Source organism: Giraffa tippelskirchi, chromosome 4, assembly GCF_054371585.1.
Source record: "Giraffa tippelskirchi isolate mGirTip1 chromosome 4, T2T-mGirTip1v1.2.pri, whole genome shotgun sequence".
NCBI classification, from domain to species: Eukaryota; Metazoa; Chordata; class Mammalia; order Artiodactyla; family Giraffidae; genus Giraffa; species Giraffa tippelskirchi.
The window spans coordinates 122,903,541-123,047,719 of NC_137278.1; the positions used below are offsets into that span (position 1 = coordinate 122,903,541).

At 37.0% G+C, this 144,179-nt stretch overlaps 1 protein-coding gene and 1 long non-coding RNA gene across 3 annotated transcripts; both read right to left on the minus strand.

Moving 5' to 3' along the window:
• Positions 1-26,787: 26,787 nt before the first annotated feature.
• Positions 26,788-64,003, minus strand: DCN (decorin). 2 transcript variants are annotated; one of them, XM_081594152.1, is made up of 8 exons: positions 63,849-64,003; positions 59,787-60,030; positions 48,934-49,046; positions 42,372-42,585; positions 41,468-41,581; positions 37,045-37,138; positions 33,273-33,411; positions 26,788-27,501 (listed from the first exon to the last, which is right to left on the minus strand). In XM_081594152.1, the coding sequence occupies exons 2-8, from the start codon at positions 60,007-60,009 to the stop codon at positions 27,307-27,309; spliced, it is 1,092 nt and encodes a 363-aa protein (XP_081450278.1). In that variant the 5' UTR covers positions 60,010-60,030; positions 63,849-64,003; the 3' UTR covers positions 26,788-27,306. The 2 variants fall into 2 exon arrangements, with proteins under 2 accessions (XP_081450278.1, XP_081450277.1); XM_081594151.1 differs by lacking the exon at positions 63,849-64,003 and adding an exon at positions 60,773-60,935.
• Positions 64,004-71,676: 7,673 nt separating this feature from the next.
• LOC145546660 (uncharacterized) lies at positions 71,677-118,559 on the minus strand. Its single transcript, XR_014083130.1, has 3 exons — positions 118,511-118,559; positions 90,610-90,691; positions 71,677-73,716 (listed from the first exon to the last, which is right to left on the minus strand). It is a non-coding gene; the product is annotated as an uncharacterized LOC145546660 (long non-coding RNA).
• Positions 118,560-144,179: the final 25,620 nt, after the last annotated feature.

Below are 144,179 nucleotides of genomic sequence, written 5' to 3' on the forward strand. Positions count from 1 at the left end.
AAGATCAAACAGTCAATCCTAAAAGAAATCAGTCTTGAATATTCATTGGAAAGCCTGATGCTGAAGCTGAAGCTCCAATACTTTGGTCACCTGATGTGAAGAATCGACTCGCTGGAAAAGACCCTGATGTTAGGAAAGATTGAAGGCAGAAGGAAAAGAGGATGACAGAGGATGAGATGGTTGGATGGCATCACCGACTCGATGGACACGAGTTTGAGAAAGCTCCAGGAGTTTGGTGATGGACAAGGAAGCCTGGCATGCTGCAGTCCCTGGGGTCACAAAGAGTCGGACATGACTGAGCAACTGAACTGAACGGAACGGCAGAATTCTTCCTGAAGAATCCCATGGACAGAGGCGTCTGGGTGGGCTACGGTCTACAGAGTTGCAAAGAATTGAACACAACTGAAGCAACTGAGTACAAGGGCACAATAGTTCACACCATTTGAGGCAGAGGGAAAGATTTTGAAAGAGGCAAAGGATGGAGAAACCTATTTTTTTAGGAATTAATTGTTTTCCCATGACTGAATTCATGAATAGAATTTCATTAAAAGTTAATTACTATTATAATTACTATTTTAATTTCATTAAAAGTTAAAAGTAAATCCCTTTTTTTTCTGATTAACTCTATGATGGTTCAGAACATGTTGTTTTCAAAGGAATTAATCAAGGCTTTATGAACAAATAGAAAAAAAAATTAAAAATATTTTGGTTTCAACCTAGGAGTCCAGCAGGCATATCATGAAACTAAATAAAGTTTATAAAAGCTGCAATAATCCTAAAGTGTTTAGTTTACCAAAGTCATGTTAATATTTGGAAAATGACATAATATTGACTCATTATAAGAAAAGTTCCACTAAAAACAAATAGACTTCTAACAGCTAGTGGTCTAAGTACTCATTAGTTTAGTGTTGAAAACTTTGGTCCTGAAATGTAATATCTACCCTTCATTCCAAATATCCCCCCTCTATTACATGTGCAAGAAAATGATTGACCTGTAAGATTAAGTAGTTAGTACACTTTCTAGTGATACACATTTTCCGGAGCCATATGGTTTCCCCTAAGTTTCAGAAGAGAATTTTAGAAAATAGCTCTGGGGTTTTAAAATACAAGTTGTAGTTGACTTATTCATAAACCACAAAGGTTTTTTTACGATAATTATTTCAATATTGAAGACTCTAGTGTTCTTCTAGAGTTTCCCTCTGCAGAATGTATATTTTTGGATACTCACCCGGACCTATCATATTCTAACCCATACCCAATTTCTTCCTTTGCACAACAATGAAATTACCATGTCAATAAAAGTTCTTCTAAAGTTTCCAATGAGAAAATGGGGCATATCCATTATAGTAATCTTGGCAATGATTTGTTGATTTAAATATTTCTGTATTAAAAAGAAACCATGGTTTTTGGCTACTCTAGTTAGTTTTGGACATAACTCATATTTCGAAATAAGTTAATGATTTCCAAAGTTGTTTGTTGATCAACATCATTCAAGGAACTTTAAAAAATAACAAATTCCTAAGAGATTTCCCTTGGAGATCCTAACTGAATGTGTGTGATGATGACATTTACATTTTTAGTAAGCACTGAAAGTGATTATGATAAGTAGATGAAAGTTATGTTCTATTCATTTCTCTATTTTTTTTTTGCTTTTCTATGTAGTAGATGATCCAAGGCTTGGATTCTACTCATTTCTGCATGTTTGCTTCTTGGTAAAGTAGAAGATACCATCACTGTAAGTTTAGAGGTCTTAGGATAATTTCAGGCATGGAGAACACCCAACTTTGTACTATTGAAATGATCTTCTCCCCAGGACCTTAGATTCTAAAAGCCTTGTTTTTTCTGATCTCTCGTGCATTAACAGCCCCTTCATAATTCTTTGCATTCTCAGTTGTCTTATGGAGACAGTGCCTCTGACTTTTTTTTAAAGTAAAAAATGTGTGACTTTAATAGAGAAAATTCAGGATTAGTGAATCAGGAAGACTACAAAGGGGAAGGTCTTATCATAGCTTTACTTATGACTAGCTATTCATTCTATTAAATAATACAAATTTGAGGAAAGAGGATGTTAAAAGACTTAGGTGCTTCAGGGATATTCCTATTGGTCCAGACGTGGACTCTGGCTAATCTGGAAGCTAGTTAGTCGTGGACTATTTATTCATTTTCTGTTGATTGAAAATTAATGCACTGTATTCAGATGAACAAAGAAAATTGAAGGGTTTTGTTTGTTTGTTTGTTTGTTTGTTTTGTTTAATCTCTCTTCTACCAACACTGGATGGTAGGAGATCTGAATTTAGCAATTAGCATTTTGTTAATCTCTATTTAAAAGGCCTGTCTCAATTTGATTGTCCCTTTATTCTTCCAGAGGGATTTCCCTGGTGGTTCAGATGGTAAGGTGTCTGCTTACAATGCGGGAGACCAGGGTTCAATCCCTGGGTGGGGAAGATCTCCTGGAGAAGGAAATGGCAACCCACTCCAGTATTCTTGCCTGGAAAATTCCATGGATGGTGGAACCTGGTAGGCTACAGTCCATGGGGTCGCAAAGAGTCAGACTCAACTGAGCAACTTCACTTTAGCTTTCCAGAGTTTAACTCCAGGACGGAATCTGAATGTGGAGCTTAATATATATTCCTGGTGCCAGGGGCTTAGGTAGGGCAGGAGCAGCTGCAAGGATTAGTATATAATGGTTCTTTGGTTCCTCCCTATCTTCATTGATGAACCTCTGCACTGGGGACCGTGGCTCCTGAGTCTGTGTCCTCTTTATCTTTGGGTTGGATCCTGTACCCATCAATTCTCCATGATGACTATCTCACAGAATCTCCAGCTGGCTTTGAATAACTTCCTGATGGTTGGCTATGACTCCCAAACAAATCCCTACTTGGGTGGTTGACTCTGCAGTCACTTGAGTAACAGAACCAAGGCCAGAGTAGACAGAGGGAGGAGAAGGAGGGACTTAGATGAGTTCCAGGATTAGTTTTCCCATTGCTCCTGTAATAAATGATCACAAACTTAATGGCTTAAAATAGAATACATTTATTATGTTTCAGTTCTGAAACTCAGAAATCCAGAATGAGTTTCACTGGGTTAAAATCAAGGTATCTACAGGGCTGCATTTTGAGGGGGAAGTCGAAGAGACAATTCATTTTCTTGCCTTTTCCAACTTCTAGAAATACCCCTGTTTTTCGTTTTTGTTTGTTTGTCTCAAGTCCACATCTTCAGAGCTGGCAATAGTCACTTGGGTCTTACATAGTATCACATCACATCGCATCACTCTGACATTATCTCTGCTGACTCCTTCTTCTATTTTTAATGACCCTGCGATTCCATGAAGCCCACACAGATAATGCAGGGTAATCATCTATTTTAAGGACATGTGCTCAGTTGCTCAGTGTGTCCAACTTTGACCCCACAGACTGCAGCCCACCAGGCTCCTCTGCCAGTGCAGGAGGTGCAAGAGACACAGGTTTGATTCCTAAGTCAGGAAGATCCCCTGGAGGAGGAATTGCAGCCCACTCCCGTATTCTTGACTGGAAAATCCCATGGATTATTCTGGCTACAGTCCCCGGGGTTGCAAAGTGTTGGACTCGACTGAGCACACACATTCTGCTCCATCCAGTTAGGAAGGTGAGCTGAGCTATGACCTTTAGTAGCATTATTCAGCTGTTATATATTGCCAAATCTGTGTATTTAATATTCCTTTGGGATCAAGGAAAAATAAAGTCATAATAAATTTGTTCCTGGTCTGGTTAATGTCCATTCTGGGAATAGACTTGGGAGTAACTTAGAAAGTTCACTGAGACATTTGCTTGTGGGCATGTGGGTTGTTCTTCCCAGAAGTGATGTTGTACGCTAGACTTGGCAACCAGTCCCAGGAAGCAGGGTTTGAGTGCTCCCAAGTCTGCATTTATTTCTCAATCACCATGGTCATGACTCGGAGTGGAATCCCTAAAAGAGTCATATCTCACTTTGCTGCTTTGGGAAAAAAGAATAGGATGAGTATCCAGGAGAAAAACGGTTAGGTAGTTGTGCTGGATCATGGCTCACAAGCCATGATACAAATCCCAAATTTCTAAATCTCAGAATGCTAATCATTTTGTCCATAAATATTATTAAAATCCTTCTTAATACCGACTCCCTTCTTCCCCCTTTTCCTGCTTGCTTTCCAATTATATTTCCCTGTACTGCTCTTATGATTACTTTGTGATAAATGTAACACCTACTATTATTTTACATATAATGTGAATACATATAATGTGAATGTATTAATACATACTTATATATTTTATAAGTATGTAATTTTACATATATATAACATGTAAATGCATATATGTAATGTAAATATATATTATAATGTAAATATACATATAAAACATATATATACATTTAGTACATATGTTTTCCACACAGAAGAAAACTAAATAGAACGGAAAAGTAAACAAAGGAAGGGGTATATAACAACTTTTAGATTCACTACTTCAATTTTATTAGCTTTTGTATATGGCTCTTACTTAAGGAATACTGTTGTAGTATACATTTGGGGGGCATTCCTTAGAAAAAGTAAAAAAGATAAAGTGAGTATTTTTCAGATATAGTAACCCCATGGTAAAATTTGAGCCCTCTATCTCCCTTCCTCAATTCCAAATGTCACTTTCTTCTTAAATGAAATTCCAAGGTTTCCCTCTTCCTCTAATACAGGAGTCTTACCAATTGAAGTGGTGAAATATGTTCAAGACATTATTACGTGTTTGAAGACGGTCACTCTACAGCACCAGGTCTCTGTAAACACATCTCATTGTATATGCAGAGCTCCTTAAGCAGTTTATTTTAATGCCTTATTTCTTAAGAGTCTTTTGTGGTGGTGGTAGCTAGAGAAATTTACCAGTTTACCGTTCTCGACAAAGCTAATCAAGATCACTAATGTCTTAATGATTTACAATTTAGAGAGCCCTTTCATGTATATTATTTGAACTGATCCTTATTAAAACTCAGTGAAATACAAGTTACTAAGTGTCTGTTAAGGATGAAAAAAATCAGACCTCAGATACAAGACTTCTGGGTCCAAATTCCTTGACTTCTCATCCCTGAGAGAGGAGATACTGTCTCATGTTTTCTATTTTCCATTGGATACTCGCTCTCTCACCAACACTTGCCATCACTCCCAACTCAAGTCTTCCAATGTATGTGCTTTTTATGCTGTTATTTTCACTGTAATACCTCCAGCATCTATCACAATGTTCTGCACAGAGTAAGAATTTAACTATTTGCTGAATGAGTGAACAAGTAGATGAAGATCATGGTTTAATACTCGCTCTCTCACCAACACTTGCCATCACTCCCAACTCAAGTCTTCCAATGTATGTGCTTTTTATGCTGTTATTTTCACTGTAATACCTCCAGCATCTATCACAATGTTCTGCACAGAGTAAGAATTTAACTATTTGCTGAATGAGTGAACAAGTAGATGAAGATCATGGTTTAATACTCGCTCTCTCACCAACACTTGCCATCACTCCCAACTCAAGTCTTCCAATGTATGTGCTTTTTATGCTGTTATTTTCACTGTAATACCTCCAGCATCTATCACAATGTTCTGCACAGAGTAAGAATTTAACTATTTGCTGAATGAGTGAACAAGTAGATGAAGATCATGGTTTAATTATTCCTTCTCATAATAAATATTATATATGCTGAAGAAGTCTGAATTTGATTCAGAGTCTGATGAATATCTTTTAAGAATTAAACCATAATGGAGGTAGTTAGTCCTGGGATTACGTGAAGTTTTCCAAAAGGCTCTGTGTTAATCCAACTTTCTCCATGCTTCTTAGGCTGTGTGATGAAAGCATTTAAGTTGGGTCCTTTTGCCTCACAGTACATGGAAGCCCTGGGGCTCTACTCTCTGCAGGCTGTCTGTCTCAGTTACTCTTTAGTTTTTGTCATAATGTTATCAAAAGCGGGGTCTGGCTGCTTGCTGCTCTAAAGCCAATAAACTGGCAAGGTTAGTGGACAGAAAAGGTTGATTATTTCAGAGGCCAGCAACCATGGGGCAGGGGCAAACTCCCGTCCAAAGGCCAACTCTCCCCACCCCGCTAACCCCACTCCCTAACAATCAGTGGGCAACAGCTTTTACAGGCAGAGGGAGGGTCTACATGTAGAAACAGCACAGTCAGCACTGACAATCATCTTGAAATTGGTCATGTAGTGATCTGATCAGCGACATCTTGACTGTTAAGTGCAGTTAATCTTCAGTTCCAGGGTCGATTTGTTCCCCTTTCTTAGAAGCCAGCTCTAGGAATTGTGGCAACTTACATCATGGCTACAGTCTGGTCATCATGTAGTTAACTTCTTCTACCTGATGGGGTTTCAGAATTTATGAAACAGCGCAAAGGATATAACTCAGAATATTATCTATAGCCTTTGAGGAGGAACTAAGGGTTCTTGACTGCTTAATGACTAAGCTATTGTTATCTGGTCTTATTTGACTGCTTTCCTTTGCTTCTGCATTTTGCCACTTCTCTGATTAAACTTATTCAAGTTTTTCTACAGATCAAAGGCAGGCGGAGGACATGGAGGGACGGACTATAGGGTGCTGCTCCGTTTCAATAGCACCTATTACAATTTGCCTTTTATTTATTTCTCCCCTTACTCTGGGAGAAGGAAATGGCAGCCCACTCCAATATTCTTGCCTGGAGAATCCCAGGGACAGAGGAGCCTGGTGGGCTGCCGTTTATGGGGTCGCACAGAGTCAGACACGACTGAAGCGACTTAGCAGCAGCAGCAGCAGCTGCAGCCGCTTACTCTGTGTGTGTGTGTGTGTATGTGTGTGTGTGTGTGTGTATTCCTCAACAGAGTGTGATCCTACTTGCTTTTTCTGTTGTCATTTTCACTGTAATACCTCCAGCGTCTATCACAATGTTCTGCACAGAGTAGGAATTTAAATATTTGTTGAATGAATGAACAAGTACATGAACATCATGGTTTAACCCACTCACAGCTAAAACATTATATATGCCAAAGGATTCTGAATTTGATTCTGAGTCTGATGAATATCTTTTAAAAATTAAACCATAATGGAGGTAACTAGTCCTGGGATTATGTAAGGTTTTCCAAAAGGCTCTGTGATAATCCAAATTTCCCCGTACTTCTTAGGCTCTGTCATGAAAGCATTTAAGTTGGGTTATTTTGCCTCACAGTAGTATCTTTAAACTTCTACTTCGAAACCAATTTGTGTTTCAAAAATATTCTTACTATGAATCTCACAGATTTAAGTTTCTCATTGCCAGTTTAAAGCATGATATTACCATAAATTTGCATGTAAATGATAAAGAATACAGGATTTGAGGACTAGTGGCAGGATTAGCTCCTTCACTAATTTGCTGGTTTTTCCCTCTCCTCTAGCAGTTTTTTTTTAAACTTTTTTGAACTTTACAATCTTTATCATTATAATGAAGTCAGTAAAGTATAACTAGGTTAAAAAAAAAAAAGAAAAAAACAACAAAAATAATAGTAAGCAGAAAAAAGAAGTCACCATTTTAGACCTATGAAATAACATTAATTTAAGAAAATTCTTTTCTTTGGCAAAATGTAATGAAATGTTCAAAGCCTTTGATCCAGTGATCTCCATATCTAGATATCAAAATATGAAGTGATTTATAATCAGGACAATAAATTTTTACACAGTATATAAAAATACAGTTTTTCAACATTATATATTATTTTATGGTAATAGAAGGTTGGAAGAGCATGTGAGCCAATTCAAAGGAAGAATATTTTTAAAAGTTTGTGAGCAAAACTAAAAATTGAAAACTTCTTTCATAAAAAAAATAAAAGAAAATTAGAATAAATTCTAATTTAAAGGAAAAAAAAGCATGTTTAAGTGACTATGGTAAGTAAACTCACATAATGAAATATAATATATTGTTAAAATTATACCCATACCCCAATACAAAATGTTTTCAGTGTTAATTTAAAAAATTAAAAATAAATAAATATTTTTTTAAAAAAGAAAAAAAAGAGGAAGCATTTTTATTCAAATAAATCAGTAAAAGTGCAACATAAAAATTCATAATCTCTCTTTGCAGTGATATAACTGTATGCTCTCGCATCAGAACACATACCTAACAATGAAGTGTTAAAGTGAAGTCACTGACACAATTATCTCCTTGAACTAAAGATTTCTTTATCTCTAGTCACATAATTTTACATAACCTAATATCAAAATAATCATCTAAGAAAATTCCTAATAATGGCAAATTTCTAAATACAGATACAGAATCCATTATTCTATGGGTTCTTTTTGTAATTATGATCTAATTCTCTATCTTATTTATGTATTTTTATTCCAACCAGAAATAAAATGAAGAGTTTGCTTGTTAAAGTTATGTTGTCATTTTGGATAAAACCTTGTGTGTGTTCTCAGTCACTCAGTTGTGTCCAACGCTTTGCGGCCCCATAGATTGCAGCCCGCCAGGCTCCTCTGCCCGTGGAATTTTCCAGGCAAGAATACTGGAGTGGGTTGCCTTTTCCTTCTCCAGGGAATCTTCCTGACCAAGGGATCAAACCTGTGTATCCTGCATTGGCAGGTGGATTCTTTACCATTAGTGCCACGTGGGGAGCCCAAAACTTTCAAACTTTTCATTTAATTTTCATACTTTGACAGTCATAGTAGCTTTCAAAAATGAAATTATACTTTGTATTTCAAATTTGAGAAAAGATAAAACAAATAATTTAAATTTTTTAATGCTATGAATTTCTTCACATCACATTTTCAAATAATATGATAAATGTTATGATACATTTTGTCAAGAACATCTTCCCTCATTTTCATGCCCATATTTATTTTGAAGAAAGTACTCTGGGTGCTCAGCATTTCCTCACCTCAAAAAAATGCTGTTTTAAATAGATGTACCATCTGATGACCAAAGGAAGCTTTTCAGACATTATGCCTCATGTAAACACAAGCCAACCTCAAACAAATCCTGGCTCAGTTTGCAAAATGGAATCTTTTAGGTGACTGTTTCTAAACTTCATTAACTCTAATTTTCCATTTCATCAGTAATGATCAGAATTCCTGAGGACTGTTCCCTAAGGTATCTGGCTCTCTAACTCACCAACATTTATAGACCCCAGGACAACAGATGTGATTTCCCCTCATTTTGCTTGCTGAAAATAATGTGGTGTTTCACCACAACTGCAACTTTCTAGTTTCAGAACCTAACCCAGAGAATTTCATTTGGTTTTCTAATTTAATCCAGCTGTTGAAATGGAGACTTTATTTCTTTTCTTCCTTCCTTCTCTCTTCTCCTTCCTCCCTCCTTTCCTTTTCTTGCTTCTTCTTCTCTTCCTCCTCCTTGTCCTTCTACTACTACTATTTTTTCCTCTCCTCCTCCTCCTTCTTCTTCCTCTCCCTCTCCCCTACCCCCTCTCTCCAGTCAACTATTCTTTGGAAACTTGTGGCTAAATGGAAGTAATCTTGTTAAAAAAAAGTGAATTATCAGTATCACAAATCCTACCAGGACACACACGTTTCATATGGCAGATACAAGAAGTGATGAAAACTTTATTAAATGCTAATCTTGTGTCACCTTGAACCTATTCCTTGCCCTGTCTAGAATCCTGGCTACTCCCTCAGATTCTTCTGGAAGATTGTTAAAAAATATCTCTATTAACTGTTTCACTCTGAAGACCAAATTAAGGAAAAGAAGGTAAATAAAAGCAAAGAGTTTGCATAGTTTTGAATAATAATTTCAAACTTTCTGAGTAGCTAGTTGTGAGTGAGAGTATAGAGTTTAACCAAATGATCTCCTTTGTTCTGGCTTTCATTCATTAATTTAATCTTTCATTCATTTGCTCAAGATATAGGAATGTCCAACTGTGTGTTAACAATTAGCCCTTGTTCTTGCCATATAGCAACGAACAAGATGGACAAGGTCCCTGCCCTCAAGGAGCTTATTTGGGGGGAAAAGATAGTAAACAAGTAAACCAGACAATGTCAGAAGATAGTGTAAGTACTATGAAAAATAAAATAAGGTAAACAGATGGAAAGTTATGAAAATATATCCTGTTTTATAAATGATGGGCATGAAAACAGCATTTGAGCACAGATAAAAGTGCCCTAGGCAGAGGAAAGAGCAAGTATAAATGTCCTGAAGTAGGACCAGCTTGGCATGTTACTAGTGAGAGTTAAGTGCAGAAGTTTGGATAAGAAAGCATTCATGTAAAGCCTTATAGATCATGTAGAAGTGAGAGAGAGAGAGAGAGGACAAGCAGAAGCATGAAGATCACTCAGAATATGTCACATCTCAAGGTGAGGGATGATGGTGTTGAACTGGTTGATAGCAGAGTTGATGAAAAGGGGGCTTACTGAGAGGTACTTTGGATGTTATGTTTGTGACTTCCCTGATGGCTCAGACGGTAAAAGTGTCTGCCTACAACGCGGGAGACCTGGGTTCAATCCCTGGGTTGGGAATATCCCCTGGAGAAGGAAATGGCAACCCACTCCAGTACTCTTGCCTGGAAAATCCCATAGACAGAGGAGCCTGGCAGGCTACAGTCCATGGGGTCCCAAAGAGTCGGACACGACTAAGCAACTTCACTACTACTGATGGATTATGAAAAAAGCTTCCCAGACTTTGGGTGAACTAATCAATGATTCTCTATCTTATGGACAAGAAACGTTTGATTATCTCAATAAAGTGGAGGGAATGAAAATCATATTTCATAGTCTTGGACAATAAGAAGTTAAGAATATTAATAATGATTAGTTGAAAAACAGGTACACTAATTCTTACTTAATAAGTAAAACTGATACTCCTTGTTTAAAATTCTGTGGGTTTATTACTGTACACTACTGTGTTCCCTAGTGATTTTAAAAGGCTTTCTTTACTCATATTTGCGTCTATTCCTTCTGAATTCAATTAACAAATATTTATCAATTGCCAAGCCTCAGCGAAATAACACAAAAAAGTACATAGGCGTAGTCAGAAAATTTTCAAAATAGTAAAAAGTTTGTTCGGTGTTCTTCTGGAGTCTGGTGCTGTAGAGAAGGCCAAGGCACATGTAATAGTTTTCCACCTATGGAAAGACTCTTATTTGTTGTTTGTCCCACATTATATCTGTGTGATGTTTTTGTGGTTGATGTTATTTTTGATATCCAAATACATTACCAGGTTTCTTAAAAAATCTTTAAAAATTTAATTTTTTTTTTTTCCATTCATATTTCATGGGCCCCCCTGGTAAGCTTCAGATTCCAGTTTTCAACTCAGAAGATGTTTCTCCTATTTTGCCTTTATTCATTTTGGACTATTTGTTTTAGTTTATTTTTAAAGAACAGCGCTAACCTATGGGATAGTTTCCTCTTTCAGTTTTTATTTGTCATCCCATTGATCTATCCATATCTTTGTCTTTTTCCTTTGTTTTATTTCTGCAGTGTTGATTTACATCTTTACTGTTTCTAAAAATATCTTATTTTTCTCATAATGTATTTTCATTTTTTAAGCTCTGTCCATCACCCAGTTCTGTCTTTCCCTCTGTCTCAGCACCAAAGAATTGATGCTTTCAACTGAGAAGACTCTTGAGAGTCCCTTGGACTGGCAAGAAGATCAAACCAGTCAATCCTGAAGGAAATCAACCCTGGATATTCATGGAAGGACTGATGCTGAAGCTGAAGCTCCAATACTCTGGCCACCTGATGTGAAGCGCCGACTCACTGGAAAACACCCTGATGCTGGGAATGTTTGAGGGCAAGAGTAAGAAGGGGATGGCAGAGGATAAGATGATTGGATGGCATCACCAACTCAATGGATATGAGTTTGAGCAAAGTTCAGGAGATAGTGAAGGACAGGGAAGCCTGGAGTGCTGCAGTCCATGGAGTCTCAAAGAGTCAGACATGACTGAGTGACTGAACAACAACAGTATCTCTAATTTCATACATGCTTTTTCAATATTTATTTAGAAGTTTCCAGTTTCTATTTTCTTGATAAATGATTTTCAAAGCAGTGATCCCCCATGCCAATTCAGTTCTCCTTTTCATTGTGTATTGCAGAATATTTTCCCAAAGTTCTAGCTATTTTTACGATGCTTTTTCATCCTTGAGCATCCTCCATTCAGACTGGCGTTTTGCCCATCAACAAACACTTCATATTCTTCTTTTTGTCTTTTTCTTTCTTTTGGCTTTTTAAAAATAATCCTTTTATATATTGAGCAGAGAAACTAAGTGACATGCAACTTTCTGATCTTTCATAATGATTTTTAGAATATGAACTTGCTAAGCTAAGGAAGAAATTTCTGGTTCCATCATTTGGTCATCTTATCTTTCCAGCTACAATAAAAAGAGGAAAGTTTAAAAAATTACTTAGAAATTCAAAAGTGCATCATTTGTGTGTCTCTACCAGGAAACAAAAAGCCTGTATAAGATATTATAAAAATGAATTGCCTCTCTATTTCCAAACTCACATTGCTGCACTTGGAATACCATTTTTGCATGTAGCTTACTGAAACTCCAATCCACAAGTTCATGCAAAAAAAAATATTAACTAAGACAAAAGTTTAGAGAATACAAAAGCTCTTGTTCTTTCAGAAATTGACTCTAGATAAATAATAGTGTTGGCTCTTTGACAATGGTCTTAGCAATATTTTTTTGAATCTGTCTCCTTAGGCAAGGGAAATAAGAGTAAAAAAAAAAAAAAATGAGACCTAATCACACTTAACAGTTTTTGCACAGTGAAGGAAACCATCAACAAAATTAAAAGATACCTCTGACTGGGAGAAAATATTTGTAGATGGTATGTCTGATAAGGGGTTAATATCCAAGATATATAACTCATACAACTCTTATTAAAAACAAAACCAAAAAACAACAGTCCAGTTAAAAACAATGAGCAAAGGATCTGAATAGGCAGATTCTTTACCACTGAGCCACCAGTGAGTGAAGCCCGTACACATACAAGCTAAGTTGCTTCAGTCGTGTCTGACTCTTTGCGACCCTATGGACTGTAGCCCTCCAGGCTCCTCCATCCAGGGCATTCTTCAGGCAAGAATACTGGAGTTGATTGCCACGCCCTCCTCCAGAGGATCTTCTCGACCCAGGGATTGAACCTGCAGCTCCCGCAACTCCTGCATTGCAGGCAGATTCTTTACCACTGAGCCACCAGGGAAGCCCATACACATACATACACACACATATATACACATTCTGGGTAAAAGCACTTTGTTAAATATATGTATTGTAAATGTTTTATCTCAATCTATCTCTGTAGCTTTCTTTATTTTTCTTAAAATGTCTTCCAAAGAGGAAAAATTTTAATTTTGATAAAGTCCAGCTTGTCGGCTTTTTCTACTATGATTCATGTTTTTTGTATCTTATCTAGGAAATCTTTGCTTACCTCAAGTTCACAAAGACTTTATCCTATGATTTCTTCTAGAAATTTTATAGTTTTAGTTTTTACATTTATGATCCTTTTTGAGTTAAGTTTTATGTAGAGTATAAGGCGGCCTTCCCAGGTGGTGCTAGTGGTAAAGAACCTGCCTGCCAATGCAGGTGACATAAGAGAAACGGATTCAGTCCCTGGATGGGGAAGATCCCCGGAGGAGGGCATGACACCCTACTTCAATATTCTTGTCTGGAGAATTCCACAGACAGAGGAGTCTGTCAGGCTACAGTCCATATGGTTACAAAGAATCAGACACAACTGAAGTGACTTAGCACGCACAGTGTTAGGTAATGGTCAATATACATTGTTTTTCATGCCAATATCCAGTTGTTCCACGGCCATTTGTTAAAGTGCCTTTCTGTCTCCTTTGAATTGCGTTGTCACTGTTGGTGAAAATCATTTGCCTGTATATGCATGGGCTCATTTCTGGGCTGATCTCTTTTGTTCAACTGATCTTTATATCTATCCCTTCACTAATACCACACCACAGCATCATAGAACTTAAAAAAATGAGTATAAATGTTTGATACTTTCCTCAAAAAAAAAAAAAAAAAGCTTTGTATCTACTCGGTTGTTTGTATTTTCATGTATACTTTAGAATGAGTTTGTCAATTTCTATATTAAGTCTTATTAGAGTTATGATTGGAATTGTGATGAATCTATTAGTTATGTTAGTTTCTCAGTTGTGTCTGACTCTTTGTGACCCCATGGCCTGTAGCCTGCCAGGCTCCTCTGTCCATGGGATTCTCCAGGCAAGAATACTGTAGTGGGTTGCCATTCCCTTCTCCAAGGGGTCTTACTGACCCAGGAATCAAACTCAGGTCACCTGCATTGTAGACAGATTCTTTACTGTCTGAGCTATCAGGGAAGTGATGAATCTATAGGTCAACTATCTTACAATATTGAACTGTCAAATTGTGAACACTATGTATGTCTTCATTGTTAGTGTCTTCTTTGATTTCTATAAGGGATATTTTGTAGTTTTCTTTATATATGGTCTTGCATGCCTCCTGTTAAATTTATTCATAAGTTTTCAAACACACATTTTATAATTCTAAGGTAAAAAGAACAAAAGTTTTGTGTTTTTTTGCCCAGATTTTTTGTGCTAGTAAACAGAGACTTGATTCCTGTATATTAACCTTGTATTCTGTGATTTTGCTAAATTCATTTATTAACTTTAGTAGTCATCTTAGTATTTTCTATGGATATGTTCACTTTATCCTCAAATAAAAATGGATTTACAACTTCCTTCTAATCTTCATATTTTTATTTGTTTTCTTGTCTACCATGTTATCTAGGACTTTCTGTATACTGTTTAATAGAGTAATAAAGTTTCATTCTTGATGTTTCATTTTATTAGAGAAAAATAGCCCAGCTCTTAATACGATCACTTTGGATAGGGTTTCAACACATGAATTTTGGAATGTCACAAACATTCAGTCCATAAAAGGGAGGCAATAGATATATGGGAGAATGAAGGAGTAAGCCAGTGAAGGGGTAAAGGAGATATCAATAAGATGATGGGACAGGAGAAAAGATCTTCCCAGGTTCTGTTAGCAGTGTAACTCCTTGTCCCCTGCCAATGGATAATCCTATGTTTAGACCTATGTTTAACTTTATTTCTCTATCGAAGCCTTTTAAAGTAACTTATTCCTTGTCTCTTTTGTGCAGCAGAATATAAACCAATTCCACTGCTGGTTGTAAAACAGCAATGAGATTATATCAGTGAATATACTTTTCAACCAAACCCTGTCATATCAATGCAGAGAAGCATTCTTATTGCTATTGTTATTATTGCTACTGAGAGAAAACCCAGAGAATGGATATAAATAGATGGATGTTAACTAAACTTATTGTGGTTATTGTTTCACTATATAATGAGTATATATCTATATATCTATATATATGCTTAGTTGCTCAGTCATGTTGGACTCTTTGTGACCCCATGGACTGTAACCAGGCTTCTCTGTCCATGGGGCTTCTCAAGGGAAGAATACTGGAGTGGGTTGCCATGCCCTCCTCCAGGGGATATTCCCAACCCAGGATCAAACGCAGGTCTCCCTCATTGCAGGAGGAGTCTTTACCATCTGAACCACCAGGGAAGCCCATATATATATATATAGTAAACACCAAATCAGTATGTTGCACAGTTGTCCTTGGTATCCATGAAGGGTGAGTTCCAGGACCTCCCACAGAAGCTAAAACCTGTGGGGACTCAAGTCCCAGTCAGTCCTCTGCATCTGCTATTCTGTACCCGTGGAGTCAATCGATTGTGGATTATGCTACATGTTTTTATTGAAAAAAAGCTGTGTATAAGTGCACCTGCATGGTTCAGACTAATGTTGTTCAAGGGTCAATTGTACACTTTAAATATAATGCCATATATCAATTATATATCAATAAAACAGGGCAAAAATACATGTTTGCCCATGTGAAAAAATAAGCTGAAACAACTTCAAACCAGTTTACTATCTGCAGAGTCAAAAAGGACCAAGGTCAAGGAGTTCTAGCAACCTACAAAAAGACTGCGTTTATGTTATTAGCTGATTTTCAATTCTTGCCCGCTAGAGTCAAAGGCATTCTTTCTCAGAAAGGAGTCCAAGGTGGACCCTAGATATCTGAGAAAATGTAGGCCTTATGGATGTGCCAGCAACTTTTACATCCCAGCTGTGTGGTACAGCCCAGTAATGAGTAATTGTTTTCTGCACTAACTTTCCTTTTCAGAATCTATGAACTCTATTGTCCCTCATCTTAGGTAAACAGATTGCTAGTATCTTTATCAATGAGAGTTGCTGAAGCTCAGCAAGAAATACCAGAGGGGGGAAAAAAATCCATGTATCAGTCCAGCTGGTATGAGAAGGATCTTAATCAAAAGAACAACATTCATGAACATCTGGTCTCATAATCTTTGTTTATCATTTCCTAGACCTCAGAAAAAGCTTTGTGAGTTGTAGGTGGCCTGGTGTTTCTCACAGTGTTCCAGATGTTTTTTCCCCAAGTCAAAGGCAACCACAGGAAATTTGTTTAACATTATAATTTTTAATCATGAACAGAGACACAATACTTTTGACTTTCATTTCCTCTCAGAATCTTCTCAGATATTATCCTTTTATTCACTTTTAAAGTTTATTGAAATATCTCACTTTCACATCCCATCATTTTTGACCGCAGGAAATAAAATATACATTTTTTGTTTTTATTTTCTCCAGACCTAGCATAGTTCCAGTCATATTCTAAGTCTTCAAAACATATGTGAATTAAATAAATACATGAATGAATGAGCAAATTAATTAAAATTTTACTTCCTCTCTTGGTGGTGATTTAGTCACTAAATCGTATCTGACTCTTGTGACCCCATGGATCATAGCCTGTCAGGATCCTCTGTCCATGGGATTCTCCAGACAAGAATACTAGAGTAGGTTGCCATTTCCTTCTCCAGGGATCCTTCCTGACCCAGGGATCCAACCCACATCTCCTGTATTACAGGCAGTATCCTGGATTGCTGGTAGATTCTTTACCACTGAGTCACCAGGGAAGCCACTTTTTCTTTAATAAGCATGTTAAGATGACAAGAAGATACCACCCCTCCTCAGACAGACACACTCACACACACACACACACATACCTGGTGTTGTGGAAAGATGAGAAAAAGTAACTAATTTCACAAGAAATGTTTTATATTTTTCACATATCAACGCCAGAACAAGTGACTTCATGCATTCTTCATAAACAGGTGATCAATATAAATTATGAAAGAATCATCTATGCTGGGATTTCATGAAATAATGACCAGCTGTGGAACTGGTTCGTGTTTTTGTGGTTTTTTAGTTAGATGTGCTGGTACAAGGCCTGACGCCCACCGAGACCTCCTGTAGTTTCAAAAATATACTTTCTTTATGGCACAGGACTGTTTATTCATAACTGTCAAACCACCAGCAAGTTATGAATCCACATTCAAGGCAGGCACCAAGCTGTATTTGTGTTAATGTGAACTCTTGAGGGAAACAGAAACTAGACTGTGTTTTTATACAATTTTAAACACAGAAGAGGGGACACAGGAATTTTTTCAAAAAAATAAAATAAAATGCTTTCTCCTCAAGAGGTTTTTCCTTCGTGGTGTTGTTCAAGCAAGGACTGTTTTGGAAATGCTGACAGGATCTTAGCAAAGGCATCCAAGGGGAAACATATAATATGTTTATTTATCTTAGAAACCACAAGAACATTGCAAGAGGCCAGAACTGGCCCTATAAAATGTGTTGCTAAGATGTACAGTATGACTGCTTAGTTTGGGCAAAGTCAAGTCGTTTCTGTGCTGATAAAGGAGGGTAATCTATATTCTGACGTCTCCCAAATTTATGTCTACAACCCAACCCTCTCCCTGGAGCTCCAGATGCCTAGATCAAAAGCTTCCTTTATACCTCCTCGTAGAAACTGAATAGGCATCTTAAAAGAATAAATCCCAAACCAGACTTTTCATTTCATCCACCCCAGCCACCTCAGTGTTTTCCATCCCAGTCAAGGGTGACTTCATCCTCCCCGTGGCTCAGGCCAAAATTCTTGGGGTCATCTCTGTCTCTCTTCTTTCTCTCTCACACTCCATTTGATCTCTCAGCCATCCGGTCCTCTGTAGCTTCAAAACATTTCCATATCTTGACACCATTCTCACTTCCTTGTCTGATACTAACCAGGTCAAAGCCATCATCACTTCTTTCTTGATAAATATCCCTCCTAGATCCATCCCTGTTGTTTTACATCTCATGCAACTTGAGGTACCCTTTCAGAGACAGTTGAATCAAGTTATTTCTCTACTGAAAACCTTTCAATAGCCTCCTGTCTTGCTCAGAGGAAAAGATAGTCTTAAAGTCCTGTAAGATTTAGGTTCCCATTACCTCTCTGACCTCATGCCGTATCTTGCCTCTCTTTATTCATTTTACCTGCTCACATTTGATCTTTCTGCTATTACTAGAACCTACCACACATCTTCTTAACTTCTGGCTCCTTTTTTTGTTTTGCTTCCTTCTATTTTTCATAGCTCTGCTCAAATGTTACTTTATCTTAAGGTCTTCTTCTGACCATGGTATATAAAATAGCAAGTCGCCTTCTCATATTGCCTATTCCCTGGTCCTTGACTTTGCTCCATTTTATTTTTCATGCCCAGAAGGTCTCCTCCCACTGTGACGTCTGCTGTCTGAGGGTGAGACGTTTTTCATTGCTCTATGTCAACCACTAGGGCAATGTGAAACACACAGTAGGTCTTTAATAAATATGTGTTGAATAAACAAGGTGATATGTGTTGGTAGATATGTCAGACCTGGATAGAAGGGTTGGGTTATTTGATATCCGTGTATATTTAAAAATTGATTTGCGTTCCTATGCTTGTCTATGAAGGCCTGGGAGTATGAACTTAGCCCTCATAGTCCCTGTTGGAATAAGGTGTCTGGGGAGCAAGTCGTCTGTTCATCAATGGTTAATCAATAGTTGAGAGTCATGTACTTGGTAAGCAACTCATCCAGTCCTTTTCTGGTTATCTTGAATTGTGGAGGCGGGTGTGGTGGACGTACGGACTTTCTCTTCAAATTTAACTCTATTGGAAGATTGTTTTACATTCCTGGATGTTTATGTTTGATTTTTAATAAGTTTAGTGTTTTCCCTCTCTTGATTTTTCCTTTTTTTTCCCGTTGTTACACCTTATAGTATGAAATTAATGGTCTGTCACAGACACATGACTTGAAATAACTGTGACAGATGGTGCACTAGAATACATGAACAGATTCCCTAAAAGAAATTCTTTTAGCAATGAATGTAGGAATAAAAAAATGAGCAGCAAGATCAGAAATGAAATATCAACTCAACAACCTGTAACATGTGTGCCACAGGAGAGGAGAGTCTGCAGGGCGATGAAGTCTTGTCAAGAGTTAACAGTGTGCATTGAGGAGCAATCTTGGAACAGCCCTCGGTGGAACTCTGGGTGAGTGAGAAAGTGTTGTATACACGTTTTTAGTTTTTAGTTTACTTAAGGGATCAGGCATTTCTTTGTTTCCCTGGAAGATAAGGCAATGAGATCCTGCAGCTGCAGCTATAAGAAAATGTGGGATGAGGAATTGTATTATGGAGAGGGAGGAGGAAAAAAGAGAAGGAAGGTGTGGGAATGACTCAGTAAAATGAGTGAACCAGGAAAAAAGTGGACATCCAGGTTACGCCTGATTTACGTGATGAGAATGACATAGGTACTTTCATTGCCAGGTCAAGGTCATTGATGAGGAGTACATTAAAAGAACATACTGTGTTCTGGAAATTTTGAGGCACTTGAATATGATGAGATGATAGCCCTTAGGATAAAAAGGTGTGCAGCCTAGGCTAGCATGAATGCATGAAGGGGTTTTAGCCAGCCACAAAGTGTCAGGAGCAAATTCATACCTTCCAACCTGTTATGTAAACCACACACACAGTCAAACAAAAGTGTTAATATAAAGAAAAATAAATAAAAAATTTTATAAAGATAAAAAGAAAGTGAGTGTTAATGGTTTAATTACATCACCTCAAAAGACAGTTTCAAGATCTAACCCCTAGTACCTGTGACTGTAATCTTCCTGGAAACATTCTTTGCAGATGCAATGAAGATAAGGCCATACTGAGTTGGAATGGGACTTAACCCAATACTGTAAAAACAGACACACAAGAGAAAGAGGCCATGTTGGAGACGGAGACAGAGATTAGAGTTATCTTGCCTCAAACCAAGAATACTTGAGCTGCCTGGAAGCTAGAAGAAGCTTGGAAGGGTCTCCATTAGAGCCTTGGGAGCCTCCCTGCCAACACCTTGATCTTGGACTTCTAGCCTCCAGAACCCTGAGAGAATACATGTTTGTTATTTTAAGCCAGGCAGTTAGTGATATTGATACTTTGTTACAGCAGTGCTAGGACACTAATACAGTGGGAGGTTTTTACAGGGATCAAGTAGTAAGAGACAAGAGACAGACATGGTCCCGAAGGAACTAAGAAGACTGCTGTTTTATCCCCTCAAAGTACAGATTTAGGAGCAGCAACATTCCTAGGAGTTTTGTGAAATACACAATCTCAGACCCCACCCTAGATCTGAGACCTAACTTCCAGTGAGATGAGTGCAGCCCAAACTGTGCAGCAGCCCAGGCAAAAACAGTAACAGCAAGCAATATACTTAAGCCCTCTCCTGTGTTAATCTCTGATCTGGGCTTTCCTGGTGGCTCAGTGGTAAAGACGGAGAAGGCAATAGCACCCCACTCCAGTACTCTTGCCTGGAAAATCCCATGGACGGAGTAGCCTGGTAGGCTACAGTCCATAGGGTCGCTAAGAGTCTGACACGACTGAACGACTTCACTTTCACTTTTCACTTTCATCCATTGGAGGAGGAAATGGCAACCCACTCCAGTTTTCTTGCCTGAAGAGTCCCAGGGACGATGGAACCTGGTGGGCTGCCGTCTATGGGGTTGCACAGAGTCGGACACGACTGAAGTGACTTAGCAGTGGTAAAGAATTTGCCTGCCAATGCAGGAGACAGACGCAGGTTCAATCCTTTGTGGGGAAGATACCCAGAGAAGGAAATGGCAACCCACTCCAGTATTCTCCCTGGGAAATCCCATGGACAGAGGAGCTTGGTGATCTACAGTCCATGGAGCTGCAAACGGTCAGACACAATTTAGCAACTAAACAACAGCAAGCTCTCATCTAAGAGGTCTACTCTATGTTAACCCACTTAATTCACACACCAATCTGTAATGTATGTACTGTTATACTGCCATTTCACAGATAAGGAAATGAGTCATAAGAAGATTAAGTAACTCTCCTGAGTCCTAGGAACAGAAAATGTTGAAATCAAGGAAATGAACTCCATTTATCTTTATTTCAAAGAAAAGATATTCAAGAAAGAAGTTGTGCTGATACCTAAGAGTGGGATTCTGAAGGGTCAGGCCTCTTTCCCATGAACTGGAAAAAAATTAAAAATAGCTTTACCACTGGAAAAGGTAAGTTTGAGTATCTGCCTTGCAGAGGAAAGTCCAAAATCTTTCCCATGGTTCTATATCTATCCCTCCCCCAGCTGTAGGTTAAGCAGCAGGGTAGCTGCAAACATTTCTTCCCCAGGAGGAAGTTTACAGCATAAAGGAGGCCATACTTGAGAGGACAGTATAGCATTCTAGCTTTGAAAAAAGTTGTCTAGAGATGACCTTGAACATCAAATGCCTTCCAACAGAAATGAACTTTTCACTGTAGTCATGAGAGAAGGACCTCTTAAGAAATATGAGAGAAAAGAAGAAGAAGAAAGACATTTCCTCCTTCCTATTGAACATTCTGGAAAACTGATATTTTGTGGACCGACAAGACTGTGGAAAGAAAAAAAAAAAGCCTCTGTCCCTAATGTTATCCTCAGCTCTGTGTATACCTTTAGTAACTATAAACCACTGCCTCTGCTTCAGAAGAAGGTAAAGAAGTAGCAGAAAGCCTTCCTTTTGCCAAAGGATCATAGACAATGTGCTAGGTATACATCTGAGTGGTTGAACTTACTCTGTCTTGAATAGCCCCCAAATCTCCCTGTGGAATGCTCACACAATCATCAAAACCCATTTCAGTCCCTACCTGTGAAGTTTTTCAGGCTCCTCTGTTCTTATTTCAGAGAAGGCAATGGCACCCCACTCCAGTACTTTTGCCTGGAAAATCCCATGGACGAAGGAGCCTGGTAGGCTGCAGTCCATGGGGTCGCTGAGTCGGACACGACTGAGCGACTTCACTTTCATTTTTCACTTTCATGCATTGGAGAAGGAAATGGCAACCCACTCCAGTGTTCTTGCCTGGAGAATCCCAGGGACGGGGGAGCCTGGTGGGCTGCCGTCTATGGGGTCGCACAGAGCTGGACACGACTGAAGCGACTTAGCAGCAGCAGCAGCTGTTCTTATTTTCCTGCTCTTAGACGAGGTGACCGTCCCTCTTGTGAGCCACTGCTGTAATTTGCATACATTCCTATGATAAAATTTATCCCTCTGAATTTCTACTGTTTGGTTAAATGATTGTGTCCTTTGTTAAACTCCAGTCCCCTTGAAGTCAAGGATGATGTCTTATTACTTCTTGTATCTCCAGTGTCTGACATGGACCTAGTAAATATTTTTCCATGAATAGAAATTCACTCTGCACCATGAAAATCATATTTAAAATCATTGTGATTATTAAGAATATGATCTCCATTAGGATATCGACATATGGCTATTCAATTAAAATTCATTAAAATTACATAAAATTTAAAAGTAAATTCTTCAATCCTTTCACATTTCTTATGCTCCACAGTCATGTTTGGTTAGTGGATACAGGCCTGAACAGTATTGATAAAGAACACTTTCAAAATTGAACAGTGTTGTTGAAGAATATTTTCCATTTTTTATGAACAAATGAATCCTTTTTAAAAAGTGAAGACACTAATTTGAACTGGTGAGATTGTCCACTATTTTATAATCCCTAAATTATATGGAGATGTTCAGTGATTCCTCATTGTTGGGTATGATCTATTTTAAAGTAGCAGAAGACAACACATTGAAGTGATGGAAAATTTGCCTTTCTAACTTACAAGCTGTGCACCCATGGGAAAATTACTTGGCTTCTCTGGGGCTTCATTTGCTTATCTGTAAAAGGGATATTAAATAACCATAGATAGTCCACAGAGCTGTTGTAAATATTAAATAAGATGATTTGTGTGTGTGTATTAGTCACTCAGTTGTGTCTAACTCTTTGCAACCCTTTGAGCTGTGGTCTGCCAGGCTCCTCTGCTCATGGGATTTCCCAGGCAAGAGTACTGGAGTGGGTAGCTGTTTCCTTTTCCAGGGGATCTTCTTGACCCAGGGATCGAACCTGGGTCTTCTGCATTGCAGGCAGATTCTTTACTGTCTGAACCGCCAAGAAAACCCCAAATAGGATGCTTTATATATAGTTAAATCATAATATTCAATAAATTACAGTGACTATCGTTATGGAATCTGCACCTCAATACTCTAACCGATTAACACAGAGGAACTTCTGAGAACCATGAATAGATTCCCTTCTTAGTTTTTAAGACTATCACCTTTGGTTTTGACATGCTATGAACTATATAAATTTTTGCAAAACCAAAGGCTGATTCTAACCTGATCAGGACTATGATTCTGACTCTGCATTTCCAATATCTCAGTGTCATCATCTGTGAAATGGAATAACACAATCTTATGGAATTTTTGTGATAAGTAGACATAGTCCCAAAAGAGCCAAATACAAAAGCCGACAGTTTGTTGTATGCACTGAATAAACTCCAGAAATAAATGTCTATTTCTGCTACTGTTATTGTTGTTGTTCTTATCTTTCTACCAAGAGTTATCACATGTCTGCAATACATTCACTGCTAGTTTATTGAATAAATGAATGAACAGAAGAATGAATAGAGTATGATAAAGCAGTAAATAGTTTCTTTCAGTTATGGACTGATAACGGATTATGAATAAATATCACTAGCATGATCACTTCATGGGAGTCTGCCATATAATTGAACTGCTCCTACAGAGCTTTGTATATCCCAGGCAGTAACTGGTATGAGGAGAATATGATTTTAACCAAAACAGATTAGAGCTCAACCTTTGATTCTTATGACCTTCATGATCATGCAAATATTATTTTGATTTTCTGCTATATTTATGTACAATACATAATTGACTGTCCATTAATATTGACAGTGTGTGTTTTCTGTTTACACTTCGATTTTTGACACTAACCACATTTCTTTCAACAAGTAAACTCTGCTTTAGTCAAAGCCATTATAAAAGCAGTTTAGTGTTTCACAACAGAAAATCAGATTTAGCTAATCATTTGACACAGTTTTGTCAAATATTTTTGTATTTATTATCACTTCTGCTCAATGCAGAAAAGTCTAAAATAATTGGGGTCAGAAAAACTGCCTGAGATTACCTACAATGCAAATGTAATGCTTAGGTGAGTGTGTGCTAAGTCGCCTCAGTCATGTCCCACTCTTTACAACCCAAGAACTGCAGCCCACCAGGCTCCTCTATCCATGCAACTCTCTAGGCAATAACTCTGGAGTAGTTTGCTGTGTCCGGCTCCAGGGGATCTTCCTGACCCAGAGATCAAACCTGCATCACTTATGTTCCTGCATTGGCAGGCGAATTCTTTACCACTAAGGCCACCTGGGAAGCCCATGCTTAGCTGAGGCTGGTAGAATGCGATCAATGACCCTACAGATACAATTACAGTGTTTGGGCTAGTTATTCCCTGAGTGTCCTCAATAGATCCATCCCCCTCTCCTCTCCACTTGGCCCAGGAGGAGGCTTAATCTCTCTAGTTTTGTAGATGGGTTGTCTTCCCTTTAGGTTTGATCAGTGGGAGGACCTGAAGTAGGAAGGAAAGGTAGATATCCTACTTCAGTTCTTCACCTCTGGTGGGTACTGCATCCCACCAGGAGCATGGCTCCCTGGACACGTCCTCTCACTTAGCTCCGGAAATTCAGTTCTTCTCCTGTCCATCAGCCACATGGGTGGGAACGCTTTTCCTCCACTGTCCATTCCTAGGTGCCTCACCATCCCTTGTTTCATGTGGTTAACTCTCAGCACCCTCTAGAACAGCCCCGTCACCAAATTGCTTTCATTTAAATTCTCTGGGGTGAATTCTGTTTTCTACCAGACCCTGACTTGTACAAAGATTAAAAAAGAAAGCTCTGTTGCCAGATATTTCCCAGGTATTTGACTATGGGAAAGTTACTAAATTTCTCCTGATTTTAGTTGACTTTTCTACAAAATGAGGATAACAATAGTATTTACTCTATACGGTTGTGAAGTTTGTATGTGATTGTGAGAGACAATCTCATGACTTTTCCTGGAAGGAAATTATGACCAACCTAGATAGCATATTAAAAAGCAGACATTACTTTGCCAACAAAAGTCCATATAGTCAAGGCTATGGTTTCTCCAGTGGTTATGTATGGATGTGAGAGTTGGACTATAAAGAAAGCTGATATTATCGTATGTGAAACAGAACACCATTCCATGTTCGATGCATGAGACAAGGGCTCAGGGCCGGGGCAATGGGATGACCCAGAGGGATGGGATGGGGAGGGAGGTGGGTGGGGGGTCCAGGAAGGGGAACACATGTAAACCCATGGCTGATTCATGTCAATGTATGGCAAAAACTATTACAATATTGTAAAGTAATTAGCCCCCAACTAAAATAAATAAATTTATTAAAAAAAAAAAAAAAAAAGAAAGCTGAGCACCGAAGAATTGATGTTTTTGAACTGTGGTGTTGGAGAAGACTCTTGAGAGTCCCTTGGACTTCAAGGAGATCCAGCCAGTCCATCCTAAAGGAGATCAGTCCTGGGTGTTCATTGGAAGGACTGACGTTGAAGCTGAAACTCCAATACTTTGGCCACCTGATGCAAAGAGCTGACTCACTGGAAAAGACCCTGATGCTGGGAAAGATTGAGGGCAGGAAGAGAAGGGGATGACAGAGGATGAGATGGTTGGATGGCACCACCGACTCAATGGACATGGGTTTGGGTGGATTTAGGGAGTTGGTGATGGACAGGGAGGCCTGGTGTGCTGCAGTTCATGGGGTCGCAAAGAGTCGGACACGACTGAGCGACAGAACTGAACTGATGCTCTTGTCTGGGGGTCAATGATGGAGGAAGTTCATCTTTCGCAGTCTAAGAGAGGCCTGCCTGAAAATGTAATGCAGGAAGGCAAAGCTGAAAGAATTGAGAAACTGCTAAAGGCTCATCTACTAGCAAGACTGTTTCGTATTCCCCTTCATAGTTTAAACCAGTTTGGGTTGCAGTATTTACAATCAGAAAACATACAAGGTTATAGAAGAAATAAATTGTTATCACGTTTGCTTATTAGATATTGATAGCATACACGTACTTTTTGATAAATATTTACTCTTGGTAAAGCAGCCCATTCCCCAGGCTTGTTGAATGATCTTCTTTGATAGCTACTTTTAAATTCTACACAAAAGAATTTATAAAACCAAAGGTTTAACTAAGTGCAGGAAATATTTCTATACATCTAGTAAGTACAGAAATGTTTATGTGAGCAGATTGATTATACACATAGTTTTAAAACCGATTTAGTATCCAGTAACTGAAAATATTCTTTTTTGGACCAATAAGAAAAAGCCAGTTTTGTGCCTTATCAGCTTAACACTGAATATAGATAAAGTAAGTTGTAATATGCAAACATCAAAGGACAGGGGTAGAATACAAACCTGAGAACTTGAAAAGATGTGCTGTTTTTATCAGAAAGCAATGTCTACTCTCTTCAGAAAATTGAGTTCAGGGAAGATTTAAAATTACACCTTTATACAATAGTAATTTTAAATGTACTTGTGAATTTATTTTTTTCAAAACAATGACATTAGCAAAAATTTTACATAGCCTGGATTGAATTCACACACTCAGATGAGGCTTTATCAATAATAATGGGGATGAATACATTGCTAGACTATGTCAACAGAGCTAACCTCCCCTCCCCATGAGTTACAGAAGATTGATAACATTTTTATTTGGTTCTTTCTGGAAATTAAATGCTCTACTAAAATTGTTTACTCCAAACTTTACATTTAGTGAAATAAGAATATCTGCAATAGCCTAGTTAACATCAATAATAAGCTTCAAAAAAGGATTCTGAAAATGGCAGGCAAAATATTTTTTTATTGTAGGCAATTATTTAAACTGCATATTTGGCTTTATGCATAATAAGTCATGTGGGAAAAACATCCACATTGCAGATAGATTTCCAGTATCTAGTTTTCTTTTTTTTTTTTTTTTTCAGAGCAATGACATTAATGGGATTTTGCCAGGTTATAAAAATGAGGGCTTTCTTGGGAGCTACTTATAGTTTCCAAGCTGAACAGCAGCACGCACATAGACACATCGGAAGGTGGATGGCTGGATCTCCCAGTACTGGACTGGGTTGCTGAAAAGGCTCACTCCTGAGTAAGAAGCCTTTTTGGTGTTGTATCCAGGTGGGCAGAAGTCGTTTGAGCCGATTGCAGAGATATTGTTGTTGTGAAGGTAGACAACCTGCAACCCGAAATAATGGCACATGGTTATTTTTCTCTAAGTAAACGGAGACGGTATACAGGTAAACACTTAATTCTTTTTTAGCATGCCCATCCTTCAGTTTAAATACCTTAATACTTATCAAACCAAATGTTTAATTTCTATCTCCCTTTCTAATCTTGTTTTTCCCTTCCTTAGTCTTCCTCATCTCAGTATATGACATTTCAGTCTTTCCAGATGACTCAGGCTAAAAACATTGTCATTATCCTTGACTCTCCCTGTCTTATACTTTCTGCCCTACCATCAACAAACCCTGCTAGTGTAACCTTAAAAAAAAAAAAAAAAGCGTAATACAATTCTTGTCCCCATATCTACTCCTACAACCTTATCCAAAGCCACTATTATCTCCTTCTAAATTATTGAAGTTGCCTTGATTGTTCTTCCTGTTTCCTCTTTTACCTTCTCGAAGTCTGTTCTTTCTTTCTCTTTTCTACCTTCCTACTTTCCTTCCTTCCAGTTATTATTTTAAAAAGTAAGCAAGTTATATAATCTTGGCTCAATACCCCAGCAGCTTCCCATCTCATGCAGAGTAAAATCTAAAGTTCTCACAATGGCTGACACATCCTACTTGATCTGGCCATCCTTCTACTCTGAGCTCATCTCTCTTCATTGTTCAGTCCAGCCTCCCTGATCTACTCACTTCTCTTCAACTAGAGCACTGTCCCTCCTCGGGTTGACACACCATATCCCTCTTTTGCCATAAACTCCAAGATGTCTGCCAGGCTTACTGACTCATGTAATTCATTTATCCTTACCAAAGAAGTCTTTCTTGACTATCCCATTCTGCTATTTGCTGTTCCAATTATATTTATTTTTATTCAGAGCAATGATAACTACATTTGCTTTTTGTCTGTTTTGCTCCTCTAAAATAAAAGCTCTATGAGGCAGGAAACCTGTTTTGCTTTGTTTGTGACTATATTTCTGGTGTCTACTAGAACAGAGTAGATGTTCAATAAATATGTGTTGAATGAATAAATGAATGATTTCATGGTTATTTCATAAATTGTGTCCACATGAAATAGTATGTTTTCAGGGCAAAGATAAAATTATAGACTATTTAAAGAACTATCTAAAATAAGGAAGTAATATAGTGAAGTATGAAAGGGTATAGAGAAATAGAATCAGAATTAAAAATCACAAACTCTAAGAAATACTTGAATGTCACCATATTTGGAATAAGCAGATCTAGAAATTTTTAACAAAAATGTATTCTATGTTACAAGTTCTACTCAATGAATATAATATTATAGTTCATTAGAAATTTTTTCTGAAATATATTTTATGGTTATGTTTAAGACAATGGCAATTTGTTCATAGATTTTTTTTTAGCAAAACTAAATATCAGACTTAAAAAGAAGTTTGGAAATGAGTTTTTACTCCTATTATTTATATGTGAATTCTGAAGAATAGAAGTGATTGATCATAAAACCAAGGCAAAAATATAATGGTAAAGCAATAATTTCTAAAGCAAGCTATAAAATCTACGAGGTCTTCCTTAAAATATCTGACTTGAAATATTGCTCCACCTACAAGAATATTTGTACTCACATGCTGGTGAAGTGTCTTGATTAAGAAAAGGTTTAGAAAGAGAACAATAGATGTCTTACAAAAACAGAAACAAGGGATATTAATATCAAAACAATATCTGTAAGGTTTGTATGTGTGTACGTGATCCTCAAACTTTGAAAATTTCTTGTTGTCATTTGACAGGCTCCATTGCTTAACAATAATTAAGAAGAAAGGAGAGGTGCTTGGTTAGAGTTTATGGCTAATAGTTAAAATAAGAGAAGGAAATATCAAGACATAAAGCAAGTGTTAGTCTGTGTAAAAAGGAAATTAAATTTCCAACTCATTATATGAGGTCAATATTTTCTTACAGCCAGACAAAAATCATCACAAAAAAGAAAGCTATAGTCAAAATATCACATATGTATATTTTTGAGATTAATTGTTTGTCTGTTGCTTCATTTGCCTGTTATTTTCTCCCATTCCGAGGGCTGTCTTTTCACCTTGCTTATAGTTTCCTTTGTTGTGCAAGAGCTTTTAAGTTTAATTAGGTCCCATTTGTTTATTTTTGCTTTTATTTCCAATATTCTGGGAGGTGGGTCATAGAGGATCCTGCTGTGGTTTAAATTCCAGAAAAATAAATGACCCAATCAAAAAGTGGGCCAAAGAACTAAACAGACATTTCTCCAAAGAAGACATACAGATGGCTAACAAACACATGAAAAGATGCTCAACATCAATCATTATTAGAGAAATGCAAATCAAAACCACAATGAGGTACCATTTCACACCGGTCAGAATGGCTGCTATCCAAAAGACTACAAGCAATAAATGCTGGAGAGGGTGTGGAGAAAAGGGAACCCTCTTACACTGTTGGTGGGAATGCAAACTAGTACAGCCACTATGGAGAACAGTGTGGAGATTCCTCAAGAAACTGGAAATAGAACTGCCATATGACCCAGCAATCCCACTGCTGGGCATACACACCGAGGAAACCAGAATTGAAAGAGACATGTGTACCCCAATGTTCATCGCAGCACTGTTTATAATAGCCAGGACATGGAAGCAGCCTAGATGCCCATAAGCAGATGAATGGATAAGGAAGCTGTGGTACATATACACAATGGAATATTACTCAGCCATTAAAAAGAATACATTCGAATCAGTTCTAATGAGGTGGATGAAACTGGAGCCTATTATACAGAGTGAAGTAAGCCAGAAAGAAAAACACCAATACAGTATACTAACACATATATATGATATTTAGTCAATCGGTAAAGATAACCCTGTATGTGAGACATCAAAAGAGACACAGAAAAATAGAACAGTATTATGGACTCTATGGAGAAGGCAATGGCACCCCACTCCAGTACTCTTGCCTGGAAAATCCCATGGACGGAGGAGCCTGGTAGGCTACAGTCCATGGGGTCGCTAAGAATCAGACATGACTGAGCAACTTCACTTTCACTTTTCCCTTTCATGCATTGGAGAAAGAAATGGCAACCCACTCCAGTGTTCTTGCCTGGAGAATACCAGGGACGGCGGAGCCTGGTAGGCTGCCGTCTATGGGATCACAGAGAGTCAGACACAACTGAAGCGACTTAGCATGGACTCTATGGGAGAGGGCGAAGGCGGGATGATATGGGAGAATGGCATGGAAGCATGTAAATTATCATATGTGAAACGAATCACCAGTCCAGTTTCAATGCATGATACAGGGTGCTCAGGGCTGGTGCACCGGGATGACCCGGAGGGATGGGATGGGGAGGGAGGTGGAAGGGAGGTTCTGGAAGGGGAAAACATGTACACCCATGGTGGATTCATGTCAATGTATGGCAAAACAAATACAATATTGTAAAGTTAAAAAATAGAAAATATACTAATTAAAAAAATATATATATCACATATGAATATAGACAAAAAAATTAATAAAATATTAGGAAATTGTGTATCACAACATATAAAAGGACTGTTCACCATGGTCAAAACCAAACATGATTTTTCTCAAGGATGTATAATTTATTTAATTGGAAATCAATTAAGTTAATACAGTATATTAAAGGAATAAAAGCAAAATCACATGATCATCTCAACAGAAAGAGAAAACATTGGGGAAAAAAAAACACATTTATGATAAACATTTTCAGCACACTAAAAAATCAAAGGAAACATTTTTAACTTGATAAAGAGCATCTACAAAAGACCTATAGCTAGCATCATGCCTAATGACAAAAGGTTGATTGCCCTTGTAAAATAGGGATCAAACAAAGATGTCTAATTTCTTTTTTTTTTAAATTGGAGGTCACATGTACCCCAGTGTTCAAAGATGTCTAATTTCATCACTTCTACCAAAATTGTATCATAAATTTTAGCCAATGCAATGAAGCAAGCAAAGAAATTTTAAAAATTCAGATAAGAAAGAATAATTAAAATTCTCTTTATTTACAAATTACAAGATCCTGAATGTAGAATATCCAAAGGAATGTATTAAAAGCACTACAACTAAAAACAATTTTAGCACAGGACACTAGCACTAGGGCAGAAGATAGATACACAAAAATCAACTGCACTTCTATAAACTAACAAAAAATTTCAAAAATAAAATTAAGGGAAACCATCCATAACAGCACCAAAAATAACACAAAATTTAGAAATGAACTTAATAAACTGTAAAACTTGCATACTAAAAATGCCAAAATATTGCTGTGAGAAAATCAAGACAAAATAGAAAGATATTCCATGTTTGTGCATTGGAAGACTCAAAGTTATTACAAGGAAAATTCTTCCCTGAATGATCTATAGATTCAACACAATTCCTATCAAAGCCATAGCAATCTATTTGAAAAGAAATGAACAAGCTGGCCCTAAAATTTGAATGGAATGCAAAGAAACAAGAACAGCTAAAATTTTGAAAAAAAAGAACAAGGTTAGAGGAACTTCATTTCTAATTTCTAAACATAATCAGAAGTTACAGCTATCAAAAGGTATAGTACTAGCAAAATAAAATGTGGTATATCCATACAATGAAGTGCAATTCATCAATAAAAATGAATGGATTACTGACACATGCTGTGATATGGATGACCTAAAATTACTCTGATAAGTGAAAGAAGCCAACCACAAAAGCCACACATTGTATGATTACATTTAGAAATGTCTAGAAAAGAAAAATATATAGAGACAGAAAACAGATTAATGATTCCCTGTGCCTGGGGACAAGATTGAGAACAACTAGAAATAAATATATAAGAGGCCTATTTTGGAGGTAATCAAAATATTCTAAAACTAGATTGTGATGATAGTTGGATAATTACATAATTTTACTAAAACTATTTGGACTATATAGATATACAAAAAAAGTAGAGTTGGTGAAACCCCTAAGAGTCTCTAGAAATGCAGGTAATATGAGTACACGGATGCCAATTAGAAATGGGAAACTAAGAGTAAGGTCCTTCTGAATGTGGGGCCCTGTGTAAATGTCCATGAAATTTGCTGATATTCAACAAAGATTTCAAAATGGCATGTTTTATAATTTTTTCTCTGTGACCACAGTAAAACACACTATATATGGAGCTTTTAGTATATATAATCTTTTTAAAATACATAATTTAAATAACATGCTTGTTTAATTTACTTAAGATAACAATGGAAATCTTATATTGTTATATATGAAATCACTATGACTACTGAAAGTAATAAGCATGACTTACATTTATAGATTTATGAACTGTAAAGCTCTATTAGCACAGTGAACCACTGAACCATATCTTATCTTTAAGAATACACAATAACTGATAATTTATATGAAGTTAATTTGGTCACACTGCTAGGTAAACATTGTCTTTTGACCTACAAGATATCTGTCAAAACTCAAAGTTAGAACTACTATTTTATTTCATATCTATAGATTACAGATGATATCTAACCACTATGTATTTGCTACACTGATCTGTGACTTAAAACTACCCTACTTCATAAAAAAAAAAACAATTACATTCTGGAAGCAAGTATTATAGTAAGTTCAAGGTAGTAATCCTAATTTTTAAAAAATTAACACTAATTTAAACCTATATATCTCACAGAACCATAATGAATATTCATGTAGAAATGTTAAAAATATCTCTCTGCATAAACATTTCTAAGCAGAACTTCCTGCCTCCAGGCATCCCAGTAAGGATGATTTGCTCCCTAGATATTTCTCACGATAGTTAGTGGCTTTATATTACCTGGATGTACTTATGATCGGCCAGCCCACCGGGCACTTTGATAAGCTTGTTGTTGTTCAAATGAAGTTCCCTCAAATGAGGAGTGTTGGCCAAAGAGCCATTGTCAATAGCAGAGATGCTGTTGAAACTCAGTCCCAACCTGCAACAGAAAACAGAAATGAATGGATACACTGGACTTGGATGCCTTCTTAAAATAGGAAAGGAAATTTTTTGTTTTGTTTTTGTACTTATTGTTACCTCTGCCTAATATGATTTTTTCCAAACTATCTGAGCTTGGATAGAGCCCATTTGTTCTTAAGGTTTCGTCTCAGATACAGTCTGCCCACAGAGAATGCTCATATAGTATCTTGTTGTCACCCTCTTGTAACACTCAAGGGACTGTGTACTTGTGTGTCTTGCTTTGAGAAAAGTGACCCTCTTGTATATCTGGCACTAATACAGAGCTTGATGCGATCACGAGTTGATTGTATAATGAATGCAGTTAACTTAACAGAGGTAAAATGAAAGGGACACTATTACTATCTTGGTTACTTTGTAAATCAAGCAATTGTATATTTGCTGTACAAATTTATTTGTTGGAAATAAAAAGTGAAAGCTTGTAATGTCAATAAACCTACCTGCCAGAAAGCTTAACAGAAAATGTGTTTGAAAGAGTCTATCAGTGACAATCTGTTACTGTCAGAATATGCCTGGTGTCAATATTCCTGGCTTCTGGCACTGATCTCTGAGCTATGACCCCTAGAGCCCTGATCTCTGACCCTGATCTTGCCCCCTCTTCCATTTCTCATACAATGCCACTCAAGGTTCTGGGTTGTATTTTTTTAATTAAATGTTTAACAAGTGAGGGTCTGTAGCTTTGATGTTCCCTCACAGCGCGTGGTAGGTCACTTCAGTCATGGGTTCGACTCTCTGCAACCCTGTAGACTGGAGCCTGCCAGGCTCTTCTGGCTATGGGACTCTCCAGGCAAAAATACTGGAGTGGGTTGCCATACCCTTCTCCAGGGGATCTTCAAGACCCAGGGTTCGAACCTGAGGCTCCTGCGTTGCAGGCAGATTTTTTACCACTGAGCCACCACGGAAGCCCTCCCTCACAGCAAATCAGATTCAAAACTCAGAAGAAGAGGACTTGAAGACAGAACCACTGTACCCAACATTCTCAGAATAAGTATCTGTCAGAACCAGGGTGCTGTCAATCCAAAAGGGCAGAGAGAGATGAGGCAATAAAGTGGTGGAAGAGAACCAGAAAACTTGAAGGGAGAGAAAGCAGAAGAATCTCTTGAATTCCTTCAAATTTAGTGAAAAAGACTTGGCCCTTTTTGAAGAACGATTCCTGCTTGGCTTCAGTGAGTTGAGATTTTTGAGCCCTTTTGGGATTTAGATGTTGGCTTAGGGCTTCCCTGGTGGCTAAGCTAGTAAAGAATCTGCCTGCAATGCGATGCGGCAGACCTGGTTTGGGAAGATCCCCTGGAGAAGGGAACTGCTATCCACTCCAGTAGTCTGGCCTAGAGAATTCCATAGACTGTATAGTCCGTGGGATCCGCAAAGAGTTGGACACAACTGAGCGACTTTCACTTTAGGTAACCAAAATCTTCCAATTTTCATCATGACTTGGGATTTGAAATAACTGAGGTTAAAGTGTACCGATTTTAGGCTATTAATAACACAGGTGGCTTGCCTTACTTGTTGATGCTCAGCCTGGCACCTTGTCTCATAATATTTTGTCTTTCCCTCAGTCTTAAACTTTCTTCTCTTGTTTCTGGTCTTTCCTCTTCTATTTCAGAACCTTCACTCCTGTCCTTATAGCATTCCAAGTCCCATATCCAGTTTGGACTAATACATTTCTTAGAATATAATATTCCTAATAATCTAATGGAAGGAAACTACATTTTCAGTGATCAATTTATATTCACTCTTCAAATGTTTTTTTGGAACCTATTATGTTAAAGACTTTTGCTCTAGGCTTGTGAGGGCAGAGGAGACATGGCTCAAAAACCATTATTCTTTCCATCAAAGAAAATCCCACCTATTAGGAGAGAGTATGGTATATGTGCTTAATAAGAAAAGGGAAGTTTGCCTGAAAACCACTTTATATTCTTGCAGGGGAACATACAGGATTTTCTCTTTACTTGTTCCTACTAACTAATTGGAATATTTGCCCTGCAACAATATTCTGAGATTAGTGGCTGCTTTTTTCTCCTTTTCACAGTTTTGGTTTTCAGCACCAGTGTATCTCTCATGTTCCAGAATCAGGGAGGAGCAAACAACATAAGGATTTGATGCTTTGAGATAGATTTTTCTGAACTTGATTCCAAAGAGAAATGTATTTAATCAATTCAAGAACTGAGAAAGTTTGCTTGGCCAGTGAGGCAATTTTCTCTAATTTAATAACTGAAATTCAAATCCTTTTAAACAAAAATCTTCATTTCTATTGACCTTCTCAAAGTTTATTAGCTCTTTATGCTTCTGTTTGATAAAAAGTATGTGATGTTAATTTTAAAGTGTGGAATATATATATGTCTCCATACCACTTTCAGTACAAAATAAACTTGCTTTTCTAAAATGGCACAATATTATGAATGATTTCACATTTAAAATTTTATACTATTGCCAATCCCTGCTACTTATACTCCTCCTAATACTACTGATAATAATCCAATAATAATAACTGTCCTAAAGACATTTCTACACAGTGAGAAATGCAACTTATCTTCCTACATTTCTCTCTAGCTAGAGAGGCCTAATCAACATAGAAAGGTAGGTAACACTATTTTGAATATTATTTTCTCCATTAGAGACTAATTAAAATTGCTTTAGATAATGGGTTTCTTATCATTTGAGGCACCAGGGTTATATATTGTAGCTCCAGTCACATGCATATAACACCTTCACCCCTCATGCTCCCCTGGGTCACTGGGGGATACCCACAGAAACAGGGGAAAACTGCATTATATATGTATCTGCTTTTATGTGTTTCTCAAAGATAAATGATATGCTTTGTATTTATTTATCCATGATGAAATTTATGTGCAAAAAAAAGAATGAGCCAATTTGGCATAACACTGTGCTTCTCGGCAAGGACAGTCAGCAATACATGTGAATCAGGAGCAGACTGTTCGTGAAGACAGCTGAAAGGATCTGCCATCACTCTCTTTTTACTGCTTCACCAGATTACAGATATTAAAAAAATTGAAATTAGGTTAGAAAGCAGAATGGGCATTAATGATCATCTATAAGGAAAAAAAGTTTAGAAGGGTCAGAAAAAAAATTTTTGAGAGTATATTTAATGTCCAGAGAGACATTTTAAACTCTTCAGAGAACAGGAGTTAGAAAATCACATGATATGTATTCTAATACATGCTGTAAGATGCCCAATATTTTCATGTCCTAGTAGCTTTCATTTTAATACATTTTCAAATTCTGAATACTGTGTTATAACTACTTAGACTTCTGTTTGATACAATCAAGTTAGAATATATTGAATGAAAATACTTATTTAATCAAATACTTGGTACATATGATATATCTTAATCTAAAAACAGTATGGTATTCATAAAATATAAGGCTGATATTAGTGGACTTATGATAAGTACGCTATTTCATTGGTTTTTTTTTTTTAATAATTCAGCAAAGGTGAAGTTTGTGGTTATTAGAAACAAAAACAAAAATTGTGGTACAGGCAAAAAATCAATCATCATGTTTCTAATTCCGAGCGTATAGGCACTAGTATACTGATCCATTTTACTGATAGAATATTATGAAATAACATTATTACTTAGCCAAATTATTCAGTCCTTTCAGGCTAGCTGCATCAACTTTTGTGATTTTGTTGCCATCGAGATGTAATTCAGTAAGGGAAGGAGGAAGACCTGCAATATGGAAATACAGGAAGTTAAATTAGCAGAGAAATATAATTAGAGAATGTATGAAGACTTAATGCAGACACATGTCATCAATTTTCCAAATGACATTCAGTTTCAAAGGATTTGCTTTGCATCTTATTCATCAGTTTTGCTTTTCATCTTTTTCCTTCATCCCTTTTACAATAATACATGTTTTCGGAAGTAGTACAAGCCATTTTCTACTTTTCTCTTAAACTGATTTTAACAAACTGTGTTTGCTATGTAGTAGATTATCATGAAGTAGATTTTTGTCCTAGACACTGTTGATACAGTTGTAGAAGTGAAGTCAAACTTTGAATCTCATTAGTTTCTCACACCTTTGTCAATGGGCTCACACTGCCATTGACAAAGGATAACGGCTCTAAAATGAAGCTTTTGCATTTGAAGTATAAATAAGTAATTATGGATAAGTTCAACCTATAAACAAACTTAATCATGTATTTCATTACTGAGATTGATTAATAACTAACACTTACACACTGTGCTGGCTTTAGTTTTAATCAATTTTCCCATAAAAACATCAAATGTTTCTGCAACATGATGTGTAGAAAGACCTTACTTGATCCTTTTAAATTAAGACTGTTTCTTTATACAAGAGGAGTACAGAATCCTATAATCAAGTGATCTGCCATATGTAGGGCACCTGGGGAAATAATTTGAAATCCAACGCATCAACTAAACCTCTGGATAGTGCCTTGTGAATGGCTATGACTTCTAAAAATGTAGTAATGTAAGTATAAAAGTTTAAATACTATATTTTCATTTCCTCTTTCCATCTGAGGATCTATTATGTTTTTATACAGTTTTTAAAAAACTACATATTGTTCCATTTACAAGAATAGCAACAACTACAAAGGAAAGAGCAAATTGGTTACATGGAGCACTAACATCTGCTTAGCAGATAGGGTTGGTTGTTTGTCTATAATGAATAAAATTGGAAAATCACAGGTTATGTTTGGCTTGAAATTTTCATTACATCCCACTGAACTTGGTCAAGACATTCTGTTTAATGTAAAGTTTATTCTATAGTTGATTTGAAAATGACTATTAATTTCTCAACAGTAGTATGATTTGTGTGGAAGATACCAAAGAAAGGAACTTCTGCTTACTGTCTGTCTGTTATGTGCTGAACACTGAGATTAGCATTTTCCTAACCTAGCTCATGTAAGTTTTTTCAATATATAAATTATTTTTCATTAATTCTGTTTCATTGATGAAGAAACAGAGATTCACAATTACCCATTTTGTAGGTTATCTAGCTACTAAGTGGGGACTGTGGTATGCTCCCAGAGGGCCAAAGAAAATAACATGCTCTTCACTGAAGAAAATGAAATAACAATGGCATGATTCTTACAAATAAATGTCAGGAAATCACGGTCAATAAGGACTAAGGGATTTCAATTACTCTAGTCTCAGAATATATAGATGTGGATTTTTAAAAATACTCTCATAAATAAAGCAAGTGAGTATATAGCAAAGCAGTGAATGTACATCCTTTCTTCCCTGTCACTATGAAAAGGTGTTTTAAAAAATGTAGTGTCTCTGGGACAACAGTTATCATCACATCCCTCATTCTTAGCTCATTTCTAAGTGTCTTCCCTTTGGGAACATCAGTTTCCCAAAAGGAAAGTTATGGTAAGTTTCACTGTGAAAGAGAAGTTTGCAATAGAAGGATAGAGAGATCCAAATTTATAAAGAACATCATTAGCCTCTGCCACAGTAGCATTTAGCCAAAGATTCTCTACCTGTTACTGTTTTTTCTTTTCCTTTTCCATTTTTAAGATAAAATATATTGAGAGCTTACTTTGGGCCAAATACTGTGTATGTACAAGTCTTATTTATATCTATTAATCCTCACAAATATCCTACAAAAGAGGTGTCACTAATACCACCATTTTATAGGTGCAAAACTGAGGTTTTAGAAATGTGGAATAATAAGCCTGAAGTCATGGGATAACTAAATGACTGAGTCAGTCCTCTCACCCTGGTAGGTCTAACTTCAGAGTGTGAACTTAAAATCTCTCTACTCTACTCTACTGCCTTTTGACGTCACTCAGTGATCAGAGACAACATGTGGACATTAAGACTCCTGGAAAGAGGCTACGTTCAGGTATAAGGGCACCAGTCTAGGAAAGGTAGACTCATATATGACATAGGTATAGATATGCACAGGAAGAAGGACTTAAGTTGGCAGCGGAATGAAATGGTCAAACACGTGAGCTATGGCATCAGCTATGGCACCAGCTGTGCCACTGCCTAGCTCGGAGGCTTTGGTCACAATTTACTTTATGTCTTTCAGATTTATTTTCCTCAATTATAAGACAGGTGTGATAATATTACTTAAAAGGGTTGTTTCGAATTCATATAACAAAAGCCAAGAAAAGCATTTGGCATAATATAACAGAATTCATGAAAAGCATTTGGCACAAGTGCTTAATAAAACTGAGTTATTATGATTTTAATACTATTAAGAGTTTAGTAAATAAAAGTAAGTAGAGAAGATGAGAAAAGAGCATCTAGCATAGTAATAAATAGATATAAGAAATCAAGGAAAATTGATCACTAAGTGATGAAATGTGTTATTGAGATATATTTAGGAGATGTAATTAGAAGAACAGCAAAATCAAAGAATGTGCTTTAATGCAAGTCATCTGATAGCATGATGTAATAAAAAATACCTGGACTTTAAATTCCAGCCACTTTACTTTACCTCCTACAGCTTTAAGGCTTTAGAGAATATACATATAAAATGAAATGTACTATTGTAAATGTAAATTAAAATATATTCACAAATGTAAAATCACTGCACTGGTGATGTAAAAATTACCTATTACCATGTAACAAGTCAGAGACTCAATATGAAAGTACTTTGTGAAATATAAATCAATCTCCCCTCATCTATCTATCAGTCTATCATCTGTCTATTGATCTATCATCTATCTATCATCTATACCAGTAGTTGCTATCAATGGGCATCAAAAACGCTTTGTAGCAAAAATACTACAGAGAGGGCAAGGGGTAGTAAGAACCATCCTATGGACTAAGTCCTCTCTAGACCTGAAATTTCAGTAGAAGCACAATAAAGGAGAATTGTTTACTGTGGGCAAGTACCTGTATTTTGTATCAATTCAAGAACAAGACATCTAAACTGAGGAAAGGCCAGATAGAGGAGAAAATTTGAGAATATGGAGGTGGTTTTGTGTGACTGAAATACCTGGGACCAGAAAAATGTGAAAATTAGAGAAATTTATTTTTGCTGATTTGTTGGCTTAAAAGCCTCTCCTGACTAAAGCTTAGAATGGTGAGCTTATCCTTGTGGCTGTGTGATGATTGTGGTTTACTCTAGGCTTTGCTCTAGGCAATACGCTTCTTGAAGGCAGGCCTATATCCTATTCACTGCCCTTTCTCCATGCTTATACTTTGCCTAAGCTAAATGAGTGTTTAAAATACTTTTAATTAATAATAGAAGGTAACAGTAACCCACTACTTATTTATAGGCCAGATATTTTTCTATGTATTTAATTTTAAAACAATCCAATGAAGTGGATACTAATATTATTACCACTCTACAGATTTTACAAATGTGTCATAGATGTTGAATAACTTGTCCAAGATCATAGAGCCAATTAGTGATAGTCTGAACTCAAGCAGACCCCAAAATCCACACTCTTTGCAACATATAACCACCGTTCTTAAAAGAGCGTGACCATTGTGGATCCTGTTATTCAGATAGTAATGACTAGAATGTCCTAAAATGCAATGGAATTCACTAAGGGATTAGAGACTCAAAGTAAAAATTGGCTCAATTTCAGACGTTCTTCCATGGTATCATTTTTTAAAACAAAGTACTATAAAAGCAGTCTATTTTTCACATAACTATAATTTTTTTCTTTATGATATCACAATTCTATAATATAAAATCATTGTGTGTTAACTTGCATCTTACATTAGATGTAAGTATCTTTATAGCTGAAAGTGTCTAGCCATCTCTACAATCAGCCTGGATGGCCCAGTGGCCAGCTAGTTTCACTGGAACACTTCAAGGGATAGAGAATTTACTAGGAATAATGTTGGCCACTTGAGTCACCATTCAAATTTTAGTGTCAAAGCCTTTGGATTTAGATATTCAAATTGCTTTGAAGACCCATGGCTGATCCAAGTCAATGTATGGCAAAAACCACTACAATATTGTAAAGTAATTAGCTTCCAATTAAAATAAATAAATTAATTTAAAAAAAGAATATCAAATGAACAAAATATATATATATACACATATATATAAAGAATTTTCATCACCTTGAGGGATGGTGGTTATATTAGTGTCAGCAATGCGGATATAGGAGAGCTTCTTCATTCCCTGAAAGGCTCCATTTTCAATGCCTGAGCTCTTCAGTGGGTTGGTGCCAAGTTCTACAAATGCAATAAATGCAAAACTTTTAGAGGACAACCTGAGGAAATTGCAAGCCAGAGTAGTGTCTGCTCAACAAGAAAAAATCTGGATCAATAACAACTTGACTAAAAATACAAAAGAGAAATTAAAGGGCTTGTGTCTCAAAGGGATGGCAAAATGTGGTAAAAGTTTCCCTTATTACAACAACCAAAAACAATAACAACAAAAATGATTTAGGAGAAAGTAATAATATCAAAGACAATAACAACAAAATTATTTAAGGTCCATACACAGGTTTGCCTAGAAATCAACAAAAGTGAGTGTTTATAAATCACACTTGTTATGGGGCAATTACTAAGATATATTAAAATACTGTTAAATAATATGAAGCTAGCATTTTGTAAGCCAATTATAATATGATAAATATTTTACCACACATAGAAAAAAACTTTAGAACACATTATTTAAAGCAAATGATTTATAGATGTTCAGACTGGAATAAATTCCCACAAAATAAAGGTATTCTCCAAATATCTCTAATTAAGCACATCCTGCATCTTGGGCCTGCAGTAGGTAGTGTAGCATCAGCCCTAGAGACTTCATCCTACATTTTCAGATCCTCAAGTTCAAGAATAAAAGTTTTGTAAGCACAGATTCAATACCCATTTCTCCTGGCCCAGCTACTGTTATTTCTACATGCTTTAAGAGCTGTAAATTCTAGCTAATTTACCTTCCTGTAGCTAAAGCTTACTTGTAATCTCTTAAGGTGAACCTTGAATCCTGGTTTTAGAGCTATAAGAATATCTGTACCTACGACGATCATCTGGTTCAATCCATTGAACACAGACTTTCGCACTTTGGTGATCTCGTTCTCATGGACACGCAGCTCCTGAAGAGTTTTGGGCATTTTCTCTGGCAATTCCTTCAGTTGATTCTTGGACAGATAAAGTCGTTCCAATTTCACCAAAGGGGCAAATGCCCCAGGGCTGATTTTGCTAATTTTGTTGTTGATGAGAATCAGTGTCTGTAGATAGTGAACAAAAGCAACATCTTAATTCCAGAACCTTCCACACATAAATATGTATGTCAAGCAAGTGTGTAATTTCATTCCATTTATGGGACTAGCAAAGAAATCTGCAAAACTAGAAGAAACTGGGAAAAAATTAAGCTGATCTGATTACTTGAAAATCACATGGAACCTGAACATCAGGAGAAAAGGGGAGAGAAATTTGATAAAATGCAGATTATACATAGAGAGATACAGATATTTAATTTTTAAACAAAAAATGCTCCAAAATATTGAAATTACTAGAGTGACCTGGAAAGAATCTAGTGCCAATAGACATCCATTCTCCAGTCAGCTTTTCAACCTATAAGTCCATCTTCATTGGGTGTTGTCATGGAATCCACTACAAAATGGTGCACTAATTTATACTGTCACCAACGATGCAAGAGAGTAAAATTATCTCGCAGCCTCACAGAATTTGATATAATCATTTTCCAAAGGTTTGCAAATCAACACATTATGTTATAGCTCATTGCTTTACTTTGCATTTCCTTGTCTCTTGAGAGGTTAAAGAAATTTCCTTTTATTTTGTTACCATTTACTTTATTTTTTGGAGGAAAAGGATTGCTTGGTCACAAAACTTCTCATTTTTCTTAGTGTTTAATGTATTTTAATAAATGATTTGTGGATACATTATATTTTTCTTCTGTTTGTGCTCATTTTGCACATAATGGTTTTATGTAGTCAAATATGTTGATTTTTTGTAATTTTAAAATGTGTGTTTCTAAGTTCTCCTAATATAGGAAATTACTTGCAATCCATTATTGTTATACTATAGATACTGCTACACCTACTTTTGGACTACCTCAATCATCTTCCAATGATCTATGTGTATACAGAACCACACTGCATTATGTCAACTTGTTGACTTATCATAAGGAATTTAGGATAATTTTATCAAGATCTAAGCAACTTCTATTTTCAATTGTGGTTTTTTTTTAGGCACATGTGAAAATGCAAAGGGGCAAGAAAGGAACAAGAGGAATAGAACAGTGGGAACTTTCCATCTCAAAAATGTAAGACTATTTTCAGAAGGTAATAGCTAGTTTAATAATTCATGTACATTCTCATGTAGTTCACATTATTTGATTAATTAAAACTTATTACAAATAATAAGTTAATAATCTTTTTACCTAATCTTAACAGGTGAATTGTTGGATTAAAATAAAATCCTAGGAAATTTCAGTAACTATTACAGAAAGTTAAAAAAAAAAAATGAAGGTTAAAGTCTTAGGAAATTGATATTAATAAGCAAAATGTCCAGAAAAATCAGTAAAAGCCAGAGCTAGAGGAGAGAAGAGAGGATTTGCATCATTAAAAAACAGTCAAAATGGTGGATGCTTAATTATAAACACAGGACATTCTTAATTGCCATCCATGAAAGGAAATTCTGAAAGGCTGATATAATTAAATGCATTAAACCTGGTCTGAAAAATCTGTCTTATTTTATGTTGAATGTTGAAACCTATTATGAAGAGTCAACCTGCTGATGTATTACCTGCCATTTCAGGTAATAAAATATTACTTTTACTAGATAATAACTAGACAATGTCTCTACTGGTGAGTATGCTATAGTAATAACTGCTGCTATATTTTGGAGGTGGTGTGACATTTGTACATTTGTCCCCAGTTATTTCTTCAGTAAAGCAGAAATAGTAATAACACCTACAGGGGCTTGTTGTGAGGACCAAAAATATCAATCATGTATATTAGACTGCTTCCTTACAAAGCAACTTTCAAATAGCATTGTTTGTAGAAAAGATCTAGTCCAGCAAAAAAAATCTCCACTGAAAAATAAATAAACTGTACAAATTTTTATCATCATGATATAAAGTGAAGTATTAGTTGCTCAGTTGTGTCTGACTCTTTGTGACCCCATGGACTATAGCCCGCCAGGCTCTTCTGTCCATGGGATTCTTCAGGCAAGACTGGAGTGGGTTGCCATTCCCTTATCCAGGGAATCTTCCCGACCCAGGAATTGAACCCAGGTTTCTTGCATTGTAGGCAGATTCTTTACCAAGACCTGTAGAAATTAAAGTTTCATATAAAACAGATCCACATGTGAAAAAAATCACTCATGTATATATAGTACTGCTGAGAATGGCTAACTTTAGTTCTATACACAGGGATAGGTATTTAAGAAAGCATAGTTTATAAAATTACATGGCAAATGTTGATATGGAAAAAATGGACTAATTACATTGACTAATGACAAAGCCCAGATAAACCAGAGAAAGAGTCAAAGGTAAACCACATATATTGTTCAGGAGATCAGCTGATGAAAAGAAGAAAGACAAGCAGAAATGGACTATCATTATTTAGATAACAGGCTGAGAGAAGCCGAATTAGGAGGGACACTGTTGTTTGAGGATCAGAAAATGCCCTGAGTGCCATTTAACCTAAAACTGAAGCAGAGCCTCAAAAAATCAGAACTACCTACTTCTTTGTAACTAAAGAAAAAGTGATGTAGCCTGGTAGGTAGGGGAGAGGTGATGAAAAAGTGACCGGCAATAGAAATAGGGTGGAAGGAGGAGTAAAAGCATTTTCACCACCTTCATCAAAGAAAGTAGTCAAAAGGTACATACTTCTAGTTTTAAGACCAACAAGTACTGGGAATGTAATGTACAAAATGACGACTATCGTGAACACTGCTGTATGGTATGCCTGAACATTGCTAAGAGAGTAAATCCTAAAAGTTCTTGTCACAAAGAAAACATTTGTTTTTCTTCTTTTTTAATATCTGTATGAGATGATAGATATTAATTAAACATACTATGGTAATCACGTCACAATATATGTATGCCAAGTTATTATGCCGTACTCCTTGAAGTTGTATGAAAGTGAAAGTGTTAGTCGCTCAGTTGACTCTTTGCGACCCTATGGACTGCAGCCCTCCAGGTTCCTCTGTCCATGGATTTCTCAGGCAAGATTAGTGAAATGGGTTGCTATTTCCTTCCCCAGGGGATCTTCCCAACCCAGGGATCGAACTGAGGTCTCCTGCATTGCAGGCAGATTCTTTACTGGCTGAGTCACCAGGGTATCCCTGGTGAAGATATATAGTGCTGTATATTAATTATATTTCAATAAAACTGAAAGAAAAACATGTTGAAAGCCAACTTAATAGTATGTACAACTTTCCCCAAAGCCACTAATGTAGGGCTCATACTGTACCAGGGGTTGTTTTAAGGAATTTTATTGTTATTATCATATTTACAGGCAATTATAAGTGCACAGACTTGAGCCAGACTGCTCCTGAGTTAAGATCTCAAGCTCTGATCATTATTTGCTGTGTGACAATAAGCAAGTAGCATAACCTCACTGTGCCTGTGTGCCCTCATCTGTATTAAGGTGTTACCTAGAGTGTCTACTTCCTTAGAATAATTATAAGAATTAAATAAGTTAATGAATACAAGATATTAGAAACAGTGCTTTTAGTATGTGTGTGTGAAAGTCGCTCAATTGTGTCTGACTCTTTGCGGACCCCATGGACTATAGAGTCCATAGAATTCTCCAGGCCAGAATACTGAAGTGGGTAGCCAGGGGATCCCCTTCTCCAGGGGATCTTCCCAACCCAGGGATTGAACTCAGGACTCTCGCATTGCAGGTGGATTCTTTACCAGCTTAGCCACCAGGGAAGCCCCATAGAAATGACTAAACAAGTGCTTTGCTTTTTGAAAATTAAAGCACTGTAGAATTTAAAGACTCTTTCAATCAAAAAATAAAACACAAAAAACCCCTATCCATTATCCAAAAAAAGAACAGATGTTTGCTATTACTCAATCCTTGACAATGTTTGTTCATTTTTAATTACAACAAAAGTTTTTTTTTACTAGATTTATTTCCCAGGTGACTCAATGGTAAAGAATCCGCCTGTCAACAGACACAGGAGACATGAGTTCGATCACTGGGTTGGGAAGAGTCCCTGAAGGAGGAAGTGGCAACCCACTCCAGTAGTCTTGCCTGAAGAATCCCATGGACAGAGGAGCCTGGTAGGCTACGGCCCATGGGATTGCAAGGAGTCAGACACAACTGAGCTCGAAATGCAACTAAACTTTAATTCAAAGGAAATACATAGAATGTTGGATTATAATGTTTAACTTTCCATTATTTTATAGAATAATTACTTATTTTTATGCTATTTATAAGAATACAACTACTCTCAAGCAGTACGTACCACTCATAGTGAGGCGCAGTTGTAAACTGAAAACATTAGAAGTCAGACACGACTGAGCAACTGAACTGACTGAGAAAAAAAGCAACATTTTTCTCTTAAATCCTTTCCATTTTAATCCTTGGTAAATTTTTATTGCTCTCCCTTCTCATTCAAGGGTGTCTTTCCTTGCTGAAATTACGATGTTTATTTGCATAATAACAAGGATAGAAATGATCATGAACGAAAGAGCAAGAGAAAAATAGCTGTTTAGCATCCTCTAAATGTTTAGAAGCTCTAATAAACTCTCTCTCTTCTTCCAGTACATACTTCAAATTAGAAAGAAAGGGATTGCCAAGATGATAAGTTGCCTAAAAACATACTTAGGAGGGGATCGGGCAAAGAAAGGACACATTACTAAAAACATCTGATTTAGTGAGAAGGTCACAGAAGCTAGGTATCTCTTATTTAAGGTATGAGGAGTTTAAACAAACTTTTGAGATAATATTTAAACAAACAGGAAGTTGTGATCAAGAGACTTTTCCTTTCTTAAAAAGTAGCTTGAGGGTAAATTTATGCAAATAAAATGAAGCATTTTATATTTTTGTTTATTGAAGCTAACATATTCATTTTTTTATTATTGGCTCTTTTAACTTGTTCAATAGTTTAAACAATCACTAACAAACTTTGCTGGTATCTCCATCCTCTCACTCCCAGTGAAATCATAACATGGAAACAGAGGAAAGTGAGTAGGGTCCCGTGTCCTGTGTCCTGTCAGTGGAGAAGGATCCCACCGGTCCAGGGTTCATCTCCAGCTTGGGCCTTAGCTTCCACTATTTTGGAGCCTGTATCTTCCACTTGAGCCATCTTCCGTTCTTGTCTCTTGCTCATTTTCTTCTGCCTTTCCTTCCTCTTGCACAGAAAACTCTCTGCTCCTCCTTTCAAAATTCTGCTAATCCTCTATGACCCTTTTATCTCATATTATCTCAAAACACTATCTGGGTAACCTGATGTAGGAACATGTCTCTTTTTCTCTCATCATTAACGCCCATAATATTCACTACTTATATCATAATGTGCTTGCATTACTTCAGTAATTTGGTGCTGTCATTTTATTATGTGCTATTGTTTTTATTAACTGTTTCATGAGCAATCTTAAAATGTCAAGGAAAACTTCTTTGCTTCCTTTTTTAAAATCTGGTAAATTTTCTCCTGCTGGGTAAATGTTTATTGCTTTTCTCATCTTGGCTGTCTGAAGGTTGATATATAGATACTGTCTTGATCGTAACATCCCTTTTCTGTTGGAATCCTGACTGGTAGACTGTGTTACCTTACAATAGATTAGAGGGAAGTGAAAAATCAGAATAAGCACAGATACAGATAAGGATTCAGCATGCGCATGCTCAGTCGCTCAGCTGTGTTCGACTCTTTGTGACCATGGACAGAGACAGCCCACCCGGCTCCTCTGTCCATGGGGATTCTCCAGGCAAGAATATCGGAGTGGGTCGCCATGCCCTCCTCCAGGGGATTTTCCCAACCCAGGGATCAAACCCATGTCTCTTGAGCCTCCTAAAGAAAACAGAACAATGAGATAAACCAAGATCAGTCCATTTTGTCCCACTGTTGAAATATGTTCTGGAAAAATATTGGAAAGAGAAAGATTTTTATCCATGAAGTGTGAGAAGATTAAGATACAATGTATCTTTTAGAAAGCCAACACTAAAGCTATATAGAAGTTGTTGCTGGTGGATAGTCTCTCAGTCATATCTGACTCTTCTGTGACCCCATGAAATGTAGCCTGCCAGGCTCCTCTGTCCAGGGGATTTCCCAGGCAAGACTATTGGAGTGGGTTGCCATTTCCTTCTCTAGGGGATCTTCCCAGACCAGGGGTCAAACCCAAGTCTCCTGCATTGGCAGGCAGGTTCTTTACCACTGAGCCCCTTGGGAAGCCTATATAGGGGTATATGTGAGAAAATTGGCTCTGAATTTTAGGGCTTAATATCATGCTTTACTCCATCACTCCCTAAAGAGAGAATTTAATAAACACTTATGTACTTATTTATTGCCATCGAGCACTCTGGACCTAACCTAAGTTTTGTTTTCAAAAATACTTTGAGTCAGATCTTGTTATAGCTCAAGAAAATAGTAATTCTTACATGAAGGTTCTTCAGGTTCTTAAAGTCTCCATCTTTGATCTCAGTTATTTTGTTGTTTTGCAGGTCCAGCAGCGCAGTATCAGGAGGAAGGTCTTTTGGCACTTTCTCCAGACCTAGCAGGAGAGGAAAAGCAACATACAGTCATTACAAAGGGACACATGACCACAGAGTCACAAAGAATGTGTTTACAAAGACATTAGTGATAGTTTTCCACTATTACATTTGTCTTCTAGGAATTATATCAACTGTTGTTTAAAATATCTGCTTTACCTTTTCTAACCAAGTCAAAGAATTTATAAAGAAAGATCATAGAGCACACTATTTACCCATGTAATTACTCTTTTGCATAAAATAAAAATTAATATTTTGCCTGGTATGGTTCAAATGTCTTAGTACACAGTGTGTTTCACCTCACTGTTCTTAGTCATTTCTTTGATAAGTGTTAAGTGGGACTGATTTGTAAATCTATACCTTTCTATATAAACATGCTTTCAGTAGAGAACTTTAACCAAATCATCAAATATTCTTTTGATAAACTTAGCACTGTCATAGATCTACATATAAAATTAAAATTATGTGAATATGTAACCATGCTGTTGTGTCAACAACTTGAAAATTTATTCAAACTTTTGGGAGAATTGTTCTTTCAGTTTTAATTCACAAAACAGTATCAATTTTATGACTATTAATCAGAATAAAATGAATAAAATTTGTGACTGTAACTTCTCTAAAATGTATTATATAAAGCATTACTTTCAGACTTTAAATTTGGATCTAAATAACTGAGTTTTTAGTTTATAAATGTAAATACATTGAAAAACTAAATGTTCTATGGCATTAAGAAAACATTTTCATAGTCAATCCACTAGATGTATAAGGATAAATTGCTTTTATTCAAAAGGTATGGCATTTAAAATAAATTATCATGATGAATGTTAATGGAGATAATATTAAATTATGAGGCCTTTTGCCTTGCTTTCTTCCATTGGCTTTGTCCCATATTAATATAAGATGATATTTTATTAACTCCAATTCATATGATCATTTTCACATTAATATTTTAAGATTGTATGACAAATCATAAATGCTTTTTAACCTCTTCATCACATCTGAAACTTGAAGTCCTGAAGATCATTCTTTCATTCATTCAATAAAGGCTTATTGAATATTTTTAGACATCATTAATTTACTAGGCAGGCCCTGCCTGAGGATAGAGCAGGCACAAGATAGAAATTGTCCAAATTCTCATGGAAAAAAGAATTCAACCTACAGTTTTCAATTAAAAGGAAAATTACAACATGGTATATAATAACTGTCTTGGGAAGATATTTTTTCAATTTTTTATAAAAGCACATGAAGGTAAATTATCAAGGTAACCATATTTCTATCTTCATATTTCCTTGGAAATTACAGAAAATGTATCTGAAATCACCAACTTCTAATTTCTTTCCAAAGAGTTTTTCACATTATCACTGATCTGATGATAGCGGAAAAAAGTCTATAGTTTCCGATTCAGTGGTCAGCTATGGTTATAAATTCAAATATCAAAATGCAGGTGATTCTGCACATGAATAAATATATTCTAAGAACTAACTAAGGAAATAGTTCACAGAGGAATAACAGAAATGAAGTGTTTTCAGTGACAAACAGCAAATCACAGAACAGCTACCTTGTAGGAGGATATTTAACTGTGCTATACACTCATGATCATTGCCATTTTCAGAAATGTCAGTTTGCTAATTTCATGCAATTAAGGAGTGTCAGACTTCTGCCAAATCTTTGATAATTAGTGTTCTTTAAAGAAGAGACACGTTTCCTTTCATATGAAAAAAGTTACTGCCTACATTTTATTATTACTTCATGGGCTTCTTTGTCCAAGTCTTAACTCCCACTTTTGCTTACTTTTATACGTTGTTGAACACGAATTCTAGTGTTCAACACTTAACTGTTGTTCAGTGCCAAAGTGCAGGTTCACTTCAGATGTGGACAAAAAATGATATATCTGGATGGCTGATCATTTTGGTTATGTTGTCATTCTAGAATTTTATAATAACAAGAACTACTTGGGGGTGAATTACATACATCTTTCCCCTGATGATTTACCATAAAAAAATCAGATTTGTGGCTTTTGCAGCTTAGTTCTTAGAGAGTCATCTTAATGATTAAAATCATAACCCTACAATCTCTGAATTACTAGAAAATTCATATTCACTTGAGGGACTTAGCAAATTTGTATTCTATTATTAAAAACTTTATATTTACATAGCTTTACAATTTGTAAAAAATGAAAATATGTTACCTCATTAATCTCACAGCAATCAAATGAAATAGGTAAGGCAGTATGATAATTTCATTTTTTCAGATGATTTTTAGAAAAAGTTCGGTGACATGAACAAGCTCATTTAACTGCAGTGACAAAATGCAAATGAAAAGACTATTCTCTTGGTTTCCAACAGGATATTATTTTTTTCCTGTCATCCCTATTTGTATCCCTAACAAGAACTGTTCTGACATCAGACTCAATAACATACTGAAAAGGGCTAGACAAGGCATCAGCGTGCTAACTAAGCTCACTCAGAAATTACAGGAAGAATACGAAGGGGAAATAATTCTAGCTATGTATTCTTAGAATGTCACAAAGGGAAGGACCATTAAATATCAGCTCGTCTTTGATTCCTAAATGCTGATCAGGTAGACGCTGTGTTGACGTTCTTATTAGTCTGTGTCAAAATCAGAAACCTATAGGGAAATTTGGTTAGTTTTAATATAAATTATCTGATATACATATATATGTGCACACACACCTTTGTGAGGCTAGATCCTGCCTCCATTTAAAATATACCTTCTCCTTAAAAAATGTATTTGTTTGGCTGCTCCAGGTCTTAGTTGTGAAACTCAGGATCCTACATATTGTTATTCAATACACACTTGTCCAACCCCACAGAAAGATGGAGTCAAATTCTTCTCCCTTCAAATTTGGCATGGCCTCATGATGTCTCTCAGAACTAAGGGGCTGTGGTGAAGGTGACATGGCATGACTTTTGGAACTAAGGTCAGAAAAGGCTGCTTCTACCCAATTCTCTTGGGATCCTTGCTCTGGGGACAGTGTGGGGTCATGTAAGTGAAGTCTGTCTATGTTGAGACCATTGTGCTGGTGAGGCCCCCTGAGACACTCCAGATGACAGAGGAGCTGAGCTCCCAGGCAACAGCAGCACCAACTGTCAGTCACTAGAGTGAGCTGTCTTGAGCTGATCCAGACTGGGTCAGCCTCACCATGGTTATGGCCTCAGCCAACATGCATGCGTGCTAAGTCACATCTGACTCTGAGACCCTATGGACTGTAGCCCACCAGGCTCCTCTGTCCATGGGGTTCTCCAGGCAAGAATACTGAAGTGGGTTGCTCTGCGCTCCTCCAGGGGATCTTCCCGACCCAGGGATGGAACCACACCTCTTATATCTCCTGCACTGGCAGGTGGGTTCTTTACCACTAGCGCCATCTGGGAAACCATGGCCACCTGACTGCAAATGCCTAAGAGACCCCAAGGGAGAGCAGCCCTTCTAAGACCTGCTCTAATTTTCTGTAGCTTAAATTATGAGCAAATAAAATTATTTTTAAGTCACTAAGTTTTGAGGTAATATTTATTCAGAATAGTAACAGGAACAAAGTGGTTTCCTAAGTTTAATTCTTTTTCAATGAGCATTCTTTAATAGAATTCTAAATCTTCTGTTAAAACGCAATTGTTTTCAAGACTAGACTGAATTATTTAGTTGCTCTTACAAATTCAGTAAAGGAAACTTTATCTTCTTTAAAATTGGGTTATTAATTAAATAAAACTCTATTTAAGACATTACCAGGAAATCATTTCTGAAATAAAGGCAAATAAGAAGTGTATTTTTTTTCTAGTTGTCTCAGTGATGAATGGTATTGATGTGCTAGTAAATTTCAGCAATCTGGTAAATATCATGTTGGACAAAGGCCAGGATGTCCTAAAATATCATGCCTTTTTTGTTGTTTTCTGCCCTGTGGCAGGGATCCAAACTGCAAGATTTATTCTCTTTGACTTCCAACACTTTTTTAATATTTCTGTCTCCAATGTAATAATCAAGACAATGGTGATACACTTAGTTTTGACACATGACCAATATAATATAATGGAGTCCCAGGTCCATCGAAAAACATTTCTGCTAAAGGCCTGCACATTTCCCTCTTCTCTTAAAAATGGCAATTTAATGCTGATGGCAGTTGGATTCAGAAATACTAAAACTTCCCTTTAATTTAATTCTCTTTCCAAATAAATTAAGGAAAGTTTGAGCTTCCTAATTCTTTGTGTGTGGGTGTAGGCTCAGTTGTGTCCAACTGTTTGGGACCCCGTGGACTGTATCCTGCCAGGCTCGTCTGTCCATGAGATTTTTCAAGGCAAGAATACTGGAACAGGTTGCCATTTCCTTCTCCAGGGGATATTCCTGACCCAGGGATCAAACTTGCATCTCCTGCATTGGCAGGCAGACTCTTTACCCCTGAGCCACCTGGGAAGCCCACTCCTGGTTCTATGTGTGTGTGTCAATCGTTCAGTCATGTTCTACTCTTTGCAACTCCTTGGACTGTAGCTTGCCAGGCTCCTCTGTCCAGGGAATTCTCGAAGCAAGAATACTGGAGTGGGTTGCCATTCCCTTCCCCAGGGGATCTTCCTGACTCAGGGATTGAACCCAGGTCTTCCACATTGTGGGCAGATTGTTTACCCCTGAGCCACCTGGGAAGCCCACTCCTGGTTCTATAGTCATCCTCAAAAAGAATAAGAAAGGACATACTACAGTTTCATGATTCTAATTTCTAGTCAGTCATGTTCTATCCTGTTTCCGGCTTGATAGAGTCAAGAAAATAGAATTAAGCACTCATTCAAGCACTGTCATGTATATCTTAATGTATCAAGCATTTACTGATGTTTGAGAACCTACCAAGTATAAGGCAGTGGAGGGCCAAAAGATAAATTATCACCATGCTTTTCTTCTGGTAGGAAAAGTAGATATTTATTTTTATATAACAATCTAATTACGTTTTGTTTGTTTTTATTTTTTTTTATTTTTTGGCCATGCTGTGTAGCATGTGAGATCTTAGTTCCCAGACCAGGGATTGAACTCTTGCCCCCTGCTTTGGAGGCACAGTCTTAACCACTGGACCACCAGGGAAGTCCCAGAAAGATATTAAATAGGTATTTAAATAGATAATTAAAGATAATGAATAATTATCATCTATTTAAATGTAATTAATTGATTACTATAGTCATCAAGGCAAATATAGATTACAGTGAAAACATAGAAGTAGACAAGCTGCAGAAATTGCCTGAAAACCATCTTCAGACTAAGTCAAGGGTTAATTGAATCTTGAATGTTACAGTAGATCTGCTACAGGGCTTCTTCCTTTTATTAAGACTGGATTGCAAACTGAGTTAATTCTCCTTTGTGCCTATTTTCAAAGAAATATATAATTTTCTCGCTACTCTTTTGAAGGAGAAAATTAAGATTAGAGAGTCTTCTGCATTTCCTCTTTCATCCAGGAAATTGATATTCTGGCTAACCTATTCCCATCCTGTCCTCTGGAGCCAGGAATGATCTTCCAGAGGAGAATGTATCACAGCTGCAGTCTAACCAAATGCCTTGATCCCACACAGCTGCCTCCTTCTCCCCTCTGGGACTAAGAAGGAAACCAGGGATATGTTAGTTGTCAGTCAGATCAAGGAGACAGATGCTTCCTTTGGCCTTCTCTGACTCCTCTCTTCCTCCTCCTTCTCTTTAACCCCTTGAGTCAGAGGCTTTGGTTATCTGGATCATACCTGAGCATTCCTCTTGCTGCATCTGACATCTGTCACACTCTACTCCTACCCCAAACCACTTTAGGCAACCAGTGGGGATGCTCCGTGCACAGCCTCCTGCTTGTACCACATCTTAGAGATATCCTTTCGATGCATCTGAAACTCTGAATGAGGGTCATCCCACATCGCTGCTGATGTGAAGCTAGATATAAACTATGAAAGCAACTAAGCTTCCAGCATTCTCTCTGACCCTTGACAAAGAGGACTAATTTATTCTTCCAAGATGATTTCATGGAAGAAGTCTAATGGTTCATTTACCTCATTCATAAGATTTGCTTCTAAAAAACTAGTTTCCCCTTAGATGCTGAGGCATTTAAGTCCCAAGTGGTGACCACTGACAAAATTTTCCTAATTGAAGCAAAATGATTTAAAAAAGAAAACTATGCAATTTAAAGGGCCGTACATTTTCCTGAGATTTTAGACAAGTAAAATATTATTTGCATTATGAGGTACATTTTAAGAACCATTAGTTATTCATAATGCTTTTGCCTAGAAAAGTAAAATGTTCCACCTTCTGGCATCTTCTTTAGAGGGCTAACTATATAGGTTGTGAATCATTTATGATTATAAAATAGCCAAACACTTTATTGTTCTCTACTCAACCAAACCAACTTAGTTCAAAGGAATAGTCTTTGGAGAATACTATTTTGATAATTATATTAATTTGATAATTGTACAATTTTCTAATTTTTGTGTATTTATATTTGGATGTGATATGGCTTTCTTTGTGGGTAGGGGAGAAAAGGTGTTATTTTATATCCAGCTTGGCAAGCCATATACTTAGTGTTTCTTAGTTTCATATAAAAATAAAGACCATTATGAGAAATAGCCTCATATTATTAGCTTACTTAAGAAGTAAACTGGACATAACAGTTACTATGAAAAATATTTTGTATAAATATTTTCTATTCTTACCTAATGAAGTAAGAGATATTTCCGTTTATCCAGTGAGAAGACAGGCTTTGAAAGTTTCAAAGTTATAAGTCTCAGTCTCCATGTTAGTCACTCAATTGTGTCCAACTCTTTGCGATCCCCATGGACTGTAGCTCACCAGGCTTCTCTGTCCATGAGATTCTCCAGGCAAGAATATTGGAGTGGGTTGCCATTTCCTTCTCCAGGGGATCTTCCCGACCAGGGATCGAACCCAGGTCTCCTATATTGCAGGCAGATTCGTTACTGTCTGAGCCACCATAAATGGTAAAGCAGAACTTGAGTTCAGAGATGTTGAACTGCATGACCCAAGATCTTTCCATGATCAAGTGTTTTTAAGGGTATTTCAAATCTTTTGAAAGTGGTTTATAATAAAGATTTTAATAAACATTGCTTTAATTTGGGAGAATAGTCAAAAAGCAATACTTATGCTTATTTCACCAGTTAGGGCTGATCTGTCTTTAATAAATGAGATGAAAGTACCAAATAATGCTTCTTGGTGACACTTGATCCAAAGATGAATGGCTGGGCCAAAGAGTACATAAGTAAGGGAACTGTCTTCCCTTAAGGTACTAGGTACGTAAAATAAAGCGTCTTTTCAAAAGATCTGACAAGAATGAGTTACATTGTGGGTTTGTTATTTTAAGGAAATCCATAGGTTTCTGAATTTGCTAATCCTACATTTATTTTTATACTTGTATTTTTATAAATGCTATAATTATGAGTGAATTTTTATGCCTTAAGAGGATAGATAATGCAAAGAATATATGTGTCTCATAAACTTATGGTTCAAATTACAAGTTAAATACAAGTTCAACCAAATAATTTGGTCAATATCAATGGAGAATTCATAACTTTCTTAGGCTAAAATATATGTTTACTTTTTCAATTCCCCATGCTCTAGAAAAACATGATAATACTATTCAGATAAGTTGGAACTGGGAACTAAAATAGTCAATGGGTTTTCTTGAACACCTCAAGTTCCCCATGGGCTGATTATTCATTTTTAATTTCACAGTTTTTACATCTCAGCTTTGAAAGAACTGTTTAAAGATATGCTGTTTAACTTGTTAGAAATACTTCTTACTGCAAAAGAATCAGACATTTTTAATAAGAAATGTTTGCTTACATTAAACACTGTTTGGATAATGAGATGACAAAGTACTATTGTCCTTCAACACTGAAGCTCCTCCCTGTTCATTAAAAGCTCTGGTAAAAATAATCCTTAAGAAAACATTAATTGTTTATACGATAAGCATTCACATTTCTTATCCCAAAGTGCACTGCATTTTTTCTTTGCTTACCAACTGAAGAACAACAAATGATAATAATTCAAGCTTCATGTTCAGCTCACTAGAGAACTTAAAAAATAAACTGCATTGCCTTTATTTTAGGCTTCCCAGGTGGTGCTAGTGGTAAAGAACCCACCTGACAATGCAAGATCCCTGGGTCAGGAAGATCCCCTGGAGGAGGGCATGGCAACCCATTCCAGTATTCTTGCCTGGAGAATCCCATGGACAGAGCAGCCTGGCAGACTACAATCCACAGGGTTTCAAAGACTTGAACACTACTGAAGTGACTTAGCATGCATGCTTTTAATATGAATGAGATTGTCCACTTATTATTTGCTTTTTCCTATGCTTCTTTCTTCTTTTACTCCACGTAATCATCACATAGGAAAAATCTATTGAACCTCTACTATGGGCCAGGTACTTCACACAGATAATAGGATCTTTAGGACTGTGATTTCTTTGCAGATGAAAATGTTAAGACTCTGAACAGCTTACCACGATCATAAAAGGAGCAGAGGCTGTGTTGTAGTTGAAAATGTGAGTACAGTGCTTTCTTTAAAGGCAAGTGGATTGCTTTTTCTTCTAAAAAAATGTATGTTCTGTTTTAGAAATACCTGACCAATTTTTTGAACATATATTTAACTATTCATCTGTGAAATTAAAAAAAAACTAAAAGTAACCTGTATGAGACCATTCATTGCTCACTGGAACTCAGGGCTCCTCTTCAAACGTGGTTCCCCAAAATGAATCATTATTTCAATCTTAGCTACTTCTTCTGTAAATAAGATCAGTAAGCCCAAAGGAATAATGTATTCTATGGGATCTTAGAGAAAAAGATAGCTTGGAAAACTTTCTTATTTGAAAACAACACAAAATAAACAAAACAATCTCAAGGACAACCAAGAAACTGTATCACGAAATATCCATGTCAATGACTTGATGTTTCCTAAGGTTACATTTTTCTGTTTAGTTTTGAACAATAGGCTTGGGAAATTTTCATGATAGACAATTAATAAACTGTCCCAATGCTTTCATCAGAGTCAAGCTTTATGAGTTATTTATCAAGAAAGCAAAGTAAAACTATATTTATGGAAAAAATAAAACTTCAGTGAAGTGACTGGACCCATCGTCCTTAAACATATTAACTCTATTGTTGATAATATATGTAGTGAGGGGTAATTATGGATCCTTTTAAACTTGTTTTTAGGCAAACTGAGATTCAATTTTCGTCACACTTCTTAGGAACCCAGCCATTTTTGCAACATTTGAAAAATTTTACAACTAGTATATCCATCACATGTTTATTCTCTTCTTTAGATATCTTGTCTAAACCAGTTATGAGGATAATCTCTAGATGGTATAAAAGTTTCTGTAGAATTTGGCAGTAATCTAATTCCCTTTGTTTCAAATATACAATTCAAAAAAGGAAAATCATCACCAGTAGAATAACAGACCCACAAGAACTGGGACCACTTCCTCATTGCTTTTTCCCCAGGGCCCAGAACAGATCTGACCCATCATAAGATCTCAGAATCTCTGCTGAATGAATGAGTAATTAATTAATCTAATGGTATTATCCTGTAGCCTTTTAAAAATCTCCCTTTACATTTTTTATTTGGGTTTAAGTGGCTATACAGTACATTTTAGCACTGAAGAATCTAGTTCAAAGTGTTTACATTTCAGCAGCTGTTACTATTTAACAGCTTCATGTTTTCCTGGGTTCCTGTATGTGTTTATTCCAGCTCTAGGAGTTGGCAAATTTTCCTGCAAAATACCCCTAGAAAGCATATTCTGAATAGCTATAGGATTTCTAAAATAAGTACTCTACAAAGCTACAGGGTTTATTCTATAAGGAAATGCTCCATGGCAGAATCATTCTGTGAGGTTTTTTCCTTCTTTTTTTCTTTCCAGTAAGAAAACGAACCAAAAGAAAAGAGGAATGTGAATCAGCTGCCATGTAAGCTAAATTCATTCCCCTTTGGCTCATCTGCTGGGGCTCCAAACTTTCTGGAGATTTATCTTCTGAGTATATGGCTCTTGGAATTCCCAGGCCAAATTTTTCTTGAAAGACAATAAATCAAAATGCATTTGCAGTGTTAGGCTAAAGATATAGGCTTCGTGATCATATTGAATATTTATACCATGACTTAGTTATAAAGATTTTCTTTGAAACTTTCTAAAGAACATAAACAGCTAGATTACAAAATTCCAAAGGCAGAGGCAAAACTAAGACCCAGGGATTATGAGAGTATTTTGGTATTTGAAAGATAAATTTTTGTTCTAAAAGTTTGCTGGTTTTGCTTTTGATAACACTGCATACTTTACAGTTTTGTTCAAACCCTGCTATCTGGGCTAAGCCAAGAGTAGAGACATCACCCAAGTTTTCTTAATATCTAAGATATCATGGGAGCAAATCACAGACTGAAAATAATCTATCACCTTGGAATCATAGAGCATAAGATACTATTTGTTCAAAATTTTATTTTACATAAGGGGAGCCATGAAGCTCAGAAAGAAAAATTTTTTAGTGATTTGTCCAAGATTGCAGAGTGATGCTTCTCTGACTTAAAAAAAGAATCAAGTCCCCTAACTTCAAAGTTACTTCTTTCACTCCTACTCTGCTTCCCTTACTCCTCATTAGGTGGCACTGTCTCTCACATTTGGAATTGCAGAAATTAAAACTGAAAATGCTGCATGCCCAGGGAAGCCATTCCCATGAATAAAGCAGACAAGGTAGATAGAGAGCCTGCATCCCACTCACCCAGATCAGAACACTGGACAACTCGCAGATGGCACTGACAACGGAAGGGGCAGACTGGGCCCATAGGCTCTAACGGAACTTCATGAAAGCGGTCTTCCGGGCCTATCCCAGAAGCCTCATCTTCCAGCATAAAGTCAAATAAGCCTTTCTGTTGAAAGGGTCCAGCCCAGGAAACTTGTGCAACCAAGAGGAAGATGATAGTTGCCTTCATGGTTTCTCTCATATATTTTCACAACCAAGGAACCTGGGAAATAAGCAGAAGGTTTAGAAGAGTAGCCTTGCCCAGTGTATGTGGAGCGCACATAGAAAAAAGCATAAAAAAGCAATATTTGATGTACTGTTAGGTGCAGAACATTAGAAATATATTTGGAAGGTAATAAGTTTCAGTAGAGATGAACTTGCACTGTTTACTTATGAAGAAAAATTTAAATAGTATTTGAATCGCTTCCTTGAATTTGGGGTCTGAATTAAGACCACAGATTATATAGTCAACCTGCAAAACTGTTGCAATGATAAATCACATTGGAATTTTCAATGCTCATTGAACACAAACCATGCCACAGTTAAACAAGTTTTGTCTGTACACATGAGAGTTCTCCAATTCCAGCTCAGAAATATCTCTGGAAGCCAATCTGATTTCTCCATCCCACTGTATTTATCCCAGTCCAGACCCTTCTCATTACTCCCTGAACAAGAGCTTTCAAATAGTCTTAGCCTTGAATATTTCTTCCACTCCAGGCCATCTCCACTCTGCTGCCCAAGTCATCTTCTAAAACTTCAATTTCATTGTATTAATTTTCTACTGTAAATCCTTTGCTGACTTCTCAAAGCTTGCCAATAAGGTCTCCATCCCCCTTGTTGCTTAAAAGAACATGCACGATTTGACACCAACTGATAATTAGCCATATTTCTCTCCATTTTCTCTCTACTCTCAGTCCCCACCTCAACCCTGACACTCAAAGCTAATCACCGTTTAAAATACCTACCTTGTGAGAGTGTTGTAAAGGCTAAATGAGATAATGGGCTTCCCTTGTGTATTCTCTGGCGCATCCAGGCAGGATGCTGCTTTCTCCTTCTTCTGTGCTCCCAAGGCACGTTGCTTACCTCTTTTAAAGAACTTATCACATTATATTGTAATTTGTTTTGCGTGCCTGGTCTGCTCCCCCACTCGAAGATGTACTCCTTCAGGGCGTGTCTTATTATCCTTTGTTCTGTACCCGGGGCCTTGCACAATATTTTGCCCATAAATGACTCAATTGATTGTCAATTTATAATACAAGTTATTCAATTTGTTCTAAGCGACCAAGTTTGATTTTTAAAAATATGGTTATCTTTGTTTCCATATCAAATTTCTGGCATAAGAAAGATATCAAATTGAAAACCTGAACTTGGTATAAGCATGATTCAGTTTTTAAAATAAATCTTTTGGATAGTTTCTCAAATGAATCCTTTTTAAGGACTGTGTAAACCAGTAAACACATATGGAAAATCCTATCTGATTTTTATATGACGTATGTTATCTAATTTTACCAATAGGATTATTTTGTAAACAAATTGACAAACTAAAATATGATTTCAATACATCTATGCCATTTTTATCCATTCACTCAACAAGTCCTTCTAGATATATATACATCTCTGTTATTGAGTTGGTTGTTTAGATGGCTGAAGTGAACTAAATGAATCTGAATAACAAAATCTTAATAAATCTGAATAATGAAAAGTAGTTGATCATGGAGAGGGCAGTCTATTTTGAGTTGTCATATTTTCAAACTCCATTAGAACTGCTCAAAATATTCCCAAAACACATTGTAGATATTATCTTTAGTCTTAATCATCTTTAATTATGTTATTTACAGTCACTATCAAAATGATAGCAATGCAGAAAAGATAAAGTCTTCATATGTGCTAACCTTAATATATATTCTGGAAATGTTTGCCTAGATCCACTAAAGGGGAAACAAATATTTTAAAATTTCTTACACTTTTATTCTTAGTTTATATTTATTACTGAAGCACTTCAAAGGCAGCATATATGCAATACAGGCTAGTGACTTTAAAATAATACCACAAAGATTATTATTCACACTGCCCCTTTAAATTCAGTATCAGATTCACTCTGGAAACCCATTCCCACTCAGTTACTGCATTGCCTTTTAAAGGAGACCCTATTGTTTTGGCAGAGTTCCCTTGGACTGGATCTCAGGGGGTGGTTTTCTGTCTGTTTCACATTAAAATGCAATGTTTACGGTTTACCACAAGTTTGCTAGACTTGCATATTTCATGTCTTACAATTTTTGAGAAAAATGAGGCAAACTAATTGCAGATTTAATAAATAGCAATGAGAAATTAATGCAGATGTCTGTTTCTGATCTTTTCTCCAGAAAAAAAATGCCTGGTTCACTAATCCAAAAGACAGACTATTAAACATTAGCTCAGGGGAATATTATCATTTATATTTGTTTACTCTTGTTAAAATGGTGCAAATTCTGTACACAATATTCTTTTTGGTTGAATCTGAACTCAAACAGACAGCTTTTAGCTTCCATTACTTATCATTTTCTTGTGTGTGTGTGTGTGTGTGTGGGTGTGGGTGTGGGTGTGGGTGTGGGTGGGTGTGTGGGTGTGCATTTTAACCCTGAATGTCCTGGGGAAAAATAACATGGCCAGGTATTTTGCACAAATTCCTCCATGAGATAACTTCTTTTAGATTAGTATCATAATACTTAAAACACAGTATCTTAAAATAATTAATGTAGGCTACTGATACTGATAGTTTCTTTATCATTTCCTTCCTTTCTTAATAAATCAGGAAAACAAACAAACCTATAGCAGTAGCCCATGTAGACATCAAGGAGACTGTTATTGAGATGATATACTATTAAAATTTCATTTCAACCATTTTAAGTATTCTCAAAATGTACGCCTCTTTCCTAAATGCTAATTGCTAAGAATGTCACTACTCCACTAAAGTTCATTGCCATAATTTAATGTGTTCTATCAAAAATAATGATTTTAGGTTTCTTAAATGACATCCCATTAAATTATACCATTCAGATCAACATTTGCATGATGTCATTTATGCCTTTGGTGTGAATTTCAAAGTCAAAATTTAAACCTCAGGAGATAAGTGAAGCCATAAATGCAGAGCAAATTAAACTCTTCCCAGCACTGGGTGAATTAAAACCTCAATAATAATAGAAATAAGTTAAAAGTAAACAGTAAAAGCAGTATCCTTCTATCAATAAGGGGTACTATAGGAGGCATCTGATTCTTTTTCTGGTCAAAATAGCAATTCGAAGAAAAAACCACAGGTATTTATATCACTGGAAGCCCACTTAATCAGTGGTCATCATGTTAGCCTGTTTTGAAATTAGAAAGAAAAATAACCCACACTTTCATTTTATAGTGACTGTATCTTATGATAAAATTTCATTTGCAGCAAAAATTCTGGCAGAGTCTCTTCTTTACATTTTAGAAACTATGTAGCTAACTGTGAGATCATCTTAGTCAGGTCCTTAATAATCAGCATATAGTCAACGTTTGTTTTCACCTCTCTGGTGAGTTTCTATTATTTTCTAAGTTGTAGAAATATACAATAGACTTCTATAACTAATCACCAAAGTTCATTTCTCTGAAGTTTAAAAGTTCTTAAAATATACAAGAATTCAGGAGGAGAATAAATTCTTAAACATACAATCTAACTATGAATAGCATGCCAGTCTAGAATACCTTTCTATAAACATTTCCTAAACATTTAATTAGTAAAAACACAAAATATATCAATAAAGAGAGTCACAGTGTTAGGTTATAGTTTCTCTAAGAAACATCTTTGCAAAGAACAGAGAGAAAGAACTAAAACAATGCATTACAACCATTTTACCAAATACTTAGTTTCTGTTTTCAAGCAATACTTGTTTAAAACACTGCATAAAGATTACTAAAAGTTCAGCACACATTTTTTTTTCTCTTTTTCTCTTACCAAATAATTCCTTTTTTCTCAACTTGGTCAAAGTTTTATTAGTCTGTAGCAGAGTTCAGGACAATTATTGAAAACCATACCTTTTAATCCGGGGATTTGCCACAGGAGCCCTCAAAGCTGAGATGTAATTACACTAAATATTCAGCCCAAGCAAAAGAGTTTGCAGGTGTGGAAAGGAGGAGGGGGAAGGTGCTGCTCTGTGACTGTCACTAGGTTGAAAACCTCCCGCTTCTACTCCATAGCACAGTTAAAAAATAAGGTTTCCCTCAATGAACACAATCCGGCTGACACCCACATTAGATCATATGGTAATGATATGTCTCTTGTATTGTAGCCAGAAACTTTATCGGCCTTTTTTTCTCCCCATTTAAATGCTTTATTCCTTTTGCATCTGCTTAAAATTCTAAACTGCTTCTGTAATATAGTAGTGGAGCAACTTGACTTGGAATTTGTTTCATTGTGTCGATTCATTTCCCTGAAATTGTAACTAAAGGGTTTATTTCCCCACCCCCAACTCTACTCCTTTATCCACTCTTTCTAGTCTTCGTTATGAGTCACATTTATCATCCTTCCGAAATGACAGTTTTTTTGTTTTTTTTTGCTTTCAGGATGTGTAAGTCTGGCAAATAGAATGAAATTATTTTAAGTGTGGGCTATGAAAATAAATGAGTACTCCTTCGGATTCTTACTTGCCTTGGGCTATTTGTGCAAATTCAAAAATTCAAGTACTATGCTATGGAGGTTTTCTATATATCTTGAACATATTTCTAAAGTTCCCTGGAAGAAAGCCATGATTTTGTATGAAAAGCACACCATTTATTACTTTCCTTACTTATAGTTTAAAACCTTTCTTGTTGTCTACCAGTTGTATGTGTTTTTTTAAATAAAGCACATAGATACTAGAAGATGATCACCATTTAATTTAGCCTGTATATGAAAATTTTTATTTTCGTAGGCTACACTTTTATATCATCCAGAACTTTGAAAAGGCAATAAAGTCTATGGCTCTTTACAAATTCAGTAAATAGAAAAAAGAAAGTGCAAATACAAGGAAAGATATTTATTCAGCCAGTGAAAGCCTTTTTGAGTTTCTGTAATTCTCTTGCTGGATGCTGTCAGTTCTCTGTGTGTCTCTATGTTTTGACTTGTATCTTTATGCCCTGGCCCCTAGGCTGTTACCAGGTGGAAACTTGAAATCAACATCTGTGAAACATGAGAGGATAACCCTTCCATTCTCCACCCTCCCTTCTTCCCTTCTCTAGCCATCTAAGTACACAATTCTACAGTAAATATACTTTGCCTTGACGAAACTTGAAGGGATTAAATTTTTAAGTGTGTTACCTAAAGAAGAAGGGGTAGGCCTGTTATCACATGATACTTTGCCTTATTTTCCAAGCCCAGTCTCCACAACGTTAACACCTTACCCCTCTCTTCTCCTTGGCATTTAATAACCCCACGCCTGGTTAGTCTGATGATTTAGAAGGCAAATATTTTCCCTGGACATTGGTGCAAAATCCATGATCCCCTTGGTGGTGTTTTAGTCACTAAGTGGTATCTGACTCTTGCAACCCCATGGACTGTAGCCCACCAGGCTCCTCTGTCCATGGGATTCTCCAGGCAAGAAGACTGGAGTGGGTTGCCATTTTCTTCTCCAAGGGATCTTCCTGACGCAGGAATTGAACCCAGGTCTCCTGCACTGCAGGCAGATTCTTTACCAACTGAGCTGCAAGGGAAGCCCTATGATCCTCTTACCTGGAATCAATTAATTTTTTCCTCTTGAACTCCTCTTACATTTATCTCATTCTTATAACATGCAATCATTTTGTTCATATTAGGGTTCTTTATGTACATCTCTCATCTCAAGGAATAAACCACATCCTCTTCATACTTGTGTCCCTGCAACCAGCACAAAGTAAATTCTCAAGAAACACTTCATGAATGACTATAACATGAAGACAGATCGTTGACTAAGGATGATTATTGTTTTGCCCAGGTCTGGTTCACTCTTTATCAAAACCCAATCTGGGCTTCCCTGGTGGCTCAGTGGTAAAGAATCTGCTTGCCACTGTAGAAGACAAGGATTGCATCCCTGGTGCAGGAAGATCCCACATGCTGGGGAGCACCTAAGTCCACCTTACAACTACTGAGCCTGTGCTCTGGATCCCTGAACCGTAACTACTAAGTCCCCGCGCTGAAATGCTGAAGCCTGTGCACCCTGGAGCCTGTTCTGGGCAACAAGAGATGCTATCACAGCGAGAAGCCTGCATACCAGGACAAACAGTAGCCCCTGGCCACTCGCTACAACTGGAGAATGCCCACGCGCAGCAACGAAGACCCAGCACAGCCCCCAAATAAATAAATAAAAAGAAAAATTAAAGAAAAGAACAAAAAAAACAATCTACTATAGTACTACAGGGTAGATGATGAATAACAGCAGGAATTGTTACCAGAGAGAGGGGTAAAAGGAGAAAGAGAAGGCGAATAGGGTATTACAGAAAAAGAAGAATTAAAACAGGAGGAGAAGACACGGTATCTTGATATGCAGACTATCTTAATTTTTTAAAGCAGAACCGTTTTGGCTAAGTTTCACAACCAGTTTCTTCCCTCTGATAGTAAGCTGTATGAACTCAGCTCACTCAACCTCTCTGAGTTCCCATATCTGTAAAATAGGTTAAAAATATTAGCTAATTCATAATGTTGAAATAAAGATGGAATGAGGCAAAGGTTTAAGGCATGTAATTCAGAGCATGGCTGTTATCCCAGGAAATTAAGCTTCCTGTAAATGCTAGCTTTTATTATTTTCTGATATATGTCATAGCAATCATTTAAGTTGGGCAAGGGAAATCATTTTACTGAAGTCCAATGACCTGCCCAAGCTCACAGAGCTAGTAAGAAGCAAAACAGGGGTGAATACCCAAGTATTCTAGTACTAATCTGCTTTACTGTTACTATACTTCATTTTAAGAAAGCTCAAACTCTTAAGTTATAGAAAATTAATAATAAAAAATTTTGAGTAACATGTCTGTAGACTTGTTTAAAAACTGTGACCAAGTTTTACAATTCTTTTTAAACTTTATCTTTGTGGAGGAACAAATATTTCTATCTTTCAAGTTTTAGTAAGAATCTCACCTCCAAAATCCTAAGGACTTTACTGAATGTTATTTTATTTCAAATTTGTGCCTTTAATCAGATGTTAAATTACATCTGTTGTCATACTGATTTTTAGATAGAAGAAATGAAGTTACAAAAAGTCACATATAGCAAAGTCATAAAGATGCCATAGGGACCACTGTCAAAATCTAGGTCTTTTGCAATCAAACAGGAAATGAGACAATTTTGAGGCAAGAAGCCATGCATGTGCGGAGAAGCTGAAACTTACCCTGGCTTGGAATGTTTGGGGGTAGGGTTCACTGAAACCTTGGCTGCTGTTATAGATATTTGAAATATTCAGATTCAGAGCAGATACCACATCTGCTGTAAAAACTACTTAAACAGTGATTTCTACTGACAACTCACTAGTTAACTGGATGACTATATTCTGCATGTTGTCAAAGTTCATTTCAAGGCTAGTCACTCTTTCCAACCGACATCAAACACAAATGGTCTAAACTGTACCTGCATACTAAGATGTGAAGAACGCCGGAGCTTCGAAAGGTCTCCTTCTGACACACTTTATTTTCGAAGAGATCTGGAAGCAAGTGATTATCTCCACAAACCTGTGACTGGTTTATTCTTAGACTGACTCTTCAAAGTAAGGTCAGCTGCTGGAATGGGTGTCTGGCTCTTTATTAGCCACCCTAGACAGTTTTTCTTCTTTAGCCAAGAAAGAAGGCTAAGGTGGAATTCAGGCCAGCCTAGCATGCAGGATGGACTAGAACAACATTTCTTCTTTCTTCCCCATATTACTCCACTCCCCCACCCTATCACCACTGTGTTTAGTGTCCTTGTGCTTTGCATATGAATAACTTAACCTCTCTGTGTTTTAGGTTTTTAATCTATAAAATATATCGAACCTTAGTACTGCCTACCTTATAGATTTGTTGTGAGGTTTAAAAACAAAAAAAGACTAATACATCAAGCATTTAGAACTGCACCTGTCATATCTCAAATAATATATAAGTGTTCATCATTGCTTCTGCTGTGGCCACGCCTGTGGGCATGGTTGTTACAAGCCTTTCCTTGGACATACCAGTTTGGTGATTGGATCACATCCCTGTCCTAGCCCACAGATGTTATCTGCCTAGAAACTCAAGAAATCCTATAAATGATATGATATAATAAATGATATAGCTGGAAAAACAGGGGCTTTTCAGTTAGATAAGTTTGGGTTTAAACCTCTACTTGTAAAAAAAACTGTCTAGTTTTCTTCTTCTAATCCTAAAATGCATGACATTTTTCTGGGTTCCAAAACTTGACAAAATCCATTCGTAGGACTGTATAAGGATCCAGAGATTCCAGGTAAAGAAAGAATCTCTACTCTGAACAATGAACGCAAAATGAAAATAGAGACAAGGACAAGGCAAGAGATGAATTTAGATAAAGCTACGGAGACAAGTGCCTCTCTTTCATGACAAGGAAGCATTCAGTTGCTTTATTCTCCGACTCCTGAATGTTCAGGAACATCTCTTTTGTCAGTTGCAGTCAAGAGATGTATTATTTTTTTCATAGTATTGATCAATAGGTTGTACTAGGACCCCAAGCCAACATATTAAATATCTGAATATCTACTACTAAGGATACTAAGTCGCTTCAGTCGTGTCCGACTCTGTGTGACCCCATAGACGGCAGCCCACCAGGCTCCACCGTCCCTGGGATTCTCCAGGCAAGAATACTGGAGTGGGTTGCCATTTCCTTCTCCAGTGCATGAAAGGGAAAAGTGCAAGTAAAGTCACTCAGTCGTGTCCGACTCTTAGCGACCCCATGGACTATAGCCTACCAGGCTCCTCCATCCATGGGATTTTCCAGGCAAGAGTACTGGAGTGGGGTGCCATTGCCTTCTCCATCTGAATATCTAGTAACCTACTAAATAATCAATGAATCAGAAAATATTGACTGAGGAACCGCTGTTGGAGAAAATGTTGATCCTAGGACCTGTAGAGGATATTAATAAACAGAAAATATAAAGTGAAAGGCATGACCTCAAAGGACTTTCACTGCAGTAAGAAGGTAGGGTATAAGCTATGTTATATTATATATATCTATATACATATATATATAATATCATTTCAGAGTTATATATACACATATATGGGCTTCCCTTGTAGCTCAGCTGGGAAAGAATTTGCCTGCAATGCAAGAGACGTGGGTTCAATCTCTGCATTGGGAAGATCCCCTGGGAGAAGGCATGGCAACCCACTCCAATATTTGTGCCTGGAGAATCCTGTAGACAGAGGAGCCTGGCGGGCTTCAGTCCATAGGGTCACAAAGAATTGCACACGACTGAGAGACTAAGCACAGACACATATATATAATAACATTTTAGAGTTACATATGTATATATACATATATAAAATAACATTTTACCATTGCAGTATCAGAAAAAGTATAATGTACTATATAATTATAACTCCTGGCAAAAGTAAAGTATGCTGTAATTAAAAATAATTGTCTTAGCAAGTCAGAAGAGGAATGGGGGAGAGATCACTTTACACATGGGTGGTTAGGTAAGTGTTTATGCAGAATGAGGAACAGTTCAAGCTGAATCTTGAAGGATAAAAAGAGTGCGAAAGTTGAGAGGCAGCTTTTTAGGCTGGCAGAACAGCACTATCAAAACCTTGGCAATGGGAAAGCAAGGGACAATAAATCAATCAATTTGGCTTGAAAGGACTCTTTTCAAAGAAGCTCTGAGCTCTTTTCTTATCCTTGAATATTCAACAACCACTCTGGTATCTGACATGTGGATGTCACACAGTAAATGAATGTTCCGTGTTTATGGTAATAACTAAAGGCAGATAAGGAAAGAAATGAGGGCAGGGTCTGACTGTGACAGGACTTGAAAGTCTCCCTTGGGGCACTTATTTACTCATTCATTTGTTCAGCAAATATTCATTTGATGATTACTGTGTGCCAGTTTCCTGTGATAGCAGCTGGATGTCATCAGAGGTACCTGAATGAGATATAACATGAAAAAATTTTATTTTAACAAATCAAATCTAGCAAGTGTATGCAGTGTGATGAAACTGGAATCAAGAAACTAGTTAGACGGTTATTACTTTAATGTTGAAGTATTATTAATAATACCTTAGCAACAAGAAAATGAGCAGGCAAAAACTTAGGCCACTGGTCACAAAGCTGATATGATATATTAAAGATAAATGTTTAGAACATCTGTTTTGTGCCAGGCGCTGGGTATGTTCTCAAAATTCATTAACTCAATTGAGACTCTTGATAACCTTATCGGTTAAGCACTGTCATAATTAATTTTCATTATCAGTTTTAAAAGCCTGGAACTAGGGCTTGAAGAAGCTCTGTACCTGGCCTTTGTCATGTAAGCAATCCAGGAAAATAGTAAACTTCCTTGCTCACATTTTTATCTGTAAGAAGAACATTGTTTAAATGGAAAACACCAGCAGAGATGATTAGCTAAACCTCTTGATGTCTGCAAAAGTCATGAGAAATTAACCATGTTATGTGAGTACAACTTTTAAGGCATTAAGATAATCAGTAGTCTTGATAATGACTTTAGTGTGAGTAATTATGGAGAAATCATGCAATCTGAAGTATGGAATTAAAAAAAAAAAAAGAAAGGATTTACATCTAATCTTTCTCTGTGAATTCTCACATGGGAAATGCCCTTGGGTTGCACAAAGTCTTGCTTCCCACAGAGTGATGGCAGAAAGGGGACATTTTACAGGTGAGACCACCTTTGGAGATGTATCTATCAAAAGTGAGTGGGAACTACCAAAGAAAGAGATAAAAGAAAGACTACCCCAAATAAAAGAAAGACTATCCCAAAGAAAGAGATAAAAGGAAGACCACCCTCTAGCCGTGCTCCTGCCTGTATACTTATTAGTTAACTAGTGCTGCTGGAAATAAGACCTGCTACTGCAAACCCACCAAAGTTTGACAATGCTGTACTTTCTTTTCAAGCAAAGAAAAACATTCTGTGTAGACAAAAGTAAATCAAGTAGAAGATGAGACAGACAACAATAATGTGCAATGCCTGAATTGTGAGTTGAGCACACAGGCCCTGGGGCCAGAATGCTCAGATTTTGATTCTTGGCTCTGTGATCTCACAGATTATCTGTGTGACCTCATGCAATTTCCCCATTAAGGACCACAGGTTATCACACAAGGGTAATGATTGCACTTTATTACACAGAAGGATAAAATGAGTCTGTATTTGCAAACGGTTTAGAACAGGACCTATCCTGTAGGATAAGGTTTGTGAGTTTATGTGGAGCAATGCAAATTTCAGAACAAACTGAGAATTTAAGAAATTTTCTCCTTAGTCTTACCTTTTATTCATACTCTTGCCTGAAAGTTCTGTCCTGTTTAGTTTGGAGCATTCAAATGCAGGTCAGGTCTGTGCAGTGTACTTACTGCAAGGCACCTATTTGGTCTGTAAATATTCTACTTTGAGTTTACCTTGTATCCTAGGAAAAATAAATGCTCCACCACAGGATACAGTCCTCCAGAATTTAAGTAGGCAAATGAATGAAAGGTTCAATTCTAATGTCTGTACTGTAAAATAATGGCTCTGCTTAGGAAATTTTTTCTGAGATAATTATAGCCCCTTAAGAATTATTTGTCTTGATTCAAGTTATCCTTTCAATAGCAATAATTCATCCCTTGTAATTTGTCTTATTTAGGCTATTTTTAAGTAATTCATGAGATGAATTTTTTGATGCAGATAGATATTAACATGAAAACAAAGTGAACTATGCTCTCCCATTTAAGTCGCGTGAGTGTTTTTTTTTGGAACCAATTTTTTTTTTTTTTTTTAATAAATCGACTTTAACTTCTTGAAGAAATATTATTGTTTAGAAGTAATTTGTGTGCCCATTTTTTGGAGAATGATGTCTGAGCATATTATTGATAAAAGCATTAAATCACCAATGTGTGAGCTTACTTTAAAATGATTATGAGTCTATGGGGAAAAAACAGAAAATTGGAGGCATAATCATATTTGGTGGTTCAGGTTTAAATCTCTTTGGAGCTTTCTGTATCAAAAGGTTGGCTTCTTATGAAACATCTTCACTCCTGGAGGCCAGTTTTGATAACTTCTCTGGCACTTGTCAGGGATCTGAGACAATACAAAATTCAAATAAAAACAGAGTACTTAATTCTTACCATAGGCCAACAATCATACAAATTGGTTTTATCAAACCAGCTCCTAAGGATTTCCTACCTTCTAAATGATAAGAACATTATGTGCCTGTCTGAGAAAAGTAAAACCACAGTGAAAGCTGCTGAGAGAGAACAGGAAATACTGGGAAGATTTTTTGTTTGTTTTTAATCTATGTAGTTGCAAACCTTGATGGTTGCCAGCTGGCAATTAAAACATAATGGCATCAACATTATATTAACAAGTACATAAAGATGCCATGGCAGATCTGTGGTGTCAAGAGCTTTTTCTTTTTTTTTTGGTGTTTTTACTGTAGTAAAAATATATATAACATAAATTTTATCATTTTTACATTTTAAGTGTTCAATTTAATGTCATTAAGTACACTTACAATGTTGTGCAACCATCACTTCTTTCCATTTCCAGAACTTTTTCATCATCTCAAATAGAAACTCTGTATCCATTAATAATAACTCCACATTTCCTTCACCTTTCTGTCCCCAGTAATCTCTGTTTTACTGTCTCCATGAAATTTACCTATTCTAGATACTTCACATAAAGTGGAATCACAACAAATTTTTAATTTGGGGGGGAAATAAGCTTTTTTATTTTTAATTTGCTTTTTTTTTAAAAAAAGTGTATTTAAATGGAGGGAGAGTGGAATGAGAAGAAACTCTCAGGGGCACTAATACAGCTGGAACTATGTTGCTTCAAGGGATGGGTTTCTTCCAGGAAGAAATCCCTGGCCTCAGTCATTAAACCTGATAAATGGGCCTGGGAGCTTGCCATGTTTATGTCAAATATGTAATTTGAAGACATCTAACATTCTTTAATTAAAATCAGCACCAAATAAGAACACAGCAATTAAGGTATATTAATTATCTGTAGAAAATAATTCACCAAGGAAGCTTTCTTGTCACCAAATGTTTGTTTATAAACATTGAGAATGTAATTTGCAGGCCAGTTAATGCATTCGGAATGATGGTACTGACACTCCTTAGCAAACATTTATTTTCACTTCTTTGCTCAGTGCTGGTAACTGAGCTTTAGTGAAATATCTGTGTCTTGTCACAGCAGTTCTGTGAAATGAGAAACAAAAGGGTGTGTTTTGTGACTATAAAATACATTTAAACTAACATGGCAGCATAGCCACATAAAACCTTTAATCTTGGTCTTACTACAAATACTTTCTGCACAAACTAGCTATTTTTATGAAAATACTAAAGATAATATCTTCCTGAAAGAATAGCATCTATTTATGTAAAGTGCTTTTAAAATTTCTTTTTAAAGCATTGAATATGTTACAATTAAACACAAACCTATTAAATATTTAATTCCAAACCACAGAAATCATGTAAGCACTGAGCAAAGATTTTTAGGAAAAAAATATCAGTACCAGACAAAATCTACCTTGAGAAATGTGAAGTTACTTGTTGTGGTCCTTTAATGGACCAGAACTTGGGGGTATAGAGTCGACCAATAAGAAAGTGAAAGAAGGAAGAGAAGAGGCTGATATTCCCTGGTTCACACAGTATGCCAGTATAACTCTAGGACAAAGAGCTAGCACCATCTACGTAGGCTCAGGGCGCTCTCTCGAAGAGGTCTTGAAAGCCTGGGCAAGTAAGTAGACACGGTGGACACCTGTGCTCCGTGGAAGCAGCCTGAAAGGGAGAGGGGGGAAGAGAGAGAGAGAGAGAATGAAATGAGGAAAGACATGGGGACCAGTGTCCTGATGGAACAAAGGCGTTTATTCAACATATTGTGGGCATATATATACTCTCTTACAAGGTAGCCTTTTTAGCAGAGACAGGGATAAAAGAATCGTATTACAAGTTATTCAGGAAGCTTGAGGCTAGAATCATTTTCAAGGGAGGGGATTGTAAAAGTTACTTTCCATATCAGAAGGGAAGAGAGTTGTAAATGGCTGCTTTTCACCGAATGGAGAAGCTACTTTCCATACTTACGAGATGCATAAATTCCTATTATTCTGGGAACCGCATGCGGTTCCTCTAGCGCCTGCATTCAGGTGCTAATGAGGAACAAAGGATTTATGCAAGACTGAAAACAGCATACAGGAAGCCTTCTGTTAAATGCTACCTTACAGTCACTGTCATTCACAGTTTAAAAATCATACCTCAGTTCCTTCCAAATTTAATTTATACTAAGGCATCCTAGCTGTGGGTACCAGAATGAAAATTCCATCAAAGAGGGGATATTTGCCCTTTGTTTCACAGCAATATTTCTTGTGTTTAAACAGGCATGGCCCATGGCAGACCTAAGTAAATAGTTGTTGAATATTGGCCCTGTAGGGTCTGAGGTTCCCCAGCTTCAGGGCGTACAACATTCAATTCTTCCATGCTACATCCTTAAATATCTAGAAGAATCTGTCTTCATGGGTAAAGACCCGTAGTTGGCACAGGATCAAGTTCAAGTTGCTCCTTTCAGGTTGATAATTTTGGAGATTTCAGTCCTTTCAGCTTTCTCTGCCATGTTCCAGAATTCAGACTTCATGATCCCTAGTTGCTCTCCAAAGCCCTACAAATGATCCCCAGGTACCCATACAGAGAATTGCAAAACCTCTTCTGTTTAAACTTTCTTATGTTCCTCTTTACTTCTACTTCCCTATCCAAAGTTTTTTTTCACCCTGCCTCTTTCTTTCAAGATTGTCATTTCCCCTATAACTCAGTGATTTTCAAAATTTGGGAAGTTGATTACTGACATCATAGCTCTCTATCTTCTCTGTTTTACTCAATGATTATTAATTTTACTTGATTATTAATTATTCACTTAATGACTATTATTCCAAATAATAATAAAGTCTAAAAAAACCACATGTAGTAATTTTTTAATATATTTAAAGAAACCTAGACAGCATATTAAAAAACAGAGACATCATTTTGCCGAAAAAGGTTCATATAGTCAAAACTATGGTTTTTCCAGTAGTCATGTATGGATGTGAGAGTTGGACTGTAAAGAAGGCTGAGGGCCAAAGAACTGATGCTTTCAAACTGTGATGCTGGAGAATACTCTTGAGGGACACTTGGACAGCACAAAGATCAAGCTAGTCAATCCTAAAGGAAATCAACCCTGAATATTCACTGGAAGGACTGATGCTAAAGTTGAAGCTCCAATACTTTGGCCACCTCTTGGGAAGAGTGACTCATTGGAAAAGATCCTGATGCTGGAAAGATTTAGGGTAGGAAGAAAAGGTTGTGACAAACGATGAGATGTTTGGATAGTACCATCGACTCAATAGACATGAATTTGAGCAAACTCCGCGGGAGATTGTGAAGGACAGGGAAACCTAGTGTACTGCAGTCCATGGGGTCACAAAGAGTCGGACACGACTTAACAATATGTTTAAGTGAATAACTAGTATGCTGCTAAGTCACTTCCATCGTGTCCGACTCAGTGCGATCCCATAGATGGCAGCCCACCAGGCTCCACTATCCCTGGGATTCTCCAGGCAAGAACACTGGAGTGGGTTGCCATTTCCTTCTCCAATGGATGAAAGTGAAAAGTGAAAGGGAAGTCGCTCAGTCGTGTCCGACTCTTCGCAACCCCATCGACTGCAGCCTAACAGGCTCCTCTGTCCATGGGATTTTCCAGTATAGTTAACTCCTTAAATTCACATTGCTTGCTATCAATGAGACCAGCTTTATTCTTTTGGAAAATACTTAGTAATCTCTTACCCAGTGCTTTTAAAACCAAATTTCAATACTTCATACTTAATTTAATGTTAGTAATGATTAATCCATAACAGATAACTGGCATATAGATATTTGAGGTTTTCCTAGCTGAGGTCCCTTTAGTTTGTTCGAACCAGGTCAAAACATGTCCCTAGTTTTCCATGTTTGTGAAGTCATTCAAATCTCTTTCTCAGTGTCACAGACATTCCCAATAACAGCAATCTAAAGACTAGACTAGTCTTACTTTCTTTGTGTTAAATCTACTCTTTGTGGATACTGGTCTAGTTACCTACAATGCTCTTATTGGATAAAGTTACCTGGAATGTTATCTCCTAATACCCTGTAAATCCAGCATTGGCGGTGATTGGTTAGTCACTAAGTTGTGTCTGGCTTTGCTACCCCATGGACTGTAGTCTGCCAGGCTCCTCTGTCAATGGGATTTCCTTGGCAAGAATACTGGAATGAGTTGCCATGTCCAACTCCGGAGTATCTTCCTGACCCAGGGATTGGACATGAGTCACCTGCAGTACAGGTGGATTCTTTACCAACTGAGCCACCAGATAAGCCTTAAATCCAACTTTAGACTTGTCTAATAGAGTTCCTTAATATTGCCTGATCTTATTTACAAGGTTGCCCCTCAATATTTTCTTTAACAGTTAAGACTCTTACCTATCCGTATACTTAGAAATTCCTTAGGTCAGGTTCATCAGAAAGTAGATCCTGAGACAAAGCTTTCTTGCGTGAGGTTGATTAGAAAAATATCTCAGAAACAACCCTTGTAAGGGAGAGAGGGAAGACAGAAAAAGTTGAACTGTGTTGAGGTCACAACTGCAATACTGGCAGATCCGATGGAAAGCTCTGGAGCTGAGTGAACTTTAGACTTGACTCCAGTTCAGCAAAGCTGCTGAACTCCTGTACCCCAATAGCAGCCAGATAGTGTGTTGTCTCTGAGAAGGGACTTGACCTTGAGCAAGGTAACTACCTTCACCATAGGACCACCTTGTGAACCCTCCAATGACAAAAGTTCTGGCAGCACAGAAATCAGTACCTCAGTACTAAAGAGGAGACCTGAGCAATGACCCACAATATCCACCACAAGAGCTTCCTATCCTATAATATAAGAAAATGCAAACTGAATTTTTATTTGAATCGAGATCACATTTTCCATTATTTTGAAAGTGTCTCTGTAATTGTGTATCTCACTAAACCATGAGTTGATTGAAGGTGAGGGACAGGACTTTTCCACTTTTAATTTCTGACATCTGGCACAATATACATATAGTTGTTTAAAAATTGTTAAAATATTGAAACTAAAAAACTGGACATTTGACGCAAGTCTATAAATAAGCAAATTACAAAAGATTAATGATACAATTGACCTTTGAGCAAACATTAGGGTTACTGGGCCCTCCATATATTTGGTTTCTCTGTACCCAAATTTCCTTTACATCTGCAGATTCAATGAATTACAGATAGTGTGATTAAGCAATATGTATTTATTGAAAAAAATCATGTATAAGTAGACCCTTGAAGTTCAAACCTTTATTGTTCACAGGACAGCTTAGTACAGTTCAGTCATTTAGTCATGTCCAACTCTTTGCAGCCCCATGGACTGCAGCACACCAAGCTTCCCTGTTCATCACCAAGTCCTGGAGCTTGCTCAAACTCATGTCCATCGAGTTGGTGATGCCATTCAACCATCTCATCCTCTGTCATCCTCTTTGCCTCCTGCCTTCAATCTTTCCCAGCATCAGGGTCTTTTCCAGTGAGTCAGTTCACATCAGGTGGCCAAAGTATTGGAACTTCAGCTTCAGCATCAGTCCTTCCAATGAATATTCAGGACTGATTTCTTTTAGGATCGACTGGTTTGATCTCCTTGCAGTCCAAGGGAATCTCAAGAGTCTTCTTTAGCACCACAGTTCAAAAGCATCAATTCTTTGGTGCTCAGCTTTGTTTATGGTCCAACTCTCACATCTACACATGACCACTGGAGAAATCATAGCTTTGACTAAACAGATCTTGGTCAGCAAAGTAATGTCTCTGCTTCTTAATATGCTGTCTAGGTTGGTCATAGCTTTTCTTCCAAGAAGCAAGTGTCTTTTAATTTCATGGTTGTAGTCACCATCTGCAGTGATTTGGGAGCCCAAGAAAATAAAATCTGTCACTGTTTTCATTGTTTCCCCACCTATTTGCCATGAAGTGATGGGACCAGATGCCATGATCTTGGTTTTTTGAATGTTGAGCTCTAAGTCAACTTTTTCACTCTCCTCTTTCACTTTCATCAAGAGGCTCTTTAGTTCCTCTTCACTTTCTGCCATAAGGGTACTGTCATCTACATATCTGAGATTATTGAAATTTCTCCTGGCAATCTTGATTCCAGCTTGTGCTTCATCCAGCCTGGCATTTTTCATGATGTACTCTGCATATAAGTGAAATAAACAGGGTGACCATATACAGTCTTGACATACTCCTTTCCTAATTTGGAACCAGACCATTGTTCCATGTCCATTTCTAACTGTTGCTTCTTGACCTGCATACATATTTCTCTAGAGACAGGTCAGGTATTCCCACATCTTTAAGAATTTTCCACAGTTTGTTGTGATCCACACAGTCAAAGGCTTTGGCATAGTCAATAAAGCAGAAGTAGATGTTTTTCTGATACTCTCTTGCTTTTTCCATGATCCAGCAGATGTTGGCAGTTTGATCTCTGGTTCCTCTACCTTTTCTAAATCCAGCTTGAACATCTGAAAATTCACGGCTCATATATTGCTGAAGCCTGGCTTGGAGAATTTGAGCATTACTTTACTAGCATGTGAGATGAGTGCAATTATGCGGTAGTTTGAGCATTCTTTGGCATTGCCTTTCTTTGGGATTGGAATGAAAACTGACCTTTTCCAGTCCTGTGGCCACTGCTGAGTTTTTCAAATTTGTTGACATATTGAGTGCAGCAGCTTAACAGCATCATCTTCTAGGATTTGAAATAGCTCAGCTGGAATTCCATCACTTCCACTAGCTTTGTTCATAGTGATGCTTGAGTTCACACTCAAGGATGTCTGGCACTCTGTTCAAGGGACAACTGTATATAAAAATCACAAATTTAGTTAAAAGACTTATATGTGACTGTTTATATATTATAGCATTTTGTTATCAAATGTGATGAACTGTAATCTAACCCAAGGATTTTCAAGCATGCTAACACTTGAGGGGTGAGGAAAGAGGTAGCTGATTCTCCCCTAATCCTCCTCTGCATCTGCAACAATACTGAAATTTTATGTCCACATCATCCCTTCACTGAAAAGAAGTCCATAAAAAGCTAATGGTTCTCAATAGTTATTTCATATAACTGTTGAAAAAAAAACTGTTTTAATCTGTGAAGGCTGCTCTAACAAATGTCAGAGACTAGATGGCTTATAAACAACAGACATTTATTTCTTACTCTTCTGGTGGCTGGGATGTCCACAATTAAGGCTTCAGAGATCGGGTATTTGGTGAGGACTTGCTTCCTAGTTCATGGATGATTGTGGTTTTGCTATAACCTACATGGCAGAAAGGGCAAGGGACCTTCTCTGGCACCTGATTTACAAGTGCACTAATCCCAATCATGAGGGAATCACCCTCACGATCTAATCACTCTCAAAGACCCCACCTCTTAATGCTATCACCTTGGGAATTAGATTTCAATATATGAGTTTTGAGGGGCTACAACCATTGAGCTTATAACAGGCTTTATTATAATTTCTCATATTTACAAACAGCTCTAAAGTAAGACAATTACAAGAATATACAAATTAGACATCATCATGTCATTTTTAAAAAAAATGGCTGCTTATAAGATTCACCAACACTTTAAAAATACTGTGTCTAGTTTCTTTCTTTTTTTTTTTTAAATAAATTTATTTATTTTAGTTAGGGGCTAATTACTTTACAATATTGTAATAGTTTTTGCCATACATTGACATGAATCAGCCATGGGTTTACATGTGTTCCCCTTCCTGGACCCCCCACCCACCTCCCTCCCCATCCCATCCCTCTGGGTCATCCCATTGTCCCGGCCCTGAGCATTTGTCTCATGCATCGAACATGGGATGGTGTTCTGTTTCACATATGATAATATACATGTTTCAATGCTATTCTCTCAGAACGTCCCACCCTTACCTTCTCCCTCAGAGTCCATTAGACTGTTCTATGCATCTGTGTCTCTTATTCTGTCTCGCATATAGGGTTATTTTTACCATCTTTCAAATTCCATATATATGCATTAGTATATTGTATTGGTGTTTTTCTTTCTGGCTTACTTCACTCTGTATAATGGGCTCCAGTTTCATCCATCTCAATAGAACCGATTCAAATGTATTTTTTTTAATGGCTGAGTGATATTCCATTGTGTATATGTACCACAGCTTCCTTATGTGTCTAGTTTCTTAAGATGAAATACATGCACTTAATGCTATAAATTTCTTCCCATCACTGCTTTTTACTGCATTCCACAAATTTTGATAAGTTGTCTTTATATTTTCATTCACTTCAAGTAATTTTAAACAATTATCTTCTTTGACTCAAACATTTGTCTTCTCTAACCTCACAGTTACTAACAAGTATGTTGTCTAACTTCAAATATTTGGGGATTTGACATCTATCTTTCTGTTTGATTTGTACTGTAATCCCTTTGGGTCTGAAAGCATACTCTGTGTTTTTCTATTCTCTTAAACTTGTTAAGACATATTTTATGTCCTCCTAGGGTGTGGTCAGTCTTGATGAATGTTCTATGTGAGCTTGTGAAGGATGTGCACCTTGCTGTTGTTGGCTGAAGTAGTCCATAAATATCAATTGGTTCAAATTAATTGATAGTGTTTTTCAGGTAAAATATATCCTGATTTTCTGCCTGATGATCAATCAGTTGCTGAAAGAACAGTGTTGAAGTCTTCAGCTACAGTAGTGAATTTGTCTATTTCTCCCTTTCATCTTATCAGTTTTTTGCCTCATTTTTTTGTTGTTGTTGTTGGACACACTCTTGTTAGTTATACACATTTAAGAGAAATTAAAATAGACTTCTTTATCATTATGTAATGCCTATTTATCCATGATAACTTTCCTTCTTCTGAAGTATGCTTTATTTGGAATCAATATAGTTACTTTAGTTTTCTTTTGATTATTATTAGCACAATATCCATCGCTCCATCCTTTTTAACCAATCAGAGATTTTATTTTTAAAGTTGATTTCCATTAGACAACATAAATTGAGTCTTGCTATTTTACCCATTCTGACAATCTTTGAATTTTAATTGGTGCTCTGACCATCCACGTTGACAGTTATTCTTAATACAGTTGGATTAATATCTAACATGTTTGTAACTTTGTTCTATTCATTGAATTTTTTCTTTTTCTCCCTTTTCTGCCTTGTCTGCTACTAAACGAACATCCAATATGATTCCCTTTTACTTCACATCTTAGCACATGAATTAGTTTTTTTAAATGTCGCATTTGCCTTAGATTTTCCAACATACATTTTTTTAACTGCCCTATCTGATAGTCTTTATATATATATATGTACACACACACACATATATATATATATAATTTTATTTATTTACTTATGGCTGTGATGGTTCTTTGCAGTTGTTGCTGCTTGGGCTTTTCTCTGGTTTTGGTGATCGGGGGCTGCTCATGGGGCTTCTCTTTCTGGTGGCTCCTCTTGTTTCTGAGCACAGGTTGTAGGTCATGTGGGCTTCAGTAGTTACAGCACATGGGCTCAGTAGCTGTGGCTCCTGGGCTTTAGAGCACAGCCTCAATTGTTGTGATGCATGGGCTTTGTTACCCCATGGCATGTGGGGTCTTCCCGGATCAAGGTTCACCATGTTTCCTGCCTTGGCAAGTGGATTTTTTCTACTACTGAGCCATCAGGGAAGCCTCCCAATATACATTTTTAATCAATCTAATTGTTATTAAAATGAGACTAGACCACTTCACTTGTAGCAGCAGAATATTTCCAATCCCTCTTTCTTCTCCCTGTGACATTGCTGTCATTCATTACCTATCCATAGGCTATATTCACACAGAAGATTGTTACTATTATTACTTGAAACATAGTTATCTTTTATATTAAATAAGAATAAGAAAATAAAATATTTTTAATCCTTTTTTTTAAAATTTTTCTCTGACATGTTCTTTTCCTTTAAGTAGATTCAAGTTTGTGGTGTATATCGTCTTCCTTCTGATTAAAGAAACCTTTGAACATTTTTTGAGTACAGGTATGCTAATAATGGGGCTTCCTTCATAGATCAGTTGGTAAAGAATCTGCCTGCAATGCAGGAGACCCTGGTTCGATCCCTGAGTCAGGAAGATCCGCTGGAGAAGGGATAGGCTACCTACTGCAGTATTCTTGGGCTTCCCTTGAAGCTCAGCTGGTAAAGAATCCACTTGCAATGCAGGAGATCTGGGTTTGATTCCTGGGTTGGGAAGATAACCTGGAGAAGGGAAAGGCTACTCACTCCAGTATTCTGGCCTGGAGAATTCCATGGATTGTATAGTCCATGGGGTCACAAAGAGTCGGACATGACTGAGTGACTCACTCACACTATGCTAATGATGAATTCATTCAGTTTTTTTTGTCAAAGGAAGTTTTTATATTTTTCTTTCACTTTAGAGAGTAATTATTCTGGATACAGAATTCTTGGCTAGTTCTTTTTATTTTTCTTTCAACACTGAAGATTTATCCTACCTTCTTTCTTGCATAATTTCTGACAAAAAGTCCATTGTATCTTTGTTCCTCTGTAGGTAAGTCACATTTTCCCTTCTCTGTATTCTTTTAAGATTTTTTTTTCTATCTTTCTCTCTTTATTTTGGAGGATGAGGGTTTCTAAATATTATGTGCATGGAAGTAGTGTTTTGGTACTTATTTTTATTCTGACTTTTCTGGATGTGTGGTTTGGTGTCTACCATAAAGTTTGGGAGCTTCTCAGCCATTATTACTTCAAATATTCCTTTCTTATTATGGTATGCCAGTTATGTGTATGTTATATCTTTTGACATTATTCCACAGTTTTTGGATGTTCTGGGTTTGGGTTTTGTTTTTGTTCCTTCTTTTTGAATTTCATTTTGGGAAATTTATATCGATCTGTCTTCAAGCTCACTGACTCTTTCCTCAGATTTATCTAGTTTATTGATGAACTTATCATAGGCATTCTTAATGTCTATTATAGATTTGGGGGTTTCTAGCATTTCCTTTGAATTCTTCCTCAGAGTTTGTAACTCTGTGCTTACTTTACCCAAGTGTTCTTGCACATTATCTAACTTTTTAAATTAGAACTCATAATGTTTCATCAAGAGTTTTTAAAAATCTCCTGTGATAATTTTAACATCTGTGTCACATTTGAGTTTAGTTCTGAAGCTTACTTTATCTCTTTAGACTATTTTTTCTTACTTTTTGTCATATATTAAACAAAGATTACACATCCCCTTCCCATTCCAGAGCCCTGAGGGGATTTTCACCAGATCTTCAACTGAAACCTGGTAGAGTTTCTAGAGGTAAAACCCACAAAAGGTCCCCTAAGACCTCAAAACCTAAGAATTTCTCGTTTTCTGCTAAACTACAAAATTACTACTTAAATGTTGACCCTGATGCTGGGAAAGATTGAGGGCAGGAGAAGAAGGGAGTGACAGAGGATGGGATGGTTGGATGGCATCACCAACTCAATGCACATGCATATGAGCAAACTCTGGGAGATAGTGAAGGACAGGGAAGCTGCAGTCCATGGAGTCGCAAAAAGTCAGAAATGACTTAGTGACTGAACAACAAACAACAACAATTAGTTTATGGCTACCTCTGCTTCTGCTCTAGTTAGCAGATTCCAACTGCAAATCCCTGAATTCACCTGTCTAAGGAAATGGCAACCCACTCAGGTATTCTTGCTTGTGAAATCCCATGGACAGAGGAACCTGGCAGGCTATAGTCCACAGGGTCGCAAAGAGTCAGACATGACTGAGAAACTAAACAACAACAACAAAGCCAGTATAGGTATTTTCCCTGAAACCTGCATTTTCTGATGAGTTCAAGAAAAGTCATTGCTATTCTTTTTAAAAATTGTAACAGCAGTTATTTCCAAGCTCTTTACATGTTACTGCTGAAACTGGAAATGTCTTTTGAATGTTCTTTTAGGTGAGTGAATTTGTCTTTCTTTCTAGTTTCTAAATTTCTATTGCTGTAGTCTTAGTTCTTCTTTTCATTGTTCTTTTTTGATGTTGACTCATTTTATTAACATTTTTATGGGATTTGGTGAGAAGTAGAGGTTAATACATTTGTTCAATTTCCCACCCAATTATTTCAACCTTACCATTATATTCCCTCAGAACTCCATGAAACATAGTTTTTCCTCAATTAGGTCAATAAGTATATTAGTTCCTAGAATAATTATTTTGTTCACTTTTATATATTCAGGGCCAAGACAGTGCTTGGTAAATAATAGGTACCTCAAAAATATGTTCTAAGTGAATGAGTAGATGACTAAATGGCTGGATGAATGAATGGCTACTTTCTTTACTGCGGTTATAGGTATGCCCAGAAGAGTCTTCTCTTCAAATCACCTCATTATTGGTCTGTTTGTGCTGGAAGCTCCTTTGGAGTTTCATAGGTGTCACTCTGAAAGCATTTTCTTGTTTCTGGAGTTATGTGTTCATGTTGAATGATGGGACAAATGATAGAGAAGACAATATCATGTAACATTCCAGTAGAAAATTTGCATGAACTTATACAAAATTGTTTGAAAACTGTCAAAACTGGCCGAAGTCAAATATTTGTCTTGGTAAGATACTCTTCTTGTAATACCTTGAAAGGAAAGCAAAATGTCTTTAATATTATCTTTTTTCTTATCACAATCATGCTTGCAAATATTTTTAAAATGCTGAATTATTACTTTTACTGAAGAATTTCCATCTCATTTGTTACTCTAATGTCTGGCACATAGATAGTTTTTAATAAATAATATTTTCTAATTGATCAAATGAATGCATTCATTCACACATTGTTTTGAGGGATGTGTATTTATTATAGATTTCTGCTCTAGAGCAGAAGTTAGCAAATTTTTTCCAGGTAAAGGGCCAGGTGTTAAATATTTTTGATTTGTGGGCCATAAATCTGTGTTGTAACTGTTCAGCTCTGGTATTGTAGAGCAAAAGCAGCCACAACCATGTGTAAATGAATAACATCATTACATGCTAATAAAACTTTATTTACAAAATTAAAAAGTGGGTTGGATTTGAGCCATGTACCCTATCTTGTCTTACCCTACACTGGAGTCCAGATGTTTGACCCAGATATATACTCTATAAGTTTATATTCCTCTTTCTACTGAACATTCCTTCTGGGATGTCCATAGGTACCTCAATCTCAGCATGCTGAAAACTGAGTTTATCATTATTCACCTACTTTAGTGTTCCTTGTATATTTTCTACCTCAAGAAATGACAAAACTTTCTCCTCAACTAACCAACAGTCTAAGATTGCTTATGTTCACTTCACTTAGTTGTTTTTTTTTGGGGGGGTGGTTATCTTGTTCTTTCATCTAGAATATGTTTCTGTACTGTCTTATTTTGTTTAACAGAGACCAATATCCCTTTCATTTTATAGGATAACATTTTAACAAGTGTGTATGTGTGTGTGTGTGCTGTTGCTCAGTCATGTCTGACTCTTTGTGACCTTATGCACTGTAGCCCACCAGGCTTCTCTGTCCATGGGATTTTCCCAGCAAGATTACTGGAGTGGGTTACCATTTCCTCTTCTGGGTGATCTGCCCAACCCAGGGATGAAATCTCTGTCTCCAGTGTCTCCTGCATTGCAGGCAGAATCTTTACCGCTGAGCAACCAGAGGAGCCCCTGTTTGAAAAGTAAGATACATGAAAATAAGATTTGAAATCAGCTATGTTTTTAAAGACATATGATCATGATTTCCTTTAAATTTCATCACTGTATTTCTATGACAGTGGATATCTATGACTAAATTTGGAAATAGTATAAAAAGTCAAAATTTGTCAGAGAGTGTTTTGCCTATGTTTTCTTCTCGGAGTTTTATAGTTTCTGGTCTTACGTTTAAAGTTTTAATCCATTTTGAGATATTTTTGTGTATGGTGTTAGAAAGTGTTCTAGTTTCATTCTTTTACAAGTGGTTGACCAGTTTTCCCAGCACTACTTGTTAAAGAGATTGTCTTTTCTCCATTGTATATTCTTGCCTCCTTTGTCAAAGATAAGCTTTCCATAGGTGTGTGGATTTATCTCTGGGCTTTCTATTTTGTTCCATTAATCTATATTTCTGTCCTTGTGCCAGTACCATACTGTCTTGATGACAGTGGCTTTGTAGTATAGTCTGAAGTCAGGCAGGTTGATTCCTCCAGTTCCATTCTTCTTTCTCAAGATTGCTTTGGCTATTCAAGGTTTTTTGTATTTCCATGCAAATTGTGAAATTATTTGTTCTAGTTCTCTGAAGAATACCATTGGTAGCTTGATAGGGATTGCATTGAATCTATAGATTGCTTTGGGTAGCATACTCATTTTCGCTATTTTGATTCTTCCAATCCATAAACATGGTATATTTCTCCATCTATTTATGTCCTCTTTGATTTCTTTCACCAGTGTTTTATAGTTTTCTATATATAAGTCTTTTGTTTCTTTAGGTAGATATATTCCTAAGTATTTTCTTCTTTTCGTTGCGATGGTGAATGGAATTGTTTCCTTAATTTCTCTTTCTGTTTTCTCGTTGTTAGTGTATAGGAATGCAAGAAATTTCTGTGTGTTAATTTTGTATCCTGCAGCTTTACTATATTCATTGATGAGCTCTAGTAATTTTCTGGTGGAGTCTTTAGGGTTTTCTATGTAGAGGATCGTGTCATCTGCAAACAGTGAGAGTTTTACTTCTTCTTTTCCAATCTGGATTCCTTTTATTTCTTTTTCTGCTCTGATTGCTGTGGCCAAAACTTCCAAAACTGTTGAATAGTAGTGGTGAGAGTGGGCACCCTTGTCTTGTTCCTGACTTTAGGGGAAATGCTTTCAATTTTTCACCATTTAGGATAATGTTTGCTGTGGGTTTATCATATATAGCTTTTATTATGTTGAGGTATGTTCCTTCTGTTCCTGCTTTTTGGAGGGTTTTTATCATAAATGGATGTTGAATTTTGTTGAAGGCTTTCTCTGCATCTATTGAAATGATCATATGGTTTTTATTTCAATTTGTTAATGTGGTGTATTACATTGATTGATTTGCTGAAATTGAAGAATCCTTGCATCCCTGGGATAAAGCCCACTTGGTCATGATGTATGACCTTTTTAATATGTTGTTGGATTCTGTTTGCTAGGACATAAACCACAGCAGGATCCTCTATGACCCACCTCCCAGAATATTGGAAATAAAAGCAAAAATAAACAAATGGGACCTAAGTAAAATTAAAAGCTTCTGCACAACAAAGGAAACTATAAGCAAGGTGAAAAGACAGCCTTCAGAATGGGAGAAAATAACAGCAAGCGAAGCAATGGACAAACAATTAATTTCAAAAATATACAAGCAACTCCGGTAGCTCATTTCCAGAAAAATAAATGACCCAATCAAAAAGTGGGCCAAAGAACTAAACAGACACTTCTCCAAAGAAGACATACAGATGGCTAACAAACACATGGAAAGATGCTCAACATCACTCATTATCAGAGAAATGAAAATCAAAACCACAATGAGGTACCATTTCATGCCCGTCAGAATGGCTGCTATCCAAAAGACTACAAGCAATAAATGCTGGAGAGGGTGTGGAGAAAAGGGAACCCTCTTACACTGTTGGTGGGAATGCAAACTAGTATAGCCACTATGGAGAACAGTGTGCAGATTCCTCAAGAAACTGGAAATAGAGCTGCCATGTGACCCAGCAATCCCACTGCTGGGCATATACACCGAGGAAACCAGAATTGAAAGAGACACGTGTACCCCAATGTTCATCACAGCACTGTTTATAATAGCCAGGACATGGAAGCAGCCTAGATGCCCATCAGCAGATGAATGGATAAGGAAGCTGTGGTACATATACACAATGGAATATTACTCAGCCATTAAAAAGAATACATTCGAATCAGTTCTAATGAGGTGGATGAAACTGGAGCCTATTAAACAGAGTGAAGTAAGCCAGAAAGAAAAACACCAATACAGTATACTAACACATATATATGGTATTTGGTTAATCGGTAAAGATAACCCTGTATGCGAGACATCAAAAGAGACACAGATAAATAGAACAGTATTATGGACTCTATGGGAGAGGGTGAAGGTGGGATGATATGGGAGAATGGCATTGAAGCATGTAAATTATCATATGTGAAACGAATAGCCAGTCCAGGTTTGATGCATGATACAGTGAGCTCGGGGCTGGTGCACCAGGATGACCCAGAGGGATGGGATGGGGAGGGAGGTGGGAGGAGGGTCTTAGAAGGGGAAAACATGTACACCCGTGGTGGATTCATGTCAATGTATGGCAAAACAAATACAATATTGTAAAGTTAAAAAATAGATAAATAAACTAATTTAAAATTTAAAAAAAGAATAAAAAGAGAAAATAGTCAAAATTTGAAAAATTGTGACTGTCAAATCTATAACAAAATGATCTTACCATACATCTTATCCCCATAATGAGTTTTGCTTTTTATATATGGAAGCATAAAGAGAAGGAATATATTATTCATGTATATGTAAAATTTCTATTTTTGAAATTTCATGTTTTTACTGAGGGAACATAAAAATTGATGGGTTAAGATTTTTATAATACTGTTTTGAGCATAATATTATATATTATTTAAATTATTAACTTGAGGTTTCCGTATTTCTTACCAATGAGGTTGTCTTTTTCCCTCATTGCTTAATTTTGTAAGTAATTATTGACCAAACCTGGTTGTTCTCTAAAAGAAATCCATTTCCCCATGATGTTTGTGTGAACTGAACATGATGTTTGTGTAAGGGTATTAATCATGGAGACACATATTTTATGTATTTGGGGTGTGGTGTGTGTGCACATCTCAGTCACTTAGTCATGTCCAACTCTTTTGCGACCCTACGGACTGTAGCCCACCAGGCTCCTCTGTCCATGGGATTCTTCAGGCAAGAAGACTGCAGTGGGTTGCCATTTCCTGCTCCAGGGGATCTTTTGGGGCCAGGGATTGAACTCGTATCTCCTGCTCTGGCAAGCAGATTCTTTACCACTGAGCCACCTGGGAAGCCCTTATGTATTTGCACAGATGCATTAATGTATATTTTCACTTGAAGTTAAATTTAAACCTGGAAGATAACAGTAAATTTACTCAGCTGCTTTTTTTTTTTTTTCCACATACAAAATTTGTAAAGTAAGCCTTTTAAAACATGAATTCATGTTAAAAGACCTAAAAATACCCCGGGGCGTGACCTGGAGTGAGATGTTGCTGGAGTCAGGGGAACATCCATATTCAGATTTCAGTTGTTCAAAAATAGCTGTGAATTTGTGAAAACAACATCTCCTCTTTATTAATACCACCTTTATTTACCCTGCATGTGTTTTGCCTGGAAGATTGCTCAAAATATTGCAAGTTAGCCTGTGAATGAATACATAAGGAAGTATTTATCACTAATCACATGCGCTCACTCACTTCAGGGAATTTCCATTTCATAGATGAGCGTGTTCCAGATGTGTTTCATAAGTTGCTTCTCCTAGAGACATTGGTAGAGAAAGAAAACTCAGATCCTTAAACTGCCAACCCGGAAGTCCATGTTTTGTCTGAGCACAGAAGTAGGGGTCTTAGAGGGCAGAAGCCCTTTGAATTCTTTCCAAATTTTAGCTTCCAGACAGCAAGGAGAGGCAATGGTGGCCAGGGAAGGGTGAGTGAGGAAAAGAAAACATGAGGATCCAGAATTCTGGATCAATGCATAGCCAAACATCTCCCACAAACTGGTTTTAAAGAAGCAGTGAAAAGAACTGTGTACAGATAAACTTCTGTAAAGTTCTAATGCATTACTGTAAATTGCTTTGAAGAGACCAAGTTTGATTCATATAATTTACAGTTTCTTAACGCTATCCCACCTGAAGCCCATATACTTTATGTTCTCCAGTTGGTGCTAGTTCCTTTCCAGGTAGAACCCAAATAAAAGGTACAATTTCAACTCAGGGGAATGGACACAAGGCAGCTCCACTTCAAAAGGTCAGCTTATGTCCAAAAGACCATAATTAGCCTAAACTATTAATAGTCATTTTTACTAGTTTCTAAAATAAAACAAGTTACTCTTACTGGTGGATTTTTTCACAAAAGGTTTTGGTTTAGTGCTAGATTAAAAGGTAGAGTTAAATGGACATGATACGTTGCTTTGGAGTTCTTTTGTGTTGGAGTAATCTGTATTTTGGTAACCAGTTTTTACTCACAGAGCCACAGAATGACAGTGTGGTTTAAAATTGCCTATGAAGCACAATGTATTCATGAAAAAATGTTATAGAAATACTCTGCCTTTGTCATTTTATTCAGTGTCTCCAAAAGCCGGCATGTCACTGAAGTAAAAGGGTTGACTCTTCCATTGTCTTTTCACCAAAACCTCCTACATAATACTCCTCAAAGTATGTTAGTGGCAAACAACCCATTTACATCAAGATATCTTTCTTGCCACTCCTGCACAACTAGAATTCATGCCAGGTCACCTTCTAAGCCCTTAGATATTAGCCTTTGATTCAGTCCTTGTTTAGTTAGGTACAGGAAGAGTGTGTTGTGGAGTGTGTGTGTTGTGGGCAAGAAGGATTTCCCTTTCACGTCTCTATCAGTGCCCTATTGCTGCTGTAACAAATGACCACAAATCAAATGGCTTGAAACAACACAAATTTATTATCTTACCATTCTGGAGGTTAGAAATCTGAAATGGTCTCATTGGTCTAAAATGAAGATGTCATTGGGGCCATATTCCTTTCTGAAGACCCTAGGTTAGAATGGAATAATCAGAACATTTGTGCCTTTTAATAGTGCTGTTACTTATTAAACATCACAGGCTGTGTCTGGCATTGTGCTCAATTGCATGTTGTTGTCACTAACTCAAGTTTGACTCTTTTGTGACCACCATGGACTGTAGCCCACCAGGCTCCTCTGTCCATAGAATTTCCCAGGCAAGAATACTGGAGTGAGTTGCCATTTTTCTTCTCCAGGGAATCTTCCCAACCCAGGGATTGAACCTATGTCTCCTGCATTGACAGGCAGATTCTTTACCACTGAGCCACCAGGGAAGCCCCTGTGCTCAACTAGATGGGACTAAAGGACTCTCAGTTCATAGGCCCTGGGGAGCGCTGCTCTATTCATTCTGTTTCCTTCCACTTTTATTCCAGACCTGCAAGTGGCAGCAAGTACTGATAAGTGGGTTGCCTCAGTAGACCTCAAATTTTCTTTCGATGGACTATGCTAATGTCTCAAGAGAGGTTGAGGGTGTATATAAAGAACAAAGGACATTCCCAAACCTACTTGGCCATTATCATAGCCACATCTTCCAATACAGTTTTCATTGGCAATAAAATTGGCATATCCATCCTATCAATTTATCTCCTATATATAAGATGAGTTTTATTTGTGACTCTCATAAACATTTAATATCCCTTCTATGTAGAAGTTCTGGATCTAGTCATATCACCAGCTGGGACTCAAACATAGATCTATTACTTTGGTAAAGCCTTCCTTATTATTAACCATAAGTCACCTTTGGCTACATACTATAATTATTTTAAAGTTTAAATAATTTCATTAGCTATATCCCACACACAAAAGGTGTTCAATAATTGTGAAATTTTCTCCTACTGTTTTGTGAGTAAAAGGAGAATCAAGTAAACGAGAAATTTTAAAATATTGTATAAGGTAATTTTTATATTAACCAGCCCTCAGCAAATAATTTTCAGTCTAAGAGGTGTCTGATTTTTTCATTCACTGATTGGCCCCTTCATTTATACATTCAATTAGCTTTTACTTTTTCGAGAAAAATATAAGGTAACATGAATAAGATCAAATTTAGCTTTGAGAAGAGCACCCATGTTTTTAAATCAGCAATATAGAAGAATGGAATTCAACTGTGTCCCTGTAACTCTCAAAGCTAATATTTCTATTTTTCCCTGATATAGAATAACATAACCAAAGAAGATGAACTGCCTGGAACTTATAATAAATAATACCAACTTAGGTATATAGCCATAACTTTTACTTCTGTAACCCAAACATGAATTCATCCTTGTATCTTTTGACAGTAACATACTTTGGCATAACTCTGACTGTCTGAATATCATAACCCCTATAACAATAAGTCAGCAAGACAAAATTTTGCTTGATTAAAAAAAAAATTGTGGACAGAATACTCTCCAGTATTATTAAGTTCCCATTGCAAAGCCAACTACAACACTTACTAAACAACTAATGACAGATTTTCTCTGTTGCAGCTGGCGAGAAGTTTTATAGATCAGTAGATATTTCTCAGGACATCAAATGCGGGATGAGATCAGTCTGTCTCTTTGGGATTAGACTGCAAAGCTATTGGTGTTTCTGAGGAAAAACAGTGACAGATGTTGTATCATTCACTTTGTTGTTGGGCAGATTTATATAGGCATCTTACTACCACGTAGCTAATGTTAAAACCAGAATTTCCACATGTGAAAATATACACTGTTGGCTTAGCAAGTATGAATACTTGCTGTATCATCTTATGCTGTAATAGTTAAGCAAAATGTGGAAATTTTACCCTTTTGGAAATATAATTTGGAAAGCCAGACTTCATTTGATTTTTTCAACTATGAAATTTTCTAAAGCTTTTACACATAGGCTCTTTTGATATTTGCTAGAAGGTGTGATGATTTACAATGTAGATCACATAATAAATAAGAGACTAAACTCTGGAGTCAGGAAATCAGAGCTTGAATCCTGGTTCATCCATTTGAGATGCATGACCTTGGTGAAACCATCAACTTTTCTAGTATTTATTTGTGAATAAGGCATATCAGCCTCAGACATTTACTATAAAATTTTATCTCATTTTTACTTCTAATATAATATCTGGTATATAGTAATACTTATTAGCTATTATTATTACCTTATATTAAGTTTTGAGCAGCAACAACACATCTAAAGTATTGAATTGAAAAAGACTTTATAATGAAGGAGCCGGACAGAGGTGTGTTCAGCAGATGAAGTAGAGAGAATGATTGATTATCCCGAACAAGCAACAGTTGCAAGCAATGACCAACCCTGTAGGGAAAAGGGAAGGGACTGGTATCATCAGAATCCAGGGAAATCTGTAGCCTTGGGGATGGAGAATCTCTGAATAAGCGTGGCAGTAGAAGCAGAGACATAGCCACTGAACCAACCACAGTTTGTGGGGAGAAAGGTGAAGGGACTCAACTCTCCCTCTGCCTGGCAAGTGACTCTCATTTGTCAGACCCAGTGAAAGCCAGAGATGAAGGAAACATCACAAGGAGGTCCACAGGGGACAGCCCACTGGGGCTCGGGACAGGGTAAGGATGGTAAAAAGACGATAGCCAGCATGATATTAAATCTAACCCTCTCCTGAGGGCCCATGTCTCCTCATGAATTGTGACAATTTGGGCCTGCTTGCCAAGCAAACACTTGCTCTGTCCCATCCAGGATACAGCTGTGGCCTCCTTGGAGCCCCCACTGCTCTGGACGCCAGTTTCTCTCTCTCTCAGCCATGTGGAATTCTTTCAAATCGGAGGTCTTGAGGTCAGAAGTCCACAGAACTTCCCTATCCTGGGAGCCTTCTCAACCTGGCCTCATAATGGAAAATCATTGCCAAGAGTGCTCTGATGTGAAGACAAGGTGCAGGCATAGCTGTGTGATTCTACTGAGTCATTTCCAATATCAGCACCCAGACCATCACCACGTTTTCCTCTCCCAAAGACGCACTTTTGAACACAAGTAGTTTTTAACCTTTTTCCAAATAGAAGAGGGTAAATTTATTAAATGTAAGATACTTGTCAGTAGTTGCCCTTTCTATCAGTACATTTAATTTAGGAACTTCTTTCATGGGAAATAGTTGGTGATTTCAGACTGTTCTGAAACAGTATCTCAGGGGAATAAAATACTGGTACGGTGTATGATTAAGCAGAAAACACGTTTTCAGAATGTCTTTCTTCTCTTGCTTTAAAGTAGCTAGATATAATTTAAAGCAGAAGATTGAGATCAGTTTCTGACTCCACCAGCTCAGAGAGCCCTTAACCTTACTGGGTGGCCATGCTTTCATCTGTGACATTAGCATATGAATATTTGCCCTGCTCTTGAGTAGAAATTACATAACAGATATGAGAATCTTTATGTAAATCAGAATTTATGTGAGAAACTTTTTCTTTTTTCTTTTCTTTGTCTCTGTTCCTTTCTCTCTCTTTCTTTTCTGGTAATATGAACTCTGCTGTCTTCTAACTCAAGGAAAGCCTCAGGTTTTGCTCAAGAATTAGACAATAACCAACTCTGAGACTCTGAAGAAGTCACATGATGCTAAACAGATAATAGATACTTTAAAGATATATTATTTTAAAAAGCCCTTTGAATAAAATGTTTTTAATTTTGTCTTTAATTCTGAACTTTAACTGTACAAAGTTATTTAACAATGATCATATTCAAATATTCTTTTTTGAGATACAGTTAGTTTCCCAGTTCCTTGCTAAGTTAATAAAGAATGATATTATTTTAAATAATTGATTAATAGTGTCTAATTCAGTTATGCTGTTAGCATAACTTTAAAAAAATGCTTACCCTCATCACAGAAGAAGAATGATATAATATACCAGATGGAAATCCACTTACTCCTTAGGGGTCAGGAATGCAAATAAAATAACTATGTAATAATATGGTCCAGCTGCACTTTGGATTTAGCAGAGGCCCCAGTTGTGATGTGACATCTGAAAGATTTTTCACAATGTATTTTTCCAGCTGAAATTTGTCACGTCCAGATACAGGATCTGCCAAATTACACAAATCTACACAGATGCTAGATTTTGAAAAAGAAGGAACTGTACAAGTTAGGAATTGTTCATAACTACTCCTCTCATCTCCCCCAAAATGCAATACAGCAACTCAGATAGTATTCAGTGAATCAATCAAATAAGCAGGTTCTACCTTGCTCTGATTATATTTCTTTATAGGAGATACATCAAAAGCCCTGACAGAGAGTGTTTGTAGTTTGTCTGTGAGCATGTTTTCAAACTGTGGACCATTATTGGAAAACCAGAAAGCACATGGGAAATATACATTTGCATTTTCACTGCTGTTCAAAAGACCTCAACCTTTGATCTGTATCCTTGATCATTTTACAACTACAGTCGGTATACTGAAGAGTGTTATGAACTATAAGTCAAGTAAACTGAGTCCAAAGCCAGGTTCTCCCATTTGCATGTTTTGTGGCCATGAGGACAGTCATTAAACTTCCTGAGTGTGAGGTTCTGAAGTGAACAAAGTCATGCTTAAACCTGGGCTTCCCAGGCAGAGCTAGTGGTAAAGAATCTGCGTGTCAATGCAGAAGATATAAGAGACCCAGGTTCGATCCCTGGACCGGGAAGATCCCCCGAAGTAGGAAATAGCACGCCACTCCAGTATTCTTGACTGGAAAATTCCATCGGCAGAGGAGCCTGGCAGGCTACAGCCCTTGGGGCCACGAACAGTCGGACATGACTGAGAAACTGGGAAAATGCTTAAACTAGAGAATCTCCAGATTCCTTCTAAATTCTGAAAGGTATTGAAACTTATGCTTCGAATTTTAGAATTCAACTATCCATGGCATATGCTGCCCCAAAATGGCCTCTAAATAATTTTTCATTTTTAAATTTTAATAGATTTATTATTTCTTTTTTTAGAGTAGTTTTAGGTTTTCAGGAAAAAAGTGTTCAGAAAGTACAAGGAATGCCTATATACTCTCTGCTCCATTCTCACGGTTTCCCTTGTTATTGATATCTTGCATTAGTTTGGTGCATTTGTTACAGCTGATAAACCAATATATTCAGTACATTAACTGACTTCCATAGGTTGCATTAGGGTTCACCTCTTATGTTGTGGTGGTGGTTTAGTTGCTAAGTTGGGTCCAACTCTTGCAACACCATGGACTGTAGCCTGACAGACTCCTCTTTCCATGGGATTCTCCAGGCAAGAATACCGGAGTGGGTTGCATTTCCTTCTCCAGAGGATCTTCCTGACCCAGGAATTGAACCTGGGTCTCCTGCATTGCAGGCAGATTCTTTACTGACTGAGCAATGAGGGAAGCCCCTTGTGTTATAGTTTTGACAAACGCATAATGGTTTGTGTCCTCATTATAGTATCACACAGAATACTTTCATAAACCCTAAAAGTACCCTTTGCTCCACAAATTCATTCCTGTTTCCCTCCTCCTGAACTTGGGAAACCATTGATTTTTTTTTTTTTTTTCTAACTCTATAGTTTTGCCTTTCCCATAATATCATATGGTTAGGATCTTACAGTGTATAGCTTTTTCAGGTTGGCTATTTTCTTTTAGCAACATGCATTTAAAGTTCCTCCATGTTTTTTTGTGGCCTGATAGCCTATTTATTTTTATCACTGAAAATATTCTATCACATAATTGTATTACTATTTATTTATCCATTGTCCTATTGAAAGGCATTTTCATTGCTTCCAATTTTTGGCAGTTGTGAATAAAGCAGCTATAAACATTAGTGGGCAGATTTTTGTGTGGGCATAAAATTTTAACTTATTTGGGTAAATATCTAGGAGCATGATTGCTGGCTGTATTTTAAGACTATGTTTAACTTGTAAGAGAGTGCCAAACTGTCCTACAAAGTGGTTGTTTCATTTTGTGTTCCCACCAAAAAACAGCAAGAGCTTCTATACACAAATGTTTTTATTTTAAGAAATACAATATAAATAAAGTTGATCCAAATAGCTCCTGAGTGTGAATAGTTTAATAAATAAATATCAATTAACTTATACTTCATATCATAGGAACTCATGATTACACAAGATAAAAAGAGTTTGATGTATGTTTAATGATGTTGTTTTACAGACTTTACTATCCATTAAACTATATATCTAAAATATTCCATATAAACAAAAAACTGTTTTTGCATAATCTCCTTTAAGAACACTTTAGCTACATATGATAATGTTTACTACATTTCATGTATATTTATGTTACTGTAAGTTAGATATGCAACTGATGAGTCCCAGGAATTTCTACAGCACTTCTGAGATAATCACAAGTCATGTCGGTTTTATTGAGTCTCAATATTTGACCTCTGCTTGATGCAGATGTTTTCTGGTGATCAGACACGTCTTGATGAGATCCCAGATTGTAACATTTAGAATATCATAGTATAAGAAATTAAAATTTCAGGCCTAAAATATAAGCTTTGGAGCATGAGACCCTTAATATAGCTCCTGATATCCTTTTGATTTTCACTTATTTCCACTCCTGCTCTTGTCCAACATTCCAGATATAAAGAAATATTGTGCTGTGCTTGCTGTGCTCAGTCGCTCAGTCGTGTCCAACTCTGTGCGACCACATGGACGTAGCCCACCAGTCCATGGGGATTCTCCAGGCAGGAATACTGGAGTGGTTTGCCATGCCCTCCTCCAGGGGATCTTCCCAACCCAGGGATCGAACCTAGGTCTCCCACATTGCGGGTGGACTCTTTACCGTCTGAACCACCAGGGAAGCCCAAAGAAATATTATTCAACATGAAAATGTTTGCTTTATGGGTCCTGGCAATTCAGGGGTTGGGACTTTGCCTTCCCATACAGGGGTGCAGATTCGGTTCCTGGTCAGGGAGCTAGAAAGCGAGGATCCCACAAGCCTTGTGGCCAAACAAAACAAAACAAAACACAAAAGAGAAGCAATATTGTAACAAATTCAGTAAAGATTTTTAAAACGGTTTGCATCAAAAAAAATCTTTAAAAAGAAAAGAAAATTTTGCTTTAGTCCCAAATTATGGAAGCCGGTAGCATATAGTGGATTCAGATGTGGGTCGTACAGTCAAAGTGTTGGTTCAGTTCCCAGGTCTGCAATTTCTTAGCTATTTGCAAATGGATTATCATATAACCTTTATTTGCCTCAATGTCCCCATTGATATAAAGTATTTACTTCATAGAGTTGTTGTAAGGATTAAATGAGACAATATCTGCAAATATTTGAGCACAGCAGAGAGATAGCAGACAAGAAAGAGTAGCAAGTACTATCATTAAGTGCTGGACTTGTTACTTTCCACTGACTCTCCTTTCTCTGTGCCTCACTTATTTGTAAAAAGCATTCAGGGATCATCTCAAAGAAATCCTCTTTGGCAATTTGTCATTGACCCTCACCACAACCTGAGTGAGTTCTTGCTAGAGGAAGCCTTCTCTTTCTCTTTATCCTAAAACTCATCACTCTATCTAGTTTGTTTCTTTTCTGTTTGTTATTAACATGTAAATCCCTTGCAATCACAGACTCTGTGTTACCCCCTTGTTATTATCAGTACCAGGCACTTAGGAATCCTTTCGTTGAAGTAACAGAAGACTTTACTCAGACTCAGGCTTAAAAAACAGAGGAATCTAACCGGCTAAGTAAATGACCACCAGCCGTATGTCTGAATTTAGGCAAGGTTTGATTAAATGTTCTTGATAATATCAAAGAAGACTCTTCATTTCCATGCCTTCTTGGCACTTTTCTCACGCTGTTTCAACCTAAGGCTGCTTTATCTTGGGGTTGCAGGATGCCAGCCAGAGTCTCCTAGTGGCTACCAGTGACTCATTTACTGTGATCAGACAGAGAGAACATTGGTCCAAGAAGCTCTCTTGGGAAAACATGAAAACTTCTTTCTCAAAAGCCCTCAAAAACCTCTCCTCCCATCACACTGACCTGAAATGGATCATGTGCTTATCCCTGAAGTCCAACAGCATGAGTTGTGCCTATTGGCTTAGGTCAGTTGGGTCATACCTAGAGCTGGGTTTGGGCTATTTCAACTTGCCTGCACTGCCCCTTGTCACATGAGCTATGCAGAGAGAGAAGAAAGTAGGATAAAATTAACAGACTGTTACCAAGAAAAAGGAGGAACTAATGTGATAAACACAATTACACCCTCTCTTTTCAAAGACACAAAACTGGATTAGAAAATATCTTGTGATCATTAATGCTGTGGCATCTATGAAAGAAAGTGTATGACTAAGTATGATTTTCCCCATGTCTACCTCTTTGAAATGAGATTCAGATTAAGTATATAGGAGCTAACCTCCGATATGTACATTGTGAATTGCACATATTGTTTGATATGAGCTTCATGAGAGTAGATTCCTGATTTATTTGTATTTCTACTAAATCCCCAAGTCATAGAACAGTGCCTGACACATAGTAGACATACAATAAATATTTCTTTAATTAATTCATATTTCTAATGTTAGAGGTTTACCAATGTAAAGACTACAAATGCAGATGTTGGAGTAAAAACAAAATCACATTTGTTCTGTCTAGATTATTAAAGTGTCTAAATCTCTTCATTAATGACTAATTTACATGGCATTAGACTAAAGAGAGCAAATAAAAACCATGTGCTCCAAAGAACTTGCTCAAATCATGGGAGCAGCTTCATCATAAGATGACTGATGAAGAAATTCAAATTCGAGGCAATAAGGCAAGAACTCTAGATTTGCATGCTGGGGGAGAGCAGGGTTAACCCATTCCAGGCTATTCTCAGTGTAACAGTCTGAGTGAGGTGTTAAAAAAAATCTAATTCACAACACACAACTTCTCTTTACAAAACTCTTACACTGGCTTGGTATTTCTATTAAAAAGCCAGCTAAAAGTTTTAAAAGACCTATGAAATTTTATAAACAATCCCTCTCCCCCAGCTTCCACTATAACTTCTTAGATTTATCTTGTGATATTCTCTCCCTGGTTTAAGGAGATTAAACCAGTCAATCTTAAGGGAGATCAACCCTGAATATTCACTGGAAGGACTGATGCTGAAGCTGAAACTCCAGTATTTAGGCCATCTGATGTGAACAGACAACTCTTTGAAAAAGTCCACGATGCTGGGAAAGACCAAGGGCAGAAGGACACGAGGATGTCAGAGGATGAGAAGGCTGGACCGCGTCAGGGATACAATGAACATGAACTTCTGCAAATTAAGGGAGATGGTAAGGGATAGAGAGGCCTGGCATGTTGTAGTCCATGGGGTCACAAAGAGTCGGACAGGACTGGGCAACTGAACAACAACAACAATAATTCTCTCCCTCATTCACTCCCCTCCCACTATTGTTAATACCTTGCTGTTGCTCAAATATTACAGGTAATGTCTTGCATTAGAGCCTTGGCACCAGTAATTCCATTTGCCTGAAAATCTCTTCCCTTACACTGTACAACTCTGCTCAGGGTTACCTCTGTGATACCTAACATGGTGCTCTATTTAACACTGTACCCTATTCCTCCCTTGTACCTTGACACTAAAACCTCTATATAGTGTTCTACCATTATTATTTCCATAGCATGTCTTAAGTTCTCACATACATAATGTACTTTTATCATCATTATTCTTTTTTTATTTCTCCCATTAAATGCAAACTCCATGAGTACAGTGGTTATTATTTTGACCACTGATTGATTCTGAAGCATAGAATAAGACTTGGAACATAATATATTAATATTCTCAATACATATGATTGAATGAGCTTATGTATTGAATGAGCTGTCATGTGTGTGTAGTCGCTCAGTTGTTTCCAACTCTTTGCGACCTTTTGGACTGTGGCCCGCCAGGCTTCTCTGTCCACAGAAGTTTTAAGGCAAGAATACTGAAGTGGCTTTGCCATTTTCCTCCTCCAGGGTATCTTCCCAATCTGAGGATCAAACCTGCAGCTCCTGTGTCTTCCTGCATTGCAGGTGGATTCTTTATCTGCTGAGCCATTGGGGAAGCCCATACTGTATTAACCATATATTCTAGTCAGTAGTTCAGGATTATCCTATATAGAATAGTAACCCAATAAGGCAAACTGAGGATCTGTTTTCATTTTCCAGTATGTTGACTACTATTTATCTAGAAAATATGTTGGAAAATATACTTGCCAAGCAAAATATATATTAAACATATTAATACTCTGAATTTTTTCTGCATTTTAATAAAACCCAACTCTCCAGTGAAACCAAACAATGATATGATAGGCATAGCAGTAACTATATCACAGCCAATTTTGGATTTTTGAGCATTTGCCCAAGGTCTAAATATTTAACAAAATTTTGGCAGAAACTCAAATATATACTTTATTGATTTATTGTATGACCCATAACGGTTGAAACTTGAGTTTTTCCAGCGGGACACTGCTAAGTATGAAGACTGTATGTTTTTCACAGAATGGCATTTACCTTTTTCTAAAGAATAGTAATTTCTAACAATTTTTATAATCCTACATTCAAACTTTAAAAAAAAGAGCTAGCCAATAATTAATCTCTATATTAGTGAAATACTAATTGTACAGAAACTAGCAGGTATGTAAGAGAAGAAATAAGTTCGCTTTGGTATTTTTTTCCTGATTGGATTCTTTCTTTTAAACTTTATTAATTGATACTACTGATAGCCTCTTACTTGGAAAATAGTCAGCTATTTTTATGGATGTGATTATCTCAGTTCATCCAGACTACCAAAACAAAAATACCATAAACTGGGTGGCTTATGAACATTTATTTTGAAGACAGGAAAGTCCCAGATGTTAACCTCACACATAGGAAATGGTGAGGACTCTTTCTAGGACTTCTTTTATAAGGGTACTAATTGCATTTACCATGGCTCCACCTTCATGACCAAACAATTCCCAAAGGACTCACCTTCCAGTATCGTCTCTTTGGGGGTTAGAATGCTAGCATATTAATTCTGAGTCATCATGGGAGTGGATACTTATTTGGTGTTCCCCAGACGAGCTCCCGTAGCTGGAATCACCTTGACCAGAAACAAACCCCACTGACCCTGGCCCAAATTTCCAAATTGTGTTCAAGTATACAAAAGGATCACTGATCCTCAGTGATCAGTGCAAAGAAATAGAGAAAGACAATAGAATGGGAAAGTCTAGAGATCTCTTCAAGAAAATTAGGGATACTAAGAGAACATTTCATGCAAATATGGGCACAATAAAGGAAAGAAACGGGATAGACCTAACAGAAGCAGAAGAGATTAAGAAGAGGTGACAAGAATACACAGAAGAACTATACAAAAAAGATCTTCACAACCCAGATAATCAAGAAGGTGTGATCATTCACCTAGAGCCAGACATCCTGGAATGTGAAGTCAAGTGGGCCTTAGGAAGCATCACTATGAACAAAGCTAGTGGAGGTGATGGAATTCCGGTTGAGCTATTTCAAATCCTAAAAGATGATGCTGTGAAAGTGCTGCACTCAATATGCCAGCAAATTTGGAAAACTAAGCAGTGCCCACAGGACTGGAAAAGTCAGTTTTCATTCCAATCCTAAAGAAAGGCAATGCCAAAGAAAGCTCAAACTATCACATGATTACACTCATCTCACACGCTAGTAAATTAATGCTCAAAATTCTCCAAGTCAGGCTTCAGCAATACATGAACCGTGGACCTCCAGATGTTCAAGCTGGACGTAGAAAAGGCAGAGGAACCAGAGATCACATTTCCAACATGCACTGGATCATCAAAAAAGCCAGAGAGTTCCAGTAAAACATCTATTTCTGCTTTATTGACCATGCCGAATCCTTTGACTGTGTGGAGCACAACAAACAGTAGAAAATTCTTAAAGATGTGGGAATACCAGATCACCTGACCTGCCTCTTGAGAAACCTGTATGCAGGTCAGGAAGCAACAGTTAGAACTGGACATGGAGCAACAGACTGGTCCCAAACAGGGAAAGGAGTACATCAAGGCTGTGTATTGTCACCCTGCTTATTTAACTTATATGCAGAGTACATCATGAGAAAGGCTGGGCTGGATGAAGCACAAGCTAGAATCAAAATTGCTGGGAGAAATATCAAGAACCTCAGATATGCAGATGACACCACCCTTACGGCAGAAAGTGAAGAAGAACTAAAGAGCCTCTTGGTGAAAGTGAAAGAGGAGAGTGAAAAAGTTGGCTTAAAGCTCAACATTCAGAAAACTAAGATCATGGCATCTGGTCCCATTACTTCATGGAAAATAGATGGGGAAACAGTGATAGACTTTATTTTTAGGGGCTCCAAAATCACTGCTGATGGTGATTGCAGCCATGAAATTAAAAGACGCTTACTCCTTGGAAGGAAGGTTATGGCCAACCTAGATAGCATATTTAAAAGCAGAGACATTACTTTGCCAACAAAGATCTGTCTAGTCAAAGCTATGGTTTTTCCAGTGGTCATGTATGGATGTGAGAGTTGGACTATAAAGAAAGCTGAGCGCGGAAGAATTGATGCTTTTGAACTGTGGTGTTGGCGAAGACTCTTGAGAGTCCCTTGAACTGCAAGGAGATCCAACCAGTCCATCCTAAAGGAAATCAGTCCTAGGTGTTCACTGGAAGGACTGATGTTGAAGCTGAAACTCCAATACTTTGGCCACCTGATGGGAAGAACTAACTCACTGGAAAAGACCCTGATCCTGGAAAAGATTGAAGGCAGGAGGAGAAGAGGATGACAGAGGATGAGATGGCTGGATGGCATCACCGAACCAATGGACACGAGTTTGAGTAAAGTCCTGGAGTTGGCGATGGACAGGGAAGCCTGGCATGCTGCAGTCTATGGGGTGGCAAAGAGTTGGACACGACTGAGCGACTGAACTGACAAAAGGATTGGTGTTCTAAGGCACTAAGTATTGGGGTCAATCATCATTTGGCAGTACCAAAGCACAAGGTATTTTCAGATATGGTTGATTGGAAAAAGTCAAAACTCACCAAATATCACCACCCCAAATGCTCTTATTTACAGATTTGTAGAAAAACAAATGCATTTAACAGCAAACATATAAGAAATACCCACATTTTAAAATATTAACGAATTCTATGTATTTATGCATTTATTTACATGTATATGCATACACATGGGCTTCCCAGGTGGCTCAGTGGTAAAGGATCTGCCTGCCAATGCAGGAGACACAGGTTCAATCCCTGCTTTTGGAAGATGCCCTGGAGAAGGAAATGGCACCCCACTCTGGTATTCTTGCCTGGGAAATCCCACGGACAGAAGAGCCTGGCAGGCTATAATCCATGGGGTCACAAAAGAGTCAGAAACAACTATCGACTAAAACAACAACAACAAATATGCATGTACTCACACATACTTTTACTGCTTAATTTATTCAGATCTATTTAAATAATAATTGACTATCAAATTAGTATCAGACACTAGACATATGAAGTAAACTATTGAATAAAACTAATATATTTCACAGAAACTGAATGATAGTATTTGCAGCATTAAGCCACTATGTTTTGGGTAATTTATTACAGAGAAATAGATGACTAATTGGGGAGATCTATTTCTAATAATCCCAGGGCCCACAGCTTTGTTGCTTACAAAACATAGATTCTGAAATAAGATAGACCTGGTCTCTGATTACAGATTCATGACTTCTTATTCTTGTGTTCTTGAACAAGTCCCTTGACGGTTTCGAGTATCTTTCTGCATGTAGAAAAATTGGGCCGTAACATTTATTTCTTGGGAATGTTTTGAGGGCCTAATAAGACAAACATTAATATAAGCTCTGTTGTCATTTCTGCTCACATCACATGTCCCTTTAGAAGAAATTCTCTAACTGATAAATTGATAGTGAAATTAGGGAGTGAGGATCAAGAACTGATGGGAGAAGACAAGTGATTAATTGCCTCTGGGGCCCAGACAATGCATAATGGTGGTTCAGGGAGGGTTGGATCAAAATAAGACACAATGAGAAACCAAAAGGAACAGAAATTCTTCTTGACGATATCCATTAATTTTTAAAACTTTTATATTCCTTTAAATAAGCCTTCACATCTTTAGGCTAAATTTTTCTACTTCCTTTAAATATTTCTCATATGCCATTTTAGTCATTCATCTATAAATGTATTTTAATCCTTCTAAATGCTTCTAAATGAAGGTACCCAGAACTGAATGAAATAGTCCAAACACTGACTAATCAGTACAGAGCTGAAGTGTTGCTTCCCTAATTTTAACTACAGTATACCTCCCTTAATAAAGTTTGAGATGGTATTATCTTCTTGGTGATGAAATCACCCCTTTATTTGATATTGAATGTGCTGATAACCATAAAGCTGTCAAGTCCTGGCTTCCTTATTTCGTACCAGTGTATCCTCTTCACTGCACATGCATGGAAGTCTCATATTTACTTTTGAAAAATTTCAGCTTGAAACACTTCCTATATCCTCAGTCCATCACCATCTTTTTGTAGACACACTTGTCCAGAGATATATTTGTTCTCTTCCTCACAGCTCACCATTAATTTCAATTTAGTTAATTTTACCAAAATTATACCTAAATGCATGGATGCCTTTATCCACGTGTAGATGAGGAAATACAAATGACTAGACTATAATCATCTTCAAAATGTATTTGAATTTATCTAAATATCATCTCAATGAGTGTAAATGAAATAACCAGGTGTGAGTGATTCATATTATTATGTTTATATTTCTTTCATATGATACACTGATGAGAAACTTATTTATTTACTCATATTTTTTAGTGTGTGCTGTGTTCTTTGCTGTGTGCTGGAGACACAGCAGTGAACAAGACAGACTAGGTCTGCAGTATTACAGAATTCATGACAAGCAAACAATGGCAACATGGAGTAGACTCTATTTCACTGACAACCATCACATGAATTCTGCACATGTAATCAATTTTAATTGTCAGATTAATAGCAACCTCACCACATTAAAATAAATTTCAGAACATTCTGTTCTACGGCTGAGATGAGACTACTTGGTTTATAATTTGGGGTCATTTTTGAAATGCCATCAGCCTATTTCAGAATGTTTTATTTTTACAGCACATTTAAGATATCAGTCTTGGTTTTCATGGATTGCACGTGTCTATTCAAAATATATCTAGCCTGTGCCTCTGCTTTGGTACATCAGCTTTTAAAAGAGTTGATATCATTATAATGGTTAAATAGCCATGTTTAAAAGAACTACTCCATTGTAAGTTCTATTTTCTTTTTTAAGTTGGTTATAATTTTGTTTTTGTGGTGTAGATGGATTACATCCAAGTGTCTATTTAGAAAGAGAGAGCTCACTGAAGATGCAAGATGCATTCAGTGGAGAACACTGACCCAACATATACTACTACAGCCTGGTGTGTAAAACTAGATGGTGAAGAAAGCTTGAAGGTATTTGGTTATATATGCCTCATGTTGTAAATGAGTTATGGAGAAAATAGAGGATTCCCAGGATCAAGCAAAGACCTGAACCCAGATTTTATGTCTTCCATTCAGTGGTGTTTCCAGTACACCATGTTTAATGCTTATACTAGGAATGCCAGGGACGTTTATACTAGGACAGGCATAGAGGAATCAAGATTGGCTGTGTCCTAGTTCTGGATCATTGTTCAATATGGTATTCTCAACCTTTGTCTTTGTTAGAAATTTTATATATACGACATTTAAAAGTAAGTATAATAGAAAGAAATCATCTCTCATTTAGCATGCTATCATAATTTATAATGTAGAGGCTACTGCTGCTGCTGCTAAGTCGCTTCAGTCGTGTCTGACTCTGTGAGACCCCGTAGACGGCAGCCCACCAGGCTCCACTATCCCTGGGATTCTCCAGGCAAGAACACTGGAGTGGGTTGCCATTTCCTTCTCCAATGCATGAAAGTGAAAGGTGAAAGTGAAGTTGCTCAGTTGTGTCCGACTAGCGACCCCATGGACTGCAGCCTACCAGGCTCCTCTGTCCATGGGATTCTCCAGGCAAGAGTACTGGAGTGGGGTGCCATTGCCTTCTCCAAATGTAGAGGCTATTGAGTATTATATAATTTTTGAGGAAAGTACAGATTAGAAAATATTTGCCACTTTTGGGCACATATCCAAACAAAATCATTCTAGAAAGAAGAAAGCAGAGGGACCTCCCTGGTGGTCCCAGTGGCTGAGACTCCACGTGCGCTCCCAGTGCAGGCGGCTGGGGTCTGATTCTTGGTCAGAGAACTAGATCTCACATGTTGCAACTAAGAGTCTGCATGACACAACTAAAGATCCCACATGCTGTGTTAAAGATCCTGAGTGCTGCAACTAAGGTCCAGCACAACCAAATAAGTAAGTAAATAAATGTTTAAAAAAAGAAGAAACTAGAGGCTATTCTGGGAAATTAGCATGCTATAGAATCATCCTTTCTGCTATGGTAGAAACTTGTCTTTGTTTTCATGTCCACTGAATTCAGTACTGTTGATAAATTGCTGTTTCTGCTGCTGCTGCTTAGCTGTTCAGCTGAGTCCAACCCTTTGCGACCCCATGGACTGTAGCCCCCTCAGGTTCCTCTGTCCGTGGAATTCTTCAGGCAAGAATACTGGAGTGGGTTGCCATGCCCTCCTCTACGGGATCTTCCCAACCCAGGGATAGAACCATAGTCTCTTAAAGGCAGTTTCTGGTAGCTGAGCTACCAGGGAAACCCTTGCTATTTCTGTGATGTCCAAAATGTCAGTACTTGTGACATTTTATATAGCGTAGTGGTTCATTTCATACTCAACCCTGTAAAACATTAATGCAACAGAATTCAAGTAATTGGGACCCTACATTAACATCTTGTCCAATTTTCTGTGTAAGAGTAAAACAATCACAAATAGACAAGAAAGATATATCCATTGAAAAATAAATTCTAGGACATGTCTTGTGATTTCTACAGACTTGGTACACTTCTTGGTACACCAAGATTTTATTGCAAGTAAGATGGTCCTAAGAATCATAAAGATACAACATTTCTAAAGGAAAATTGTGTTGGTAGTTATAGTAAGGGCTTCCCTGGTGGTTCAGACAGTAAAGAATATTACTGAAATGCAGGAGACCTGGTTCGATCCTGGGACAGGAAGATTCCCTTGAGAAAGAAATGGCTACTTACTCCAATATTCTTGCCTGGAGAATTTCATGAACAAAGGAGCTTTACGGGCTATAGTCCATGAGGTCACAAAGAGTGACATGACTGAGCAAAATTATAGTAAATGAATTCAGGTCACAAAGTATGTTAAATACATCTTAGAAAGTTGCTAAAACAAGGATAAAAAGAAAAAAAAAGATTCCTTTGTATACTTTTGCTAACTAGAAAACTTTACAAACAAAACTAATCATACTATATGAATTGGGGTTATTCAGTGAGCTTCAAGGTACTAATTCTGTAGCAATAAATGCAGTGCTGATAACATCCCTGAGTGTCGAGAATGCTCACAAAATTTTCCTCATGTCTTATCTAATGTTTACGGCAGAGAATAAAGAAATGGAAAATTTTTGCCAATGACTCTAACGATAGTGGATTGCTAAACTCTTTCCAAGATTCAGGACTATTCTTGTTGCTTAAGACACCGCAATTCATATTTTTTTAATTAGTCATTCTTAAGAGCCTGGTGTGTCATGAAACTTGTGGCTGTAACTTTGAAAATTTACTTTTTCCAGAGTTTTCAAAATGAGCAAAAATATTATAGTAAGCCACTGAACTTTCCAGATTTCTTCTTCACAGCCACAAACTGCCAGCTCTCTGTATTTCATCTGATATGATTCAAAGATTGCTCACCCAGTATATATCCCCAGATTCCCAGATTGAGCAAGCATCGAGCAAGGATAGACATCTGATGAGGAGTCAAACCTAGAAGAGCATGCCTAGGCTTTTCTGCACATGAAATTGCTTAAAATTAAGACCTACTCATTCAGGGGCCCCAGAGCAGGTAACAATTCTTTTACTCTTTGATCTCTGCCACTGCAGGAGAGATATTGTATTCATTCATTTATTCATTCATCTGTTCAATTGTTCATTCATTTATCAAGTACTTATTTGTGGAAATCAATCCCCCTTGTTACTATATGAGACTTATAATCTGCTGAGTCTGACCGACAATAGTATGTAAACAAATAAGCAAGGTGATTTCAATAGAAATAAATGAAAATTTAATCCCATCTCCTTTCTTCTAGTTGTGTGAATTTGATAGTTTCCTAACCTTTTTTGTTATATTAATTTTCGAGATGTTAATGTTAGTATTTCTCCTAGGCTTTGTGAGAAGATTAATTTAGATTAGGCAACAAAGTTCTTGGAAAATAATATATGCTTCATTTGCATAAGATATATGCTAGGATGTCTGCAGTGCTACTTTTAATGTTGGAAAAAATGGAAACAAGCCAAATTTCCCCAGAGGAAAATGGAATGGATAAATAATATGTGTTATATTTGTATGATGCTTTGCTGCCCAGCTATTGAAAGGTACATAGTACTTGATTTTAAAAACTATAGATCTTAAAATATAATTTGAATTTAAAAATGTGGCATTAAAATTAGAGAGAGATATAAAACATTCATTTACATATAGGTATGTATGCAGCAATATTTTAAAAGGAAAGGAAACATATATATCATATTTATGATGGTAAATATACCCAGAAAGAAGGAAAAGACACTATGACCAGGAAGAGAATAGAGGAATTCAAAGAGTTCTATACTTTATGTATTATTTATTTTACTTTGAAAATAAAGCACGTGATAAACTGCATTAAAAATAGTAATAGACAAAATGGTAGGGGAGATAAAATCAATTGTATGAATAATTGAGATACAATATGAAAAAAATATTCAGGAAATCAGCCCTGAATATTCATTGGAAGGACTGATGCCGAAGCTGCAACTCCAATACTTTGGCCACCAGATGCGAACTGACTCATTAAAAAATACCCTGCTGCTGGGAAAGATTGCAGGCAGGAGGAGAAGGGGATGACAGAGGATGAGATGGTTGGATGGCATCACCGACTCAATAGACATGAGTTTGAGCAAGCTCTGAGAGTTGGTGATGGACAGGAAAGCCTGGTATGCCACAGTCCATGGGGTCGCAAAAAGTTGGACATAACTGAGCAACCGAACTGCCCTGATATGAAAAAAAAAATGGTCTTCTGAAAGGGAAATTCTTTGCATATTTGTGGCCAACCCTTCTACAGCCAGTTACTTTAAGTTTGAAAGTTCATTTTCTCTGACTTAGCAAAATTTTGTGAAATGGATGTGCTATTGGGTTTTAACTCCCATTTTTGAGTTAAAACATATTTACTTAGGATAATCAAGAAGATTTTTCTTGATATTTCATTTATTATTATTGCATTTTTTACTTAATGTTTTACTTAAGTAAACATTTTTGCACTGTGCTTTTCGCCATGATTTCTCCCTGCCTCACATATTACAAAGACTTGATTGACTTTTACAGATTCCAAATGGTCATTATTCATGGCCTGATTGTATTACTAAATATACACATTTGTCTACCATTGCCAGCCTAAATTCTTTCCAACTCTGATGGCTTTTAACTTTCACTGAGTATTAACAGTCCATGCACGTAGTCACTAAGTGATATTGTTAAATTTCCATTTTCCATCTGACATAAATAGCTACTCAAGCAGATGTGGACTGGGATGGGTATCCCCTAAACCAAAGCTATTTGGCAGAGATCTATCTTTCCTTACACAAGAGAAGAAAGGGTTTTGATGACTAACATCTTCACTCACTGCATTAATACTTTGTGGAAACAGATCTCCTCAAAAATAGTTTCTGGGGGACTCAGGGTAGGGAGAAACTACTTCTAGGTGGGAATCAAGACATCCTATGTGGAGAAAGCAGAATTTGACTTGACAGAAGTTTTCATTCATTCACTTAACACATATTTTTTCAAGTAGCTAAAATTACTTTGCATTGTGACTAACACTGGGCTGAAGAAAATTTTACTAGGTGAAGAGAAAGGAATAAAAATCAATGAGCAGATGAGTAGTTTGAGTAGTTACAGAATGCTTGAGCAATAGCAGTGGGTGAGTCTAGTGTTCAATTATCTGTTAATACATTCAGCAAACAGTTATACCATTTCTATATGGGCTTCCCTGGTGGCTGAGCAGTAAAGAATCCGTCTGCAATGTCAGAGACTGCCTGCAATGTAAGAGGCATGGATTCGATCCCTGGGTTGGGAAGATCCCCTGGGGGAGGGCGTGAAAACCCACTCCAATATTTTTGCCTGGGAAAGCTCATAGACAGAGGAGCCTGGCAGGCTACAGTCCATGGGGTCATAAGAGTTGGACACAATTTAGTGACTAAAACCACGTAGTTGATATTGGATTAACTTCTTGGAATACAAAAATGACACAGAACAATATTGTCTTTTTGCAAGAATTCAAAATGTAGTGAGACAAATAAGAAAATTTCAGAAAAGAAATGTGATAATCAGTGTACATAAGTAGCCATGCCCCCAGAACTAAGCAACACCAAAAAAAAAAAAAAAAGATAAATCTCCTGCCGTTAGTGAGAAACAAAAAATGTAGTATAACTGATATAATAAATATTGAGATTAAGAATAGACATAGGTACTATTTGTTTTGGGGAATTTGGAAAAATGTTGGGAAAATTTTAGGAGATTATAGATTATAGGAGAAAGAGACCATGGTTAAATATTGGATTAAAGAAAAACAAGAGGTCCTGGTCAATGAGGGCCAGGTAGTCTGAACTTTAGGCTATAACCCGTGGAAATCTTTGAATTTTTAGTTAGAGATGTGATCACAATGGCCAGTTTTGATGGTAAGCTTTACTTGTGACATAATGCAAAAGAAGGATGGGAAAGTTAGCAGTCCAAAATTTCCAAAGGTAGGTTTAAAAATGAGGCTATAATGGGATAGAGGATACCACAAACATTGGAGTAGGCAGGGAAATCAATAAAAACTTGCTGAATAATTGATTCAACAATTCTTTCCTGGTTTCTTGCCTGAGAGAAGAAAAGCACAGAACTTGGAAGATTATACTTGTATCTCAGTCCAAATTCCACTGGAGAGGAGCAGGGACACAGGAGGAAGGAAGGGCACTGGGCCACACCACATGGGCCATGGCTGTCTGCAAATCTGTGTCCATCTGGTCAAAGGGGAAATTGGTTGGCCTGGGGTGAACATAAATGGCCTGAGGACCATTTATTCAGAGTTAAGTAACAACTTTCTTTTTGGGAAATTTACCTGTTATCATAACTAAAAAGTAAAGTTCCACATACAATGGTTCATAGCTTCACAGTAGCTATTCACATAGCTTCTGTTCAACATTCCAGAAAGTTCTGCTTTGCTTTTCCAGTTCCTTTCTTACTGAATATTTGGAGGTAATTGAGAGTTGGGAAGTCTGCATTCTGAAATCTCCTCTACATATGCCTTTTTGCAAAAACACTAGCATCTCAAATTCTGTGGTTTCTTCACTTGAAAACATATCCCCATGTCCCTTTTGGTTTTAATAGTTTATGAAGTGAAAGTCGTTCAGCCATGTCCGACTCTTTGCAACCCCATGGACTGTAGAGTCCATGGAATTCTTCAGGCTAGAATACTGGAGCGAGTAGCCTTTCCTTTCTCCAGGGGATCTTCCCAATCCAGGGATTGAACCCAGGTCTCCCACATTGCAGGTAAATTCTTTACCAGCTGAGCCACAAATCTCTTATAATAACCTATGACAACCATTTTACTTGAGAAATCAAGTAATCCCAAATACTTTCAACATCTCCTTTCAGTTCTTACTATTTTACCATCTTAACTTCACTCAACTTACATGCTCAGTTGATCAGTTGTGTCCAACTCTTTGCGACTCCATGGACTACAGCCTATCAGGCTCCTCTGTCCACGGAATTTTTCAAGCAAGAATACTGGAGTGGTTTACCATTCCCTTATCCAGGAATTGAACCTAGGGATTGAGCCAATATTTCCTGCATTGGCAGGCAGATTCTTTACCACTGAGCCACCTGGGAAACCCTTCACTCAATTTAACCATTCATTTTATTATCGATGCTTTTGAACTGTGGTGTTAAAGAAGACTCTTGAGAGTCCCTTGGACTGTGAGGAGATCCAACCAGTCCATCCTAAAGGAAATCAGTCTTGAATATTCACTGGAAGGACTGATACTAAAGCTGAGACTCCAATACTTTGGCCACCTGATGGGAAGAACTGACTCTTCGGAAAAGACCCTAATGCTGGTAAAGATTGAAGGCAGGAGGAGAAGGGGATGACAGAGGATGAGATAGTTGGAGGGCATCACTGACTCAATGGACATGAGTTTGAGTAAGCTCCTGGAGTTGGTAATAGACAGGGAAGCCTGGCATGCTGCATTCCATGGGGCTGCAAAGAGTCGGATATGACTGAGCGACTGAACTGAACATTTGACTTTGAATGTCTTCCTGTTATTTCTTTGTTTTATTTTTCTTAAACTAACTTTCCTTTATCATTGACAAACTTTTCTAATAACTTTTAATATATCATACTTTGGGTCCCAAATCATTTTTCTTGTCATTTAAGTCTTAGTGAAATCTTATCCTGTTAAATAGATTGTCCTTGATTTTTGCATGATCATTCAAAACTACACACCAAAACATTCCATCTGAATTCATTCAACTTGAATGAGTTTGTTAGTTAGACTAAATGTATTATTCAATTAATCATATATTCATAGCTACACATGCACATACACAAACACACACACCCCTCTGACATAGTACTTATTGGTCTTGTTTACCTATCTCACTATTAAATGTCTGAGGACAGAGATTTACCTAACTTACTTCTATTAAAACAATGTAGAACTAATATAGATCCACATTTATTGTAGGTGTGAACTAAATATAAGATAATGATGATGTTATACATTGTTATAAGATCTGTGTCCAATGATCAGAGTGATTAAGCCGGCTAAGATGTTGTCAAACTTCTTGTACAAATATGAATAAATGGAATTACATGTTTAGAGGGAACATGTACATCCAAAGAAATTTTAAATATTAAAAAATTACCCTCATATCCTTACATCATTTTTTCTAAGAATAATATAATTTTAAGGGACTATCTGAGGAATACACAATGAATGAGATTAAAAACAAGAAATTAAACATTCTAATACATATATTATAGTGCTAAGGGGCTTCCCGGGTGGCTCAGTGGTAAAGAACTTGCCTGCTAATGAAGAAGACATAGGAGACGTGGGTTTGATCCCTGGGTCAGGAAGATCCCCTGGAGAAGGGAATGGCAACCCACTCCAGTAGTTTTGCCTGGAGAATGTCATGGGCAAAGGAGCTTGGCAGGCTACAGTCCACAGGATCGCAAAGAGTCAGATAGGACTGAGTTAATGAGCACGGATTATAGCACTAAGTGTTAGTCGCTCAATCATGTCGAACTCTTTGCAACCCCATGGACTGTAGCCCATCAGGCTCTTCTGTTCATGGAATTCTCCAGGCAAGAATATTGGTTTGGGTTGCCATGCCCTTCTCTAGGACATCTTCCTGACCCAGGGATGGAACCCAGGTTTCCGGCTTTGCAGACAAATTCTTTACCATCTGAACCACCTAAAGAGCTACATAAAATTTTAATTATAATATTCATTTTAAAAAACTATTTTATTTTGCTCTCCCTCATTTATTTCTGAGGGGGTTGATATATATCTGTAGAATGGGGGATAAATATTAAATTTTGTACCCAAACCAGACTTTATCACTAACAATAGGTCCGTGGAACTCTTGACATGTCAGCAGGAATCCCTAACTACAGATTCAGTTCATTTTATCTGTCTCTCCTTTTGTTCTTTTTCTGAATATGAGGTTGTCATTGGCCCTAGGATAAGTATACATTATTGGGGTTTGGTTTATCCAAAAGAGCATATGCTCAACTATGCTAAGTAGAGGTTTAAACTTGAAAATGATGTTGAAATACTACTTTGGTTGTAGACACATGGGAGAAAAAAGAAGAATTTGCCTTTCCATTGCCAATGTTTTCCACATCAAGGAGATTGGGCTACAGTTGTCACTGGTGTGTTTCCTTTTTTATTTTGCACCTCAGAAGCCCTTTCTCCCTTCTTTTCCTCACTTTTCCTCATGTATGAGAAAGGTCAAAAGGCCGCAAATGCTTATCCTTTTAAATTGAGTAGCCATGGGCTTCTTTTGTAGGTTAAGAAAGAGATGTAGTATCTGGAGAGACCCTCTGCTTAGCTCTGAATTCCCAATGAGTATCATGGTCGAGTCGTAGGTTAATTCGCTAAAACAGCAATTTCTGTTTTGTTCTTGTTCTGAATTCCCTCTGTTTGAGCAAGACAGGCAGACACTTTGTACTCTTTCACCTTAGAAGAGTCTGTGTAGTGTATTCTGCCTCAAATATTCCTTTCTTTTTTTAGAAAATGAAGCTGTTTAAAAATAAGATTATAGGGATGAGAGGAAAGAGGGAGAAATGGTCAAAGGGGAGGAAAGTTTTCTTCATTCCAACGCAGGGGCTAGAGGCTCACTGCCTTGTGAACAGTGCAGACCAAGAGCCTTGAAGCACCCACAGAAGTGGGAGGAACAACATATTACTGGAGGCGGCACTTGACTTCCAGCACAAACAAATTATGCTTTGCTCATGAAACGTAGACATAAACCAAGCATTGGTGCTCAGCAAGGTACTTTATGATCTTGGACAATGGATGTCTAAGGAGTAACTCAGTATGAACAAAAGGCCCTTAGAGCTCAAATAATCTGAATGGGAAATAGGGAATAAGTTAATGATTCAAATTTAAGTTTTGGCTGCATCTAAGGGACAGAGCCTTATTGTCAGATTTATCATGATTTAAAGGATGGTTAGAATCCTACCCTATTTACATAATACACATACTAATAAAGGGGTTGAAAATTAAATAAGATAATATTAATATAAGAATGTATTTAGCAAGTGGATGCCTCACGGTAGGTAGTTAGCTAATCATTGTTTGTATAACTCTTAGATATAATTTCAGAAAGCTGTCTGATCCTTTAAAGGACTAGGTTCTAGGCCTTAAATAGTTAATACATTAAGTCCATTGTTAATTTCTATTAATATGACTTCGGAGTTTCACAGGATGGTAAATGTCAAGCCTGAATGCTGGCTAATAGTCTTGAGATTTTGTCCTGATGGGTATTTTAGTACAAACCTAAAGATTGTACATCTCCTGGGGTGAACTGAATAGTATTTGCAAGTAGCCTCCATAGAGTAAGGGAAACTAGGCAAAAGTTGAAGTAAAACTTCTGGCAAAATAACACAGCAGCTTGCACAGGTATAGACTGTGAAAATCAAATACCCATAGCATATCTTAGCTTTTCATTTAGTCATTAATTAATCTAAGTTTATTTATTCATTAATTAAACATCTATTTAGTGAGTCTCTATTAAAGTAAGTCTCCCCAACTGACTGGCTGAGGACTGATACCTCCTGCTGAATCAGAAGTGGCATTAGATTAGAAATAAAGTGCACAATAAATGTAATGCAATTGAATCATCCCAAAAACCATCCCCTCTATCCACAGTCCATGGAAAAAATGTCTTCCTTAAAACTAGTCCCTGGTGCCAAAATGGTTGGGGACAGCAGTATTAAAGGATAGGAATATTTGTAATAAATTACTGAACAAAATAAGCAGTGAATGACCTCGTGGAGTTTATAGTCTAGGAGGCAAGTTATCCATAGTGAGATATTTTTTTGGAACAACATAAGACTACTTAATTGTTAACTGTAAGTCTAACTAGAAATAGCAATCTCTGAAATAGTAAAGGAGATAATAGTCTGTCCCAAATAACCTCTGGTTGTTTGGAACTTGAATTTTGAGCTGCATCTACATGCATAAAGATCATTTAGCATTTATTCTACAATTTATTAGACCCTGATAGACCGTGTGCTAGCTATTTGCAAACACAAAAAGACTACGTCCCTGCAATATAGACATAATGGCTTATGAGATAAATGTTATTCTCATCATTCATTTTGGAGATCAAGAATAAAGATGGTGTAGAAAAGAAAGGAAAATAAAGAAAAATAGAGAAGTCCCTATTTATGAATCACATACTTCAGGTCTGATACTATGCTGAGCATTTTGTAGATTACTTCACTTAAGATCTATAACAGCCAAAAAATATATTATTATTCCATATTCATGATGAGAAAGCTGAGGGTGAGAAGATATGTTACTTGCTAAAAGCTATTCAGTTAATTAGTAGGAAAGCTAGAATTTGAAACCCAATCAGTATTATTTTTTCACCTATATCTTAACTCCTAGCAATAGTACAAATTTCTGTGTCATGAAAATATTTTAAAATGTCTAGTGCATTGGAATAACAAAATAGGTAAAATGTGAACTCCATGGCTGAAGATTGCCCATAGATGTTCATTTGAAAATATTTTCTGGGAAATAAAAGAGCTGCTGTAAATGACTGACAATGAATGAATAAATACATACATACATACATTATATATATATATGTATATATATATGTATATATATATACATGTATATATACACACACATAAGTCAATCCAGAAATTTAGAAAATTTAAAAATATCTCAGCACCTCCTAACTTAGTTTTAAATGGACTGTTTAGTTTTCACATAATTTTATGTTGTAGTTAGGCAAAGATTTTTAAATTTAACATAATCTGCTTCAGGGCAAATTAAGCATTGCTTAATGATCAAGGAAAGAGTTATATTTTAAAATCTAAATAAAAGTATACCTTTTGGTTACCATTTTCCTTGGGGGGAAAATCATGTTAATTTCATTATGAATAACATATCTTATAATCAGCTTATAATTTTCATGTATTACTTTTTCTAATATTTGAGTTTTTAATTGAATATATGAAAATGTATCAGCCTTTGAGAGTTTGAAAAGAAATCTAAAATTTTAGAGTCTCTGGTTAGCTTAGGCATAGAGTTATGCAAAATACTTTTCACTTCTGGCAAAAACAACAGGAAAAAAGCATTAGTCTCTCCAGGGTGATTCGGTACTTCCTACTCTAGGGTAGTCCAGAAACAAAATGAGGTCAGAATTTTTCACTAATTTCTGGCCTTCTGTTCCTCCACATTCTGGCAATGAAATGTGGAAAACATATTTGTTCAAGGGCAATGTGAACTTTTCCTGAACCTCTCAAGACATCCACTCTTAGTCACAGGAAAACAGAACTTTTTGGTTCTTTTATAACTTCAACTACTGAAACCACTAATGGCTTCCCCCAGTCTCCACCTAATCAGAAATCATTTTCCTTTATTCACTTATCACATTATAAGTAATATTATGCCAAGGTGTAGATTTACAGAATGTTTGATCAGAGACCGGAAATCAGTTTTGTCGTCAGAATGAAATAGCCGATATTCTTAAAAATATTCCCTTTCTGCCTCCTAAGCTATTTAAACCAAAACTACTAATGAAATAGAAATCATGGTTAATTGACTGAGTAGGATGAATTCTTTTCTAAAAGGTCAGAGCCTATTACCATGTTTATCTCCATTAACCTCCAGAGTTATTTGCTTATTTTAGGGTGGTCATGGAAAGGAGCTTGAGGTTGTTTTTTATTTTTTGAATGGAAAAAGAAAACTGACATCAAAACAGCAGGCTATATTTGTTTAAATAAGTGTTACACTATTGGCTGGAGTCCCAAGAGTTTTTCAAATATTAAATGCTTCTTTTAATACAGTGATTAATAAAAGTAGGAATCTGCACAATGTCTAACTGCAAAAGAATTTACACACATAAAAACTAAGGAGTAGGAGCCCTCTAGGAAGAGACAAATATGCTGAAGAGAAGTCATCAGTGTCTCTGAAATGAAGAAACAAGAAAAGAAAGCAAAGAGACGTTACCTTTCCATCCATCTTCCCCCAAATCATCTGCTTCACTACTTGAAGGGGTGTTGAGTAATTTTCAGGGATCGCTATTACAAGTACTCAGCTGAGGATATTATTACAAGTTGTGAAAGAGAGCCTTAGGTATATGAATTTTTATTTCACTCATTTCTTTGGTAGAGTTCTTCAGTACTTCATTTTAAGAAAATGCACTGATAGCATTACTGGAAATAAATTTATTTAAATTCTTTTCAGAAATATCAACCTGAGGTTTATATTTTTGTTTGACTTTTAAAAAAGTGAATTTAGAGCTTAATGTTATAGAATATAAAAGGTGATCTACATGATTTGGGCACACACTGATCCAGACATATGTTCTACCCAGTTTATTTGTTCCTTGCTGTTTCTATTGTGTTGTAACTTGAGAAACACCAGGTTTCCATTCCAATTTTCATACATATCTTCAGGGGTTAAAAGCACAAAGAACAATTACTTTAGAAATTCTTTGAAAAGCTATTTAGTTTGCTTTCCTATTTTCAAGAATTTTCTAAAGTCATGAGAGCATATACCTTGGATTACAATACACCAGAGAAGAAATCCTCTTTACTATTTGAGTTGTCTTTGTGCGTGCCTGCTTGCTAAGTGACTTCAGTCATGTCCAACTCTTTGCAACCCTAAGGACAAGAGCCCACCAGCCTCCTCTGTCCATGGGATTCTTCAGCCGAAAATACTGGAGTGGGTTGCCAAGCCCTCCTCCAGGGAGTCTTCCCTATGCAGGGCTCGAACTGGGTCTCTTCTGTCTCCTGCATTGGCAGGTGAGTTCTTTACCACTAGTGCCACCTGGGAAGCCGGCCTTTGTGCAGTGGCCAGTAAACTTTTTCTGTAAAAAAAATATTTTAAGCTTTCTGGCCACAGTCACCTATTTGTACTTCAAAGAACTTTCACTTTCCATAAAGTATTATTATTTTTATTTTTTTAACCTTTAAATGATTACATATATAAAATTATTCTTAGCTCATGGACCATATGAAGAAACCAGGCTGAAGCTGGATTTGGCCTTGGGTTGCAGTTTGCTGACCCCTGACTTGGTGCATTGGTTAGAAATCTTAGTCTTGCAAGTAGCTAGTCTTGACTATAATGAAAATTCTACCACTTATTTTACAAAATAAAACTCTCTCTGTATCCATTTTTACAAGTACAACATCTATTTTGCAATATGAGGGTTAAGTAAAATTCTTATTGTATACTCATTGAAGTAGGTTCACTATTGGGCTATAACTTTTTCAAGCAGAGAAGGAGACCTGCATCACCCTGCTCAGTCTCTGTATAAGCAAACAATAGCCAACTACTATCACTGGCAAATAATATTTTGCAAAACTTGAAACTTCTTCATGTCATTCTCCTTCCTACCTCAACCAATGCTGCTTCTTCCAGATTTAACTTAGAGATATTTTTCTTCCACCTCTTTATTCATGTTCTGAAATTCTTGTAAATCTGAAATGATTCATAATCCTCTGAAATTTTGACATCAAGAAAAGACTGAATTTTTTGACTAAATATGAAGACCTATTCAAAGTCATTGCTTAACCACATGAAACATTCCCAGAAGAATTGCTGGTTGGTATTTTCTGGAAATTTAAGTTACATATCTAATGCTTTATATTATTAGGCTTTCATTTTGCTATTTATATTATAGTAGTATTCACTGTTTTTATACAAATTCAAAATCCAGTTGATGTTTAAAAGGGTATCTTGTTTGATTTTTTTATTTCTTCAACTAGTTACCTCATAGTACTCTTGAGAATTTCCCTTTTACCTTTATTTCCTCCTTGCTATTTAAAATATAACTATAAATTATCACTGCAAGGAGGGCTTGCCAGGTGGGGCAGTGGTAAAGAATTCTATCTGTCAATGCAGGAGACACAGGAGACTTGGGTTCAATGCCTGGGTTGGGAAGATGCCCTGGAGCAGGAAATGGCAAACCACTCCAGTGTTCTTGCCTGGAAAATTCTATGGACAGAGGAGACTGACGGGCTACAGCCCACGGGATTGCAAAGAGTTGAACACGAATGAGTGACTAACACTTTCACTTTTTTCTTTTTAAACTTATTAATATGATTGATTACATTGATTGATTTTTGAATTTGGAAACAATCTCCCTTACTTGGAAAACACCATTTGGCCATGGTGTATAATTCTTTTCATGCATTGTTGGATTCAATTTTCCCTTATATTTTACACATTTATTCATGAATAATATTGGTCTGAAGTTTTAATTTTACTTTGTTTTGATTGGTACTGTTTTTGTCTAGGTTTGCTATCAGGGTAATTCTGGCATCATAAAATGAAGTGAGACATTTCTCATCCTTTTCTTCTTCTGAAACAGAGTGGGTAGAATTAGTGTTCATTCATCTTTAAATGATTGATAGAATTCACTACTAAAGTTTTTTGGTCCCAGAGATTTATTCTTCACAAAAGTTTTAATTATGAACTCAATTTCTTTAATGGGTATAGGACTATTCAAAGGATCAATATCACTTTAATTAAGTTTTTTAAAATATTTTTTGGCTTACAATGAATCGGCCCATTCATTAATCTAGATTGAACTTATGAGTGCAAATTATTCATAGTATTCCCTTCTTATCCCTTCAGGCTGCAGGAACTGTGCTTAGAGCCCATATACATGTAATTTGTATTTTTTTCTCATCTCGCTTTTTCAGTTGTGCTAGAAATCCATCAATTTCATTTTACTTTCAAAGAAAGAACTTTTGTTTCATTGTTTTTCTCTATTATTATTTTCTGATTTTTGGTATCATTGATTTCTGCTCTTTATAATTCTACTCTTTTCCTGCTTTGCATTTGTTTCACTCTTGGTTTTCTAATTTCTTGAGTTAATATTTAGATTTGCTATTTTTTGAACACAAATATTTTGTGTTATAACTTTTCCTCTCAGAACAACTTTACCTGAATCCCACATATTTTGATATGTTTCCTTTTTGTTCAGTTCTGTGCATTTTATTTCCTCTGAGACTTTCTCTTCAAACAAAGATTATTTAGCAGTATATTGTTTAATCACTAAGTGCATGGAGATTATCTTGTTGCCTCTATATTTTTAGTTTTTAGTTTAATCCCATTATGCTTACTATGATTTCAGTTCTTTTAAAGTTGAAGTTTGTTTTATCACCTAGTATTTGATTTGTCTTAAAGAATGTTTCATGAGCCCCTGAGAAAAAGTGTATATCTAGGTGTTGTGTTGTATAATTGCCAATTATACTGTTGTGCTGGTTGTTTGATTGTGTTCTTCAGATTTTCTATATCCTTGTTAATTTTTTCCTTAGTGTGTGTGTGCTTAGTCACTCAGTCGTGTCTGACTCTTTGCAACCCCATTGACAATAGCCCAGCGGCTCCTCTGTCCATGGGGATTCTCCAGGCAAGAATACTAGAGTGCGGTGTCATGCCCTCCTCCAGGGGATCTTCCCAACCCAGGGATCAAACCCAGGTCTCCCACATTGCAGGCAGATTCTTTACCATTTGAGCCACCAGGGAAGCCCTTTCTCCTTAATAGGTCTATCTGTTTCTGAGAGGGGGGATTGGTCGAATTCCCCAACTACAATTATGGATTTATCATTTTTTGAAGGGGATTTATATATCAGCTTAATAACTTTACTATTCTTAGAATTATGATGGAATGTGATTTTTTTCAAAAATTGAGGCATAATTGACATATGACATTGTGTAAGTTGAAGGCATACAGTATATTGATTTGATACATTTACATGCTATAATATGATTACCACCTAGAGTTAGCTAACACCTCTACTGTGTCACATAATTCTTTTTTGTGATGAGAACATTTAAGGTCTAGTCTCTTGACAACTTTGAAGTATATAATACAATATTGTTGACCTTGGGCTTCCCTGGTGGCTGAGCAGTAAAGAATCTGCCTGCATTGCAGGAGATGTAGGAGAAGCAGGTTCGATTCCTGGGTTGGGAAGATCCCCAGGAAGAGGGCATGCAACCCACTACAGTATTCTTACCAGGAAAAATATTATGACAGAGGAGCCTAGTGGGCTACAGTCCATGGGGTTGCAAAGAGTTGTACATGACTGAAGCAGATGAGCATGCATGCATGTATGCACTGTTGACTGTAATCACTATACTGTGTTTTAGATCTACAGAAGAATGTGATCTTGAAAGTTCTTTAACCACTGCAAATTTCTTACTCAGACAGTAGAAGGAAACAAAATAACAGAATTTTCGTATATTCCACATAACTAGTGACCAAACACACAACCTTAGTGTTGGAAAAAGTAGCACATTTTAACCAGTTGGTGGCTAGAAGTACAAGTATATGCTGAAGAAGTCAGTTCTCGTAGCTCTTCTGGTCCTGTATAATATGCATGTATATGTGAAACTCGCACAGCATTTCTTAATAGGCAAAATTGGCTTGACTTTTTGTAATAAGTATATACTGAGTATCAGTAGTTACACTAGGGCATACGACAAAGCAATCACTAACAAAGTTGTGAGTGGAACCCAGTTTATCTAACATTTATACTCTATTTACTAGACTCAATGGCCTTACATATATAAGTCTATTTTACCATCTCATTATAGAGACTTCTATTAAATTTGAAACGAGAAGACTTTTTTCTTGTTTGGGCCTTTGTTTTCCGTAGTCACTAAAGACCTATAACTAAGGGAAAACAGGAACATTCTTCCTGGTAGTGCTATTACCTAATGAATCACATCTGAGTTTGTTGGATAAATAGGCTCAGAAGAAAATTTTATAATGTATTGCGAGTTTAATAATTGCTGATTCAATACATCTTTATATAACAGGAAAATAAGAAAATTACCATAAGCATGTTGAACAAGGTTTTAATTAAAAGCAGTTCTACAGCTGGCAGCAGACTCTGCCCTAACTGCACTTTTACAAAAGTCTTCAAAATATTTTAAATTTCTACCTTTACTTATTATAAAGCCTGTTTTGCATTCTTCTGACTGATATAAATAAGAATCATTCTTAACTCATGTAATTAATAGAGTAATAAATTTACTTATATATTAGAGTCAGCCAGCAATGGGTGTGTGTGAAATAAAAAACCCACTCCTATCTCCCTAGTGTATGACCTCAACTTTGGAGAAGATAATAGAAATGGCTTATGTAAGAGATTAGTTCCTGATGTTTACAGACTTAAAATCCACAGAATGTGCTTTGTTCAAAACTAGAAATGAGAGCTTGCTCTTGTGGTCGATGCCTTATTTACATGTATACATGTGTCATGTTTTTAAATATGTCTTCAAGTATAAACTCTATTTTGCTTCTAACTTCCATCTCACTGTTGTCTTGTGACAAATTTTCTTTCTCATCCTCTCTTACTCCTATTTATGGCAAGTGGTAATCTGACATTACAAGGAAAAGGCTAATCAAAAAAGCCTGCAGCTTTTTCAGTTTTTAAAAAGAGAGCACTGGTTGAGGTTTTATAAGCCATGTTAAATGTCCTCAGTTCTCCAGTGACTTTGACAAATGACTTTAAAGAAGTTTGTTATAACAAAACGAATCCCCAGGATATACATTTCTCTTGTAGCCTCATCTCCTTATTTTTCTCATAATTGCCCTGGGACTCTTTGAGAACATCTGGGAGAGCTCTGATTACAAAATCTGAACTGTTTTGAGCACAGAGTAGTTTGTGATTCTGATTTGCTTTGTTTGTAATTCTGAATCTTGTGTTCTAATCCTTTCTTCTTTCTTTTCAGATAGACACCAAGTCCTTTAAACAGGTTAAGTAAACTTAAGTTCCATGGAGTTAGAATTTCTCATCACTTAAGGGAAATCTGACATAACAGTTGTCATTACATGTCAGTTGATGTCATGTAGGATGAGGCAATTTAATATAAAGTGGGACAAGCACTGTGCTACAGGGATCTTAGGTTGTAAAGCCAATTTCTTAATTTCAGTATGACAGCACCCAGTGAAGTTCCTGTAAGAATTGGTTCCTATGCTTATCAGGACCTTTTACTCAAAACGTGCTCCTTACATTTTGACGCTTACTCCTTGGAAGGAAGGTTATGACCAACCTAGGTAGCATATTTAAAAGCAGAGACATTACTTTGCCAACGAAAGTACGTCTAGTCAAGGCTATGGTTTTTCCAGTGGTCATGTATGGATGTGAGAGTTGGACGGTGAAGAAAGCTGAGCGCCGAAGAATTGATGCTTTTGAACTGTGGTGTTGGAGAAGACTCTTGAGAGTCCCTTGGACTGCAGGGAGATCCAATCAGTCCGTCCTAAAGGAGAGCAGTCCTGGGTGTTCATCGGAAGGTCTGATGTTGAAGCTGAAACTCCAATACTTTGGGCACCTCATGCGAAGGGTTGACTCATTGGAAAAGACCCTAATAGTGGGTAGGATTGGGGGCAGGAGGAGAAGGGGATGACAGAGGATGAGATGGTTGGATGGCATCACTGACTCGATGGACATGGGTTTGGGTAGACTTCGGGAGTTGGTGATGGACAGAGATGCCTGGCATGCTGCAATTCATGGGGTCGCAAAGAGTCGGACACAACTGAGCAACTGAACTGAACTGAACTCAAAATGTCATCTTGAAATTCATTAAAGTTAGAGAATGAATTTTGCTTTATTCCTATGTGAATTTCCAATGCCTAACCCAGAGATCAGCACAGAATATTCAATAACTATTTCTTGAATCAAATTTATATATAATTGATATATAGGTAAGAAGATAGATTAACAAATAATTATGGTTTTAGATTGTGAGTTCATTATCATCCTAAAGATATTTAGTAAAATTTAAAGCACCAAAAGTTAAATTTATAGGCATAATCTTTAAGGATCCGTTTTTGTCTATTATATGTGATATTAAGATAAAATTAGCATTATTAGCTTGATATATTACAGCCTTATACTGAGTGGTATAATAATCATGATAACTATCACTTATTGGATTTTATTCTATGTTGTTAACATTTTAAAGCCATTATTTAGCAATCTCAAAACAAGCTATGAGTTAAGGTATTATTATTTCATTATGTGGCTCAGTGGTAAAGAACCCATCTGCCAATGCAGGAAATGCAAGAGGTGTGGGTTTGATGCCTGGGTCTGGAAGAGCCCCTGGAGGAGGACATGGCAACCCACTCCAGTGTTCTTGCCTGGAAAATTCCATGGGTAAAGAAGCCTGGCGGGCTACAGGGCTTGATGTCACAGTGTCAGACATGACTGAGAGACTGAGCACGCATACTCACAAGAAAAGAATTCAAAACTGAACATTTTAAATAACTTTCCTAAAGCTCTTTGGCTGAGATTTGAATTCAGATATGTTAGACTCTAAAACTTGACTCTTGAATCATTATTGATGAAACTAGTACTGGATTGAGAACGAGACCAAATGTTATACTAAGCTTTGATAACAGCTCTGTGTCACCTTGGTTAAGTGATTTAAAATTCTCTGCCTTCTTTCTGATTTTGAAAATAAAAGTAGAACTAGTTAATGTATAATGTCCTTTTTAGTGTTAAATGTAATTATTCAGTGATCATAGGTTGTTGTTAATTTTAGTCACTATTATTTCTTTTCTCTGGTGGCTCAGATGGTAAAGAAGCCACCTACAATGCGGGAGACCTGGGTTCTATTCCTGGATGGGAAGATCCCTCGGAGGAGGGCATGGCAACCCATTCTAGTATTCTTGCCTGAAATCCCCCTGGACAGAGGAACCTGGTGCGCTACAGTCCATGGAGTTGCAAAGAGTCTGACACAACTGAGTGCCTAAGCACAGCACAGTTCTTTTCTACCAAGGACAGCAAAGTCATGACCAGGGCAATGAGGCTGCAGTAATTCCTGTGCACTCTCACTTGTGAATACATAGAAAATAAGTAACTTATGAAATAAGTCACTTCTGGCTATAGAGGAAAATAAAATCAATTTAAGACAGGGAGGGACCTAAGAATGCACCCAGTTAAAGGCCCTGATTTTACAAATAAGGAAATTTGGGACCTACGAATTTGTGACTTGCCTAAGTTACATAGTTACTTTGCTCAGTGACTGGGCTATATCCAAAATCTTAATATATTCTTTCTGCTATGGTATGATGATGATTTCATGATGAAGATCTTAAAATTCAGAAGTACGGATTGAAACATAAATAGTGTTACACACACACACACACACACACAAAACAGTGAGAAATCTGCCTCCAAAACAAATACATTCATCTGTGCATTCAGTCAAAAAACATTCATTGACAACTTCTGTCTCAAGACTGCTTACATTAAGACATGACGCCTGAGACAACAAAGAGCTTCCTGCTCAATGGAAGAAGCAGATAAGTAAACAGACTGTTAAAAAAGTATTAAATCCTATGGGAGAAAGCATAGGCTACTCCAAGATAGCACATCTTACCCAGATTGGGTGGGTTAAAGCACTGACCTACAGTATTTTTTCTCATTTACCCTGTAAAAAAATTATAAAATCCTGTACTCTCGTCTCTTTTAAATTGATATCTGAAATTTTTCATCACCAATATTATAGTTACAAAGGATTTAATTTATATTATAAATATTGATTTTTAGAAATAAAACTATGTCTCTTTTTTAAGTATATTATATCCAGGGGAATTCAAATTGCAAAACAGTATGTCACCAACCACTTTCCATTAATATATACATGAACAAGCTGTTCTTGGCAGTCAGAAATTTTCCATCATTTTTTAAAATTTTTGAATCCATATTTCCTTTTCAATTCTTCTACTGAAGTTTTTCAAATACAGACTTACACCTAAAAATATTCTCTTGATTGTCCTAATATCATTTGTACAATCAAAATATTTCATAGATTATATAAATTTTAAGTAAATTCTAATGTATAATTATATATATAAGAACACTTGGTATATATTATGCAATATAATTATATTTAAATAAAATAATGTATATAATAATATGGGGCTTCCCTGGTGACTCGATATAAATAAATTATAAAAGTTTTAATTTATATATATGTTCATTTTCCTAGAATCTTACGGCAGTAACTGCTAAAACATTTTGTCTAGAGTTATTTATTTCATTTTAATGTTTATTACTGCTAACTGATAAAACAACATAAATATGTGACTAATTTAATGACATGGATAAGAATAGTTTTCATTTAGTATTTCAGAGATTCATTCTTGAATATTAATTATTGCTTGAATAAATCAGATTACAATGTGAATTTTAATTCTGATTTTAAAAATTCATGTTTATAGAAGCTAACACTTACAAACGTTCTTTACATAAAGGCATATTTGTGAATGGAAGGAACTTCATGGAGAAAAAGAACCAATTTAAAAAAAATTTTTTTATTTATATTCGGTGAATCACGTAATAACATATCATCAAATATTTTGAATGAACCAAAAGCTCAAATAGGCATTTCTTAACTTTATCAAAGGCAAATAAATAAAAACTATCTGGCATTAAATCAATTTGTTATCAAAAGTCACTTGCTTTATTTCTGAAAGATATATGTATAAGGCTTAATCAAATCTCATCAAATTATTCCTTTATTTTGCTTAGTACCTTTCATTTAGAGGAATATTTATTAAACCAAAGTTAGGCAAAACTGGGAACAAAATTTCATAAAATTGGAAATTTCACATTTTAGTATTTGCCCCCTCTTTAAAATGCATGAGCAATGGACAGAAAAACAACATTTGATAATTGCACTAGTTATTTCTCTTTATGGTTGAAAGAAATCCTGTTCATAATCATGCCTTTGACAGAATTAATAAGGTATTTATCAACTGAGAAAGAAGGAACTTGATCCTACTTGAAAGAAACTGATTTTAAGGCTCAGAACATATTTATACATGGATAACCTTTTTATCATAATCCACTATGTGCAAATTAACACAAAGGAATTAAATACCAAAATACTGGATCTCTACTAAAGCAGCTGTGAAAGTATAGTAGTAATTATTGCTAATTGTATTATCAGTTGCTGATTGTATTTGTAGATTCTGTAGTATTCTATAAATAATAGAAATGAATAATGAAAAAATGCATATATAATTGCAAGGAATCTTGGAGATATGAAAAATTGCCTAAATTTAAAAAATAGATATACTAAATGTACCTTTAACTTTATAAGAAACCACCACATATGTCTTTTTCCCCAAAGAATTTTATTATTTTGCATTCCTACTGCATAAAAGTGTCAGTTTTCCCAAATTTTTGTCAACACTTGGTATCACTAGGTTTTTAAATCACCACTCTTGTAAGTATGCAGTGTTTTATATCATTGTGTTTTAATTTATATTTCCTGATAATTTACGACTCAGAATATTTTCATGGCTTAGTTTTTATTTATATGTCTTGTTTGGTCATATATTTGTTTAATTCTTTTGACTTAAAAATTTTATTATTAGGCTGTAAGAGTTCCTCATATATTTTGGATCAAGGTTTTTTTGTTTTTGTTTTTTTTTTAGTCATGAATAAGCATTGCTAACATTTTCTCCCAGTTTATGGTGTGTCTTTTCATTTTCTTAACAGTATCGTTTAAAGAGCAAAGTATTTCTAAATTTTATGGATTCAGATTTGTTGTTTTTCAGTATTTCACCTTTAGAAGTTTACATAAGTTTAGAAAATATATGTATTTGTACTTAAATTTTACAGCAGTTTTATTCATAATGGCCCCAAATTGAAACAATCTAAAAATCTATTGACTAAATATTTCATATCCATACAATGGACTACTACCTAGGAATAAAAATAAACTACTGAGATACACATAACATATATGAATCTCAATTGCATGAAAAGGAAAAGTGCCCAACAGAAAGGGCTGTATGCTATTTGATTCTATTTTTATGAAATGCTGCAAAAGACAAAGCTATTCAACAGAAAGCAGATCATTGTTCTTAGAATGTGAGAGTGTTTATGTGTGTGTGTGCTGAGTCCCAGCCAACTTCTTGTAACCCCAGGGGACTGTAGCCCACCAGCCTCCTCTGTCCATGGGATTTTTCAGGCAAGAATACTGGAGTGGGTGGCCATTTCCTGCTCCAGGGGATCTTCCTGACCCAGGGATCGAACCTGTGTCCCCTGAATTAGCAGGAAGATTCTTTACTGCTGAGCCACTGAAGAAGGGTTTTGACTACAAACAGGCACAAGGGGACTTTTTGTAGAGATGCAGTTATTCAATATCATGATTATGGATGCTTGTAAAAGGAACGAATATAGCTGTCAAAACATTGAATTATATATTTAAAATTGGTGAATTCTATTACTCATAAATTACAAATGAGTTTTTAAAAAGTAAAAAAGGATAGATTTATATCACTTTATTATTTTTTATAAAAGCTAATGTAAAAGCTTCTGTAATGTATTGTAAATGTAATGAAAAATATCTTTCCCCCGATAGTCTCTTTAACCAAAAACTAATAAATAAGTTTAATTGGTAAAAGTATCAACAAATGCAAAAAAAGAAGAGTCAAATGATTAAAAAAAAAAAGTTATCACTTCCCCCTCCTCACTCTACTATATCTGAATGAAACATTTCTAAGGCCACACTTAACCCAGAAGGGAAACGTATTTAAGATTAAAAATTAAGTCCTATATCAATTAATTAAGAATGATTCATCAACATCCAGTCTTCTAATAAGTTCTTTAGTGTTCTGAAGGATTTTATGTCCTGGAGCAAGATAAGGATAGATGCACGATCAAAACTGTCAAAAGCTCTTTTACTAAAAACTCTTGTTGGACACCAGGTTCATAGGATGTCATTGCCTCTTAATAGGATGGGGCACAACAGGAGAGGAAGACTACTTTACTCTGGAGGTCAAATGTCATGACCTGAAAGTAATTCCTAACAGCTTTCATCTAAATTAAGTGAGAAGAGAGAGTACAAAATCCTTCAGAAGCTGACAGAAGAAGCTAGAGCTGTTGATAAAACACCTCTGCAAGTCTTCAAAAACTAGGTGCGAAGATGTTTGAAAGAGCAGGACACATAATATTGGACAGAAGGGTGAAAGATAATTTTAATTCTCCCCCTCCCTCTCTACATATGTACATAAAATTATTAAAGGAAAAAGTATATATCCCTCCCAATATCGTTAAAAGAGATGAAGAAATTTCAAGTCATGCTTACTCCTACGTCTCTGTGTGTTGCAGTTTCAGGATATAAGTAGATTCCAAGCTTAATATTCCTCCTTTGAAGACCCTGAAGGGTAACGGTTCTTTATAGTTAAGCTATTTTGAATCCCTCATGTTCATTTTTAGTTAACTTTGTGAGTGCAAGTTCGATCACTTCCGGTGATGTCTTTCTCCTCCTTATCCAAGGTTTGCCTCTGCATCCTCTCCTTAGTTCCTTACTATAGCCTGGAATTAGCTCAATTAAATTTTAATTAAATAATCATTTTCTAACTTGTTTTGGTTTCCAATAAAATTAATGAAGAATTAGTTTAGTAAAGATTAGCAAACAGCTAACATGTGTAAGACTCTGGGCTAGACATTGTCCAGGATATAAAGGTGAATAAAATGAAATTAATCTACAAAAGGACATCTAGTAAGAGATGGAGGAGAAATTAAAAAAAAAAATCTAACACAATGTATAATGTGATGTTTGCAATATGAGAGATATAAGATGCTATGAAAGAAACTAAGAGGAAGATATTATAGAATAAAGATGTTTTAGATATAGGAGGGACCTTGGAGATCATCTAGTCTAGTGGTTCTCAAATTTTAGCAGAAATTAGAACTACCTAGAATCTGTGTTAAAACACAGGTCACTTGGGCCCATCTCCAGAATTCCTGATTCATTAAAGCTGGGGTCGGCACTAAGAATTTGCATTTCTAACAAATTTCCAGTCGATGCTCATGCTGTTGGTCCAGGGACTACACTCTAAGGATCACTATCTAGTTCATATATTCTTAATTTACAGAGGAGAAAGAACTGACTCTCAGAGAGGTGTACCGTGTGCTGTGCTAAGTTGTTCAGTTGTGTCTGACTCTTTGCACCCCTGCCAGGCTCCTCTGTCCATGGGGATTCTCCAGGCAAGAATACTGGAGTGGGTTGCCATGCCCATCTCCAGGGGATCTTCCCAGCCCAAGGGTTGAACCCAGGTTTCCAGCATTGCAGGCAGATTCTTTACCATCTGAGCCACCAGGGAAGTCCCTGAGAGAGGTGAAAACTAGTCAAAATGTGCGTAGCTTACTAGAGGTTTCCCTTGTGGCTCAGTTGGTAAAAGAATCCGTCTGCAATGTGGGAGACCTGGGTTTGATTCCTGGTTTAGGAAGATGCCCTGGAGAAGGGAAAGGCTACCCACTCCAGTATTCTGGCCTGGAGAATTCCATGGACTGTATAGTCCGTGGGGTCGTTAAGAGTCAGACCAGACTGAGCGACTTTCACTTTCACTTTATTAGAGGCAAAATTGGGATTAAGATCCAAGGCCCTTGACTGCAGTTGAATTTTCCTTTTCTAAATGCATACTTCTTTGAAACAAAATGTGAAAGGAAGGGAAAGACTTCTAAAGACTGAAGTTCATAACAAGGCCTTCCCACACCCAGGAGCAGGGGCCCAGGTAAAAAGTACAACAAGCACAGTATTCAGTTTGGCTGAATTCATTGGTTAGTGCATGAGCTATGACAGAATCACTCACTTAATCAGTTATGTACTGAGCAAACTGAGGGAGAAAACCACCTGAGAGCTAGGAAGTTTGCAAATTCTAGTTGAGAGGTAAAAAAAGGCCACAAGTAACATGAGAGCAACAATGAAGTAACAAACTGTCTATGGTTCAGAAGGTAACCAAGTATCTTTTTATGACTAGAAAGGATCCCTAATTATAAATTTAGAATAATACTGAAATTCAGAAGACCTTGAGTGTAAAGGAAAAAAAAAATCATATTCAATTGAATTTTTAATATCAGGATTAACTCTCTATTGTTGCAAAAGAAATATACTCTGAATATTTCAACTCATAATAAGTTAGAATGATAGATAATTTGAAAAGAAACATGAATTTCCTAAGCCAGGTCTAAAATCTTTTTATTAATAACTCAAAAGAAACAGAAATGATATTCATGTCTTCTGGCTCCTGCTATCCATTTTAATAAAATAAAATAGAATAGAATAAAATAAATAGAAACGATAAAACTTGAATAAATTCTAAGTTCAGAGATCTAAATATTTCTTGTTTAAGGGGTTGAAAATTTTAAACTTTGAGGTTGGTTTTAGTGAATATAAACTTCAAAATTATGCTTTGTCCAAAACTACATGAAGGATTTTATTTGAGGGGAAATTAAAAAGGAGGATTTAGCTCAAGAATTTAATTTCCTAAATCTGACTTTTATTCTTATTTTGTTTTCCCACAGAAGGTCAGCACAAAATTTCACAATTAGAACTCATCTGGCATTGTTTTCTACAGGAAGACTAAAAACTAAAGGATCTGTTGTGTAGCTAAAAGCCCATTTATTTATTTATTGGGGTTTATATTCATGCCTGTGGGATGGTGCCTTAATATTCTATCCAGTATTTTGGAAGACATCAAGAAGCCAGGGGAAATCATGAGGTTGGAATAAGTATCTCTGATGTTCCTTGAATTAATGGATGATTTTCAACCCTTCTGAAAAATCAGCAAAATTAGTACCATTTCCTCTTGCTCCAAGGATCAGACTGTGCCATTAGTCATCCACCCAGCATTCTGGCAGGACAGCTGCTTCTACACAGTCTACTATGTCATGCAAATCATACACTGTGACTTCCATGGTCACTCCTGTGAAGTGGGTGCCTCGGTCAAAGGCTGTTGTGTGAGAGTTCCCGTTTGTAGATCTACACTGTATCAGCGCCTGAATAGTCACACTGTGTGAGGCTCTATGGAGATAAAAAGCAAATCTATATCTGGAATATGTATACATTTCTGTGAAGGTAAACACTAGCCCTTCTAGAATGAAGGGGACCCAAATAGTTGACTTGTCATCAGTGGGCAGTTGCTCTCCTTAAGGAACAGTGTCATGGTAAGTCTCAGCAATGGTTTCTATGGTTGCCGGTTTAGACAAAGAGGAATGTCTGCAGTCTAACTCAATGGATGTCCATTGGGCCAATTGCATAGCTTCCACCTTTGCCACCATGGCCACTTTGCCCATTGTGTCAGTTGTAGGATAGCTGAATACAAAGACTGGTGGAATCATTTTACCTACTCAGTATTCTGTGCCTCTCCAGGGTGAATGTTTTCTGGTGGATATTAATATGCAATAACACAAATCTTCACACAAGTCCTGTTTCATTATGTTCATTCACATATCTCCACTCCAGACACATCCTTGTCCCTGATCCTCCAGTACATTTCCTTCCAGTATGCCTGTAACACTGGCCCTGTTCATTTGTGGTTTGTACCCAAATATCATGCCCATCCCTCCATAAACCAAACTTAGACTTTTTATTCCTCTTTGATCTGGATGTACAAGACCCTTATATGGCCATGGGAAAATGAAAACTGAAGGAAGGTCTCTGAAGCAACTCTGGTGGGTGATATGGGAATCTGGGGCATGCATCTTATTCAGGCCTTCTGATCTTGCTCAAACTCAGTTACGTTTTCTTCTTATGATAGACCATCCTAGGCCCTTCTGACATTATTCTTGGCAGGTCTGACAGAACCTAGCTTATGATGAGCAGTTTCAGAGACATGGTTACTTGGCGTGTGTGTATGTGAGCTCAGTTGCTCAGTGGTGTTCGACTCTTTGTACCATGGACCTTGAAGCCTGCCAGGATCCTCTCTCCATGGAGATTCTCCAGACAAGAATACTGGACTGGGTTGCTACGCCCTCCTCCAGGGGATCTTCCAAACCCAGGGATTGAACCCACATCTCTTGCATCTTCTACACTGACAGGTGTATTCTTTAATAATAACCCCACCTGGGAAGCCCTGGTTACCTTAAACTCTATGGAAATTCTTCTACATCTTCCAGGACTCAGTCACTTACAAGAGGCTGCTTCTCAAAAGGAGTACAATTCTCCTCTGCTGTTAGCATGGCCATGGTCTAGAAACCTAGGAGATTGTGTTAGGATCCTCCCTCTGGGGCTTGTTCTAAAGCCACACTGAAACTCTTTTACCCACCTACTCTTCAAACACAACTGGGATGGATCATCTGACTCAACTGGCAGGGCTGTTTGGCAACAGCCTAAATTCTCTGCTGAGCCCTTTACTGCTTTTTGTTCTACTCACGTCTGGCAGCCTTTTGTGTTCCCTGGTATATCAGTCCGAGAAGTAGACCTACATGTAAAACCTGTTGCCTCTAGAACCCAACAACCCCTCTAAGCATTGTGCTTCCTTCTCTGTAATAAGGCATCAACATGTAGGAATTTATTTTTTATTTTGTAGGGGTTATATCTGGAGAAGGCAATGGCAACCCACTCCAGTACTCTTGCCTGGAAAATCCCATGGACAGAGGAGCCTGGTAGGCTGCAGTCCATGAGGTCGCTAAGAGTCGGACATAACTGAGCGGCTTCACATTCACTTTTCACTTTCATGCACTGGAGAAGGAAATGGCAACCCACTCCAGTGTTCTTGCCTGGAGAATCCCAGGGATGGTGGAGCCTGGTGACCTGCCGTCTATGGGGTTGCACAGAGTCGGACATGACTGAAGCAACTTAGCAGCAGCAGCAGCAGCAGCAGGGGTTATATCAGCATATCCCTCACCATGTGTGTGTGGATGTTAGTTGCTCAGTCGTGTCCAACTTTTTGTGACCTCATGGACGGTAGCCCACCAGGCTCCCCTGTTCATGGAATTCTCCAGGCAAGAATAGTGGAGTGGGTTGCCATGCCCTTCTCCAGGGGATGTTCCCAACCCAGGGATAGAACCCAGGTCTCATGCATTGCAGGCAAATTCCTTATCAACTGAGCCACCAGGGAAGCCCCAGCCCTCACTATAAACCCTTTTAAAATTTTGCTGAAGTGTCACGTTCTTGAATCTTCATAAGTGTTATCTCATTGCCTCTGAAGTGCACATGTCTTACCCCAGCCTCCAGAATCTTAATAAACTCTTGCTCATTCTGATTGAATCACAGAATGTCATCAATCTAATGAATCAATGTGGTATTCTATGGGGTACTTCTTTCACATTGTCTACATCTCCTTGGACTACATCATGGCAGAGGTTACCAGAGTTAAGTTATTTCTGGGCCAGAATTGTAAATGAATATTACTATTTGTCTCCTGTGAAAGTGTGCATTCTCTGTTGTCCTTTGTTAACTCCACAGAAAAGAATGCATTTGCTAAATGAGTGGCCACATAGCATATGCTTGAGACTCTGTTAGTTGTCTCTTGCAAGCATATCATGTTTAGCATAGCAGCTCTAATCACAGGTTTTCATAGACTACAGCAGTTCTTCAAGTTGGTCCAGTTTGCACTGAGACTGGAGTGGCAAGCTAAATGAATATATGATGAGAACCATCACCAGGGCATCCTTAAAGATCACGGCTCTTATTCCACAAGCTTGAGGCCCAATAGGTCACAGTGATGATCCATGGTTGCAGGTATCATATCCACTCATATCAAATGTCCAGTGGTCTTTGAAATATCTAAACAGTGTATTTACTCCAATATGCAGACATCTGAATAAATGGCTGTAGTTCCTATTTCAGATAAAGAAAAAATGGAAAGCAGATATAGAACTGGTGGTTTAGTCACTAAGTTGTGTCCATCTCTTGCAACCCCATGGACTGTAGCCTGCCAGGCTCCTCTGTACATGGGATTCTCCAAGCAAGAATACTGCATTGCCATTTCCTTCTCCAGAGGATCTTCCTGACCCAAGAATCGAACCCAGGTCTCCTGCACTTTAGGCAGATTCTTTACTGACTGAGCTATGAGGGAAGCCCCCTAAGGAAAGTAGACATAACAAACAACTAATAACTATTCTGGCTATAAATGGAATCATAACTCATGTTACTCTTGCTATTTACCTCAGTGATTCATTCATGCATACAAAAAACACCAAGGGACTGTTTTGGGACTCTGTACTAGATGCTTGAGCTCATATAAAAAGGAATTCAGGTAAAAGGCTAACAAGTTCTGAAATAAGCCAAACTTCTCACTTGGCAGGGCATACAAATTTAAGAAACAGTTTTAAGATAGTTATTGTCAATTTAAAAGGATACAAGCATATTTTATTTATGATATTAGTTTACATTCTTTCAAGGAGATTTAAGTTGTCACTTAACGCAATTATTTTCTTATTCATTTTCTAAAAGGGCTCTCAGTTCAGTTCAGTTCAGTCACTCAGTTGTGTCCGATTCTATGCTACCCCATGAACCACAGCACGCCAGGCCTCCCTGTCCATCACCAACTCCCGGAATCCACCCTAACCCATGTCCATTGAGGTGATGATGCCTTCCAACCATCTCATCCTCTGTCATTCCCTTCTCCTCTTGCCCTCAATCTTTTCCAGCAACAGTCTTTCCAAATGAATCAGCTCTTCGCATCAGGTGGCCAAAGTATTGGAGTTCCAGCTTCAACATCAGTCCTTGCAATGAACACCCAGGACTGCTCTCCTTTAGGACGGACTGATTGGATCTCCCTGCAGTCCAAGGGACTCTCAAGAGTCTTCTCCAACACCACAGTTCAAAAGCATCAATTCTGCGGTGCTCAGCTTTCTTCACAGTCCAACCTTCACATCCATACATGACCACTGGAAAAACCATAGCCTTGACTAGATGGACCTTTGTTGACAAAGAAATGTCTCTGCTTTTTAGTATGCTATCTAGGTTTGTCATAACTTTCCTTCCAAGGAGTAAGCATCTTTTAATTTCATGTCTGCAATTACCATCTGCAGTGATTTTGGAGCCTAAAAAAATAAAGTCTGACGCTGTTTCCACTGTTTCCCCATCTACTTTCCATGAAGTGATGGGACCAAATGCCATGAACTCAGTTTTCTGAATGTTGAGCTTTAAGCAAACTTTTTCACTCTCCTCTTTCACTTTCATCAAGAGGCTCTTTAGTTCTTCTTCACTTTCTGCCATAAGGGTGGTGTCATCTACATATCTGAGGTTATTGATATTTCTCCCGGCAATCTTGATTCCAGTGTGTACTTCATCCAGCCCAGCGTTTCTCATGATGTACTCTGCATATAAGTTAAATAAGCAGGGTGACAATATACAGCCTTGACGTACTCCTTTTCCTATTTGGAACCAGTCTGTTGTTCCATGTCCAGTTCTAACTGTTGCTTTGTGACCTGCATACAGGTTTCTCAAGAGACAGGTCAGATGGTCTGGTATTCCCATCTCTTTCAGAATTTTCCACAGTTTATTGTGATCCACACAGTCAAAGGCTTCGGCATAGTCGCTAAAGCAGAAATAGATGTTTTTCTGGAACTCTCTTGCTTTTTCAATGATCCCTTGGATGTTGGCAATTTGATCTCTGGCTCCTCTGCCTTTTCTAAAACCGTCTTGAACATCTGGAAGTTTATGGTTCACGTATTACTGAAGCCTGGCTTGGAGAATTTTGAGCATTACTTTACTAGAGTTTGAGATGTGTGCAATTGTGCAGTAGTTTGAGCATTCTTTGGCATTGCCTTTCTTTGGGATTGGAATGAAAACTGACCTTTTCCAGTCCTGTGGTCACTGCTGAGTTTTCCAAATTTGCTGACATATTGAGTGTAGCATTTTCACAGCATCGTTTTTCAGGATTTGAAATAGATCAACTGGAATTCCATCACCTCCACTAGTTTTGTTCATAGTGATGCTTTCTAAGGCCCACTTAACTTCACATTCCAAGATGTCTGGCTCTAAGTGAGTGTGAGTAATCACACCATCATGATTATTTGGGTCGTGAAGATCTTTTTTGTACAGTTCTGTGTATTCTTGCCACGTCTTCTTAACATCTTCTGCTTCTGTTAGGTCTCTACCATTTCTGTCCTTTATTGAGCCCATCTTCACATGAAATGTTCCCTTGGTATATCTAAGTTTAGACCCGTTAAAAAAATTGCACCAGGGACTTCCCTGATAGTCCATTGTTTAAGACTCCATGTTCCCAATGCAACGGGAAGAGGTTCTATCCCTGATCAGGGAACCAAGATCCTGCATGCTGCACAGCGCAGCCAAAATCAATAAATACATAAAATGAAAATAATAAAAAGACTGAGAAAAAACATTTAAGTTAATGGATTAAAATAATGTAGATATTGACTCATGTTATTGCATGCAACACTGCACCACTGCAGGAAGCTCCATTCTCGAGGACTATGACATGATTAATACCCACTATGTTGTGTAGCACAGTCAATAAAATTGCATAGAAAGGTCCTATAGTTCTGTTACTTGCAATCATGACGTAGCCAGCGCCTATCATGCAGGAATTAGTAGGAACGTTTTGCCTCATTCTCACATTTGAAAGCTGTGAATTTAACATTTGGATAAATCTGAATGAGGTGATGTACTCCATTATTATGTTATGCTCTATAAAGTTTTAATTTGGCAAATGTAAATATTTAAAATGTACAATGAATGTTTAAAACATTGCTACTTTGTTCTTTGGGAAACAGCATTAGAAAGCAATTGAGCAAGCAACAATAAACAAACAAAAACAGAAAGGTCCAGGCTTTCGTACATGCCAGCAAGGTACAGAGATTATTACCATTACCATTTCCATCTATCTTTAAAAAAAAAAAGAAGTGAATTGCAGAAGACCAGGTGTTGAATTACAAATGTAACTTCTTTAATGTTAGTTGATGTCATGATGCATCTCTACGAGGAGATAAGGAAAGAAAACAAAAAATTGCCTATCCTGGTAAGGCAGGTGCTAGCACTTTGTACTCCTGGAAGAATAACCTCTGTTTCATAAACATTTATTGCTTTCAGTCGGGGGATAGAAAAAGGAATATATCTCCTTTCTCTTGAAATTAAGACTTGTTGAGAAAGACTAAAAATGTGGTAATCATTTCCGTATACTTTCTATATATTCTATACATAGGGCTTCCCAGGTGGCTCAACAGTATAGAATCCACCTGCCAAGTGGCAGATATGGGTTTGATCCCTGGATCAGGAAGATCCCTGGAGACAGAAACGGCAACCCACTCCAGTATTCTTGCTTGGAAATTTCCATGGACAGAGGAGCTTGGCGGGCTACAATCCATGCGGTCATGAAAAAGTTGAGTTAGACCCAACTTAGAGATTAAATGGAGAAGGAAATGGTAACCCACTCCAGTATTCTTGCCTGAAAAATCCCATGGCTGGAGGAGCCTGGTGGGCTACAGTCCATGGGGTCGCAAAGAGTCGGACATGACTGAGGGACTTCACTTTCACTTTAGAGATTAAATAGAACAACAACAACAACAACAACTCTGTATATAATGTACATGTGCTGTTTACTCTGTGTAATGAATGATAATTGTGTGCAGTTACATAGGTCACATACCCATGATATGTACCTGCATAGTGAATTCTTCTCTGAAACACTACTGAACCTATAGTATTAAGCATTTTATTGACTCCTTGGCATTCATTCCATTTCATCCCACCCATTTGGTTAAAGTGGAATTGACACCACTCTCATATCCAAGTGGATCCTAATTGATATGAACCAATCAATGTAATCTTATCCCCTTCACCTCAGTAAGACATGCAATAACCTGAGTTTAGGCCAAACAGTCTGAAGCCTAGATATAGACCAGAGGACATAGGTCTCAAATATCTTTTTTTTTTTTTTTTTTTTTATAAATTTATTTATTTTAGTTGGGGGCTAATTACTTTACAATATTGTAATAGTTTTTGCCATACATTGACATGAATCAGCCATGGGTTTACATGTGTTCCCCTTCCCGGACCCCCCACCCACCTCCCTCCCCATCCCATCCTTCTGGATCATCCCATTGCCCCGGCCCTGAGCCCTTGTCACATGCATCGAACATGGAATGGTGCTCTGTTTCACATATGACAATACACATGTCTCAATGCCATTCTCCCAGAACGTCCCACCCTCACCTTCTCCCTCAGAGTCCATAAAATTGTTCCATGCATCTGTGTCTCTTATTCTGTCTCGCATGTAGGGTTATCGTCAAATATCTTTATGTCTCATGCTTTCAAATCTTTGTTTATAAGCCAGTGAAAATCCATCAAGGCTCCTAAGCATGAGGAAAGAAGTAGGTTGGACTTTGACAGGTTTACAGCAGGATTTCAAAATTTCAGGAAAAATATATGAAAAAGTAGACAACTAGATAATCAATGTAGAGAAAAATCATGCAGATGTAGTAGTAGAAGAAAAAAATGTTGTAAGAACAAAACAGCAAGTATAAATCTGTAAACTGGCTCTTCTCAAGATTGAATGTTCCCTTTTGGTCCTTCTTAGGACCTTGGTAAATGTCAACTGTCAGCTGTAAGTAGGAATTTTGAAGAGGGAAAACAGGAAATCTTGAGAATTTGATGCAGTGGAAAGAGGCGAGAGGAAAAATAAGAAAGAATACAGTTCAGAAAGAAAATGACAAGAGACTACTTAGTTATTTAATTATACTTCTGAGGTGGAAAATAACATAAGAAATAAGAAACATATATATTATCATATGTGAAACAGAACACCATTCCATGTTCGATACATGAGACAAATGCTCAGGGCTGGGGCAGTGGGATGACCCAGAGGGATGGGATGGGGAGGGAGGTGGGAGGGGGGTTCAGGATGGGGAACACATGTAAACCCATGGCTGATTCATGTCAATGTATGGCAAAAACTACTACAATATTGTAAAGTAATTAGCCCCCAACTAAAATAAATAAATTTATTTTTTAAAAAAAAAGAAAATTTATCATGAAAAATTTATGATGAATAGGGCAAAAACACTTAGAACACTTACTCTGCTCCACTTTGATACACTCCCTCTACTTTTCCCCAGTAAAGCTGAATTCCAAATCTGCACCCGTCCAAAAGCCCCATCTAATCCTTGAATGTCCTACTCTATTCATTTAAGTTATTTCTCCTACCATAGAAATGTGAGACCACCAGAGGTCAAATGACTCCACATTCTGCCATTCTAATGACAATAGCATCTCCATGCACAAGAATATTTTCTTCTCTCAAGTCTCCAAAAAGGAGGTTCTGCATATCTTTGTGCTCAGTCACTTCCAACTCTTTGCAACCCCATGGACTGCAGCCTGCCAGGCTCCTCTGTCCATGGGGATTCTCCAGGCAAGAATACTGAAGTAGGTTGCCATTTCCTCCTCCAGGGGATCTTCCTGACCCAGGGATTGAACCCACCACTCTTGTACTGCAGATAGATTCTTTACCATCTCAGCCACCAAGAAAGCCCCTGTATATCTATTCAGTTCAGTTCAGTTCACTTCAGTCCCTCATTCATGTCCAACTCTCTGTGACCCCATGAACTGCAGCATGCCAGGCCTCCCTGTCCATCACTAACTTCCTGAGTCCACCCAAACCCATGTCCATCGAGTCAGTGATGCCATCCAGGTATCTCTTCTGTCGTCCCCTTCTCCTCCTGCCCTCAATCTTTCCTAGCATCAGGGTCTTTTCCAAGGAGTCAGCTCTTCGCATCAGGTGGCCAAAGTATTGGAGTTTCAGCTTCAACATCAGTCCTTCCAAAGAACACCCAGCACTGATCTTCTTTAGGATGGACTGGTTGGACCTCCTTGCAGTCCAAGGGACTCTCAAGAGTCTTCTCCAACACCACAGTACAAAAGCATCAATTCTTCGGCGCTCAGCTTTCTTCATAGTCCAACTCTCACATCCATACATGACCACTGGAAAAAACATAGCCTTGACTAGACAGACCTTTGTTGGCAAAGTAATGTCTCTGCTTTTTAATATGCTATCTAGTTTGGTCATAACTTTCCTTCCAAGGAGTAAGCGTCTTTTAATTTCATGGCTGCAATCACCATCTGCAGTGATTTTGGAGCCCAGAAAAATAAAGTCAGCCACTGTTTCTACTGTTTCCCCATCTATCTGCCATGAAGTGATGGGACCGGATGCCATGATCTTAGTTTTCTGAATGTTGAGCTTTAAGCCAATTTTTTCACTCTACTCTCTCACTTTCATCAAGAGACTCTTTAGTTCTTCTTCACTTTCTGCCATAAGGGTGGTGTCATCTGCATATCTGAGGTTATTGATATTTCTCCCGGCAATCCTGATTCCAGCATGTGCTTCATCCAGCCCAGCATTTCTCATGATGTACTCTGCATATCAGTTAAATAAGCAGGGTGACATTATGCAGCCTTGACGTACTCCTTTTCCTATTTGGAACCAGTCTGTTGTTCCCTGTCCAGTTCTAACTGTTGCTTCCTGACCTGCATACAGGTTTCTCAAGGGACAGATCAAGTGGTCTGGTATTCCCGTCTCTTTCAGGATTTTCCACAGTTTATTGTGATCCACACAGTCAAAGGCTTTGGCATAGTCAATAAAGCAGAAATAGATGTTTTTCTGGAACTCTCTTGCTTTTTCAATGATCCATCGGATGTTGGCAATTTGATCTCTAGTTCCTCTGCCTTTTCTAAAACCAGCTTGAACATCTGGAAGTGCACGGTTCATGTATTGCTGAATCCTGGCTTGCAGAATTTTAAGCCTTACTTTGCTAGTGTGTGAGATGAGTGCACTTGTGTGGTAATTTGAGCATTCTTTGGCATTGCCTTTCTTTGGGATTGGAATGAAAACTGACCTTTTCCAGTCATGTGGCCACTGCTGTTTTCCAGATTTGCTGGCATATCGAGTGCAGCACATTCACAGTGTCATCTTTCAGGGTTTGAAATAGCTCAACTGGAATTCCATCACCTCCACTAGCTTTGTTCATAGTGATGCTTCCTAAGGCCCATTTGACTTCACATTCCAGGATGTCTGCCTCTAGGTGAGTGACCACACCATCGTGATTATCTGGGTCATGAAGAACTTTTTTGTACAATTCTTCTGTGTATTCCTGCCACCTCTTCTTAATATCTTTTGCTTCTTTTAGGTCCCTACCATTTCTGTCCTTCATTGAGACTATCTTTGCATGAAATGTTCCCTTGTTATCTCTAATTTGCTTGAAAAGACCTCTAGTCTTTCCCGTTCTATTGTTTTCCTCTATTTCTTTGCATTGATCACTGAGGAAGGCTTTCTTATCTCTCCTGGTTTTTCTTGGGAACTCTGCATTCAAATGGGTGTATCTTTCCTTTTCTCCTTTGCTTTTCGCTTCCCATCTTTTCACAGCTATTTGTAAGGCCTCCTCAGGCAGCCATTTTGCTTTTTTGCATTTCTTTTTCTTGGGGATAGTCTTTACCCCTGTCTCCTGTACAATGTCACGAACCTCTGACCATAGTTCATCAGGCTATCAGATCTAGTCCTTTAAATCTATTTCTCACTTCTACTGTATAGTCAAAAGGGATTTGATTTAGGTCATACCTAAATGGTCTAGTGGTTTTCTCCACTTTCTTCAATTTCAGTCTGAATTTGGCAATAAGGAGTTCATGATCTGAGCCACAGTCAGCTCCGGGTCTTTTTTTTTGCTGACTGTATAGAGCTTCTCCATCTTTGGCTGCAAAGAATGTAATCAATCTGATTTCGGTGTTGACCATCTGGTGACGTCCATGTGTAGAGTCTTCTCTTGTGTTATTGGAAGAGGGTGTTTGCTATGACCAGTGCATTCTCTTGGTAGAACTCTATTAGCCTTTGCTCTGCTTCATTCTGTACTCCAAGGCCAAATTTTCCTGTTATTCCAAGTGTTTCTTGACTTCCTAC

Coding starts and splice junctions, on each gene's coding strand:
- DCN (XM_081594152.1), bottom strand. CDS start 60,009: ATGAGAGAAACCATGAAGGCAACTATCATCTTCCTCTTGGTTGCACAA. Junction 33,412..37,044: donor GGACTGAATAATTTGGCTAA/GTAATAATGTTA, acceptor TTTCTGTTGCAG/GTTGGGACTGAGTTTCAACA. Junction 27,502..33,272: donor CCGATCATAAGTACATCCAG/GTAATATAAAGC, acceptor TTCGGGTTGCAG/GTTGTCTACCTTCACAACAA.